A 142,295-nucleotide genomic window follows, 5' to 3' on the forward strand; every position below is an offset into this window, starting at 1 on the left:
TGATCTACATTTAAAAGTTTATTTTACAAGCTACCTTATTACTGTGCCGTTCAAAACTGTCTCTATTTACTTTCTAATGACCTACTTTCGTAATATATTAAATGCATCCGGCCCATACGCCACAAGGACGGTGAAGTCCCTTGGGGTAAGGGGCAGATGCATTATGCATATATCTGTTTCACTGATCGATTTTTCTTTAAGGACAAATAGTTGATCAGCCTTCTGTGTCTGCCAGACCGAGACATTTTTTTTCTTCGTCTCCACCGGGAGTCGAACCCAGGACACCTCGGTTCTACGCTCACGCGTCAAACACTGTACCAAGGAGGCGGCCACAAGGATAGGGGACATTTTAATTTCGACAATATTCCATCCTTTCTGTGTTAGTATTCCCTGGGGACGCTTTACGTCATCCAAAGTTTGTAGACACCAACAAATTAGATTACTATGAACTAGTGATGTGACGTGGCTTCGTACGCCAATTAGCCGAGACAGTTTTAGTTTTGGTTCTAAAATAATAGCATTTTTACAGGTCTACGATTTAATAAGTGTATATGAGTTGTTTTGTATGGCAGAGGTCGAATCCGGACGTTTCGATCACTTTTCAGGGAGCCGTGGGGATAATAGTATAATGAATAACGTTTAAAATCCGTTAAAATCTTTAATTTCTTAATCTAATACTCGCGTAAAATCAAACACAAGAAAATACTATTCATTAATTTATTCATTCACATGTAATTTTTTCCACAGTTATCAGTATTATAGAGAAAACAACGTTCTGAGGTACGTTACAATTTAAAACAATTCAGTGAATTGCCCCATTACTGAGAAATCCTGTATACTGGGTGTCCCACTATTGGATACTAAGCGCGAAGGGACTTGTAGTTTTGTAAACGCTGATCACGTAAAAAATACTTAAACAACAAAATTACGTCAAAAATTTTTTGCTTTTTTCCTGAAAATCCATGTTTTCTTCTCTAGCTTCGCGCAGCCGGCATAAACCGCTTATCTAATGTGATTTTGTCTATGAAAACATAATCATGTGCTGGTGGCAAAGTTGGGCGGGTTTCTTGTTATGGGTGTACACATAGGGTTTTAAGAATTCATCTATTTGAAAAAAAAAGCGGTTGGAATTTTATAAGTATTTTTTACGTACTCAGCGTATGCATAACTATAACCTCTGAGCTTAGTATACCAACAGTGGGACATCCTGTATATTACTAGCTGTTCCTCGCGATTTCACCCGTATTGCTCCGCTCCTGTTAGTCTTTACGTTATGATATATAGCACATAGCCTTCCTCGATAAATGGGCTATCTAACACCGAAATAATTTTTCAAATCGGACCCTTCTGGTCCGATTTGAAAATTAAAAAATATTGAAATTTAAAAATTATTTCCTGAGAATAGCGCGTTCAAACAAACAAACAAACTCTTCAGCTTTTATAATATTAGTATAGATGTATCTAGAGGAGTACGCAATAATAGTTTCAGTACTTGTTATTAACTAATAAGTATGAGATATTTGTAATGATGGAAATAATAATTATGGTAATAATCTATCTGTTGCAATATGACATAATGCGGTGTAAAATTATTGATTGTTTTCTAGTAAAAGATAAGCGACTGCAGCGTGAACAATACGACTGCACAATCTGTTTCTATAACTTCCTTACCGTGGCTTTGCCTGTGTAAATCTAGCTCTTGTATCAATAATTAATCAACGTTAATCTGCAATGTAAATGTTGTTCCTATTAGATATATCTAAAAAGTTCTTCTGATTTTGGTCTTTAACACAAATAGGAATATTTTTTACTATGATTTTACGTATAACAAAATTATCTATAGGTAATTCATTTATAATATAATTAAAACATTGCTTGTAAGGAAATTTTAACGTTTTTCCTGTTTGCTATACCCGAGAAGGCTTTTTTGTGACAATTGATACACACTTATCTCATTACCTTTCGACCTTTTATATGTATAGCAGTTTTAAAAATACCTGAATACCCTTACCTTTCTTCATCCTTACAACCTATTCTGTAAAGTAAATTTAAAAATACCTGAATCCTCTTCAAATTTCATATATCTCCACAAACATTAATATCAATGAATACATTCATAAAATGCAGCCCACATATTCGTGGACATGAATAAGCAAGCCCATACAATAAAATGCAATTTCCCTAGAGGTTATCAGTATGTGAATAGATACATTATTGAGTAATATTACTCATATCTCGGAATATTATAATAAGAAACGTGCACAATGTTATGCCCTAGTTATAATTTTTATCAAATCGAATTTCCAGGAATTCTAATCATATTGCATTCATATGAAGTTTGATTAACTAATTCAAGAGAAGATATTATATTATTTATTTATTTATTTAAAAAAAGGCAACTAGATACATATTTTTTTGTTCAAACAATTCAAAATTAACTTAAAATAAACTTTAGTATTTACGTATCTAAATTACAGGTAGGCGCTTTAACAATTTTTCAAAAACATTAAATCATAAATTGAACCTAAAAATAAAAACTTAATTTTTATACAATTTCAAGTGTTAACAATATGCTTATATATTATAGTACTCATACATGTTTTTGTAAGTGCACTATCTAATCAATTATGTTTATATTCATTTTATGCTGGTATTATTAAAAAAAAAATTAAATTGAAACCAAAAAATAATTGATTAGAAGATTCTTGTAGAACCTAGATATGTACATCTTCTTTCTTTAGTGAAAATAGATTTGAAAATATCAAAATATGCATCAATAAGTATTATTAATAGGTAGCAAATAGTGAAAATCTTTGATACAAAAGAAAATGTAAGAAAGGACTAGCTTTTCGCCCGCAGCTTCACCCGCGTAGTCAAAGGAAAACCCGTATAGTTTCCATTGCTGTCCGATTTTCAGTATAAAAACTCTCCTATAGGCTATACATACAAACATACAAACTTTTGCATTTATAATATTAGTAGGATTATGAATGAATAATAGGGTAACAATTAAGCCAAATTTAACACAAATTCAAAAACTATCATATCAATTTTTAAGTACCTAATTTATTGTATACAAGTACTTAGGTTTAAAGACTTTACATTAACTTTTTTTCATTAACTTTATTAACTTTACATTAACTTTACATTAACAAACTGTTCTTATGAGTATAAGAACAGTTTGTTCACTTAAAATGAGTTACATGCTATCTTAAATTAAATTAACTTATTTCTCTAGTTTTAGTTAATATCATGTTATATTTATACAAAATAAGCATAAATTAAATACATTGAGACTTTCACAATTTTTTAACTTGTTTGGCAATTTATTAAACATTTGTGCTCCTTCAAAGAGTATGGTTTTTTTCCCGTAGTTAGTTCGAGTTGAGATAGGTTGTAAATTATTTTGGCTTCTCAGGTTATACTTTGTTGATTTTTTATGTAGCTGTAAGTTTGATTTTGTTGCGTTTGTTGTTATTTTTTTTATAAGGATGCATGTGGAATATGCGTAGATTTGTGAGAGTTTAAGTAATTTTGTTGATGAATACAGTGTTTTTGTGGGAGTTAAGTACGGATAATTAAAAAGCGTTTTTATAATTTTTACTTACCAATATGATCTATAATCTACAATCAAAATCCTACCAATTAACACGTTGCAAGCCGATCCTGTCAAATTGGTGCAGCTTAAAATAGCAACGAAACGGTCGGAAAATTAATAATGCATGGGCCATCGATCGTTAACACGTTGGCTATGGGATACTGAACAATATTGGTTTTAAAGGTATATTGCATACAGGTGACTTAATCTAAGTTTATTTTTTAAAGGTTTTACTAGCTGTGATGAACTTTGGTTGTGAATTGTGATGAAAATGAACTGTGATGAACTGGTTTTTTGGGGGGCGGAAAATTTTAGATTGTCGAATGTAAATCCATCTTATAGTGAGTGTATTGTTTCTGTTTTCTGTCCACTAGCTAAATATTTGACTACTTCATAATTAAAAAGTAGTGACGCTTATAATATCTATGAAGGATATATATGGGACATAGGTATCTATATCTCATTACCCGCTAATCATGTATACGAAAGATATAAACCCAATTAATATTGTAAATCATTTTGTATTTAGTACGCATAGTGTATAAGTACTTTTTAAATAATTTCTAATATGAATATGTGGAAAAATTAAGGGAACTGTATTCAATATAAGCTCATAAAACATAATCTCATGTATTTCGGTTCCATAGCAGAAATGAGAACTTGTCTACGTCGTAGCATATCGTAGCATTGTAGCAGTAAAAATCAGTAGACCAACGCTTTTGTAAAACAATAAATTAAAATAACAGAAAAGTTTTCATTCATGCTAACTGTTCCAAGAATTTATGAACGCTTATTTTTATCACCCGGATAAAAAGGTAGAGTCAATTTAACAGATACTAATTAGATTTTACTCTACGGCGTAAATATTCCAAATTGTTCTATTCTATGTACATTGTATAATCACATCTTTATAGCTGCAATTCGCATTGTAACTTAAAAATATTTTAACTCTTAAAATTCGACTACAGTGCAATTATTTAAAACCGGCAATCTAATATATAAAAATCAATGCCACTTTTCGTTGTAATTCCATAACTCGAGAACGGCTGAACCGATTTCGATAATTCTTTTTTTATTATATTCCTTGAAGTACGAGGATGGTTCTTATGTAGAGAAAACGTTAATATGTACCACGGGCGAAGCCGGGGCGGACCGCTAGTTGATTATAAATTTAATTCTAATACATTTACTTAATCGACCAAAGCTCTACCTTCCAGGCTAGAAAAAATTGAAATCTCAAAAATCAAACAAAAATTTGAAATAAATTCATCCAGTCAATTAAAGTTCGGCCTTTGGCACACCAATTAGCATGCCCTCTAACTAAAAAAGTACTTAAGCTCGCGAAAATTCAACTACATTGCAATCAATTCAATCCATCTTATAATAAATTTAAAATTCATAAATAAATAAAAAGCCATTAATTATACTCTATACATTACTAACTTACCACCCGCGGCTTCGCCCGCTTTCTCTAAAATGATTTGAGATTTAAACTATCCTATCTCTCAAGTTGGATCGAACTGCACATGGTGTGCGAATTTTATTATAATCGGTTAAGTGATTTAGGAGTCCATTGAGGACAAACATTGTGACACGAGATTTATATATATATATATATTATTATTATAAGACTAGAGCTATTTGCATGCCTTGTAACAAAAAAGCGTTTAGTAAATCGCAAAATTCAACTATAAAATAGGTATAGACCTATGTTATAGTTCAATTTTGAGTCAACAAGTCAATCTATCTACATTAAACTATCTACGTATTTCAAGTAGGTATATTTATTTGAAATTAATTTATAAAAAAAAACATATCTCTATAACATTACAACCAAGAGCAATTTACATGACTTGTATTCAAAAAGCATTTAGAACCTAAAATCTCTCTTTAACTCATCTCTAACTAGATAGATCGCAACTATTCAATTTAACAGATTATATTTTACAAAAAAAAAGACCTTCAACAGTCCGTATTGCATGTCCTATACCAAAATACAAACAAAAAGTACAGCTTTCAGCCGCCCATAAAATTAGCATGCTAACTAAAAAACATTATCAAAATCACTTGCACTATGGAAGCTCGCGAACCTGCGCTCAAGATGGCGCAGTCCCGCCGAGCGCTGATTGCCGCCGCACGTGTGTTGGCGCCAAAATACCTGTCAGTTACGAAAATAATCTGTGCTTTGACAGTGCGAAGTTTGAGTGCTTTATTTTTTTTTTGAGTGCGAACGCTTTGGATTTTTACGTACCTATTTTTTTTATTGCTAGTTTAAAAATGTGGTAAGTTGTATTTATTTTAATAATTATAAATTATATTTATTAAATAAAATTAAAATAGATTAATTCTAATGATTAGATAATGTAATATTATTATATACATTTAATTTTTAATGAATGAAACCTAATCCTATATTTATTATTTAAATAAGTCATGTGCGAAAATGCGTTACTTGTGCGTTACCATTCAACAGATAGGCAAAAAAAATTTCAAGATAAAAGAAGGCTCTTATCTTGTACGTAATTTATTATTATGAGTACATAAACCTTTGATTGAATATATAATTAATATAGAATAAATAATTGCAAAAAATCAAAAGTTTATACTTTATCGTGGTTAAAATTTATTTATAGCAGCATTGAAATAATCTCTCAAACTTAATAATAGATCGAGTATAAATAAGATCTCGTCTATTGTAATCGTATCCATTCAAGTTGGACAGACGGCAATAGATCAGGCTTTATATATCAAATGCTTGCTTGTTGCTTACTAGTGGGACTTTAACTGTAGCTAAATATAACAATTTTAAAACTGAATAGTTTTTTTTTTTATTAATACACTACAAGGAAATTTAATAGACCCATAATTTAAGGCGCTTATGGTGAAATTGAATCAAGAGCCTTTAATGAAACGACTGATTTCAACAGTTGGATGCGACATTTAATATGTGAACAATGTTTTGTCTTTATATTTGATAGGTTTCTAAGCTATTTGACGAAGAAAAAACTTCAAGAGGATATAGTATTTATTTGTATTCAGAAGTATATCGGGTATTACATTAAATTCTATTTTTATTCTATTTTTCCGCTTCTATACACACTATTAGGTACACAATATAACTATTACCTATATAACTGTTTGAACTACTATATAACTATAACAAAATTGTATTATTTATATAATATGTTAAGTGCTCTTTCGCATCGACTACTACAGTAGAAAAGCACTTTACATTCAATTGTACTTGAAACCTTATCTCATTAGTAATCCATTTATAAAAATCCGCATTTACGTCATGAGATACATACCACAATCAACTTTTGAAAATCATTGAGGTAACCAGTATACAACAGTAGTAAAAATATAGCGCGTATGCGCCTCTACATGGCTTTTGCTTTAATTATAAACTACTAGCTGTGCCCCGCGGTTTCACCCGCGTAGCTCCACTCCTGTTGGTCTTAGCGTGAAGATATAATATAGCCTATAGCCTTCCTCGATAAAAGGGGTATCTAACACCGAAAGAATTTTTCAAATCGGACCAGTAGTTCCTGAGATTAGCGCTTTCAAACAAACAAACTCTCCAGCTTTATAATATTAGTATAGATTATAGGTTACATTACCAACTATATGATATATTATGTAGTTAGATATAAGTTTCATATATTGTAATATTGACATGATGTTAAAAGAGCAACTATGGAGTTTCTTGCCGATTCTTCTCCATAGATACTGCTTTCCGAATCGGTGGTAAATATTAAAAATACTTACCTATGTAATGACGATTCGAAAGTGCTACTAAATAGTAGTCTAATTGAATAAATGAATGTTTGAGTTTGAGTTTGAGTTTGAGTTTGAAACTGTATAAGTGTATAGTAAGCCATTTCCTATGTATGTTGATACATTGTACGCTTAACACGCAACTTGTATCTATATACGGTGAAACCTTAGACAGAAGAGCTTCCAAGAATATATTTTATATCCTTTTAAGACCTTACGGTAGTTCTAAGATAATCCATACTAATATTATAAATGCGAAAGTAACTCTGTCTGTTACTCAATCACGCCTAAACTACTGAACCAATTTGCATGAAATTTGGTATGGAGATATTTTGATACCCGAGAAAGGACATAGGCTACCTTTTATTGCGAAATGTACCACGGGCAAAGCCGGGGCGGACTCTAGTTTACAATAAACAGTTGTCTGCTTGACTTTGAGTTATTAATACGTGCTCCCTGTACATCACACTTACAACCAGTGTTACTAGTGCTTATCCGAGATCTATTATCACTAAATATAAGGCTCACCTCCTTTGTTTGCTGTTCTATAAAAAGTTCTAGAAAATAATGTATAAAAATACCGTTCCACTAGTTAGAAAACTAATCAAGGCAGACGCATCACGCGTGGGTGTACAAACGAAGCTATTTTTTTATTTATTTATAAAAGTCTCTGGTAGAGCGGTAGGAATAAATAATTGATAGGTCCTGGGTTCGATCGTTGATAGAGTCAATAATAACTCTATCTGGTAGAGCATATAACGATCTCTTACTTGACTTTAAATAGCTAGGGCTGTGCCCCGTACTTTTATCCGCATTGCTCCGCCCCTTTTGGTCTAAGCGTGATTAAATATAGCCTATAGCCTTCCTTGATAAATGGTCTATTTAGCACCGAAATAATTTAGTATTTTCTAGGGTTTGATTTTACGCGAGTATTATACATTTAGTCTCTCCCCGTGACCACGCTCGCTGTAAAGTGTTCGAAACGTCGGGAAAATAATAAAATTAATAAATTGCGTTTAAAATCCGTTAAAATGTCTTTAATTTCTAACCGAAATAATTTTTCTAATCGGACAAGTAGTTCCTGAGATTAGCGCGTTCAAACAAACAAACTCTTCAGCTTTATAATATATACCTAGATACCTAGATAAATATAGATTCTAAAAGTGATAATTATTGTCTAACTTAATGTATGTGAATCATTTGAAACAATTACCATACTACGAGTCCTATCTGTACAATATGATATATAACGTTTTATTACAATGAAAATATGATTGCATATAATATCAATTTTCTAGTCACGTAAAAACCCGAGCCTTTGGAAATTGAAACCGAATGGTTTTGGAGTCAAACAAGAATGAATAAACTCAACTCAAATATTTGTAAACTCAACTAGATTTCTTTTCAAAGCGCTTTTGAATTGTCAATTCACTAATTAGGGGTTTTTAACGTTGACTATTTTTGTAGTAACGAAATAATAACGATTTTTAAGCTATTGCATAGCTTCTATCGCGGGCATTGAGCGCGGGGACCGAATCCAGAAATTGCGTAACGAAAAACCTCACGCTCCCCACTCCGACAGGCACGGAGGTGTGGCTTGAAGGCATGCTATGTAATAGCTTTACCGCGGCACGGCAGTCCCTGATTGCCACACGTATTTTTATAACTGTTATTACTTAGGTCTTTAGTTACATCGGTTTTTCTTCATATATTCACTAATATTAGAATTATCGAGTTAGAGGTAGAGTTGATATATTATTAAGTTATCTTTATAATAACCTAGTATTAACAGAAGTTATCTATATAGTATAATAAAAATGACTTGCTATATGTGTAGAGAGAAAAACTTGAGAACGGCTGAACCGATTTCGTTAATTCTTTTATTATAATATTTCTTGAAGTACGAGGATGGTTTTTATGAAGTGAAAACGTAAACATGTTCCACGGGCGTAGCCGCGAAAGATCGCTAGTTTGATAATAAAATAATGAGTTAGATATTTAATAAAATGTTAACGAGATATCACATACGGAACCATCACAATGTAAGCATGCTTAAATGGTTTCAAGATTTATAATAGCAGATAAAATAGTATAATTCCCGTAAATTGCTTGTTTATTCACAACACATAATATGTTAAAGTTATTTATTTCCCTGTACCTCACGATAAATTGCAACCCGGCTTAATTAAGAGGCCTTTTTATTAAGTTAACGGTCGGTTAATAATTAATTAAATTTATACATTTATTCAGGTTTTATTATATTTACTTGAGGGTTTAATGAATTGTTTTTAATAACTTCTAGTGAATTGTAACTTGTATTTTATAGGTATAAGGAATGTCTGTGTGGATAGGTTAGGGACTTAGGTCATAGTGTAGGTGTGTCAGTGTGAAAAATAAATGTGTGTCAGTGTGAATAATAATTGTATGTTTTAATCTATGATCTAAATTATCCACATTATAAACACGTCTATGAAATCTCATCTTAATCTGTTAAGTGGTTGTTATGTAACTAAAATCAAATAGGTACTTGTATGTTTTTTGTATTTTAATAGTTAAGAAATTGAAAATAATATAAGTAGGTAACTAATATTTATTAAACTTTCACAAAAGATTATTTTGATTTTAATTTCCTGTAGGTAGGATTTTAATATTAAATTTAAAGTTTTTTAGTACGTGCGTTCATGAAATATCTGCAGCATTGTAAATTGTTAAACCTGCATCTAAATTAAATTACCCTTGTAAATTTTCCGCTCGTAAAAATTATTTTTCCGAAAAGATTTGCTAATTACCTACACAAGATAATTTTTTAACCGAGATATTCGTCATATTTTTATCTGTAGGAAATATTATGTCACTTTTCGCCCGCGTTTTCAAAGAAAGACCCGCATAGTTCCCGTTTCCGGGATAAAACTTGGGTGTTAATACAATTTATACGTGTGCTAAATTTTATTGTAATCGGTTCCGTAGTATTTGCGTGAAAGAATAACAAACATACATACATCAATACTCACAAACTTTCGCATTTATAACATTAGTAGGAATCGGAATAGGATAGGGTTGTGTTATATAAAGACGAAGATATAGTTACTTGTAAGAAAAAGATTAAGATATATACCTTTTTGTTACAATACTCTTTATGTCTTGTTGAGATGTTAATCCGAGATCATGTGAGTCAAGTTTTTCTCGTCTGGTCTCTTTTGTATTTTATTTATAGACTATTTTTTGAGACAGGTAACATTTTTGGTATGTTAAATATCACTTAAATATTGATTTTAATCTTATACATATAGGGATGATGGCTATATCTGTACCTACTCTGTAGATCGTTATATATAATACTAGCTGTGCCCCGCGGAAAGCGATGTATATCTTTATATATCGATTTACATAAACTATTTTGTAATTTGGGTCAATACGAATAAAGCCGGCAATACATTATGATTATAATTTTTAATAATATAAATACGTTAGTAACTGTATCGGTCTATCCCTACTTCACGATCCAGCAACTAAACCGATTTGAATGAAACTTGGTACAACGATAGTTTGAGACCTGAGAAAGGACATAGGTTTTATCCCGCTTTTCCTTTAACCGCGAATTATATAATCATCTACGTAATACATCTAGAAGAGGGTTGTTAAAACAGCATCCATGTTTATCCCTCGATTTATAACCCTTACACCCACGTGACACATTAAAATTCTAGCAACGAACTTAAAACAAATCTAACTTCTAAGTAATAAAGTACTTTAAAATGTAGGCCTCATCAAAGCGATTTACTGGGTCTTACTCAAACTCAAATATTTATTTATTCTATTATAAGACTTCTTTTAGAAGCACTTTCGAATTGTCATTACATATTTTTAACATTTACCACCGATTCGGAAAGCAGTATCTATGGAGAAGAACCGGCAAGAAACTCCATAGTTGCTCTTTATACTAATACCTGCGCTAGTACTCTAAGATCTAAGTAATTTGAAATGGTTGATGTTTATATATTTGATAACTTGCCTAGGCAATTAGTTAAATGTTCTGTTCTAGTTCTAGAAATGATAAAAATCATATTTTGCTAAGCTGTTTCTTGGAATGTCTAATAATTTAGGATGTTTTAAGGCTTAGGCTTAGGCATTTAATGAAACGGCTACTTAAACTAGTTGGCTGCGACTTATGCGTATAAATACCGAATAAGCACTTCCTATTCTCAAATACAGTAAGTACCTTTTCAATCTTAAGTGAAAAATCTCTGCAATCGATTTCAAATGACTTTGGAAAGCACTCGAGTTTCCTTGCATAATCCGACTATTTCTCTCACTTACTGTATTCAACAAGGCTAGTGGATGGTCATCCATCATGGCGCTAGTGCACATATGTATGTCATTTATCATTGTAACCTAGAGTGTTCCTTATGACATGAATTTTTCCTGTCTAAAATATTCATTCGATTCTATTTCAACTCGCTAATTATATACTAGCTGTGTACAGCCGTTTCACATCTATATACTAATATTATAAAGCTGAAGAGTTTGTTTGTTTGTTTGAACGCGCCAATCTCAGAAAATACTGGTCCGATTTGTACAATTCTTACGTGTTGGATAGCCTATTTTTCGAGGAAGGCTATAGGCTATATTATATCATCACGCTAAGAGCAACAGAAGCTGAGCCACGCGGGTGAAACCGCAGAGCGCAGATAGTGTAGGATAAACTACGGGTAAAAACATTTTTATGATTAGGTACTATTTGAGAATTTAAACAATTCATGTAAAAAAAATATTTAAAAAAATATATAAATAAGAATTGTGGCATTTAGAGCATTTAAAAGATATAAAGAAACAAATTAAAATTGTTCTATTCGCACAGGTAAGAAAAATACACACAAATTATTTCGCATTTATAAGATAATTCGATATTTTAATGTAATTCTGTTAGGTCATTTTTTATCGGTTCTTTATTATGTATTCGCTGGGCTGGCAAATTTTGAAGCGCATCATGAATTTTCTTCATTATATTTAATGGGTTTTCTGAATTCTGATGTATTTTTATGCTTCTTTCATAAATATGTCCGTATTTTATTTAAATGAATAAATGGGCTTAATATAAATAACTTTTAAAGATCCAAAAACCTATTTAAAACTTTATATACCTGAATAAATATTTTCATTGTCTTCTAAACACTCATATACTGGATAACATAGCTCAATAGTTTTGTACTTTTCCAATTTTAATACAGAAACGCAGCCTTATTGCCAAAATAACGATCTCTTCCCGGCAACTGTCGAGATTTAATGTAAGAAGTCTTAGGGGTAAAAAAAATATTATATACCTATTTATAATATACCTATTTATACTAATATCAAACTCAAAACACATAATCTAGGTATTCTTGCAAGAAATTTATATTTCCATATTCAGAATTATAAATTGAATTCATTCCTTCAGTAATGGTTATTTGATGCAAAAACGCATGACGTTAATCATGTCTAAGGTTACACATAGTAGATAAGAGATAACAGAATATATTATAACAGTGTCGTAAGGGTGCTTTTTCACCAATAATGTGCGATGATGTGTAGCGAGAAATGTTTGTAAATATCCAATAGTATCGCTTCAAACGCTAAACGAACTTCAAAACTAAATGAAGCGATATGATTGGTTATTTACAAACACATTCCTGGCTACACCTCCTCGCACATTATTGGTGGAAAACCATCCTTACTCTTACATATTATTTTTCTTTACTATCACTACATAGTATAAAATAAAGTCGCTTTCTTTGTCCATATGTCCCTTTGTATGCTTAAATCTTTAAAACTACGGAACGGATTTTGATACTTTTCTTTTAATACATAGAGTGATTCAATAAGAAAGTTTTAGTGTATAATTAAATAAATAAATAAATAAATAAATATTATATGACATTATTACACAAATCGACCTAGTCCCACAGTAAGCTCAATTAAGGCTTGTGTTGTGGGTACTAGGCGATGATAAATATAATATTTAATAAATACATATATAGATAATAACACCCAGACCCAAGAACAAATAATTGAGTTCATCACACAAATATTTGCCCTGACCGGGGATCGAACCCGGGACCGTCGGCTCAGTAGGCAGTTACTTTACCACTGCGCCAACCGCGTCGCAATTTATTAGGTTTTAGACAAAGCGGGCGAAGCCGCGGGCGGTATGCTAGTATGAGAATATATTATTGTAATATTACACGCTCTGGCAAGTGGCACTATAGTTCTTAGTATAATCACGCGTCTTTTAAAAGGAATATAAATAGGATAGGGTTTTAGCTTTTAGTGAAATAAGAATAGATAATGCTTTTTCAATATTGTTTCAGTATAAATAAAAGTTTAAAAAATACAACGAAAAATTTATTTGTAGTCCCATAGTTTGATTAGACTACTTAAAAAATGATTACTAATTATTATTGTAACATAGATTCGTCTGCTCTCAAAAATATTTTTGACTCATTAAAAAAGAGCTTGAGTGCCGAGTACCCGTATCAGAAGTGAAACTTCTTTGGCAAGATAGAAAAAAACAAACGTCATGTCTTAAAATGAGGGCTATGTTCCGGTAAAAGCTTCTAAAAGCTTTCGTTTCAAATAAATAGAAAAGTACCGACATGTAAAGTTTTCCTTCATACAAACCTTTTTTTAAAACAAATACCTACCTAAAAGTTCTTTTAAACACTGATAAATATAAAATTTTTAAAATAATTGAATTACAAATAATAATGTGTGATAATTATTTTTGCGTTCATTGTGGTCACGGAGAGACAGTTTCCCCGACTCATGAATAAATCGAGATTAATATCCGTTAAAGACTTTAGTACATAAAGAAAATACTAGTTCAAAATTATTAACCTAGATCATTACCCTGCTTTGATAAATCAAACGTTCCTAATCTTATAATTGCAAGCTACATACAGAACGTATTCCTAAAAAGCTGTAATTTCCACGGCGGCTGTTCAGCTGATTGGATACACGGGAAACCCATTACCGTTTAACTGCTGTGCTGTTTAGGGTGAGTACACACGAAGTGATAGATGCATCAAAATAAAAAATGATGTAAACTTTTACAATTTTGTTATTAAACTTGGACCACGTAAAAAAAAACTTTGAAATTACAAATAAATATTATGTACACTTTTCGTCATAGTCCAAAAACTTAATTGCGCTCTCTATCACTAAAATTAACAATTTAAGTAAAATGAATCAATCTCTATATTAAAAACAACTGACTTACTTATTCTCTTTAATATAAACTGTTCATAAATTAATTTTATTTTTATGTTTATTTGTATTTTAATTAAAATAGTCCCTTATAAAAGTAACAACAACTTACAAATGAAGTCCATTAAACTGTACAATCCATACTTAAATATTATAAATGCGAAAGTAACTCCGTCTGTCTGTCTGTTACTCAATCGACAATCACGCTTTAACTACTGAAGCAATTTGCATGAAATTTGGTATTATTTTGATACCTAAGAAAGGACATAGGCTACTTTTTACCATGGGACATAGGATAGGTTTTATTCCGGAAATCCCACGGGAACGGGAACTATGCGGGTTTTTCTTTGACTGCACGGGCGATGCCGCGGGTGGAAAGCTAGTTTAAAATAAATGTTTTATCCATGTTACTGTGAAACATTTTAAATTGCTATAAAATAATGATTGATATATGAGTTTTATGTAACCACATTTAACGAACCGCAAGCTTCAAAGAGCGTATAGTATGTTATTTGAGAACTTTGATCTTTTGTTTTAATAATAACTCTGTTATATCTAAATTGGATACAAATCCATTGAAAACAATGAATGGATAATGTTTTTCATAGTTTTAATTCAACAATATACATTTTTCAGTACAATCCCTACTTCCCTACTTATATTATAAATGCGAAAGTAACTCTGTCTGTCTGTCTGTCTGTCTGCAACGCTTTCCCACTTAAACCTCTCAAACAATATTTGGCACAGACTATATTTAGACCCTGAGAAAGAACATAGGCTACCTTTTATTGCGAAATATGTACCACGGATGAAGCCGGGGCGGACCGCTAGTGATTATATAAATTAACTTGATTGTTTTGCGTTTGATTTTACGCACACACAATGGTAACAACAACAAAGTAACTAGCTTTAAAACTTGTTCTAAAATAGTTGTTCATTTTTTGTTAGAACCTTAAATTAGGTCAGAACAATTATCGAGACTGGCCTAGTTTATCAAATTGTTTTCCGATAAAGCGAAGTACAGTATAAGTAGTTAAAAGCTTTTTTGCGCTAATCTAAGGAATTACTTGACCAATTTCAAAAATTTCTTCACCATAGAATATATACGTTATTCCTGAGTGCTGTAGGTTTAAATGTATCACGGGTGAAGCCGGGTTGAAGAGTAAGTATTAAAGTAGAAGTAGCATTCACTCGCGTATAACCGGCCTTACACTAAACACATTTTCTTGGTCGGAGTCAACGCGTTCTGCTGTCAAAATGTTTACGACCATCGTACACTATAGTGTATATTACATACAGCTTTAGTTAACAAATTATTATATACTGGCGCTCCGCCTCGGCTTCGCCCGTGGTACATGTTTACGTTTTCTCTCCATAAGAACCATCCTCGTACTTCAAGGAATATGATTATAAAAGAATTATCGAAATCGGTCCGGCCGTGCACGCGTGATGCCGTGGCCAAGGAAAACGTGTTTCATTTTTATTAAATTGTATTAATGTTGTGTGTCCCCTTTGAGGCGGATGCATTCTGTTTACCTACTGATTAATTTAGGTACCTACTTCAAAGCTGTGTACTGCCCGACCTTCCTGGGATAAACTAGCTGTGAGCTCTACTCCTGTTGGTCTTAGCGTGACGATACACATATAGCCTATAGCCTTACTCGATAAATGGGCTATCTAACAACGAAAGAATTTTTCAAATCGGAACAGTAGTTCCTGAAATTGACGCGTTCAAACAAACAAACTTCAGCTTTATAACAATAAGTATAGATTAGAAATTAAATAATAATTATGTACTTACTTTAAACGCGCTGAATCTATTTTAATTTTTTATACTCACCAAGATATGAAAAATTACCAAACATAAAAAATCGAGGTTAATTCATAACTGTAAATGCACAAAAACACATTCTATTTGTTCACATCTTTTTGAAGTCAGATATTTTATATCCTTTCCTAATATAAGAAGTACCTATTTTCTTTACTTACCGACGCAGAAAATCTTCCAACAATTATAAATCATGATTTAGTTTTACATTACACATTTACAGTTTAATTTTCCGGGTTTCCTGCTAGCAAAGATAAATATGAATTACAATAGTGATAACAGAGATATGGAATAACCTTTATTTACTTTTATAATACTTTAATTACATATACAGAACGTGTGTTAGATACTTACATTTCACGTTGTTTTTATTAAGAAAGAGATTAGTTTTAACACTTACATACATTTTATCTGTGAGATTATGTTTTTAATATTTGAAGATAATATTAAAAACATAATCTTATTAAGGGCATTCTGAAGTGTTTAAATAACATTTTCTGGGTAAATAAAATAATTAGTACGGGAGCTAGCAACGTTTAAAAAAAAGTCATTTTAGTATAGTTGGGTTTTTGATATACTGTTTCTCTTGCTATTTCGGTTAGAGTCCGGGCTGTCTGGCTGGCCGCAGTGGTTGCGTTTATTAGTGCGCATCTTATCTGCACAGGAAAATATCCTTAATTTAAAGTCATTTTTTAACGCGTAATTTTTAATCTTTTGCCTTTAGATAGATCCATCAGACATAATATTTTTATTGCAAGACGTTTTTTTCGTTGTAAAATAGGTGCCATACGCAATTTTTATTTCAAAATAACTAAAATGTCATCGAAATAAGTGAAATTACATCAACATGAGTCCGCTTAAAAGGTAAGTAATAACTTTATTATTTATATTATATTATCCTTTTGTAATACTTATATTGAATAATTAGTAAACTAATATTTTTAATAGATGGTTTCATATTTATTACACTTTTGGGTATAAATATGAATTTGATGATATTTGTATTTTCTAGTGTTTGATTTTACGCGAGTATTATACATTTTGAAATTAAAGACTTGTGAAAATAATACAATGAATAAATCGTGTTTAAAATCCGTTAAAAAGTCTTTAATTTCTTGATGATATTTGGTTTTTATCAAGTTTACATTAACGTCCTATTTGAGGTTCGTTGGGAAAAAGGAGGCGATATGGTAGATTGTTGCAAAAAAACTGTAAATAGTAAAATGAATATTATATATAGTATAAGTAACACAGTGATTACTTATCCTTCACTGGGACTCATGTTGATGGAATTTCACGTATTTCGATGATATTTTAATTATTTTGAAATAAAAATTGCGTCTGGCACCTATTTAACAACGAAAAAAACGTCTTGCAATAAAAAATGTATGTCTAATGGATCTATCTAAAGGCAAACGATTAAAAATTACGCGTTAAAAAATGACTTTAAATTAAGGATATTTTCCTGTGCAGATAAGATGCGCACTAATAAACGCAACCACTGCGGCCAGCCAGACAGCCCGGACTGTAACCGAAATAGCAAGAGGAACAGCATATCAAAGAACCAACTATACTAAAATGCTCACTTGTCAACGTTGCTACCTCCTAGAATAAATATTGTTTTTAAGTTTTTAATTAAACATTATAAATATTATTCCTTCTCCCGCGCAATTTCAAAATTAGAACGTTTTATTTTTTTGGCGCACTCATTTGTGAAACCAATTTACCTGTTACTTTTCAAAATTTTTATTTTTCGTTTTTAATTTTTAATTGTGTCATTAATTTACGTGTGTATGTGTACATACCTACACACGCACACACACATGTGTTAGTTTTTTTAGTAAAAAATATAGACTAGATTTTGGTTATTGTTATTCCCGTGAATATTTTATAAATTCAATTCTAAAACTATTTTTGTAAAGGTAAACTTTTGTTTCCCAACGTTTCGAGCACACTGCAGTTAAAATAATTCCTTTTAGATACGTGAAACCAATTTAAACAAATCTAAACTATGTTATATGAAAACTTCTTTTTCCCTATAACTCAGCCCCCGGAATCACAGACACAATAGAAAATCTATTGTGTCGTGGACCTATCGGGCCGCTCGGGATTCAATGGGTTAAATTAAATCAATACATAAAATATTATACAGTGGCTGATTGTAAAGGATTAATTAATTCATTGGGTATAAAGCAAATTTTGTAAAGTGATATGATTTCAAGAGCATAATTATTATCGAGTTTCTAGCCGGCTGCTCTCTGTAAGAAGTCCTTACCAAATGGGTGGTACATTTTTTAAGGCTAAAAAGCTTCTAAATGAAATTCAAACAGTATCATAGACTAGATAGAGAGAGTATCATAGACTAGTGAGATTATTAGATATGTTTCAAAAATATTTTATTTCGACTATATAAAAGGTATTTTAAAGATATTGACAAACAAAAAAAAAACTACATAGCTTACACTCAAGATACAAATATTAAGTTTAGATACGATTGTGTATTAAAGTTTTTTCTAACAAAATAGCATACGAAACATCATAAAGAATACTTTTAATACAATATAACCGCTAATTAAACAACCAATACCGTTTGCGGTCAAAATGAGACTAATTAAATGAAATGAAAATTGAATTCAACCGTGGTCCGAAAAGTTACGGTCATCAGTTTTATATGCGATAATTTGACTGGTTAAATTGTTTTATATTTGTTAATTGATATTTATTATCTGTGATATTGTAGATTGAAAAGGAATGAAATTATTTGATTGATATTTTACTAATTGTTTTTGGGTTTGGTGGAAATAAGAGCAATCCAAAAGATGTTCTCTATATTACAAACTATTTACTACTATTTCTACTATGTTTAACTATTTAGTAAAGTGTATTTAATAACCTATAAACGAAGAGAACTTTTAGTATCTATTTATTTTTCATGCGAAATTTATTGGACTTCTTCAATTTAATTCAGCACTATACCGAACTTTACACTGTGTTTATTTATAGAAAATACATATACAAAACAAATACAAGAATAGCCGCATCGTATAACTTATTATTTATATGTAATTCAAAGGCATCCCACGTTCGGATTAAATTGCAACAAAAATAAACATTTTAGAGTAAGAGCCTGTGACAGCTATGGTTAGCCATGGCCGACGGCGTTGAAACCAGCCAGTCTGTTCACAGAGTGGTTCCTAACATAGGGACTACTTATAAATAGGTAATCAATAAATCAGTTAAAAATAACGAATGACAAGTGATATTAACTGCGTTAAAAACAACCGACTTCAAACTTGCACTTGTAATTCGACACCATCCCGCATCGAACAAAAGAAGAATCACGTAAATCGGTTCAGAAACCTCGGAGTAATCGGTGTACATACATAAAAAAAAACATACCGGCCGAATTGATAACCTCCTCCTTTTTTTGAAGTCGGTTAAAAAATAAACTACCTAATAAAGGATTTTTTTGTTGATCAGGTATAGTACGACAAACTCATGAAATTATTGTTTTGTCACCTTATCCTTGATAAGTGCAAGTACAATAATTAAATTGAATCTACCTATTCAAGTCGGTTAAAATCGAGTCTAAAGAATCGGTTATATTAATTCAAACACACAAATCAAACTAATATATAAACGTACCTAGATTTCATATATTTAAGTATATAAAAACTACGCTTTATACCATAGCTAGTTTGAACTTTGAGGCATAATTTTACCTACATAATATTACCATCACCTGATATCTTCCAAAGCCTCCACGAGTTTTATTCTTTCCATTTCATTTCATGGAATCGTTCTTACCTGTTTAGTGGACAGATAAAAAAACTTTCATTTTTTTATTATTTGACATTCCCTTACCGTAGACTCTTAGACTATTTATCAATCACCATGACACCTGCCCGGGGTCAACCCTTCGTCCAACGCCCCGGGTCAAGCTGGGTCCTTATTTATCGACTCCTTTTGACTTGTTGGACCTGTAATTGGACTTTAATAGTTAATTACTTTCTTATTCACATTACACCCATTTACGTTAATAGATAAAAAATAATTTAGTTAATTTAGGGTCGATTTTTCTGTGTATTAGATTACATTTTTGAAACTGTAGTTTAATAGGTACGTTATTCGACGAATACGTTTTACTATGTTTTAACCAAGTAATCCATACTAATATTATAAATGCGAAAGTAACTCTGTCTGTCTGTCTGTCTGTTACTCAATCACGCCTAAACTACTGAACCAATTTACATGAAATTTGGTATGGAGATATTTTGATACCCGAGAAAGGACATAGGCTACTTTTTATCCCGGGAAAATGACGCAATCCCGGAAATCCCACGGGAACGGGAACTATGCGGGTTTTTCTCTGACAACGCGGGCGAAGTCGCGGGCGGAAAGCTAGTATAAAATAAGCCCTTAAAGAACTACATAATATACTTATACTATAATACTCAGATCAACCATTGAATATGATTTAAACTTAATTTGGAATACAAAAACCTCCGTCTACCCCTCCAAACAATACCAAAGTTAAACAAAAAAACAATATGAAATTATTAAAATACCTACCAATAACCTCCCTTTTCATAAGTGTACGAAACAATTATCTTCCAATATCAATATTAAAAGTTTAATTTCAAATACCAAAGCTCTCTCTAAAAAACGAAATTTTATCACAGAACAATTTTATCAATATGATATACCGTACTAGCTTTCCGTCCGCAGTTCGCCCGCGTTTTCAAAGAAAAACCCGCATAGTTCCCGTTCCCGTGGGATTTTCGGGATAAAACCTATCCTATTTGTTAATCCATGTTCCCCTTTATATGTGTGCTAAATTTCATTGTAATCGGTTCAATAGTATTTGCGTGAAAGAGTAACAAACACACACACATCCTCACAAACTTTCGCATTTATAATATTAGTAGGATAGGATTGATACAGGCTCCATTTCACATAGAAAAGATTATTTGTAACAAGGATTATATTCTAATAAACTTTATTACAATCTTCTTGTATGAGTGTGTGCTAAAAGTATTAGATCGGATTTTGAACCGTTTTTATCGATATTGGACTGAGAATTAATATTACATACGCTTTTGATTGATTCTTTAATTTAATATTTTTAAAGTTCAAAGGGTCTCTCGATGTATCGGTATATAAATGATTAGATATTCTATCTAAAATAGGTATATGATCGTGATATTATGTGGAGGGCACACTAAAATACGTAAGAGAAAACAACCCACTGCAAGACAACAACACACCTTCATAAGAAGATATTACCACAGTTTTATAATATATTGTAATACTGTGATATTACTGCAATGGTAGGTAAATCACTCGCATTTTTTGTTTAGGTGTATAAAATTACATTATTTTAAAATTCTAGTATAAATTGAACAATTCTTTAAAATAAATACTCTCTAAACCTATTTAGAAATCTCCTTCACACTTCACAGTATTCTTGATAATTTAATCAACACGTATACGTACAACGGTACAAACCAGCTGCTTTGGACATGGTTTGATTGGTATTTATTTATCCCGTGATCCCACGGTATTTTATCATCTGTGGTATCTACCACTATACCCTCTACAATCTACAAAAAAAATTATTTCCACACAAAACTTTCTAATAAACGAACCCCATCAAGTTATAGTTCTGTTTCTAACAAACTACACTAAATCCACTAGCAATTCTTCTGTACAATTTAAAGCCTGTCTAACACTTAGTGTTAACATTAAATGGAAGTCTGGAGTCTAGACCAGCTTGCACTAATGTAATTATGTTTGTGAGCAGTGCGGTTCAAATTGTGCTATTTATTACAAAGTGAGGAACATTTATTATGTTAACAAGGAATTAACTTTACTTAAAAATAATTTTAGTAACTGGAACAAGTGGAATATTATTTTATAAGTAGGTATTCAATACTAATATCATTAATGCGAAAGTAACTCTGTCTGTCTTTTACTCCATCACGCCCTAACTACTGAACCAATTTGCATGAAATTCGGTATAGAGATATTTTGATACACGAGAAAGGACATAGGCTACTTTTTACCCGGGAATTAAGATACGTTTTATCCCGGAAATCCCCCGGGAACGGGAACTATGCGGGTTTTTCTTTGACTGCGCGGGCGAAGCTGCGGGTGGAAAGCTAGTAAATTATAATTATGAGCAACTCATTCTATCGTTGTTTATTCATTAAATTGTAATGAGGTATAATTTGTATTTTTTAATTTTGGAAACGAAAAACCTCTATTTGATTTCAAAAGTGCTTTCAGCAGCATTAGTCAGCGTATTCCTAATTAAAAATATAATTTCATTTATGCTTATGCTATTTATATCAAACTGATTTATCTCTTTGTTTTTACACAAATATCATGACTTATTGAAAATGTCGTCTTTACGATTCTATAAAACTAAATCCCGTTGAACAAGGACACAAAATATTCCATTCAAATCCGCCACATGAATATTTCTTCTCTACCATTACAAAAATGTTACCACATAACTCCACAAAAACAGCGCTATCTTACCCAATTTTTTACTCTAATCATCAATTTCAGACCCTTTTGTGTACGCGCAGGGTTTATTTCAATTTCCCTGCAAATCCTTAATAAAACGGGACCCGGGAGCTGGGCGACCGCTGATTAAAATAATAATGAGTTTCACAACACGTACATACCGGCAAAACGTTGTTTAAGATGTTCAGGAAAACGGTTTTGAGTACGCATAGCGTAGTATTACATATTCTGTTCCATAGCTTGTAGCGACAGCAAAAAAAGTGAAATATTTAAGGAAAAATAGTTGTCTTGGATGGCAAAACTATTTAAATTTTTAGCTTGTTACATTATTTTACATTTAACAAATAGAGGTTAACAAAAGAGCATACAGACAGATATAGCGAAGCTTTAAGTCTTAAATTAAGACGTAAAAAACATTCGGGTTAATTACACTCATGCGCGTAGCCAGGAGCCAGGGTGGGGCGCTTACCCTGGCTCTGACTTGGAAGGTACCTTACCAAATCTAAAAAACTGAACTATCTACGTACTAAGCATTAAATTTAATATCCGTAAGAAAATTCACACTCGAAAATGAAAATGAAAATGAAAATGGAAATGGAAATGAAAATTTGCGAATGTCGCAAAACTCAAAAGCGACTGTATCTTTTGATTGTGTTGGTTTATAAGTTTGATTTTTTCACATCTTCAAGAGACGGTAGACTTTAGTACTCAGTACTAATTTCAGCTTAGAACCCTCATGCGCTTCTAAGAAAAAGGTCTTTTTAAACAGACAGACAGCAAAGTGATCCTATAAGGGCTTCCTTTTTTCTTTTTGAGGTTCGAAGACCGGGGTGAGACTTCGGGTATAGTTGCAAGTTACATACCTAATATTATTTTTTATTGTTGCCCCACCCTGAGCCCATGGCTAGTTACGCCCATGATTACACTGATTGCTCTAGAACGGCTGAACCGACTTTTATGATCTTTGATTTAGCAGGTATATCGAAAACTCAAAAACTAAAATATTATGTTTACACTGACGTAAGTATGTCGTTTTATGAATTAATTTTTATGCTAATAGCCTTAAATATTTACCTACCTGAAACTTGTAATACGCATCACATGATATCTACAATCATTTTGCTAACCAATGAAATGAACATATTAAATTACCTGAAACTTGTAATACGCATCACAGGATATCTAGGCAACATGCACACTTAATATAATATACTATGGAGCTATGTATTTTATATGACACAGGAGTTTACCATGATAGCAAAATTATTTCCAGTATGGGAAAGAGATGGCGATAGATGAGGAATATAATAGCGCTGTCGCTTTTCCACTCTGCAGGAAATAATACTGCTATAAGATATATACGGGGGCTGGCCACGTGTTTATTATTTTACGAGCTAGCTTGCAGTTTATTACTAAACTTGGTTTATTGTAAATGAAGCTTTGAGGATAGCTAGTTATTTATATATGTATAGTGAAGTACCGTCAGCAACGAAAGCTGAATTAAAGAAAAAAAATCAATTTTGTTAAATTTTGGTGTGAAACTCCGTCAATTTTGATTTTATTACGTTAAGATTAAAGTTAAGATTAAAGTAGTGTTTTATGAAAATGAAAAAAATGGTTATGATATCAAACAAAAAGTGTATGAACTATAATGTATTGAAACAACATTCTTTTTCGACCAACCGTTTTGTGTACGGAACAAACATACAGGAACATTTATGATATTAGTAGATTGATTTATTAATAAAAGCCAATAAATTATTAAACGAGTGCAATTGCATCAAACTGGGCTGAGGTTTGTTAATCAAACTAATGCTTCGCTTCCGCATTTATAGTCAAATCACTGGTAGGAATCTACACTAATATTATAAAGAGGAAAACTTTGCATGTTTGATTTTAATGAATAGTCTTTTATAATACTGGACCGATTTTAAAAATTCTTTCACCATTCGAAAGCTACATTATCCACGAGTAATATAGGCTATATATTATCACGCTAAGACCAACAGGAGCGTAGCCACGTGGGGGAAACCGCGCGGCACAGCTAGTATTATATAAACTACTAGCGGTCCGCCCCGACTTCGCTTGTGGTACATATTTTACGTTTTTACTCCATAAAAACCATCCTCGTACTTCAAGGTATATTATAAAAAAAGAACCAACGAAATTGGTTCAGCTATTCTCGAAATTTGTGCTTAGTAACCACATTTGGCAATTCATTTTTATGATACAAGCTTGATTTATGTACATTGTTAATATTTTTGTTGTTTAACAAGTCTATGTTAATATAATAAAGGTAAAGAGTTTATTTGCTTGAATGAGCAAATATCAGAAACTACTGGTCCGATTTGAATTTTTTCAGTGTTAGATAGCCCATTTATTGAGGAATGCTATTTAAGCTATATTAATTATATCATCACGTTTAGACAAATAGGAACGGAGCAATGCGGCTAAAACCACGAGGCATAGCTAGAATAATATTATATGTGTCGTGGTCATATCGTAGATTTGATCATTTCATGATATGAGTGGCCATTTCACGAAATGGTCGCATATCGTGAAATGGCCAACATTAGTTTGATCAGATCGTTAAATCGTCAACGTTTCACGATTTGGTCATCCACATTTGGCCAGATCGTATAAAATATAAAGAGTCCATAAAATATTAAAAAATTTCAGAATAACTATATTCTAAAAACTTGTTTAATGTCATTTAAGTTAGTGCTGCGGCAGCGGCCGGCGAATGCCAGAAGCGAATCGTTTTTGCAATAGAAAACAGTTAGGTTAGGTTAGGTTAGACTTTGATAAACAACGCACGATCCGAGCGAGCAAAGCGAGCGTGCCGCGGCAGCGGCCGGCGAGTGCCAGAAGCGGATCGCTTTTTAAAAAACAAACAATTATAATAATATAGTAGTAGTTTCTTAAATTATTTTATTTAAGTCGCATTTTTTCTTAAATACATATAAGATATCCACATTTTCCATAGTACTCGTACCTCTTCGTCGTAAATTCTTTGCTATGACTTTCTTCATAATATTGTTATTAAACGAATTATGAAGTTTTTAACTGCGAATAATTTAATTTTCGCCAGCGGCCGCCATCTTATCACATAAACACAGAGCTTGCAGCGCCTCTACCAACGATTAATGTAACTATTTTACGATATGATCAAATAATTTTGATCATTTCATGAAAAAATCGTGCGTTAATTGGCCATATCGTGAAACGATTTCTTATCATTGATCTGCCCAAACCACATCATGATGTGGCCAAACTAAATTGGCCATTTCACGATATGCGACTATTTCGTGAAATGGCCACTCATATCATGAAATGATCAAATCTACGATATGACCACGACATATGCATGAAAATAGACTTAATATTAAACAACTTTCTTAAATAAAAATGCAAATAATTATTTGCATTGAATATAAGTATCAAATTTTGTTGCCACTGCAAAAACAGGAATCCTTTGAAGGCTTCCGTCTACTGTAGTGACCAAGATGTTACAATAATGACTTTTTTTGTATGGTTGTTGGTTATTTAGGTTTCTGTATGATATTAACCTATTAAGAAGTGATAATTATAAATACTAATGTATAATTAATTTGGATAGAATAGACACAGATAATAATATAATACTGTTATAATATGTACTTTTTCTAGAAGATAAGAATTTATTTACGAAGTTTTCCACAGTAAAATACGGTATAATGTAGAGTCTAGTTGTATTTTATTTTATTTTGCATATTAAATAGTAATTAATAATTATAATATTAATGTACTAATTGAATATACTCGAATATGGGTTAATTTAAATAACTCGGATAAACTAATAGTCGATGAAGATAATCCAATCAAATGGAGTCGAGTGGATTTTAATGAATTATCGAATGAAATATCGTATTTCAATCGCTACTAATATTTTACATACGTAGGACTGTTTGTAGAACTTTATCTATAAACTGTTGGACTAATTTTGATCAAATTTAGAATATAGATCTTGTGAATTTCAGGAAAAATAAAATAAATAAATATCTCAGGACAATTTTCGCCTTTCGGATCCCATATTAAGCTTTTGATTGTGTTATGAAAACCAAATGGCTGAAAAACATACATATATAATTTTAAAGAAATACTTATATAGATAATTAACACCCAGATACAGAGCAAACATCTATGTTCATCACACAATTTTGAGTCTGTGGTTGTTCATGGGCGGCGCCAATCATTGCTTTCTGTACGGTGACGCGCAAGCTCGTTTGCCAGCTTTTACATAAAAAAAAACAAATGTGAGCACTGGGTGGGAATCGAACCCACGACCTCTGGAATAATGATTGAGATTTTAGAATAGGTAGATCTTTGAAGTTTTTTTATTAAATGTTTTCTTTCTTTCTTCTTTCTTTCTTTCTTTCAAATTTCAGATTAAAATAGATTGTGTAACCTTATAGGTAGGTAGTAGGTACACTTCGCGAATTAAATGTTAAATCTATATTTTATTTCGTTTTCTCATTAGAATAAAACATTATAATTAATAGAATAAACAACTTAGTACAGAATGCGTCACCCGTCTACAAATACTAATTTAGGCGCAGATGTTACAATTTGCAGAGAGGATTACACGCCTCTGTCTATACGTTTTATACTCTGTATAAATATTTGGCATGAAAATGTATAATTTCTGTCCTTTTTAAGAATATTGTCTAATTTATATCTAACTAGCTTTCCGCCTACGGCTTCGCCCGCTTTGTCTATAATCTAATAATTTATATACTAAAACCTTCCTCTTTAATCACTCTACTATTTAAAAAACCGCATCAAAATCCGTTGCGTAGTTTTAATGATTTTAACATACACAGGGAATATAGGTATGTACGGAAAAAGAAAGTGACTTTGTTTCATACTAGGTATGTAATGACTGAATTTCTAGCCCAGCAAGATGGACAATATTAGATACTAAGTAAAAGTTTGAGGCGTTTGATTTGTTGGAAAAATTGTATGTATGTATTTTCAACATTAAAAACTATATTAATCTCGATTGAAAGACTAGTCTTTTTAAGCGTTGAGAACGAGTAAATTCATAGACAAAATAGCATAAACATTTTTTTATTTATTAAATAAACTAAATAAGTTTTCGTTCGGAAATAATCAATAAACCATGTGACAAAAGAAATTCAACAATCAAAATAAGGAAGCGAGTCACGTGCAAATGTGATTAATAAAAACTTTTGACAGCAGGTAACTCTCCTGACGCGTTTCTTTAGAAAATTACCTGTGAAAATTACGATTTGGACGTGTTTAAAACAAAACACAATATTTTATCTGTAAATGTAAATTGTTTATTTATTATCTTTTAATTTTATTATGAGAAGAATAAAAAAAATTTGAGAAAAACTATGGTTTTAAAACAATGGTTTAATTATATTAGCTTCACCTGTATGCTTGTATGTAAACAACTCTCACACTCGTATTTGACCCACTTCAAACGAATAGATTTAATTCAAAATTTGTACACTTATTAAGGATCGGTGACAATACAATAATTTGATGAGATAAAGCATGTTTTTAAATTTTTTAAACTATTAACTACCTATTTATAGTGTTCCCTGCAAGTACTGCGATATAACATTGTTTCCGATATTACAAAATATATAATATGTATGTTGTATGTATGTTTCATCGTGATAAGTGCTTTAGAACGCACGTAAGCTACGAAAATGTAGAATCAAGACCTTCTGCATAAGGCAATAAGAGCTATAATCTAATAACATTTGTCCTTTGAACCCTTAAAACAGTCTCCTCCGAAATGGTCAAGAAATTTTATCATAATGAAGTCACAAAAACCCAATGGAGAAACAAAAAACAATCCCCTTGGAAATGCTCAAATAGATTGAGTTATAAACTTCGAGACAAAAATTACTAACGTCAGAAATAAGTCAGCTGATTAATGTCCGCCATTTTGAAATTAAGGGCTGCTAAAGATGGGCAATCATAGAAGTCGTTTATTGTTTTAATTTGCGAGCAATTTATCAACGTTATATTGATTTTTAAACGAAATTAAGTGGATTTTAATTGTGTTGTTAATTTTGTATCTGTTGTTATTCAAATTTCTTAATACCTGTGTACTTTTGTGTAGATCTGTGGCGTCTTATTTCTTTCATAATTAAAATTATTTATGTTTTATTTTTATTGTACTTTTTGTGGACTGACGAGATAATTCTTATCAGTGTTTGGTGGAAATACGTCGCCTCTGAAATATTAATTCATTACAATATACAGCTAGAATCAAGATCAGAATAAGAATAAAGAATAACATGCTACAGAATTGACATAGTATTAGAACATTATTAAAACACTAAATTAAAAGTTATCCTTTTTACAAACAATTTATTATCTAATAGTACCTAAATATTACCAGATAATTTTCAGGAATAAAAATTCTTGGAATTTCGTCAAAATAAAGTAGTTTTTAACTAAACTATAAACACCGGAAGGAAGTTAGCGCGGAAAGTTTTTTTTTTTAATTATTAATATCTCAAAAAATTGCTCCTTAAATGCTCCATCAGAATCAGTAATTGCTCCACAGTCCACTTCTATAATTATTAGTTTATTTATAATTAATTTTTTAAAAAATCCAAATACTGAAAACTTGATTTCCCTATAGAATGAAAAATATTCACTTTTCATAAAATTTTTTTTTGCAAAAAAATTGCTCCTTAAATGCTCCATCAGAATCAGTAATTGCTCCACTTCTATAATTATTAGTTTATTTATAATTAATTTTTTAAAAAATCCAAATACTGAAAACTTGATTTCCCTATAGAATGAAAAATATTCACTCTTCATAAAAAATTTTTTTGCAAAAAAATTGCTCCTTAAATGCTCCATCAGAATCAGTAATTGCTCCACTTCTATAATTATTAGTTTATTTATAATTAATTAAAAAAAAATCCAAATACTGAAAACTTGATTTCCCTATAGAATGAAAAATATTCACTTTTCATAAAAAATTTTTTTGCAAAAAAATTGCTCCTTAAATGCTCCATCAGAATCAGTAATTGCTCCACTTCTATAATTATTAGTTTATTTATAATTAATTTTAAAAAAAATCCAAATACTGAAAACTTGATTTCCCTATAGAATGAAAAATATTCACTTTTCATAAAAAAATTTTTTGCAAAAAAATTGCTCCTTAAATGCTCCATCAGAATCAGTAATTGCTCCACTTCTATAATTATTAGTTTATTTATAATTAATTAAAAAAAAATCCAAATACTGAAAACTTGATTTCCCTATAGAATGAAAAATATTCACTTACTCTTAAAGAGATCTCTTAGCGAGTCCCGAGCACGTAAATTATATATAGAGCGAATGGCTCTTTTCTGTAAGATAAATATAGGTAGTTTCTATATCTGCTGCCCTGCCCCATAGTAGAATTCCATAGGACATAATACTTTTTATATACACCATTACAATTAATCTAATATTGATTGTGTTCATTGGTTACATTTTTAAAATCTTCGTGTTTTATAAATTTATAAAGAATAGAAAAAATTCGATCACGAGGCGGGACTCGAACCCGCATAATTTCGTGATCGAATGTTTATATTCTTTATATTTATAAATTTATATTTATAAAGCATTTGAATGTCATAAAACCAAAAATATCAAATTCAATCTTCGTGTTTTGTGAATTATTTAATAAATCATTTACGTGATTCTTTTTTTGTTCGATGCGGGATGGTGTCGAATTGGTCCCATAAAAATTTTATTGGGATAGGCCCAGTATTTTATTTTATGAGCATTTTTGTCTGTATTTGTAAATGTTGCAAGTGCAAGTTTGAAGTCGATTGTTTTTATAGCGCAGTTATGTCTTGTATGTAAAACCTTTTGTCAAAAATAAAATTCTTTATAATTAGCACATATTTTATTATTGATACTCTAGTGAAAAATTTTCAGGTGATTATATAAAAGTACCACTCTTCAATAATTTAAAACTCCTTGACTGAATCCCTTCACACCCTAAAATAAAAAGTGCCTATTAATTTTTCTTGTAGTAAACAGAAATTCAAATTCAATTATAAAAATACTTATTACCGATTTAATACTTTGATGATAATTGATAGTAGAAATATTTATTACTAACCTTGATATTGTTGTGGACATGATGAAATGTCTCCATATCATGTTATATGTAATATATACGATGGTACACAAAAATTATTATCATTCGAACCTGCAATCCTAACTTGAAGACTCAATAAAACAAAAATTATAATTATTTCTTATTATTCTTATCATCAGAACCCTTTAGTTTCTGTGATCTGTGATCAAGACCAAATAATTACATGATAATAATTAATAACCTTTTAAGTAATACCATCCTACTAATCTATACTTCTATACTAATATTATAAAGAGGAAAGGTTTGTATGTATGTATGTATGGTTTTCACGCATAAACTACTATACCGATTTTGATGAAATTTGGCACAGACAATCTTTAGACCCTGAGAAAGAACATAGGCTACCTTTTATTGCGAAATATGTACCACGGGCGAAGCCGGGGCGGACCGCTAGTAATATAATAAATGCGAAAGTTTGTGAGGATGTGTGTGTGTTTGTTACTCATTCACGCAAATACTACTGAACCGATTACAATGAAATTTAGCACACATATAGACCGTAACTTGGATTAACACATAGGATAGGTTTTATCCCGGTAATCCCACGGGAACGGGAACTATGCGGGTTTTCCTATGAAAACGCGGGCGAAGCCGCGGGCGGAAATCTAGTGAATAATATAAATAAGAAAACATAAACATTAAGGTCTATACATATCGCTGCAGTGCTGATACATGTAAAAATGGCCCTTATGCGTCGCAACGACAATAATTGATGACGTCACAGCGCAGTAGTTTACTATGCAAACATAGTTTTTCAGTTAATTATTGTAAAAATTATCAAAATTAAATAATTTTTTTTTGTAATTGATAGAGCAAATCGGGAGCAATTTTTTTGGAAAAAATTTTTTTATGAAAAGTGAATATTTTTCATTCTATAGGGAAATCAAGTTTTCAGTATTTGGTTTTTTTTAAAAATTAATTATAAATAAACTAATAATTATAGAAGTGGAGCAATTACAGATTCTGATGGAGCATTTAAGGAGCAATTTTTTGAGATATTAATAATAATAAAAAAAAAACTTTCCGCGCTAACTTCCTTCCGGTACTATAAACATCCTCAAAAGTCAAAACTAAGCTAATAGCAGTGTATGCGTTTATACATACCTATAACAAAAAGTTTTAAACACGACACCTATAAGTTAGAACCTCGCAAATAATAGACTGTTGAGTTTAAACTTTATATGAGTTCGACATGCAAGTAAATTTAGGTTACAATGTTTTAGTTACTTGTTATGAAATATATTATTTTGTGTTAAAAGCGTTATGAAGCGGTAGTGTTCCATCCATTATCATAATTAATTTTGTTTGCTTTATGGGTAAATTTTATAATCTTCCACCCTTGACCAAGTACATAATATTATAGATGTCCCATTATGTCAAATATTTCCGATTTTCAATCATGCTTCCTCTTAATTTTGTATTGTAATAGTGTTGTGAACAAAAGAACAATGAGCTTGTTTGTTAAAAATGTTAAATCCCTGTTCTTCGTTCACCTTTTATGTAATCTTTTTGGCTGATGTAGGACGCATTAACATAAAACCTGGCTTAGAGTTTGATACCTCCAACTGTATCTATGTACGTACCTATATGTTATAATATCATCGTGGAGGGAACTCTCTAAAAACCTAACAATGTATAATAATTCATAGATATTTAAAACATGGCATTTATAAACAAAAGAACAATGTAAATTAACCATTTCTTTTGCAGATTATTCGAGAAAGTTTTCATGATGACCGAAGCGAATAAATTTTTGAAACGGTTCCATAATTGAGTTACGAAGATTCTTCTTGTTTTAATTAAAGCCAATTTATCAGTGTTTTGAAGTAAAATTTTAAAGAAATATCTTTAGATGATGCCTATTCATATTGGAATCACTTAAAAAGCAATTTAATCTAAATACTTATAATTATTAATAATTTTGTCAGTTAGTGAGACAGTCAATTTTTTTAACAAATACCACTAAAATCGCTTAACCGATTTTTATTAAATTTTTGTTCATGTATAAAGTAGGTAAATAAATATATTGATAAAATTGGCATGTGCATGACCAAAAATGCTCATTAGTTTGTAACACACACCTACGTCTACAATATAGACACACATAGACAATATAGAGCATTGGTCCTAAAATTAGTTCACAAGGCCTATTTTGATACACTCAAACAAAAATATAGTACTACAATAATGACGATCTGATATCGAAAAAATATATTTGATCTGATTCAAGAAGCATTTAATAAAAAATGCGTGCTAAAATCAATAGCATGAAAACTTTGAACCTAAACGATCAAAGCTTCGGAATTTCGAGTGAAAACGAGAATAATATATAAGATAATCTAAAACTCATTAAGATGGATTTCTATCCGATTGGAAATCTTATTCAATGAGCCGAATGAAGGAGGGTCGTTTTAAGTCGGGACAATCAAATTTCATGAGGTTTTACGTGGTTTATCTGATGGCTTGTTGATGTGTATAAATCTTGTTATTTATAACTAGCGGTCCTCCCCAGCTTCGCCCGTGGTACATATTTCGCAATAAAAGGTAGCCTATGTTCTTTCTCAGGGTCTAAAGATTGTCTGTGCCAAATTTCATCAAAATCGGTCCAGTAGTTTATGCGTGAAAACCATACATAATTACAAACCTTTCCTCTTTATAATAATATCTATACGATGTCAAGGGTCGATATTTGACCATGCAAAGAGCAGTGTGTGTGTGACAAATACTTGACAGTTCGTAATATTTTTTATGTATTATAAAAAAATGATCAATCTTCTCTGTATAATCTATAAGTATCCCAAAATGTTAACTTCTCTATTCACACAATTTTTGTTAAAAACGCATATAAAATTTTGTGCAAGAGTTAAAATAGTACCCAAGTAGTATTTTAACTATTCCAAAAATTTTATATAACTAAGATTTTATGAGAACAAACCGCATACTAAAATCTTTCTCAAGAACCACTCTATTACAGAAAAACCACATCAAAATCCGTTGCGTCGTTTTAAACATTTAAGCATACATAGGGACGAACAGACAGCTACAGTGACTTTGTTATAATATAGTACTTATGTAGTGATAAGTAGTAACATACAATACTCTTGAATCTATTTTCTCAGACATTATTATTAAATAATCTACTGTATAAAAATAAGTCAGGTTTTTCTTCCTGACGCTATAACACCAGAATGCACGAACCGATTTCCACGGTTTTGCATTCATTGGAAAGATCTCGGGCTTCGTGAGGTTTACAGCAAAGAAAAGGTGTCTCTGGTGACGAAGCGGAGTTCGCCCGATTTGCAAGTCTCTTCTAAAATAAAGATGTCTGATATTTTCAGCAATCTATATAAGGATAGATATTTATAATCGACCTATTTAACCCTTGAAGTGGCGGGCAAATGCAGTCAGGTGCGATGTTTGTGAAGGCTTTATTTTCGGCAGTATTAAAAACTTATATTAAAAGTTACAATAAATATTGCAAATTGAATAGAGTGTGGGTTTATTGTTGTTGTTTGGATTTGCGTAATTACAGCACCTATTTAGAACTGCTTTAATAGTTGAAAAAAATATTATCAATTGAGTAGGTATTTTGAATAAAATAAATATAAGCTCTTTACACAACAGATTTTGTTTCAACTCGCTATGAAGGGTAATACATTCAAAGGTGACTCTATAACATTACAATCATTTATATGTGTCAACTTATGTGGGTGTCCAAATACAGCTTTGTACATAGAAGAGAATTATACAAAAGAGCTACTTCTATATTAAAAGGATACTATTGTTTGTGGGAGAAACTCAAATATACAACTAGATTTATTTTAGAGTTGTTTTTGAATTGTAACAATGCAAAGAAATTATAAATAGGTATCAAATTTTTTGAAGGCAGATATTACAGAGAAGAGGCCACAAGAAAATATATACCAAAATGTATTAATTCTTTTAAACGAATTATTTACTGATGTGTTTGTATATAAACGATTATTTTTTATTGAACTTTGAAGAAGGACATGAATATCGCTCTGCAATTCTAGGAATTGAAAATAACCTACCTAACTATAATATGTTATTTTACACTCCTATAATGCGGACTCTCTCAATGAATGGGTACTGATATGTTATTGCAGTCATTTGATTTGATTAATTGCAACGAATGTACTCTTTCTTAAGATACAATAACAAATAAGATTACTCATAAAATAAACATTATTCAAACTCTAACTCAAAAATTGATTTATTCAATTAGACTTCTTCAAGAAGCACTTTTGAAACGTCATATTTTCACATATTTTTAACATTTACCACCGATTCGGAAAGCAGTATCTATGGAGAAGAACCGACAAGAAACTCCATATTCCATACTCCATTCAAGCATTTGTATACCTCCAATCAATATTATTTAGGTACTATTATACCGCGAAATAGAAACACAAATCTTCACACTTCAAATCCATTTACCATCTATACATTAGTATTTAGTTGGTTTACCTATTACCATATAATATTTAATGTTAATTCCAATTGAAATGTGTCAAGCACTTAATTATACATTCATAAACTATCAAATAACGTATTTCTGTTGCTTTTGATTATATGTGGGATGTACATATTTGATGTTCAATTAGTAATAAATACGCAAAAGCTTTCATTAAAATTGTATTATTTTTGATGAATGCCTTTGACGATTTTTAAATTTGTTTATACATAAATCTGCGCGATAATATAACATTTAGATATTCAGTTTGAATTAATATTGAAAAGAAGTTCTTATTAATAAATTCGTACAGTTAAGTGGAACGTTTGTGCAGTTTAATTAAAAAATAAAATTGTATGTCATATGTACTAGTAAGTACTAAATATTCATCAAATTTTCATTGAAAACAGCGACATCCATACTAATATTATAAATGCGAAAGTAACTCTGTCTGTCTGTCTGTTACTCAATCACGCCTAAACTACTGAACCAATTTTCATGAAATTTGGTATGGAGATATTTTGATACCCGAGAAAGGACATAGGCTACTTTTTATCCCGGGAAAATGACGCAATCCCGGAAATCCCACGGGAACGGCATTCTTTGGCATATTATGATATATTATGTAGTTAGATATAAGTTACATATTATGTAATATTAACATGATTTTAAAAGAGCAACTATGGAGTTTCTTGCCGATTCTTCTCCATAGATATACTGCTTTCCGAATCGGTGGTAAATGTTAAAAATACCTACTTATGTAATGACGATTCGAAAGTGCTACTAAATAGTAGTCTAATTGAATAAATGAATGTTTGAGTTTGTGTTTGAGTTTGAAACGAGAACTATGCGGGTTTTTTTTATGACTGCGCGGGCGAAGCCGCGGGCGGAAAGCTAGTATTTTTATATTTGTCTTATTCAAAGTATATGTTTAAATGTAGGTATATTCTAGAAGGGTATACCTAACTACTGATGAAGAGATGGAGTATGTACTTATTGCCTTTTTTAATTATTAAGCTACGACACATAAATAGGTAACTAAAGTTTACAACGTAATATTATAATGACAATTAACTTATTTTTATTGGAACCAGTATTGCCGTCATTGCACAAAATATAAATAATTAGCAATTAACGACTTTTAAATGTAAAACATGATTTATCATCAACTACAACCGGAATACTTTAAAACGTCTGTTTTCCGACATTTTCCGTAACATTTATTGTTATAAATCGCGTTTAAAACTTGAAAAATCTGTCTCCAACAATAATTGTCACAGCTCACTGTAACTTTAAAGTACTAACCATTAGTCTTCATATAATGGACTGTTAACTGCCCGTATTTATTCTAAGAAAAATGATGTCAGCTTTAAGATGTCTCCTAGTGGATAAGACTCTTCCCGTTTTAAAGACAATTCAATTTAGTCAGTTTATAGTGCTTCTGTTGTTTATGCATTTGGTTGAATGTTTTCTGGGTTTATTTGTGTTGTTTCCATTTGAAGGTATGTCTTCAATGTGTTTTTAATATCTGCTTTTGCTTATGACTACGTTATTTCTTTCGGATTATAATAGACTAGCTGTATCCCGCAGCTTGACTTGCGTGTTAAAAATAAATTTTCATGGTACAAACTTTCACCCCCTATTTTGTCCCCGTGGGGGTATAATTGATCAAAATTTATTAGCAGATGCCTACGTCTACCATCTACCTACATGGCCAGCCCGATCAGTGGTTTGGGCTGTGATCGATCGATCACTATGTCAGTCAGTCAGTCAATCAGCTTTTGAGTTTAGATTGATTTAATATCAACTAGCGAACCCGGCGAACTCCGTTTCGACTTTCGCCACCTTATGTTTAAATACCTACCACCTTCATAGTTTAAACACCAAACGAAATGTTACATAAGGCGCTGTATGTTAAAAATGATTTTCTTTTGAAATATTTCCTGAATTTTCTTTGCTACAAACCTCACGGAGCCAGAGACCTTTCCAACGAATGCAAAACCGTGAAAATAGGTTCGTGCGTTCTGGAGCTATAGCGTCAGGAAAGAAAACTCGACTTATTTTTATATAGTAGATTATCAGCACATGTATCGTATCTTCATAAAAAAAATAAATATAATGTCTAAAATGACTCAAAAGAAGAAAGAAAACAAGGAATACTGAAATTGTACATCTCTAAAGAAACACATTATGTAAATGTACAAACAAGTCATTATTTCGTGTTCAAGTCTAATTTATCTATAGAATAAAGAATAAAATTTCACAGTTTTTACAAACTGCATCTTTTATAGCTCAGTGGCAAGGATACTTTTTATACCAAGATGGTTCTGAAATGCATTTTTAAACGATTTTCTACTTTGAGACGAGCGATTATGGTTCTTTTTTTATAATACGCTTTCTATGAACCTTCTTGTTGACTGAGAAAATAATTTTGCTTGAAGATAATTAAAGTTGTAGTTAAGAGAATTTTTAATAGCGGCGATTTGCTATAGTTGTTCAAAGGAATAACTTTTATTAAAATACAGAAGAGTAGAAACGGAGGAAATATTATTAATTTATTGATGATAAAATTAAAACTATTAAAAAAACACGTTTACAATTATGCATGAGCACACATTATTAAAGAAACTCCCGAAAATATAGAAATAATCTTATAAAATATAAAAATTATACCTATATTAACAATTATAAATATTGAATACCTTTTTTTTATAGTGGGGAAATCTTCCAAAGATACCCACGGCTCCTTCCCCTTATGTCGGATTCTTACCGACTAAAACCCCACTGTGTTCCGTCGAGCCGCTTTGATGATGGGGCTGCGGGTATTTGTTAGAATTCTTCCGCGACAAAATATTAAATACCTAATCATATGAGATCTTATGGGTTTAAGTTCGACATATTATACAATCGATCGAGTTTCACTATACGCATAGCATTGTTGTATTCGACAAATCTACAATTTGATACGATAAGAATGACCTATCCTAATAATGGAAAGCCGGAAAGGTCGAAAATATGTACCTACCAGAAACTACCTGACTTTTACTCACCAAGTAATCATACTTTAACATGAAAAAAGATCATAAATATTCGTTAATGATTTACCTCTATGGACAAAGGCACGAAAGTTATAGCAACAAATAAATGGTACGCAATAATTCAGGCCTTTGTCGTATTCTGGGAGTAAATAATTCCCGTCCCAAAGTTATTTTCTTAAACGTAAACAGCCTTATCTGCTTCGTTATAACTTCGGAACTCGTTTTTATCTCATTGGTGTGACATTTTGTGTTGTTCGAGACAAAATGTCCTTGTGGAAGTTGGAAATCATTATCTAGTTTTGATCCTCATTAATTTGTTTAATACAGAAGATTGTTTTTTTTCAAATTGTTTTGAAAGGTTTTTTTCCCTTTTGTTTTTATCCCAGGTCAACCCGGAAGGAGGTCGGGCTAGTAATCGATAAAGCAATAACGTATCAAAAGCATCTAAAATTCTACTAATTATAATATTATATATGCGAAATTTTGTAAATTGTTTTTAAAAATTTAACGCAAAAACTGTCTAATCGATTTTCATGAAATTTAGCAACATATAGAGGGTTGGTGATGAACACATATGATAATTATTCCGAAAATCCCACAGGAACGGGAACTATGCGGGTTTTCTTTTGACTACGCGGGCGAAGCTGTTGACGAAAAACTAGTAAATTATAAAAGTTCAATATCGTTTGGAATATAAAATTGCCAAACAAGTTCAATAATCAATATATTGCTCTATTTATTTCACAAAATTGTACGCACTATGTACGTCGTACACATCTCATATTATGTAAGCCGCAACACAATATGTGAAACCAATTAAACAAGGCCACGTACATGTTATTCTCCATGTCGCCTACCGAAATTTCAGGGAAATCAATATATTACTTTAGAGTGAACGAGCAACAAGTATTTATGCTTTGAGTATGTTTACTGTACTGTTTTAATGAATGTCTAATTTCTTATCTAAGAGCCAATTTTTCAATCCTTGGTTAAAATTTATCCGTCCAATAAAGTATTACACGAACAATTTAAAATGTCACCTGTAAACTGTCCAATACGGACAATTACAATATATTTTTGAAATGGTAGTTTAATACGTTATTCGATGAATAATGTTTTAACCAAGGATTGAAAAATCAGCCCTAATTCGATCTAGATAATTAAAATTGTAGAAAGCTCAAATTAAAAAGGTTTACAGAGTGCTCTATAGTTACATTATGTGTTTTAAATTATCCTATATGGTGTACAATAAAGAATTTTTCATTAATTCATTCATTCAAAGCACCGCTATTATTAACAACATCTCTGAAACTCCATTGTAAGAGTATGTTTATCTTGTATTTGATCACTACATAGTATAAAACAAAGTCACTTTCTCTGTCCCTATGTCCCGTTGTATGCTTAAATCTTTAAAACTATACGCAATGGATTTTGATGCGGTTTTTTATTAGATAGAGTGATTCAAGAGGAAGGTTTTAGTATATAATTTATTAGGTTTTAGACAAAGCGGGCGAAGCCGCGGTCGGTAAGCTAGTTATAATTAAACAAGAAGATACAATGTTGAGCATTATTATGTTCTGTAATACACACCATAAATTACCTACGATCTCACCGTAAAGCCTCAAATATAAATATCGCCTGACCTTTCACTTTAACAAATCAAATAATCTCACAAGTTGTGATGTGCCGTGATGGAAAACCCATTTACTTTCGGAGAAGTATTTCTTCAGGTAATATTATTTCGCTCCACAATGATTTATACTCGAAAGAACTTTCAAAATGTATTCCTGACTTTGTTTTGATTACCGTAATGTGGTGTCTGATATGCTTCCATTAGAAGATGATATGAGGAAAAGTTTTTAATATTTCGCATTTGTAATATTCGGATATTCCATTCGTGAATACGCAGAAACAGACCACGATTGATATTCAAACTTAGTCAACTTTTTTCGTGTAACCTTTTACAAGTATAAAAGAGCGTGTATGCCGAGCACACATATCAGAAGTAAAACTTAGATACCAAAATCGTCGCCTTACTCCATGACGTGACGGTATTGGCATGACGCTGCCTTGAAATTTTATTCTCAACGGGCGTAAATAGTCTTTGAGTAAGCAGTATTTAGTCTACAGATAGGTTATCAAAATTACAATTTTATTGCATTTTAGAACCTTAATCCAATCTCGAATCTTGGCGTTTATATTTGTAAGAATTAACCATTGCACTATGGATGTTCTATTTCAGAAATAACCTTTGAAAATAACGCGTAGGTACATTAAGTCAAGTGACATTGATAAATACGAGTATTTCTTATTAATTGAAGTGGTACTTGGAGATCTCGCGAAAAGCTTTTTAATGTCGTAATTTGTTACTTTTTCTGGTTTATTATAGACTATAAAGAAACTTTTTTTATCTTTAATAGGATACATAATTAAATTGAAGTATTTGATATTCGCCATGCTATACCTAGATAAAACAAAAATTAGGTAATAAAATATCACACGCTCTTTACTTCACTACGCGACCTTTTAACAGTGAATTAATGTTCCAAATCGGACCCGTGGTTCTTGAGATTAGCGTGTTCAAACAAATAAACAAACTCAGCTTAAATATAATCCATATCTAAAGAAACAGATAATATAATACTATACGGTATTTTTCATAGATGTTTAGGTACGCAATGTTGAAGGCAACTCATCAACAGGTTGATTCAAAAACATGAGGGAGCTTTACATATACATAAATATATTTACTGTGCTTAAAATACGTATATCTTTATGAGGAGAAGGAAATCTATAAATCGCTCTTCTTATATTAGACTAGCCACTGGTAATTAAAGATTATAAATAATAAAAACAGACTATAATACTCTAAAAAGTTTAGCTGTAACATAATTTTTCAATTGAAGAATAGAAAAAATTCGATCACGAGGCGGGATTCGAACTTACGTCTTGCCTTGCCGAGTCGACGCAATACCTTCTAGGTATTCTTTAAAATTTTCATTTGAATGCTATAAAACTAAATATCAAATGACTCGAGTAATTTTTGATTAAAACTCAAAATCATCTTACATTTACCATTAACTTACAAACGATTCCGCGGGCAGCTAGTTGTTTAACCCATCTGGTTTATACACAAATATACGCTTAACCGTCAGCCGAAGTTTGGGAGTAATCCGTACCACAGATGTTCAAATTGGAACGAGGGTGCTACAGTGACTGTGATTTCTTATTTTTAAGGAAATGTAATAAAATTGTACATAATAAGCGGCTCGATTTTATTGATTTGTATTTTTAAAGAAGGTATTGTAAGTCGGTATGTAATATAAAAAAAAGATGTTTTTGCAATCTAAAAAGCCACATTTCGTTATGTTGTTACCTTTGTAGCGTTTTTATCTTCTAATTGTTTTTTTTTTCTTTTAGTTTAAATGACCAGTAGCATAAATAATATGTCAACGATTTTATGGTAACTGCCATACGATTAACCTTATAGAACTAGTACTTTGATTAATAAAACTGCTAGTTTCCTCTAGGGGACTATAAACTGTCTAGGTCTAGCTTGTTGGCCTTCTTGTCCGTTGATTGATTGATTTCATTTTATACACAGACCTAAACAAATCTAAACTAAAATACAATTAATGAACTAAAACTAAAATACTGTGTGAACTTACTCTTTATTTTATTCCCAATAAAACCATCACTAAAATCTGGTGCTAGTGCAAGAGTTTATCCCTCAATCAAGCAAAAACCTCGATCCTATGTAATATCGATACACACCCAGTTTATGCATATTATTTAATACTAGCGGTCCGCCCCGGCTTCGCCCGTGGTACATATTTCGCAATAAAAGGTAGGTTTCTCAGGGTCTAAAGATTATCTGTGCCAAATTTCATCAAAATCGGTCCCGTAGTTTATGAGCCTATTCATTACAATCAATCAAACAAAGTTTTCCTCTTTATAATATTAGTGTAGACTAATCATTTAGGAATCTGTGCTTAAATTAAAAGAAATGGTACTTTTGAGCGTATATTTCATTCGTTTATCCCAATTTCTTCAAACGTGTGGCATCCCAGTTCACCTGAAGTTATATTGATCGAGTAATTACTTACATTTGACTGCGACCTCTTCATTGTTTGAGATCCATATTAACCGTGATAGATATATAATATTCTCATTATGTACATAGCCACGGAGTTTGGTTCGTTAATTTTATGTCAATCAAATAACTTTATATTAAATTGTGTACTAGATTTTAGACTGACTTTGTCGGCGCGTAACTTATTTAACTAATACGTATTCAATTAAATATTAAAGTATAAGTGAAAAATTAAGTAAATCTAACATCAAAGAAAAATACACTAACTTGGCGTCCTTTTTCACTTTCAGATATTGAATTTTCCAAAATGGTAAATGTGAATCATGCATTACTATTTTTAACACGCTTATATTAATTTCATCTGCATGTTTGTATGCTATCTTCTCGTACTCGACGCAAACTTTTATACTTATCAAAGGATCGGTGACAATACATATAATTTCACGAGTTAGAGCGGCCGTACACGGACAGCTCGAGCAGTTAACGGCTGATCAACGTACACGGACTGCTGGAGCGGTCGGTCGTTGACTGCTCTGCAGCAGTCCGTGCACGGCCGCTCTACAGCGTGTTTATAAGCGACATAATATATTATCTAATATGTACCTAGTCATCCTTTGAGTCAGTTTTCCTTATATTTTAATAATATATTCAACATACAACATACATGAATTATAATATAATATAAACCGTGCTTAAAACCTCGTCATCCCGTAAACTTGGAAAACACTAAAATTAACATAATATTATCGTGTACTTCGATAGGTTCGATGAAATCAAAACATTGTGCAAATTTGCTTCCCCTCAAACATTTTGTGAAACCGCCATTGAAAAGTTATTTTTGGGGTGCTTTGTGTAGGTATTTTCCTAATTAATTGATATTAAAATAGATGAAGCGGATAAATGTATTTACGTAGTATAGTATCAACATTTAATATTAATTCTATACGTTTATTAAAATATTAAGGTAGCTTTAAAGTTTATTTTCAAGTATTTGTCGATCGAAACGTTTGAAGGTTTTTGGATTATAGTTAAAAAAAAAAAATTACAGAAATACTAATAGTACCCTATTTGGTTTTACTAAAACTAGTACCTACTTGTCAGTTTTAAAATATTCTAACAAGCCGTTATTAAAGAAAAGATGGAATATTAAAAAATGCATTCTGCCGTATAAAATGCAAATTTACGAAATTTACATATTATTAAAACCCGAAAAATACGGCGTAGTCGAAATATCTTGAGAATGATGTTAAACGATTTTTATTATAATGTTTTTCGCTGAAAATGTAAAATATTGTACTTGACCAAGCTCTGGATATTGAAAAATACATTAACAAATAAAAGAAAGACTAGTGTAAATTATATTATATTTAAAAAAACATTGTGAAGTGAATTCTGTGCCATTTTTTTTTTGTAACTTGCAGTGAAATTAAGTTGACATAAATGTTGGATAGAATAATAAAGATAAATAATAGAGTATTTTAAAAAATATTCTAGTTTTAAATAAAAAATTAAGTGTTTCTGCGTTTTATTCTATAAACTATATTCCTGTAAAGTTTCATTAAAATCCGTCCAGTTGTTTTTTTTTTGTAATCTTACTTTATACAAACCAGTTGTTTTTGCGTGAAATAGTCTTAACAAATATATTCATACAATAAGACATCCATTTATCGACCCTCCTTTTTTAATGTCGGTTAAGACGTACCTCAGGGCAATAGCCTGATATAACCTATACGATGTTAGCTCTCTAGAGACTCACTTCCAATTTAATTCTGACAGAGATGGGTCGCACATGATTAGCCGCTAATTAAATTATTTATTATCACTAAACGGATCGTTTGATACATTAGTATTTTTCTTGGTTTTACTCATATTCCAGATTATATTGTTAAAGGTTTTCTTCTTATTTTTCTTCATATATTTTATGACCTATTTAAGCTCTGGCGAATCTCTATCGAAGCTTTTGAAAAAAATATCAAGCTTAATCTTGCAAATTTCCACTACTTTTAAATAAAATTATACCAAAATAACGAAAATTATAATATCACTTAAAAAGTTTCAGAATTATGTATCTACATATTTATATGACGAGACGAAACAAATATAGAGTTAAAATGTGCCTATAAGATAAAATATGCTAACTTCCGTCCTTTTATGTTTGGAATTTTGATGAAATTTACTATGTACTACTATATATATATAGGTTCGAAACTAACATTCATATAAGTATTCTTAAACAAAAGTTATTCACTAACATCATATTATAACACGCAAGTAAAACTGCGGGCGGAAAGCTAGCATTCAAGAAATACTAATCCAACTAGTGATAGAAATAATTTCAAAATTGGTTTAGAAATACGTAAAAAATGCTTTTGTATCATTATAAAACTTAGGGCTGATTTTTCAATCCTTGGTTAAAACTTATTCATCGAATAACGTATTAAACTACCATTTCAAAAATGTATTATAATTATCGGTATTTGACAGTTTACAGGTGACATTTTAATATGTTCGTGTAATACTTTATAGTAGATAATAATTATAGGTAATAGAGTGGGCTCTTATTTTTGTACTTAATTTATAACTATGTATTTTGTGTGGGTTGAATTAATGTCAAATTGATACAATGTTGTTTCGCCCTTGCTTCATTAAAATCTATTTATAGATTAATTAAAACATTCATTAAACCTATAAATATAAAATCTTGATTAATCAGTGTTCTGTTTTATTTTCAAGTTATTTGATTAAAGGTACAATACAAAAGTAAGGGTAAATAATATCTCCCCACGTGTACAGTTGACATTCATAATTGTAAAGAGAAAAGATTATTTGTATGTTTGTTTGTTTGTAGGGGATTCAAAAGACTAGGTAAACAACTGGCTTTGAACAGTATGCATTTATATTATTTCATAGTAGATAGGTATAGAGTAATGCACATACAATATAATATTAATTATTACGTGTTGATTATGTTGTGTAGTCGTATTACAATACCTAAGTCAATATACTTTTACGTTTGAATCTTATGCATGTTGAAGAGTAATAAAAACAAATAACTTAAGAGCGTGTGTGTCGAGCACACGTGCCAGAAGTGAAACTTCTTTGACAATATTCAAAGATACTAAAATCATCACCCTACTCCATGACGTGACGGTATTGCCATGACGCGACGTTGAAATTTTACTCTCAACGCGCTTAAAGTTTCACATCAAAAAAAAATCAAATCTTGAAAAGAAACTCGTTTCACGTAGAAATCGAACCCTAGACTTTATATCAACAATTTTATTAGAAATATAATTGAAATATCTTCGTCTTTTTTATTCCACATCGTTATGAAGTTTCTCAACAAAACTTTCAAGTGTTTTGAATATCTTGTCAGTGAGTGGTTTTACGAATGAATGAATAATTTTAATCATATATTTTTGTTCAGTTTTGTATATTTTTTGAATTGTAATGTGTTTAAAAAAAAATCATAGATATGGGTATTTTAATTCTGATTATGTAATGTTTAAGAATATTGATATTGATGGGCAAATCGTTTTTGTAAATTTTTGAAAAATATTTTGTTGCTAAGTATCCTACTAATATTAATGCGAAAGTTTGTGAGGATGTGTGTGTGTTTGTTACTCTTTCACGCAAATACTACTGAACCGATTAGAACGGAATTATAGCACATATATAGAGGGTAACTTGGATTAACACATAGTATAGGTTTTATCTCGGAAATCCCACGGGAACGGGAACTATGCGGGTTTTTCTTTAAAAACGCGGGCAAAGCCGCGGGCGGAAAGCTAGTGTATTTCTAAATTCTAATACACGCGTATAACCTACCTATTATAACCTACTATACCCTTGAAAATGCAAAATATATTGTCATTTGTACCTATCTATGGTACCTATACTCAATATTCGAGAAGGCACAGATAAATATTAAAGTAAAATGCTTAAATTGTATTCTGTATTTTATATGGAGTTTCTTGCCGGTTCTTCTCCAAGATACTGCTTTCCAAATCGGTGGTAAATGTTAAAAATATGTTATGACGATTCAAAAGTGCTTCTAGAAGAAGTCTAATTGAATAAATAAATGTTTGAGTTTAATCCGTTGAATTTATTATATCTAGAGATATTTCTACATAATTTATATGAACTATAACTTATAATGTAAGAAACTATAAGGGCAGGGGTAGATAACATGCTATTATAATGGGCCGTAATAAATAATTATGATTAATAAAACTCAGACACAGATGTTAGCACTTAAGGATCCGAGGTTTTTAAACTTTTTACGATCCAAACTTTCCATTTACTTGGCGTTTCTTTTTCAACGAATATTTGGAGTTTTAAAACAAACAAGTACATTCTTTAAGTATTAGGTATGCGTATTATTTGAAGAACCTTGAAAATAATTTAATCCTGCTTAAATAATAATCATCTAGCCATACGCATCTAATTCTAAATAAAACGTAGATATTCTCAAACTATCTTATTTATAGTGTCAAGATTACTTCCCTTACAATTTCAGTTAAATCATTGTTATTGAAAGAAAACACCTCACTAAATGCCGGTAAATAAGATCTTATAACTCGCCAATTGAGCTTGAAAAAACATTCGCTAAACGGCGAACACTTCGTGCGTAAAAAACACGAGTCCCGTGTAAGTAAGCACGTACAAAAGAAATCTCTAAATAAAGTTTTCTTTCGCAGGTAACAAGAGGGTTACAATGGGCCGTCGTTTGGAGCAAAATCAATGTTCGACCGAACCCTTCTCGCGAACAATGGAGCTCAATATAACTTAAACCCGTGACAAAATGTGAAACCATGAGATTGGACGTCGACATCGTGCTGAACAACCAGAATTTCACGTTGGACTTCAGAGAGCTATCCACTTCGATGTATCTCACGGACAGCTACGTCAACCACTCCCTGGAGATAAACGAGACAACCAACGATATTATATACAGCAACCAGTTTGAAGACGAGGCGTTCTTCGTCTTCCTCGCCGTCTTAAAATGTATCATCATGCTCTTTATCATAACAGCTGCGATATTCGGCAACTTACTGGTCATAGTGTCCGTCATGCGGCACAGGAAGTTACGGGTGATCACAAATTACTTCGTCGTTTCCCTGGCTTTGGCTGATATGCTCGTCGCGATCTGGGCCATGTGCTTCAACTTTAGCGTCGAAATTACAAACGGGGAATGGCTCTTTGGGTACTTCATGTGCGATGTCTGGAACTCGTTAGACGTGTATTTTTCTTCAGCGTCCATCCTACACTTGTGCTGTATAAGCGTGGATAGATATTATGCAATTGTTCAGCCACTGGATTATCCGTTGATTATGACGACAGGCCGATTAGGAGTGATGTTAGCGGTGGTCTGGTGTAGTCCAGCTTTAGTTTCATTTCTGCCAATATTCATGGGCTGGTACACAACAGTGGAGCACTTGGACTTTAGGAAAAAACACCCGAAGGTGTGCAGCTTTACCGTGAACAGGATATACGCTGTGATATCGAGCAGTGTCAGCTTCTGGATCCCGGGAGTGATCATGCTGTTCATGTACTATAGGATATATGTGGAGGCGGATAGACAGGAGAGGATGTTGTACAGGTTAGTAATATGTTTTAATACGATATTATACTATAAATATAATTCATAGTAATTTAATTAGATAACTACCACAAATAGGTAAATCGTTCCTTACTTGTTTTTAATTTAACAGTATTTAATAATTCCAACAATTTAACATTTCCTAAAGTTCCAAATAAATGTATCATTATATTCGATCCTTCTAGACTTAAAGGTCCTAAACCTGACCTTTGGAGACTAATAAAAAACCGTCGGTCAATTACAGGGATGAAAGTTGATACCCTACATGACTATAAGATCAAATTAAATAAAAAAGGCGACGAATATTACCAGAGAAGACATTTTCGAAGTTTAATCTATCAATCCCGTTACACATTTATCTTATTGAAAAATTAAATTCGATTCAATCTTAGATTCTAGTAGGATAGAATACAAATGAATTTTTTTAGGATTTCAAATCTTATCTCGTAATTAATTTCGTTAAATTTTTCATGATACATAGCCTTCTTCGATAAATGGAATATCTAACACCTTAACTTAACTTCTTCGATAAATGGAATATCTAACACCGAAATAATTTTTCAAATCGGACCAGTAGTTCTCGAGATTAGCGCGTTCAAACAAACAAACAAACTCTTCAGCTTTATAATATTGGGATAGATATAGTTGAATTTAAATGCCAATTTAAATAAAAGTAAGGCTTTATATTTTTCGTCGATTTTTCAAAAAAGATATTTAATAATGATTTATTTTTGGACTTATTAGAGCTTACTGTCATACATAATATAACAAATTACATCGTGTCCAAACTTTATTCATATTTCATTTTGCTGTAAGTACAATGGTTTATTAGTTTAAATATTCATAAAAGTTAGACGTATAACTTAAAATTGATATTTCAATATAATATTCGCGGTATTACCTACGTACCTAAACTTTTTCTTGTATTTTGATAAAATATGAAGAATAACTTATTATGTTGCTTGGAAATAGCATTTGGAGGCCGCATTACAACTTTATTAGTGTGAACTCAAATATAAAACCCAAAAGCATTTATTTATTCGACAAAAATTAATTTAGAATTGCTTTTAATTTTCAAATATGAAATAACAACATAATTCAGAGTTCCCAAAGAAGAGTCTAGAAAAATTGTCCGCTTCCTTCTTTAAATCACTTGTTTTATATACTTTATTTGTAACTAGCTTTCCACCCGCAGCTTCGCCCGTGCAGTCAAAGAAAAACCCGCATAATTCCCGTTCCCGTGGGATTTCCGGGATAAAACCTATCCTATTTCCCGTGGTAAAAGTACTCGGTAAGAAAATATCTCTATACCAAATTTCATGCAAATTGGTTCAGTAGTTAAGGCGTGATTGAGTAACAGACAGACAGACAGAGTTACTTTCGCATTTATAATATTAATAATATAAGTATGGATTAAACCACGAATAAAATGACCTCAATACATAGTTACATTCAATTATAACATTAAACAGGACGTTAACAAGTACCAGCGAATCTTGGATCAAAGTGAAACATGCATTTAAGAGAATTACCGCTTTCAGCTTTACCGGGAAAGTGTCGCTTCTGTTTCGTGGAAATAGTTCTCGTGACTTCTAGCAGTTTCGCTTTAAATGCTCGATTCGAGTTTATAACAAGGCTTGAAAGCTGATATTGTAAAATATGGATGAATTAATGTAAGTTAGTTTTTAGCATAGCTGTTGAACTGTAAATTGATGTATACTGACAAATATAAAAAGAGAAATTCCACGTCCCCCTAGAGGGGTAAGGGGCAGATGCATAATACATCTGTTTCACTGATCGATTTTATTTCGACAAGTAGATGATCAGCCTTCTGTGTCCTGCCAGACCGAGATATTTTTTTTCTTCGTCTCCAACCAAGAGACGAACCCACAAGAGGCGGTAAACCGACAAATATAGTTTTACTTAATTCCTGTTAAACTTTATATTGATGTATACTTATAAATATAGAGTTATTAAATTGCACTTAGCTTTAATATTAATCTGAATACATAGCAAATAAATAAAAGTCGTAGCGTAAATTAATATAGCCTAGCTTTCATCTGTGGAATATATTTTACTTTACCAGGCCTCACTCTGTGTGGAATTTTCTTTTATGTTTTTGTTAAATTTCATCCAAATCGGTTTAGTGCTTTAGGCGGGAATAGAATAGATCGACAAACTAACAAGCAGAGATACATTCGCATTCATAATATTCGTATAAATAGTAGGTACCTATTTTTTTAACATACTATATCTAATATTCACGTCGGAGACAAACATACTGACATGCAGAGTTACATTCGCATTTATAATATTCGTATGGATATCCTTGATAAATATACTATCTGATACATAAATAAATTTTCGATTCCCGTTTCCTACCTGCGACTATCTCGTTCGAACAAAGTATACACACACACACATACACACTACTTCATCAAAGACACTAATTACTACGGTTTACTTCGGAAGCAGAAGCTTTTACTATTAAGAAACCATTGAAAACATTTGTAAAGCTTAATTAGTATGTCTGCAGAAAATATATTACAACGTATAAAACATTTTTACCAATTTCCAACAACCCAAATTAACTACCGTCACTATAAGAGTACTAAAGATTAATTATGAACTAGCCTTTATTAAGAAACGCTCTCAAATCGAAAAAAATTGTGGATCAAGTATTTTATTAATCGTACATAAATTCTACTCATATTATAAATGCGAAATTTTTTATGTTTGTTTGTTACTTCTTTACGCGAAAACTAGGTACTTATCTACTGAGACCTACTTATATAGAGGGTAACTTAGATTAACACAAAGGAACGGGAACTGTTCGCGTTTTATTTTGAATACGAGGGTAAAGCTGCGGGCGAAAAGCTACTATAAAATTCCCGTTTTATATCGAACAGTACAATTTACAACTAAATCGATGAGATGCATGCATTTCCAAGAAAGCATGCTCAATTACGAACAAATAAAAGGCATCCATTCTGGAACAAGGTATCTACAGGGTGTCCCACTATCGGTATACTAAGCGCGAAGGGACTTCGAGACTTACATACACTGATCACGTAAAAAATACTTAAACAGCAAAATTACGCCAAATTTTTTTAAGCTATTGCATAGCTTCTATCGTGGGCCTTGAGCGCGGGGACCGAATCGAGAAATTCCGTAACGAAAAAACCTCACGCTCCCCACTCCGACGGGCGGAGGTGAAGGCATAGCATGCAATAGCTTTACTTCGGCAGTCCCCGAGTGCCACACGTCGACTTTTTTTTTTTTTATTTTTTCCATAAAATTCATGTTTTCTTCTCTAGCTTTGCTTGTTAGAGGAGTACATAAATAGTTTTAAGAATTCATATATTTGAAAAAAAAACATGCATCTGGAATTTTAATGTATTTTTTACATACTCAGCGTATGCAAAGCTATATCGTCCGTTGAGCTTAGAATACCAACAGTGGGACACCCTGTATATTGGAACAAGGTTGTCGCATCAATTTAACTCAATACGACCCGATTGACTATTCATTCACATATAGATTTTCCTCCCAATTTCCATGTTTTGAGTCACGTTACTAGTGGATTCGAACTTTTGAGTTTACGTATTAATGGTCTTTTGGGAGTCTTGTATTACTGTTGAAGCAGTTGTTTGGAATGTTTATGTGAGGTAAATTGATGATTTAGTTTACACGTGTGTTAGGTTAATCGTATAGATGTTAAACTCAAACTCAAACATGTATTTATTCAATTAGACCTTTATAAAAGCACTTTTGAATCGTCATATTTTTAACATTTATGACTGACTAGCTTCCGCCCGCGACTCCGTCCGCGCGGATGTCGGTCTTCGCGTGGATGGTTTATTTCTCCATTTTGAGTAACTCTGACAATTATATCTTATAAATATCTATTGGACCCAAATACGGCTAGGCCTATAATAATACGAAACGTGTGTTCGCGGTTCTACAGAACGTCTATGGACGTCTATGGATAAAACTGAAAAATTAAGATTAATTTTTTTCTACGTATTTTTTCAGGATAAAAAGTATCCTATTTTACGCCCAGGATAATAAGGTATAATTATGCCAAGTTTCATCGAAATCGAACCGTTAGTTTTCACGTGATGCCTGAACATACAGACAGACTGACAGACAGACAGACAGACAGACAAAAATTTTTTTAAACACATATTTGGGTTTGGTATCGATCCAGTAACACCCCCTGGTATTTATTTTTTCAATATTTTCAATGTACAGAATTGACCCTTCTACAGATTTATTATATGTATAGATTCGGAAAGCAGTATGTATGTAAAAGTTTAATTTCACATATTATGTAACTACACAGTATATCATAATATATTAAAGAAATGTCCTTTGGTTCTTACGCGACAACCTTCCATGGATTTTCATCTTCCATCTAACATTTCGTGTTACGGCATTTCTATATGAACTTTAATCAAATACCTATAACACTTTTATAGAATAGAAATAAATCTGTTTAAAAAATATAACTATAAATACAAAAGAAAAAGACATAAAATCACACGTGTGAATGTGGAGTGCATTGAATACTGAAAAGATTTCAAGCACAGAATTAAAGTCACAAACCTTTCCTCTTTATAATATTAGTATAGATAATAACTGTAAAAAAACTCAATCGTTAGTGTTTCGTTCATCGGTGTGAATTAGATTTTGTTTTATGATATGCAATGTTTTAAAGAGACATTAGACTTTATTTAAATCTATAAATATAAAGTGTACACATAATATCATATTTCTGCTATTATAATTATTATCTGTGGTGATGGTTGTTTAAATTGCGTAGTTAGATATCAAGTAGGTAGTAGGTATATTAAAACTTAATGTTATGTTAAACATTTTTCATTTTTGTTAAACATCATGCACGACGGTATTTTTAAACATCATTCAATATACTCACACTACTAATGTCTAGACTCTTTACAAGGGTTCTTATTGGCAAAATAAACATAACCATGCGTAAATAATTCGCACTTAATTGGATATTTACGGTCATTTTGTTGTTAAAGGATTTACTTAAAAATCTATCAAATTTTTATATCACGCGACTGATTCGTTTATACCAAGGTTCTTTAAAGTAACTGGGTATAATGTGTAATTTCAAATGAATAGGTAAAAATAATATTCTCACTTGTTAAACACGACGATTAAATTTATTATTAGAACTAGCTTTCCGCGCGTGGCTTCGCCCGCGTTCATAGAAAAACCGCATAATTCCATCCCGTGGGATTTCTGGGATAAAACCTATCCTATGTGTTAATCCAATTTACCCTCTATATGTGTGATAAATATCATTGTAATCGGTTCAGTAGTATTTGCGTGAAAGAGTAACAAACATACATACACATACATCATCCATTCTTTTACCGTGGTTGCCTGGAAGAGATCACTATTAAGTGATAAGGTCGCCAAAATAGTTGTACGATTTCCTATTTGTACAACTATTAAAGAGTTAAATAAATAAATAAATACATTCATCCTCACATACTTTCGCATTTATAATATTATTATTAGTAGGAATAGGATAGAATAGATTAGTTTTATTTATGAACAATAGATCTCTTCTATCGGAACTCATAAAAGTTTTTAACTTATTTTTTCTCTACGTTTTTCCAAACAAATCTGAATCATTTCTAAGTACATACAAAATAAAGCGATATAAAATCAATATAAATACGTCATAACCTTTGTAAGAACGAGGAAAAAGGAAAAGGAACTTCCTTATACATATTTCTTATGAAACGATTTACGCGTATATACTCGTAGTAGGTATATTGAAATTTCAATATCTCATCATTAGATATATTTTCTATGCTTAGTTTACGTTTTTATGTTAGTTTATCAAGCCACGATTAGTTTAATGAATATTTGTATTATTAGATACTAACTGACTTAGCAAACGTTCTGTAAAAACATCCTTATAACTTAGGCACAGTATTACAATATATTTCCTTGTAATACTGTGACTTAGGTATATAGAAAATAACGTAAGTACAAATTTTCCACACCAACCAGACGTATATTTTTTTAATAAAAATCGGTCAAATCATTTCGGAATAATTTGCAGCTATGTAGTTATTTAAAATGTATCTTTCATTTAGGCGATGATACTTTAATATGTCAAGGTTGAATTAAAATTTTGAATCGAATGAATATGAAATTAAAAGGTAGACTCTAAACTACAAATGTTCATACCTCACAAAAAAGTCTCTCACACTTATCGAATCAGCATAATCAAACACTATTTCCGATGTAGCTAAAAAAAACACTTCTCATAAAGTAAAATAAAAGAATCAGTTTTAACATCTAAACCTTTTCCAGGAGTAAAGTAGCAGCTCTGCTCCTGGACAAGCACCTGCAGATCAACGGGATATCCGTGGGGGAGGTGATGAGGGAACGCCAGAGCATCCAGATGCAGCCGATGGCCAACAAGATGAAGCGAGAGAGGAAGGCGGCCAGGACCCTGGGCATCATCATGTCGGCGTTTCTGGCGTGTTGGTTGCCGTTTTTCTTGTGGTAAGTTACTAAATTAAGATAATTAACCACGGCTTTTTTCTTGTGGTTAGATAGATTACTAGTTTTAGCCTGCTATGCGAACAGACAGATGCGGCTTTGTTTTATAATATGTAGCGAAAATTAATGAATTTAAATAAGGTTGACAAAAATTACAAATATTCATATCTTACAAAAAATTGACTCTACCTTACTTATTTAAATGGCATAATGAGAAAAATGAATCCTTATCAAAATTAAGACGCACATATTATTAAAATCGGTTCAGTTTCGAAGGATATTGATACGAAACACCGTCATACAACAATTTTATAAAAAAATCTGCACAAATGTCTACATCAGTAACGCTTTTATCGGCGAAGAAAAATATCTTAAGGAAATTACCATATTATCTAAACTTAAAAAGTTTGACATGTGACATCTGCTAACCCGCACTTTGCCAGTCTTTCTTTTTTAATATGGATTAGGGATTTAAGGGATTAGGTTAGACGCTCTGCAGTGCGAACAATAACTATGTTGAAATGATTTTGAAGTAAAATCGCCATCTTGTTTATGGTTTAATTTTTAACGAGCCAAAGACCGGGCTCAGTGGCATGCCATGACTGAGGCATATATCCAGCAGTGGACAAATGTAGGCTGATAATGATGATAATGATGAAATGGCAGGAACTAAGAATCTAGAGATTCTGCATTTTATTTATACTTATATAATAAAGCTGAAGAGTTTGTTTGTTTGAACGCGCTAATCTCGGAAACTACTGGTCCAATTTGAAAAATTCTTTCAGTATTAGATAGCCCATTTATCGAGAAAGGCTATAGGCTATATCATCACCCTAAGACCAACAGGAGCGGAGCCACGCGAGTGAAACCGCGCTGCATAGCTAGTGATGGATACAAAAGAATATTTGTCTCTAGAATAAATCGATAAAACTATACGAACGAACGAGTGAAATGCATCCATACTCCATTAGAAAACATTTTCAAAAGCAAACAATTTTATGTTCTTTCCTTTTAGAAATATAGACATGTGATATCAGAAACCTTTCAATAGAGTTAATACATCAAATTTAATCACAATGGATGTTTGGGCCGTCACTGTTAAAATTTTAAATATTATAATATGTCGGTATTCTTCCTATAATTCTTCTGTGTTATTTATGATTAGTTTTGTTTTAAATCTATCTATACTAATATTATAAAGCTGAAGAGTTTGTTTGTTTGTTTGAACGCGCTATTCTCAAGAACTACTGGCCCGATTTGAAAAATTCACTTCGGTGTTAGGTAAATAGCCCATTTATAGAGAAATTTATAGACTATATCATCACGCTAACACCAACAGGAGCGGAGCAATGCGCGTAAAACCGCGGGGCACAGCTAGTATTTAATAATTGTGTGTACAAACATAATTTATTAATTCAACACCTTTCAATACGTATTTTTTTAAACATCGCAATATGATGAAAACTTCGTTCAGAAATTAGTTTTTTACAGTGAAGTATATTAAAACTAGATTAATCTATGTAAATCTATGTCGAGATATTTCGTGACGATCATCTATCGAGTGCTATAAGGTCAAGCATGAAGGTCATCGCTTGACACATTTGCAGTATCTTTAAATCTAGGTTCTATAAAGTCTAGCTCTTGAATATCTCTTGTTAGTCTGTCTAGTCATCGTCTGATCGTGATAAATGTCATTTTAAGGGTATTTAGATCACATTAATATGAATAACTAGCCGCCTGCTCTGGGTTTCGAGGGGTAATTAAACTTTCAGGTCGACAAAAATTAATAATATAGTAAGTACAATATACAGTTTGAAATCGTAAAAATATAATTTTTAAAACCGATCTAGTAATTGAATCAGTAATTCAAGAAAATTTTGAAATAAACTTTAAAATTGCGCATTTCATGTAGTGTTGCCCAAATTTAGTCTTGGTCTTGCAGTCTTGGTCTTGCGTCTTGCGTTTTTGCAAGACCAAGACCAAGAACAAGACCGCGTATTTTTAGCAAGACCAAGACTGACCGTGCAAGACTCGAGCAAGAACAAGACTTAGCCTGCAAGACTCTTGCGTCTTGCAGCTAGGACTTAGCGCTATTTCACTGAGTAGTTAGGTGTAACAGTTTGGTGTATAACTAGGTAGGTACGCTTAGGAATTCTATGAGACGCAAAAAACTGTATCAAAGAATATGAAAAACTGGAACTATGCGCATTACTACCATAAACATAGCGAATAAAAAAAAATCTTTTAAAATCAAACTGAGTGCATGCTGATGCATAGTTATGTTTTAACCATCGCATCGGCACTTTGATAATGCGACATCAAAGGTTTTGTACTTACTTCTCAAAGAAATTTGCCGCTTCCGAAAAACTTGGCGGCTTCTTTTGAAATCTAAAACAATCGTGGCCGCCACGCCGAAATCATAACATTTGACACTATTTGATTGCCGCCATAGGGCGTAGGTATACTCATGCAAAATAATTTCGAATTTTTTTAAGAGTACCTACAGGTGTTCCAAAGAATAAATAAGTTTCAGAGTGCTTAGAATGAAAATGAATACATTATACTGATCACGCAAGTAGTATTATGATTAGGATAAAATGGTAAGGATAGGTAGTAGATGTCATATTAATTAACAGATAAGTATTGTTCTTTAAAATACAGTCAAGTTATTGTAATTAATTTGTTTTTTACATGTTTTAGCAAATGTAAGCTTAAATGAAAAAAAATCAAATGTTTAAATCATAAATGTTTATTAAGAAACAGTTACTTCCATGGAAAACGACATATAGGTCAGTTGATTTTTCGAATTTCTTATCAAATCTTCAGTTATTTATTAATCTGCTTGATCTTTACTATGGCTATGTTAATTCAAGCTCACAATGTTCCAATTCTAATACGTTTTTCTAAGATTTAAAGTAAACTTTAATAAATAGTAATAACTAATAGATTAATAGGTAATTGCAAGACTTGCAAGACTCTTGCTGCAAGACCAAGACCAAGACCAAGACTGGGAGCGCAAGACCAAGACCAAGACCAAGACCAGATGTATTAGCGCAAGACCAAGACCAAGACTGGCTAAGTCTCGTCTTGTTCTTGCATTTGGGCAACACTAATTTCATGCAAGCTTTATTGACGAGACGTTGAGGTTAAAAAATTATAATAATTTAACGTCATTTCTATGGTCATGTACAACTTTTTTTGAAAGAAAAATTCAACAAAATGTTAACGTTGTTACCTATATCTAAAACATTACTTTCAACTTATTTTTTCTTGCACAGGTACATAATAACAGCTCTCTGCGGGGAAGCGTGCCCCTCCCCCCCTCCAGTGGTCGCGGCCGTGTTCTGGGTGGGATACTTCAACTCAGCCTTGAATCCCCTCATCTATGCGTACTTTAACAGGGACTTCAGAGCTGCCTTTCGGAAGACTTTGGACTCATGCTGCAGGTGGGATTGAGTTAATAGTTTTAAGATAGTATAATGGTTGGAATTTAAAATAATAATGTGCGTGCGTATGGAATGGAATGAATAAAAAACTATATAACATTTATAATTTTATTATTTCATCTTACGAGATTATGCTAGTTATTGTTTCATAACATTTTTTATGATTAAATATCGTAGCTTTCATTACTTGATGATGATGATGATTTTGTTGGCTATGATTTTGATAATATTGATGATAATGATGCTGTCGCTTTTGATGTTATTGGTGATGACGTTAATGACGCTGTTGTTCTTATTAATGATGATTTTTTTGTTGTAAATGACGAAACTGATCCTGATGCTATTGTTGGTGTTAATAATGACGATAATGATGGTGTAACAACAGTTAAAGATATAGGAATAAATAAATGAATGAAAACTTAATTGCACACATCAAATGAAATAAATAACAAAAAAAATACAAACCATCTCTTCCAGGTAACCCAATAATAAAATTCCAGGTAAAGTTAATGTCCTTTTTAATAATTAAGGTGCTAATAATGTTTCTTTCACAGATCAATGTGCGGCAACATAGGCCGGCGGTACTGCGCGCACATGCAGCGCCGGGAACAGCACCACTCCAACACATCTGACCTGCACAACCACTGCATCAAGTCGACATCTGCTGACGTGCTGCGGCAGGCGACCTTCTCCAGACCTGAGGATATCGTGTTCGATACTTAGTGAGTGTTTTGTAGTTGAGTGAATGTTTGTTGTAGTGTATGTATGTTTTTGTTCTTGGTGATATTTTTTTATACATATTTGTAAAATTTTACGAGACTCTTAGAGAATTACAGAAACCGATAAAATAAAAATTACGACTGAAATTCAAATCAATCAAACACGTCATATAGTTTCAAAAGCATCCAAATCAAGTGCGTTATAAAGTTTTTAAAATAAAAAATGAAACCGAGCTTTTTCAATCATTCCAACTACGAAAATTAGATTTAATTATTCAAGATTCTATGAAAATTAAGCCATATAAATTAGTTGAATAAATCGTTTAGCCCATGTGTGCTTCGCGACTGGATTAATAATTCTAATTCATTACATCAGCCTATAAAATCAATTTTATTCATTAGTTTATACTATGGACATGGGTTAATTCCATGTTAATTCTTAACCAATATTTTTATAACTACTTGTAGTTAGGCAATATTATTACATATTTTTAATATTCTTTCAACAACAAGATGTTTACTTTAATATAATTAAAAGTCAGACTTCTTTACAACTTTATTCAAATAGGTCCCATAAATCAATCAAAAATAAAACAAAACAATTTAAAACTTCGATCATGTACTTTTATTTTATTTCTGTTCAGACATTGTTTAATTAACTCCACATATTTTTATTCGTGTTAAAAATTCATAAACAATGGATGAGCTGTCCCATCGGACAGGAGAACCTATTTTCAACGCGACCTTTTTTCATGATTTCACTGGTATTTTTTCGTGAAAACCTTACTGTTGAAATTGTAAATTATAAATTTGATCGGATGGAACCTAGAATGAAAACAAAAAATATAGCCTATGTCACTCTGGAAGCTTTGAAGCGTGAAAGATTTTGTTTAATTCGTAGCAGTAGTTTTTTTAGCGCCTTTTTTATCGATATTAAATATTACCACAGTCAAGTACGCTCGAAATGTTTTTTAGAATTCATATTTAAAGCCGCAAGCGACAATTATTTTTATTAACGATGTCTCTTGAGCCATTTCATTGTAAAACTTCAACATTATTTCTTAAAAAAACTTTATTTATAATTTTTTCATTTAAATAACTAAGTAAGTATTACACGGCAAATGTTGCTTTATGTTACTAAATAATTTGAGTAATTTTTTGAGTGAACTACCCTCATCAATAATCGCATCATAGCAATACCGTCACGTCATGTAGTAAGGTGACAATTTTGGTATCGTTGAATCTTGCCAAAAAAAGTTTCACTTCTGACACGTGTGCTCGGCACACTCGCTCTTTTTTAAGTAATCTTTTGTATAAAATATGTACTTCACCTGAAAATCTCTTTCATTGTTGGGACTTGGATATCACGTAACTCGATTCGCATCTAATAAAATGTTATACCGACCCCTCTCGGTAATGGAATTCAAATTGTTTCGCGATGTCAAGATAAATGAATAATAATTAATTGATATTTTCCAAGCTATTAATATTGAGATTAGTTGCCAATTTATTTGCTTTGGTAAACCCGTGTTTGTGGACGAAATTGTCTTTGAAAGTTCAGCTATTTAAAGTAAAATTCGATAGGGATTTAACACGGATTTTTGATCAATATTTATCGCTTCCATGAATCTTTATGTTTTTAAATATATAAGAATACAGATTTAATACGGATTTTTGTACTATATTCATTGCTAACATGAATCTTTAAGTTTTTTAGCATAATAATATCTATGCATAGTGTGAATAAGCTAAATGAATAAAAATCTAAATCTTTCACACACCTACTTATTTCAGTCTAACTTTTTTTACTCTTGATGATTTCTAGATTTGGTCTTGAATATTACACATATCATCTAATAGTAGATTGGTAATTTTGCTTTATACCCTCTCTTAATTGACTTTCAAAATTCAAATTCATTTATTGTCAGAAAATCATAGGTCCACTTGTTAGTTATTTCTTAATAACTATGTTAGTACATTAATTATCTATGTATACTTATATTATAAAGAGGAAAGGTTTGTAATTATGTATGTATATATGGTTTTCACGCATAAACTACTGGACCGATTTTGATGAAATTTGGCACAGATAATCTTTAGACCCTGAAAAAACATAGGCTACCTTTTATTGCAAAATATGTACTACGAGCGAAGCCGGGACGGACCGCTAGTTATCAATATAATTTAACAAGACGTTAAACGCCATCTTGTAATAAAATACGAAACAAAACGATCGATCATTGTATCCAGTCTCGAATACTTCACAAAGAATGTATTATTCAGTGAAGGGAAATGGAAAAACTCAATAAACAAAAGCTTTATATAGCTGAGTCGGTAAATATTCACGATTTTAGGGAAGGGACGAATATATGAAGGGAAGAAACCAAGTTGTTTCTTTTGGGATTAACTTACTGTGTTTGACACTGTTTTGTGCTAGAGAAAATAAATTGTAAATGCAAGTTTATTAAATTTTCATATATCTACCTAAATATGAAAAAATAGCGTATGTGCCGAGCACACGTGACAGAAGTGCAGTTATTTAGCAAAACAAAGATATCATAGCCATGACGCAACCTTTAAATTTTACTCACAACGTTAAAAAGAAGTTTTACTAAAAAAAATGTATTCTTGTAAGACAGGATGAAATGTAAATACCTAATAAAAAAAAACTATGAAAGTAATTTCTTTTCATTTACAGGTTTTGTTGCAGAAATTTCTTAGTCTCGACAGTGTATGAGTATAAAAACATACTGAGGAAGAATATATTACATTTGTATAATGTATAATGGTATATTCATTAGTAAATTGTATCCCTCATAATCGTAGTCATTATAAATTACTACTATAAAAGAGTACCTTCGTAATTAATTAACATTTCTCTATAAAGGTTTTACATTTAAATTTCAACTCACTCATTATTTAAATTAATTTAAAATTAATAAAACATAGCCCTTTATGCAAATAAAACATGGCTTGTTATATTATTTGCATTTCTTTTTATAAGCGTAAAAAGGTTGAAAAATGTCCGCCAACCTCTCCCTTTATACCAAATTTACATTAATGTACTATAAAAAAGTTTCATCTTATTTTAGCAATATATTTTTACTAGATATAAATTATTCACAACTTCGGTTGTGAAATTGTTTTACTTTTACTGTACTGTATGTAATTACACTAGCTGTGTCACGCAGTTATACCTGCAGAGGAACAATAACATTGACAGTTCAGTAGTTTTCGTGTGAATGAGTACCTAACAAACATACATTCATACAACTATCGCGTTTATATTATTGATATTGCATAGTTTAATTTTGATAAGCACAGATTGTAACTGTGTGGTATTGATATTTTTGCACTCAATAAGGTTCCATACAACGTATATGGCACCACGTCTCTCTAATATTACCAATCAAATGAATAAAAATGAATCATGAATTTTTTTTAATTCAATCTTCATGAAATACGCTAAAAGTAATACCATAAACATATGTACATTTATTATTAATACATGTATTAATAAATATCAATCATAAAAAAACTACTATATTTTGTCCACAATCTTCTTTGTCACAAAAGAATACCACAAATACCATGTTACAATAAAAGTATTCATCTCAGACGTTTGTATCAACTTCTCGACTCAGTAACAATTATAATAGTATTCCCAATATCTGAATAAATCGAATTCCCATTATACGTATAGCTGACAAAAAGACTCTGAGACCGGTCTCTAAGCTCCCCCGATTTTATCCACTAATTCTATACAATATTCAACGTTATCACAATGCATTAAGAAACCATTTCGTGTGACAGATAATTTTTTAATGATGATAATGTCTCGGGTAATTGTTTTTTTTATTAAAGTAACTTTGGTGTGCTTGGTGTGACGTGAAATATGACTATTGTCTGGTAAATTAAAATGTGATTAGTTTTTGGATAATGACGTATTGCTTACTGACCCTGTCTATTACTTGGGTTTGATATATTGTATTTATTTAAAGAATATTCAAAATTAAATGACTACTATAACTTCGTTCGTTAGAAACGCCCATGAGAACGAGTTAAAAACAATGCTCTATTGTTGAAAAACAACTATTAAGTCTTTCTTTACAGTTTATACAATTATTGTAATGACAAAAACAATGCAACGTCGCTTTCAAAGTTCAAAAGTTCATAATAATACATAAGTGAAGAAGACCAAAACTTTATATTTTTGTAGTATTAGATAGGATAGAGTAAAATGGAGGCTCTTATTGTCGGAGGCCAAGACTCACTTTGGGTCCCTGCGCCCACTCCAACACACACAGTATTAATCATATTTATTACAAAACTACGAAAGATTTTATTTTTAACAATGTGTTTGATTTTATATGTCGACAAATTTTTCAACTTTAGGAAAAAAATACTTTCTAAAAGTGATTTTTCATCATAAAAACTACTCATTTTTTCAAGCATAGAAATTCACAATCTTACGTGTTTAAATTCAGTTAGCAATTATAATTATAATTTGAAGCCATTCTATACATGTAATAAAATAAATAAAAACGTTGTTTGCTGTAAATATGATTGTAATCATATATTTTATTGTTCAAATTAAACTAAGTCAACTTCACCCGATACTAGAAACTGCTATTGAGACGATAATAATATATTTCTTCATTAAAAACATATTTATTTGGAATATTCTTCAACTTTCATAAACTGAAATATTACGAAAAAAAATCTTTGAACATTTCAATACGTACATAACACAAAAGTAATAATACTCCTTTTAATACATAGTATTCAAAACATATATTTCTCTCAGTGAAAGCTATTTTTGTAGTATTCACGCTACGAGATTGCTACGCGCCTACGTTTGACATTTTCGTAGAGTGCTACGGTGCTACAGTGCCTACGTCTCGCGTAGACTGTATTCATGGTTTTTGTGGTGTATTAATTATTATGGTTTTTATTTCTAAGAACGCTTTACCCCGAGGAGGCCTATGCTTTCTTAAATGTCACATTCACTATGTTTTTATGTATGTCTCAATCAATGTATGTTTATTTCTTCTACATAAAGCTTACATAAGGTTAAAGGTCTTGATGCAATTTGTAGTGAGATATGACGTCATATTTTTCTTAGTTACACGAATAAAAAATAAATTTTACTTTTTATTAATTATAACAGTAATTTTAAGTGGACTTTCGGTTCAATTACTTGTCTTCTAATACAATTATAATAAAAAAACATTATCGGGTTTTAGCATTATCAGCTTTTTGTTGTTATAATTTAATCAATATTAAAAGCTTTTACAAGTTGAATTAAGAGAATTTATGAAGCACTTATCTATAATGAATAATGACGAGTATTATATTTATATTATACTAGCTGTTGCCCGCAGCTTCGCTTGCGTGGAAATGATAAATTTTCATCCCCTATTTTACCCCTCCAGGGGATGAATATTCTAAAATCCTTTCTTAGGGGACGCCTACGTTGTGACATCTACCTGCATGCCAAATTTCAGCCCGATACGTCCAGTGGTTTGGGCTGTGCGTTGATAGATCACTATATCAGTCACCTTTGAGTTTTATATATATATAGATTCTTTACCTATTATGATTACCTTCACTTTTAAGAAATTTTGTTAAAATATAAAAATATTTCAAGTGTCTGTAAAACAAATACTTTTCCAAAAGTACAGTTAACCTTATTATATCTGAACTTATCTATAAAGATCAATATACAGCCTAATTAATTCAACAAAATACATAAAACTAAAATAGTACATCGGAAAAGACAAGCACGACGTCACAATCGTAAAAAAAATAAATATTTTACTCAATCTTTGCATGAAATATCAAAAGCATCTTTAACTTGAAAGCAAACATAACTTCATATAAAACAACTTAATTAAAGGCAAGACAACTATAAAATCTGAACAACGTCGATCCCATTCACGCCAAGGCAGTCGTTAAATGGAGGCACATTTGACAGCCACGGAGGCTTTATGAGGGATTCCATACGAGCCTTCGCGCCGCTATGAAATGTGACTTGCCGTAATTATCTTTCATATAATAAAGGGATTTTGATGAATTGGTAGTTTGGTATGATGAAATGATGTTTTATATTAATGATATTATTCTATAAATTTTCTGATTTATGAGATTGTATGATTGTTGCCGGTTCTTCTCCATAGATACTGCTTTCTGAATCGGTGGTAAATGTTGAAAATATCGCGGGTCTCAAACCATAGGGGCGTATCCACAAAACCCCTACTTTTCAGGAGAGACAAAAAACTTAATAACTTTTTTTGTGATTGAGCCACCTTGTTGTGTTTTTGCATGTAGCTATATATTAACACTGCAGTTAATATGGAATGCTTGGTTTTAGGATATTCCCTCTGTAACACTAGTTTTTAGCTGATACGTCTATTTGCCATGACGAATAGACGGCAAAACTCCGTCAAATTTCCCCCATAAATGTATGGAATTTATGGACGTAAAACCCTTCTCCTTAAATTATTAATATTTATACTTATATTTATTTTTACCTAGTCGGTAACTCAAAATATTGTAATTTAGGAATGAGAACCCATCGAAATTAACGTTATTTACGCGGTTTTTAAAATTCTTACGCCTGTTTGGCTTGGCATTTATATTGAGAGGCGTTTGAATTCAAAGTAGAGGTATAAACCAGTTTTATTCTACAATGTAGACAAAAAAAAACAAATGGGAGTACCGGAGTAATTACACAATATTTTCTGTGTGAAAATAAAAATAAGCATATAAAAAAATTAAATTTATTTATAAATCTGAACATAGTTACTTAGGTACCTACTTTAAATGACTAAAGTCACAAACATTTTTAACTACGTTAAAAACAACCAACTTCAATATGTAACGGAAAAGTAAAAAATAAAAAAAAAGATTTGATGTTATTAATTTTAACATATTATTTAGATGTGCTATTAACTAAATAGGTCTGATACTAAGTGCTTAGTGCTTGGCACCGACTTCAAAGCTATTTAATAAATTACTAGCACATCTAAATAATATGTAAGTAGTAATTAATAATATCAGATCTTTTTTTTATTTTTTACTTTTCCATTATTTTAGTCGGTTGTTTTTAACGTAGTTATTTTTATTAAATACTTTATAGTGTATTTTTCAACACGAATCAAACGAGCCCAAACTCGATAAAGTTGAGTCAATATATTACTGAGTTCCTATGGCCACCTTCCGATTCCATCATCAAATCAGCTTTATGTCATGATAATGTTTCATCGTTATCCAATTTACATAAGTATACAAAATTTCAGCTTAATCGGTTACCGGGAAGTGTATCAAAGTTACTTGCTAGATTTCAATTAAGTCATCGAGATAAGACAAAAATGCTCATAAAATAAAAACTGCTAGGCCTATCCGAATAAATTTTTTATGAGACCAATTCGACACCATTACGCATCAAACAAAAAAATAATCACATAGATAGGTCCAGAAACCTCGGAGTAATCGGTGTACATACATAAAAAAATATACCGGCCAAATTGATAACATAATTTTTACATGATTTGCTGGAGACATCATTACATAATTATCTTAGCATTGAAGCTAGCACTCAATTTCGATTTGGTCCTGGGCAGCAATCAGAATAAAGAATCAGGTGTTCCACATTGGTAAGCTTGGTGATATAAGTATACAAACATGTTGAGACTTCATTTAACCCTCTGTTTCTCTCGTACTCTGGCCAAAAGTAACAGTAGCCCTGTTTGCTCACTGCATTATGTATTGTGAAATTCATAAAGCCCAATTTCCTTTTATAAAAGATAGGTTTACCCAAAAATAATGGACAGTATAATACTGCTTCGAAATCAAATACAGGTACAGAAAAGAAGAGTAGAGTCAACCATTGCCTTTAATTTGTCTTCTTCTTTTCTTCTTTGGCATATTCTTTCCTATTAACATGTTCTTCATTATACTCCTCCTGTTTTTCTTTCTGTCCTTCTTCGGGTAACTTCTCAAACTTATGACACCAACATTGGTCTATCCTGGGCTTGTGAAAATCTTAACCTTACTATTCTCCATGCAATGTTCTTTATAAAATAACTAGCTTACCACCCGCAGCTTCGCCTGCTTTCTCTAAAACGATTTGAAATTTAAACTATCCTGTCTCTCAAGTTGGATCGAACTGCACATGGTGTGCGAATTTTATTATAATCGGTTAAGTGGTTTAGGAGTCCATTGAAGACAAACATTGTGACACGAGATTTATATATATTATTAAGATAAGATATATATTATATAGTAAATTCACTAAAGTTATTCCACGCATTAGAATTACATCTACTCGCTTTGGCATCTCACTGCAGAATGATCGTGTTTCCATGTTGTTGACATGACGATACGTCCACCAACTTGCTCTGTGACGTCCTCCTAGTGACGAAATCTGGAGACAGCAATACTAAAATATGTAGACGTATGTGCATACGTCCGCAGTGATGACTAAATATCCCCAGGATCATGTTGACATTGATGGTCGTATGTGCATACGTCTATATAGCTCGACACAATGATTTCAGGTTAAAATAAAACAAACAGTCGTATGTGCATACGTCTATAAGGCACGTCAAAACTGCCTCAATAAGCAATAATATTGCTCTTACGTCTATTATACGGCTATATGGCCTAACAATAATTGTAGACTGTCTAGCTTACGGCAAATAATATTTTGCATTTTATACAAAAAGTAATCGGTATTAAATTATAAGAAAAATTGAGGATATGTATTGCTTAAAGTAGAATCCAATGGCATTAAAAACGAAAAATCGCATTTTTGCATATACGCCCCTATGGTTTGAGACCCGCGATATGTAATGACGATTCAAAAGTGCTTCTAGTATAAGTCTAATTGAATAAATAAATGTTTGAGTTTGAGTTTGTAATTTAAGTAGATAAGATTAGATTTTAAACAGTACTTTATATTAATTATCTGAATTTGCAAGGCTAGATAAAAATGTATAAAGATTAGATTTATTTGTTAAACAAAAGAGAGCTTAAATATATAATTTTACTTTGGATTCATCATAAATGAAGATTTTAATTTAAACTTAATTTCAATATATATTTTACTCATTTATATTTTTGTTGCAGGTAAATTGAGAAGACAGAACAACCAAGATTTAAAAGCAAATTTATTATAATATTACACTCATATTATAAGTATATATTTATCTATAGAACTGCTAATTATAAGAAATTTTCGTTCATAGTTTTTTTGATGAAACCAAAATAAGGGAAAATAAGGGTTTCATCAAAGAAACTATGAACGCAATGATTCTGCGGTGGGATCTTAGACTATAATATCATTCCTGCTTCATTCCAATTACTTAAGACTTGGCTGCAGCGCACAGAAAGTATTTATTTAATTATATATTGCTTATAAATTTAGACCAAAGATTACAGACCAAACTGAAACAAAAGATTTTCGTAAAAAGCTGTGGTAAAAAGCTATATGAATCAAGTATGTATATGTATAATGTATATAGTTCTATTACAAAGGGTAACTATGGCCTGATATTTAAATGATAATAAGTTAATGTTCTACATAATAATATTTCTTTTAAATTGACTCGGATTATACAATGCTAGAGGTTAAAAATACTGCAATTGTGAAATTTTTTATCTATTAGTATGTTAATGAGTTACTAGCTGCACTCCGCGGTTTCACCCGCATGGCTCCGCTTCTGTTGATCTGGGCGTGATGATATATAGCCTATAAATGTGTTAGATACACAGAAATAATTTTTCAAATCAAACCAGTAGTTCCTGAGATTAGCGCGTTCAAACAAACAAACTCTTCAGCTTTATAATATTATAGTATAGATATTTCTTCTATAGTACAAGCTTAGCTTACCTAGTCGTTTGAAATATCGATATAATTATCCAGGGCTTTATACTTATTAGTTTTAACTATTATAAAGACTTCCGCATATTCTACTCATGCGTGGAGAATATTTTTTAATTTATTTTATTAAGGCTTTCAAGTATTATGAATCAAGCCTTTATAGGCTTATACTTCGCTATTTGTTATGTTGAAGTTTACGGTATACGTTTAAAGCTTATCTGTCCAATAGTTTTTTGCATCAATATTCTGATTTTTAAATGAAAAAACATATATTTAACAAATATTATTAGTGGAGCGAGTTTCTAAGAAGTTTGTATATTTTTCTGCAATAATTGTAAAATTATTTTGTCGATGTATTTATCAGAATATAGATATCGCTTACAAAATACATAGTAAGTATATTTTTATTGATATTAGTAACTTTAAACTAAAGTTACTAATAAAAAGGGAACGAAGTCAAGTGCAGCGGCTAGTTAAAATACATTTGCTCCATATTAATATTCCATTTGAAAAACCATTGTCTATTTGCGTTGCATGCATATGAAAGGTTTTTAACGGACAAACAATGCGATTTCTGTTTTATATGTATAGTTCTATTCACTTGAAGTACTGGTTGGAGCATGTATGAGTATATTAATTTGTCAAGTATAAACTATTGTGAATTGTTTGAAAAATACCTTCAACTGAATAGATTTTGTGGAAAAATACATTGTGTGTATGACATTTTACCTTGAATAGACGTTTTCAAATGAATTTTAAGGTATAATTAAAAATGTGAGAGATCGAGGAAAGTAAGTTTTTTTTTAAGAAAACAAAGCATATATTATATCTTCTGATCTTTCGTATTTTTTAATCATTAATTTTCGTCTCAAAATTTACTAAAGTATTAGTTACATGCGTTGATTATATTGCTTCATTCCAAATCGTATATTATGCAAATAAGTGTTAGTCAATTGAAAGATTTATTAACTAATATATTATGGAAATATATTTATAAAAATTAATATATTATTCCGAGTATATAATATATAATTATTACAACTGTATTTGTGTGTATTTTGTAGATATTTGATATTTTTCGACCTTTCATCTAGTGTTAATCAATTATAATGAATCAAAACCTATCATCTAGAAAGGTAATATCAAAATCAATTCATCACAATGTCAATATAATGGACAAACAAAACATTATGTATATTTAAGTATATATGGGTTAAGTATCATAAAATATTATATCGATTTTAGTGTGTATTATAATAAAATTGTGTAAAAGAATATAATTAAGTAAAATAAATGTTATAGTTTTAAGATAAGTATCAGTATTAAATTATATATTTTAATGTTACTTTTGGCACAGAATAATAACTAAGTATTGTGGGGAAGCATTTAAAAGCTTAAGCCGCTTAATAAAGTGGTTATTAGCCCGATAATTAAAAGAAACATAGCGATGTAAGTATATAATATACTTATTTACATCATATAAGTATTATGAAGTATAGTTTTATAGGAATTAAAAACTCTCACTCATGATGTTGATAATTTTCTTTCTAAAAGATATCGGAGGACATGAGTTTTAAGATTGTATGATTTTTACATTTTGTTACATTTTAATAATTGTTTTAATTATGAAAACGGAATTATAATGTCAAAACACAAATTAATGTGATTTTTTTCATTATATACGTCTGTAGAATTAAAATACGGTCCTGATTGTTCTTATTATTTGTTATTAAAAGTATTGCAAAAGAATTTGATTTATTATCTTATTTGTGTAATATTTGTATTATTATATATTATATAATACAAATATATATATTATCTTTTATATTTTATGTATATATTTTATGTATATATTATCTTTTATATTTTACTTTGAATGATATAATGTGAAAAGTTTTACAATATCTTTACATTTTATGTATAGTATATGAATCACACAATATTTTTATGTTTTCCTACCAATAAGAAACTTAATATTTAGCTCTAGGATACTAGTCTTAGAAGAAAATCATATCTTTCATTCTATTAATAAAAATGTGTATAAATGTTTTTCGTGAATCCGAACAAACTTAACTGTAAGATTAGATTGCCTTGTGTGTAATAGTTATCAAGATTAATATAGAAAATATAATATATTATGTAATTACAGATAATATTTCTAACAACTATGTACATACGGATGTGTATACGCTACTTCTTATGAAACGAGTAGTTTAGTAAATAGATTTTAATTTGTATTTTACAGTTTTTTTCGTTCAGTAGAAAACGTTGTATGTATAAGGCTGGTTGCAGAGCTTGACCGACCGTCAGTGCGTACCGTCGGTCCCCTGACGATACGCATCAACAATTGTATGACTATGTTGACTATGACACTAATACGCATGACAATACGCGTGCGTATGGTCGGTCTAGCTATGAACGGTTTTATGAATTTCCATACATATGACAAGCGCGACTGACGTACGCACTGATGGTCGGTCAAGCTCTGCAACCAGCCTTAGTATATCATTACATAAAAAACTTCCTATGTTCTCTTGAATTCAGAGGTGCCTGTTAAAATAATTATAAATAAATTATAAAATTGGCAAAATTGGTGAACATAAAATAGGTCATATATTTTGGTTGAATAAAAAGCTTGTGATTAATTTCATGCATTTCTTAAAAAAAAAATTTCTGTCTACAAATTTGGGAATTTCTAAAGAAGGCTACCTCCATATTTCATCACACACAAACTATATATTGATATAAAACGCACACGCAGACACATACACACACACACACACACACACACACACACACACACACACACACACACACACACGCAAATATACTCATGCACACGTACAGACAAAATAAAAACCATTAACCAAGCTGTCATACGTACAAGTCTATTATAACATTTTGAAAAGATAGGTACATTATTGGTATAGGAATTATATCAGATTTTATGTTAATTAGTACAAGTTGAGTTAATTACATAGAGAAGTCTAGAAATTTTGTATAAACTATGTAGTAATTAAGATTTTTATGAATGTATTCGCTAATTAAATGTTAAATTTAATTACTCATTTTATAATTAAAGAAATTATAATCCCATATTACTTTGTATTGTATATAAATAAATATGTGTGGAAATGTAAATAGCGCAGGAAAAATATATAAACTATGTACTCAAAATAAAATACCTCAGAATTATTAGCCAGGGATAGTTTAGCAGAAGAATGTAATATAGGGACATGTAAATATTTTCTTAATTAGATTAGAACGTGTTTCAATTTATTTTGTAAACAGATGTGAAATAAATGAGATATTAATAAATTCTTGGTTGTTTTATTGTTTCCTATAGTAATAATTTTATTTTCTATAGAAGTGTATCTTTTAGAAATACAATAATAAACCCCAAAGTTTGTAAGTATGTACAGATGTTTGTTACTCTTGCAGGCAAATATTACTGAACCGATTATAATGAAATTTGGTATGTAAGTAGCTGAAAACCCAGAATAACGCCCACAGGTTTTTTAAAAAACGCGAGCGAAGCCGCGGGTGGAACGCTAGTTTAGAATAATTGTATATAAAGAATATTGAGAACTCAAAAATTCCTAATCCCTGAAACCATTACACTCCTATTTCGGCTTTTATATAAAAAATTGATAGCTTTGAATCCTGAAAGAGAATTTATGAATAATAAATAAATAATGGCGGAACAATGAATATTAAGGATAACAGATTTAATGGGGTTTCAGTCCTTGATTCACGGATTTTTTTATCCGATTGAATCATAAAATGTTTTTTTTGAGAGTATATAATATGTACATATGCATCATCACTAGATAGTATAAAACAAAGTCGCTTTCTCTGTTTGTATGATTAAATCTTTAAAACTACGCAACGGATTTTGATGCGTTTTTTTTAATAGATAGAGTGATTCAAGAGGAAGGTGTATAATTTATTAGGTTTTTAGACAAAGCGGGCGAAGCCGCGGGTGGTAAGCTAGTATTATGTATAATTTTTGACAACATCAAACCCACTATAAGGGTGCTTTTCTACCAATAATGTCCGAGGATGTGTAGCGAGGAATGTGTTTGTAAATAACCAATACTTACTGCTCTGCGTAGCACCTGAAACACACGGATTTATGCCGAATCTTGTTATAAGCATTTCTTTTATTGTATTTTTTTATTTTTTTATTGTTATGGTAACAGTATTTTGAAGTGACATCTTTCACACTAAACATATTTTGTGTATCCATTTAATAGGTTTATACATAGAACTTTTTTAATTGTACTTTTATAATTTGTATGTCATATTGTTGTATAAGCTGTTTGGAAACTAATAAAATAAAATAAAAATAAAATAAAAATAGTATCGCTTCAAACCCTAACTGCTTCAAACTAAATGAAGCGATATGATTGGTTATTTACACATTCCTCGCTACACATTATTAGTGAAAAAGCACCTTAAAGCCACTACAAGGTATCCGTATGTTTAAATGATAATTTAAATTTATACATCTTTACACAATATTATTAACAACTGGCGGTCCGCCCCGGCTTCGCCCGTGGTACATGTTTACGTTTTCTCTACATAAGATCTTTCTCTACATCCTCGTACTTCAAGGAATATAATAAAAAAAGAATTATCGAAATCGGTTCAGCCGTTCTCGAGTTATGCGCTTACCAACACATTTTGCGATTCATTTTTATATATAAGATAAATTAATTTATAATCTAACAACATCTATATCAATTAATTTAATTAATTAAACATAGTTTTAGTGCTAACATCGACAACCATCTTTAATCCTTTTACTGTGAAAGTACATTGCAAAAGATAATATATTCGTTTATTTAAAAACACCTTTCATACGGGATATCACAATAAATAGAAATAAAAAAGTAGTTTTGATTAAATCCTTTAGAATGCCAGTTAAAATGAAACAACGCAAAGTCAAAAGAAAACTACGTGCTGAATTTCGTAATAGAAATATTCTAACATGTGTAGCAGCTAGTGAGGGGAGTAACGCTGTGAAATATCACTGTTACTTTTAGGGCCGATTTTTCATTCCTTGGTTAAAATTTATCCGTCCAATAAAGTAGGTATTACACGAACGTTTTAAAATGTCACCTGTAAACTGTCAAATGCGGACAATTAGAATTCATTTTTGAAATGGGAGCGTAATACGTCATTCGATGAATAAGTTTTTACCAACGATTGAAAAATCAGCACTAAATTTGCAAATACACAATTAATGTGAGAAAGTGAACGAAATTTTTCAAAGGCTTGATAACATTTGTATGCGTCTCAATTAGTTTGTGTGTTTGTTAATGACAACGTACATAAAGTGAATTTAATGTTAAAGAATAAATGTTTCTCTTTTGACGCTGAACTATATTATATACTTTTATTATAAAGTAAAGACTTTACAATACTTACTGGAATGAGAATAAGAGAAAGAGACATGTCTTTAATTCATAGTCTTTCTTCTTTCAAACAGCTTGTATGTAACAATTCTATCACATTTAAATACCTAGTGAAATCACAGTTATTTCACAGTGATTTTCGATAACGTAGCAGCTCTAATACACATGGAATGACCCAGTTTCCAACGAGTCTCGGCTCGGAAGTCGCAAGATTTTAATCATCTGAATTAACTTAATGCGCGGAACATTTTTTTACATAAAAACCTTTTTATTTTTGATAACTGAAGTACCTGTAGTGTTTCATATTAGCGTATATTATGTAAAGCTCTATTTTTAGAATATTTTCCTTTTAATAAGAAAATGTGTTTAGAAAACAGATGAAATGATTTCGATAAAATCTCGGAATTATAGTGATGATGATGGTGACGATGATGCAGATAATGAGAGAACTGTTGTGGAAGCTGGTAATATTGCAGAGCCTACCTTTCTCCTACCTTTCCTTCTACACGTAGGTTCAAAGATGTCGAGGGAAATCTTTTTTCACGTAGATCGTGAAAATATAAATTATGATTAATAATTTTTTTTATAAACTTAATCACAATTAACTTACTTTTAGAAAAAATGAAATGGCAAATGTTCAAGTAATTGTAAAAATACAAAATTAAGGTTTTACTAACTGAACCGCGCGGTAAAACCCGCGGAAAAGCTTGCGAAAATTTCTCTAGGGCCTATGTGTTATATACATAAGCTGCAGTGCTACCAAGAATCATCAAAATCCGTTCAGTGGTCTTTGTAAGCAGCACCGCTAGTATATTGTACTAGCTTTTCGCCCGCGTCTTCGCCCGCGTTTTCAAAGGAAAACCCGCATAGTTCCCGTTCCCGTGGGATTTTCGGGATAAAACCTATCCTATGTGTTAATTCAAGTTGCCCTCTATATGTGTGTTAAATTTCATTATAATCGGTTCAGTTGTTTATGCGTGAAAACCACACATACATACATACATACATACAAACCTTCCCTCTTTATAATATTAGTATAGATAACTCTAGAGTTTTTAACTGACGGGTTAATTCATACATTTAAGCAAACTTTCGCATTAATAATATAAGTAAGGTGTGTAATGTAGGACAGTCCTATAGGAGTCGAGTTTCAAAGTCACGGAGTCAGCATCACGTGCCTCGTGTTATCATTTAGGGAGGCTCTAAGCTAGAATTATGGAAATGTTGTTCGGACATGTAATCAGGCAGCCAGTCACACCGTAACTACAGGTATTCATTATCTCTGTAGCAACTGATTTTCAAGTCATTGTCTATCGTCTTATTACACAGCACAACGCTATGTCAAATGTATTTGAGTAGTAGTAATGTTGCGATCAATTAGTAATGGCAATTATTAGTAAAATATAATCAATTATCATCTGGAAGATGGGAAATTATTTTTATGTAAAATAGAATTTAGTTGTATTGCGCTATGTTCCAATACTGTCGTAACATTATTTTTAACTCTTATGTAAAAATCAGATGACTAAAACAATATAATATAAAAGCTGTAGAGTTGCAGTTCAATGGATGTAAATATGTATTATATTATGTATCAACTATCTTATTAATTGTAATCCTACACATGTCCTACACTATCGACTTTTAAAATGTTCGATAGAAATATCTTCATAAATTCTTTAACGTTACAAAATGGTGTAACAGTCGGCCGGAGTCCGGACCCTCGTTAGACCGGTCGGTAATGTAATATCGCGAACTAATGTGCACTGAGGTTTAAATGCTTACGACGCGGGTAGATAACAACCTACATCATAATTGATGGCTGACTGACACACCGAATTTATTTTTATACACATTGAAAGTGAAGTCACGTTTGTTTATTTGTGGTTGGTAGGTAGAGTTTTTGTTTTCATATTACTCTGTACTTGTAGCATCTTAGTCTTCCTGTGATCACGTTGCAGTTGTAAAGTGTTTGAAACGTCGTAAATAATATAATAAATAAATCACGTTTAAAATCTAATAAAAATTTCTTAAATTTTTTTTGTACACCACCTAAGTACTCTGTACCTTTGCAGCTTTCCTTTGGTTTGTGGTTGTCTGGAAGAAATCGATTACAAACGATAAGACTTCTGTACTTGCTATTTTGTGCCTTATCATTATTCGTTATATTTTTTAATGTCTATTATAATAGTAATAAACGGTACATAATAAACTATTATAATAATGTAATGTATTATTTGTGTACAGTAAAATAAAGGATTGTATTATGATTATTTCTCTAATATCAAGAGGACCAGTAAAGGCTGTTCTGCCAAATGGAGGCTTCTATAATAACTGTCCACTGACGATTTAACTAAGGACCTCGTGGTTAACCGCTAACTAACAAGGCTGTGAGCCAAATTACTGAAGTAGCTGTAAGATTTTCTGATAGTTGTGTTTTGTGTTTAAGTGGTGGATCTAAATGAAAACTAATAAATGAATACAACTATGTACGTTTGTTGTATTGTAACTGTTAAATAGATCAAATTGTAATGTAAATTTAATTGTTTTGTGGTTATATTTAAATTAACGTTGGTTTTATATGAACATAACTCTACCCTAAGATATTAATTATGGAAAAGTTAAGAAATATTTATTTCGGAACAATCATATTAGTAGCGATATTTCTCCATACATTGCTAATGGCGGTACCAATAGTTTTTTTTTTACTCCCAACCACGTTCCATACGCGTGTGAAACTCTCTTGTCAGAAATAATGAAAATTCATAATAGATTTATTTATTTCCAAACCAAGCTACTATTCAGTGTAGTGTGTAAGCACCCTTATACAAAATCAATAATAATTACATTAAGCGAATATCTCAACTCAGTATGATTATTGGTCCAAGAGCCATTCATTTAATTTACGACGACATTTGTTATTTTACATACGAATCATGAATCATTGAAATAAATTATAATTTCGTAGATGCTTACCAATTATGAGGGCTTTTCTTTAATGTATATTAGGGTATTTTTTATCTAATGATAGTTATTTATTTTGTCAAAAACTTTCCTGTCTTAAGGAAAGATGTAATACGGGTGTGGTGGTTTATTAATTCAACCATGTGAAATTTCCGGTTTCTTACAGAAAAGGGACTGTTATTTAAAAGCTATGATATGTTTGCAGTATCAGTAAGATATTGTTTAAATGTAGTGGTAGTTAGGTATATACTTACTTGATAAATTCGAATTTGTAACAATAGTGCATGTCAGATGTTTTTATTTCACGATATGTGATAAGAATACAGCATCAAAGTCTTTTCCCAATCTATTCCTTTGTCAAAAAATATACTTATATAAATATACTATTTTAATGCGTATTTGAGTATACAACTATACAGCTTGTATTTATTTAAAATTAATTGTTTAACAAAATATTGTTTAATTAATCTATATTATTATACAATTATACATATAATAAATCTGTAGAAGGGTCAATTCTGTACATTGAAATTATTGAAAAAATAAATAGCAGGGGGTGTTACTGGATCGATACCAAGCCAAATATGTGATTAAAAAAATTTTTGTCTGTCTGTCTGTCTGTCTGTCTGTCTGTCTGTCTGTATGTTCAGGCATCACGTGAAAACTAACGGTTCGATTTCGATGAAACTTGGTATAATTATACCTTATTATCCTGGGCATAAAATAGGATACTTTTTATCCCGGAAAAATACGTATAAAAAAATAAATCTTAATTTTTCTTAATTTTTCCGCGCGGACGGAGTCGCGGGCGGAAGCTAGTGTATGAATAAAATAATAAAGACTGGCGTCCAGCCATCTACAAGTTTAGGTAAATAACCTTACAGGAGAATACTCTAGGTATAATAACATTAAGTTGATCATTGTAAATATATATCAGATCCTACACTATACGGAAGTGTGGAATTATATGAAAAAGGGAACTAAGCTATTAATAATAATGGAAACAAGGAAATTACGATATTATATCGACCTTTCTGCTAGTGACCTCGTTTATAATGCTAGGAAAATAGGTGATGGACCCTTTTTGATATGTTTGTATAATAATAAAACTGTGTCAGCAACTAAGTAGGCAGTTTTATAAATTAACAATTTATGTACTAACAATCTACTTAACAACCTACATGCTAAAAGATTGCCGCTCAGTATTTTACACTAAAAGCATAGGCATAAACGCTTGCGAACAACTGGAGAGCTGATTTTCAGCGACACCATATTATAATAGTACATGAATATATAAGAAAAATAGTTTATATTTATTCATTCATTCATAAATATATTCATTGCTTCAACACATCATTAAGACGTTGCTTCATACATATTAAGTAACAGTTATTTTTATTCGTTTTACCCTTGTTTTACCTGTACACGTGTGTTACCTGTGTACGTACATGACTCCCTTAGACTTGATTTTGACCCTCTTTGAAGACAGATTAAATTTAAAAATTGTAAACTTTTCAAGGATCGGTAACATTACAATAATTTCAAAAGTTTGAGCGTGTTTTAAAATTTTTTTACTTTTCATTTACATGACGTTATATTCATCATAAAAGATATAGCAAATGTACTATGTTTCTACACAATAGCTTTACAAGGTAGTTGATAACAAATCACAGGTAGACATTATAACACTAAAACTATATTAGGGTCGACGTTAGATAATTTATAAGACCTTAAGTTTCTCGCATCTGTAGCCCACCTGAACTAGATATGTCATGTTAGTTACAATGAATTACTGTTAGATTAACTAATATTACATCACGTCTGTTTGTCTGTTTATAATAATCTGTACAATATCTGACTGACTGGTTGGCTTAGTTGGTAGTGGTCCTGCCTTCCAAGCCAGAGGTCGTGGGTTTGATTCCCACCCTGGGCAAATATTTATGTGATGAACATAGATGTTTGCTCTGTGTCTGGGCGTTAATTATCTATATAAGTATTTATTTAAAAATTATATATGTGTGTTTATCAGCCATCTGGTTTCCATAACACAAGCGAAAGCTTAGTATGGGATCAGATCGTGCCGTGTGTGAAAATTGTCCTGAATATTTATTTATTTTATTGAATTAATATCTTTGCTAATTATTATAATGCCATAGGTATAAGAGCGTAATAGAGGTATATGTTACAGTTTTATAAAAACGGCTATATGTGTTCATTTTAAAGTATTTTATTAGTGTTGCCCAAATGCAAGAACAAGACGAGACTTAGCCAGTCTTGGTCTTGGTCTTGCGCCAATACACCTGGTCTTGGTCTTGGTCTTGGTCTTGCGCCAATACACCTGGTCTTGGTCTTGGTCTTGGTCTTGCGCTCCCAGTCTTGGTCTTGGTCTTGGTCTTGCAGCAAGAGTCTTGCAAGTCTTGCAAAAAGTTTACTTTAAATCTTAGAAAAACGTATTTCAATTGGAACATTGTGAGCTTGAATTAACATAGCCATGGTAAAGATCAAGCAGATAAATAAATAACTGAAGATTTGATAAGAAATTCGAAAATCAAAGTCCTAGCTGCAAGACGCAAGAGTCTTGCAGGCTAAGTCTTGTTCTTGCTCAAGTCTTGCACGGTCAGTCTTGGTCTTGGTCTTGCTAAAAATACGCGGTCTTGTTCTTGGTCTTGGTCTTGCAAAAACGCAAGACCAAGACCAAGACTGCAAGACCAAGACTGAATTTGGGCAACACTATATTTTATCGAAGATTGAAGATGGTCATAGTATTTGTAAATATATTATACTATGTTAGGGAACGAAATAGGTAAGATAAATTCGTATGAGTATGTTAGGCCTACGCTTTCGAACAATAGGGCTATAAAAAATTATTTCTATTATTTTTTGGCACCTCAGTATTATATTTGGTCGCGCCAATATAAAAAATATACGCAAATATATTCTCGATATAAAGTGGACTGTATTTAGATCAACGTGGTGTTAGCAAAGAGGGGAAAGACGGGAACACACGGCACATACCTCGTCGGAGGGAGTAGCGTCCAGAACACACGCCGCGCCACGCGGTCAGGGTCCTCCAGCTCGCGGCGGGGAAGAACGGGTCCAGTCCAACACTCCACACAAACACACACGCGGCGGTGAGCGCGACCAAGGGCCGGGGCACGGAATACCCCGGTGATGTTACAAAAGCACAATGCCTGATGATCTAGAGAGCCTCGTGGAAGCTCTCCGGCGGTGAGTCCCGATCCTCGCTAAAGATCGGAGAGAACTATTGGCTGTCGTTCGTGACATAGGTAGGTCACGTGACGAGCGCTAAATAGCGCGCGATGATTGGTTGTGCTCGTATGTAGGGAAGGATGAAGGAATACACCACAAATAATAAACATTTAATTTCTACATTTACTATTTTAATTATATTGGCGTTACCATATCCACCCGCCCTAAATGGGTCACCATTTAAAACCAATCATAAGATACAGCGAAAAACTATGACTCTAGGATCGCATAATGCGCGCGGGTTAATAAAGTCCTAAGAGCCACGGCGGTAATATAAATAGCAAATTCTATGGCTCCAGGAGCGCATAATGCGAGCGGGATAATAAAAAATCCTAAAAGTCACGGCGGAAAATATAACTAACAAATTCTATGACTCTAGGATCGCGTAATGCGAGCGGAGTATAAAAAATTCCTAAAGTCACGGCGGTATTATAAGTTATAACTAAGAAATTATAACGAAAGCGGTGCAAAAACTTAAAATTAAACTTAACTAACTGCGGTAATACATTAATGCGATATAACTATTGTCTTGGAAGCGGACATAAACGAACGACCGGGCGAAGGTAAGTTCCCTTGGCGGTTCTAACTGTACAAACGCGCGCGACCTCGTCCTTTGAAGGATGTACTTTCTCTACGACGGCTAAAGGCCAGGTTAGGGGCGGTGCATTATCATTTATCACAACCACGACCGTTCCAGGAGTAATAGGTGTGGAAGGCGTATTCCATTTCTGCCTAACCTGCAGACCGTGTAAGTATTCCATTCTCCAACGTTTCCAAAACGACTGGACTAACTTGTCCAGTAGCGAATGCCTATCAAGCAAACTGACGTGATCAGATTTGACTTGCGGCGCGGGTAATGCTAATAAAAGCGCGGTAATCAAAATAACAAGAAACAAATGTGTTATAATATTCATATATTTAATATGATAATAATCAATGATCATGATGATTAGGTGATCATTGTGCGGTAATATCACTGGATGCTTATGTGCATATTCCAGGGCGGTATCGCTTAGACGTCCGATGAGGATTAGTCTGTTGCGAATAAAAGGCTTCAAGCGGTTGAAGGCCTGCGAATAAAATTTATAATAGAGTATATTAGAATACTCCTCTGCAAAATATTTATTTTGCAGGGCGGGAATAATTTTATTCTCAGCGAAATTAAGGTCCTCTGCGGTCATCATAACACCGCGGCGGGATAATAATATAAGGAACCTAAAAATATAAAATACACGACGCGACGAGACGCGAAGGGCGGTATCGTATAAAGCGCAATGCTTTATAGGCGAGCACACAGTGTGCGCTAATAATTTTCGTTCGGGAATGTCTGCAATAGACTCACCATCGAGACTCCTAAGAGGCCAATCAGATGGGTCCGAACGAGCCCACTGGGGTCCTTGGAACCACAGAGGGTGCGAGACGAGATTTAGTGGCGTAATGCCACGCGAAAGAACGTCAGCGGTATTTTCAATACCAGAAACATGGTAGAAATTATCTGATGGGATGTTATCTGTGATCTTCACAACGCGGTTTGCGACAAACGTCTGCCACTGGTGCGGCGAACCTTTAATCCAATAGAGCGCGACTTTAGAGTCGGTAAATGCGTATGCATTAATTTTGTAGTGTTGTGAATAACTGTCAAGGACAGTGCGAAGCAGCTTTGACATTAGGAGTGCACCACAAAGTTCTAAGCGAGCGATTGTTAGCGGTTTAGATGGAGCGACTTTAGATTTAGAACAAATAAGACGAATGACGTTACCAGAGACAGTGCTGACATGAGCGTACACGACTGCTCCGTAGGCAAGTTCACTAGCGTCAGAGAAAGCCATAAGAGTGAGAATACAATCACAAGTAAAACCTATATGACGTGGTATGCGAATATCATTAAGAGCTGGTAATTCATCACAGAACTGTTTCCACATTTTAATAACGTGTGGAGGCGGAGAATCATCCCAATCAAGATTAAGTTGCCAAAGTTGTTTTATTAACAGTTTGGCATACACGACTGTGGGAGCAACGAAGCCCATTATGTCCCACAGACGGGCGATAGTTGACAAGATGGAGCGCTTAGTGCACATCACATCGGCGGGTGCGGTAATTTTAAAATAAAAACAATCATCAACAGTAGACCAATGCAGACCAAGTAATTTATGTTGCACGGTCTTATCAAACTCTACCGCGGAGGGTAAAAGTTTGTGCGAAGCGGGAAGATTATCTAACACATTTTTACTATTACTATTCCATTTAACTAGATCCCACTGAGCTCCCTTAAACAAATCGATGAGCTGCTGCGACGCGGAAACTGCTTCACATTCCGTGGGAATAGAGAAGGCGATATCATCCATATACAACGAGGAAGACGCAATGCTACTCGCGAGCGGATATTTCGCGCCGTCATCTTCTACGAGCTGTCTTACCGTGCGCAGTGCATGATAAGGACTAGACTTGATGCCGAAGCAAACTCGATTAAATTGATAAAGAAGTAGCGGATCCTGCGGGCTGAAACGATATAAAAAACATTGAAAACGACGATCAAACTCACGCACGAATATCTGCAGAAATTGTTGGCGGCAATCGGCGGTCATGGCAATCGCGTGGAGACGAAAACCTAAAATTATTGTAAACAAATTGCCTTGTAAATTCGGCCCAACATGCAGAAGGTCATTCAATGAACGCTGGCTTCCAGAAGTTGGCATGCTAGCATCTAAAACCATGCGCAGCTTAGTCGACGATTTATCCTCGCGCAGAACAGCGTGATGCGGTATAATATAAATAGGTGTAGGGTCACGCGGATCATACGGAGGCGCGGGTGAAATATAATTTTTCGTTAGATAATCTTTTATGACGTCATCATATGCCAACCTTAATTTAGGTGAAGCCTGTAGCTTTCTTTCAAGGCACATGAAACGCTTGCGGGCAATATTAACACGTTCATCGCCGACTATTATTTTACAAAATCATAAAAAAATGTCATTGGTTTTTATGATTATTTATAGGTTTATTTGTTCATATATAAAAGTTTTACAGTGATATTTGTTTATTTTGGCTTTATTTTAGGGTTTTTTTAAGTGCCGGTCATTACGACCCAGCGCGGCCTAAACGGAATAATTATTACATTCAGGCCTTGCCGGTCACAATGCCGGTCAGCGTACTTACAAACGTTATAGACACGTCTACTACGCACGGGTACCGCGCGCCTAATGGATGCTAGCGCGGGAGTACACCGTGCGTGCGGTTGTTGTTCCCGCCTCCCTTCACCCCTTTCACCTCTCCCTATGACTCAAGCCAATCACGGATTGTTTTCGTTAGTTCGCATTTGTTTTGGTCATGAAATGCACGCTAAGATTTTGTTTAGCAGAAAAAATAGTTTTATTGTTAAAATGGACACTTTTTTTGACTTTGAGTTTACACAAGAACAATTACATGTAATTGACAGTTTAGAGAGGTCACATTGCAGTACTGACCATGTCATAAGTGAGGGTGATGAAGTGATAAATATTCCACGTACCAGAAAACGTCGAGTTATTTTGTCGGACAGTGAAGAAGATGACCGTGACTTATCTCCAGCTTTATCCGGCCATACACCTGAATGTGAGTGGTACCAGCCACGTGGTAAGCAGCCTCGTTTAATTCCTTTTACCGAAATACCGGGACTGAAACCTTACTCACTTCGAAATCAACTAGCCAATGCTACACCTGTTGATTTCTATTCCCTCTTAGTCACTGACCAGTTATTTGAAAATATAGCACATCAGACGAATATATTTGCCCAACAAAGTATCGATAAAGGTGGCATTAAAGATAAGTCGAGACTACGGCTCTGGACGCCAACCGACAAAGAAGAAATAAAACGATTTTTAGGCGTGATTATTTGGATGGGTATAGTGAAGTTACCAAAAATCGTAGACTATTGGTCTAATGATGAAATGTTGGGTCAATCTTTTGCAAAAAAGACTATGAGTCGCAACCGCTTCGAAGTTTTGCTTAGAATGCTCCACTTTTCCAACAACGAAGAAGTTCCAAAAAATGACCGGCTGGGTAAAATACGAAGATTGGTTGAAATATTGAACCAAACATTTTCAATTCATTATACTCCCGATGAATGTTTATGCGTCGATGAAAGTATGATACCATTTCGTGGGCGTATCATTTTCCGTCAATATAATAAGTCGAAAAGACATAAATATGGCATCAAGCTATTTAAATTGTGTACTACTCCTGGCTATACGACAAAGGTGGAGGTATATGGAGGAAAGACATTAGATTCACAGGATAATACTCCAACCAACGTTGTCTTGAATTTAGCACGTAACTACTTTGGAAAAGGTCATACCATGTTCGTAGATAATTGGTATACAAGCTTAGATCTAGCTGAGAAGTTAGTTCAACACGATACTCATTTAGTAGGGACCCTACGAAAAAACAGGAAGAACTTACCAAAGGACGTCATGACTGGAAATCTGAAACCGGGTGAGTTTATGGCAAAAGAAAACAAAAACGGAGTCACGGTTATGAAGTGGAAGGATAAGAGGGACGTGTGTTTGTTGTCAACCAAACATTCAATTGGTTTTACAAAAAAAAAGAACAAAAGAGGGGTTGAAACAATTAAACCGAAAATTGTGATTGATTATAATAAAGCCAAAGCAGCCGTTGACTTGTCTGACCAAATGAGTGCTTATTCGAGTCCATTGCGAAAGACGTTAAAGTGGTATAAGAAGCTCGGTATCGAATTATTACTCAATACTGCTGTAGTAAATGCAAGAGTACTATATGAAAGTACAACGAAGAAGAAGATATCTGTCGTCGATTTTAGGCGACTGTTGGCAAAGCAGTTGATTGAGGGTAGTCAAGAAAATACGGGATTGACCACACCACGACCCAGAAGACAAAAACACGAGCTTAAGAAAAAAGAAGGTGCAGCAGTATCAACAAGAAAATTTTGTCGTGATTGTTACAAATCAAATGTTGAGTTGCATGGAAGAAATGTGGCCAAGAACAAAACAAAGAAGGTTTCTTGGTTTTGCACTATTTGTCCCGGCAATCCCCATTTATGTCGTCAATGTTTTGACAAATGCCACTAAAATGTTTGAATATCCATTTAGAGTTGAATTAATCTTTAGTTTGATTGTTGTTCGTATGACGATTTGTAATTGTGGTTTGATAAAAAACGTTCCTAATATTTTTTGTTCTATTGTCTTTCTTTTTTTCTTAAATTTTGATAAAAACATGCCTAAAATTAATAATATTCTGTTGTCTTTTCATTTTTATGCATAAATGCAACTTATAACAGAAATAAAAATATATGATTCGAAATCCTATGTTTTTTCATTAACTTTTTTCTCTAAGTCCTAAAAACAGGTATGCCATCAAAAAATCAAAAAACCAAGTAGTTACAGGTGTTCATTGGGGCCGCGCCGGTCACATTGTATGGTTGAATACACAGCTTTTGCATTCTGCGGCGCGAACGGGCTTCGCAAAGGTAGGTCTGGCGTGCCGGTCATTTTGACCCCCCATGGCCCAAATGGCTAGATCAAGTGCCGGTCATTTTGACCCACCATGGCGATGAACGTGTTAAATGAGTCACCGAGAGTGTAGAAATCATCCTTAAATGGAAGCGAAACAATATATCTGCCACTCACGGGGTCGCGGGTTGTAGTTGATTTATAATATTCTTCACATTCAACATCATCGGGATGTTGAACGGGCGGTGCGGTAGGAAGCTCCTCGAGCTCCCAGAAACGCCTGACTAATGAGTCCATAGCGGCGGTCTCTTGAACGTGACAACACGTCAAGGGCGGTTTATGTATGTTAGGTATGGTGGGTACTGAACCCATTATTACATAGCCTAACACCGTGCGCAATGCAGCGGGCGCCGACGAGTCACGAGATGCATGAACTACGTCGGGGAGAAGCAGATGAGGGAACAGAGAAGCACCGATTAATAAATCGATTTTATTTGGCGTACCAAAACTCTCATCTGCGAGCGGTAAATGCGAAATATGCGATAAGACAGAAGTGTCTATAACAGCGGTAGGTAATAAATCCGTAACATGATCAACAACTAGCGGTGAAATATTAAAAGATATGTTGTTGTCAAGGCGCGAATAAAATTTTATATTTACGGAATTACTATTTATAATTTTTTCTGAACCACCGAACCCCTTTATAATAGTACGTTCGGTTTTCTGCGGTTTAATACCTAAACGTTCACAACATTCATTCGTAATGAAGTGACTTTGCGAAGCGGAATCTAAAAGCGCGCGAATAATAAGCCGTTCACCTTTACAATTATAAGCTACGACTTCAGCGGTTGATAATAAAATAGTACATTGTTTATTCGCGGGCGCGTTGCATTGAAATGCGTTATCAGTATCAGCTGTATAGCTAGCGGTACATAGCGCAATATCAGAGCGGACGCACTCGCCCGACGGCGGCGACGACGGCGCAGGCAACGGCGGTGTGCTGCGCGGCGGGGGGCGAGACGCAGGCGCGGGTATGGAAGATTCGCGTTTCAAATGTAACATTGTATGATGTTTTAATTTACAAACGCGACAATTAGAATAAGATGAGCAACTAGAAACTCGATGTTTTATACTGAGACAATTTATACACGCGTTTCTATCCTTTACGTATTTCAAACGTTCCTGCGGACTCATTTTATGAAAACTCGAACATTTATATAAATGTTGATGCGTAATATTTTTACAAAGACAATTACTATAATCGGAATCAGCGGTTGTTACGTAAGACTGATACGTCTTAGGCGGTGCGGAAGAAGTATTATTTGAACTGCGGTTATAATTATTCTTTCGAGGCGGTTTATTTATTCCCGAATTTGTGGAAGGATGAATGCGTTCTAATACCTTCGCACGAGTTTGAATAAATTGAACTAAGTTATCAAAAGTAGGCATTTCACTACCAAACTCAGTCTCGAAAGCGCGAACAGTATCTGAGTCTAACTTCTTCAACGCGATATGAACAATCATTAAATCTGTAATATTATCTAACTTTATATTTTGTAAGGCGCGCACTGCGCTAATAAAGTTATCTGTAAATAAATCAAAGTTTGTTGCGGACGCACAATGCAATGGTTTAAAATCAAACATTTGATTTAAATACGCGGAAACTAACATACGTTTATCATCATATTTATCTTTTAAAGTTTGTAAAATTAAATTATAATTTTCAGCGGAGGGGGTTATACCAGCTATAACAGTTGTGGCCTTCCCCGTTAATTTACCTAGTAAATAATATAAACGCTCGGCATCTGTAAGGCCGGGATTGTTATGAACAATTGATTCAAAATTCGAAAGAAACAGCGGAAATGAGCGAATATCACCCGAAAATGGTACTAATTCGATAGGCGGTAATTTAGGCCTATTTTTATGCAAATTATTAATATCTCCGTGTGACGGACATGGTTGCGAATATTGCGATTTAATTCTTTTAATCCTGCTAGGTATACAAAGACTCGAATGCAACGAGGCTTTTATAATCAGGTTTCGCGGCGGGAATTAATGATAACAAACGAATATTATATTCATCTAAACATTTCTTATAATCATCGCGTAATGATTCTATCTGCGCGGACTCGTCAAGGAAACTTTCCATGAGCGCAGCGTTGTTATGAACGTTCAAAGACAAATCATAAATTCTTTGCACCATTTCGAATATAACTTCGCGTTTAGCTAACAACATGGATAACTGCGAATCATTTATATCTTCCGAATCATTAACATCCGAAGCGTCACTATCAGCTAACTTAGTCATTTTCTTAGGCGGCATTTTTAATAACAAAAGTAAATATTCAAACAGAGAATGTTACAATAAAAGTTACAATAACAAGTAATACGACCAAATAAAGTAGGTCAGTGACGCAAGCGTAATAAGAACCGAGTATGCACTATGCAATTACAATATGGTCGGATTATAACAGCGGATCGCGGAATGTAGGTACTCGATAAATTTCGAGTGCGGGTAGACCGTAGATAAATATGATGTAATATGTTCGATTTATAATGATTTTAGCGTTATAACTGCGGATAAACGATATGAATATAGTTTTAATAAACTATTTTAATAATAATATACGCGTAACTTATTGTCACGGGCGGAATAAAATATATTTTAAGCGGAAAATAATAGATGACGCAATGTCGATCTATGCGGTTATAGTTATTTCACAATGAATGTACTATTAAATCACTTATTAGGGCCTACAATGAGTATCCTAATAAGGGCGGGTTTAAAATATATTTTATATGAATAGTAGAAGACGCATTGTCGTTCTACGCGGTAAATTAAATAGTATTTCGCATTGAAGATACTACTAATACGCTTATTAGGGCCTACACAATGAGTATCCTAACAAGGGCGGTGGAATCATTAGGTAATGTACGATTCGTAAGGACTAACAATGGTTACTATCCGGCTCGAAGGACCAATCAATGGTCGCGCCAATATAAAAAATATACGCAAATATATTCTCGATATAAAGTGGACTGTATTTAGATCAACGTGGTGTTAGCAAAGAGGGGAAAGACGGGAACACACGGCACATACCTCGTCGGAGGGAGTAGCGTCCAGAACACACGCCGCGCCACGCGGTCAGGGTCCTCCAGCTCGCGGCGGGGAAGAACGGGTCCAGTCCAACACTCCACACAAACACACACGCGGCGGTGAGCGCGACCAAGGGCCGGGGCACGGAATACCCCGGTGATGTTACAAAAGCACAATGCCTGATGATCTAGAGAGCCTCGTGGAAGCTCTCCGGCGGTGAGTCCCGATCCTCGCTAAAGATCGGAGAGAACTATTGGCTGTCGTTCGTGACATAGGTAGGTCACGTGACGAGCGCTAAATAGCGCGCGATGATTGGTTGTGCTCGTATGTAGGGAAGGATGAAGGAATACACCACAAATAATAAACATTTAATTTCTACATTTACTATTTTAATTATATTGGCGTTACCAATATTATTTGCTTATATGTAGTTATTACATATACAAATACTACCGGTTCGCCCCGGCTTCGCCCGTGGTACCTACATGTTTACGTTTTTGTTCATAAAAACTATCCTATCTCTCAAGTTGAATCGAACTGCTCATGGTGTGCGAATTTTATTATAATCGGTTAAGTGGTTTAGGAGTCCATTGAGGACAAACATTGTGACACGAGATTTTTATATATTAAGATATACAAAAAATGACCTTTTACAGTCATAACAAGACGTTTCAAACACACGTCGTCGGGTCTAAATGAAATACCATGTGATTTTGAACGAAATGTATTTTTATTCCCGTCGTTTCCCTAACCGGTCGTTTTGAAGTTATGAGTCCTTTTATAGCGAGTAATAGCGCGTTTTCGTGACATTAATTGAGACATATTTTGTTGGCTACAAAGGTTTTACAGTTGTACAAGGAAATCATATAAAAAGTTAGTACGGTACGTCTCTTCGTTTAGCTTAAGCTAGGCTAGAATATGAATAGCTATCTATAGCTGTAGAAACGCTATGTGGAATAGGTAAATGAATCAGAAAAAACAAGGCAATATAACTTTTATACATTACTAGCTTTCCGCCCGCGGCTTTGCCCGCGTTTTCAAAGAAAAACCCGTTCCCGTAGGATTTCCGGGATAAAACCTATGTCCTTTCTCGGGTATCAAAATATCTCGATACCAAATTTCATGCAAATTGGTTCAGTAGTTTAGGCGTGATTGAGTAACAGACAGACAGACAGACAGAGTTACTTTCGCATTTATAATATTAGTATGGATGTACAGACTTTGCACATATTATAGAAAGTTATAATGAATTACCTAAATACCTAATCAACATTTTATAGCAATTTTTTATGTATTCATAATAAAAAATAGCCTTTTTAGTATTGCAAATTTCTATCGAATTGCATTGCCAAATTCATCCAAAGTTCTGAACGCTTAAAACAAAAAATAATTTTCGACTTTATTACATCAGTATTCAGTACTATCAATTTAATACACATAACAAATAGCCAATGCTATAAAAACAATAATAAAATAATAAAAATCAATGAACAAATTGTAACAGCCCTCGAACTGCTGAACAATAAGCGAGACAATGCAGCGAGTTGATAGTTAATCAGTCGTCAAGCTTCCGGCAGACAATGGGAAACAATGCATATTGCGCAGTTCGGATTATTGCTTTAGAGTTCCGTAGGTATTATTAATAGACCATAAGAAGAAAGTACTGTTTTTGGTAAATTATTTTTGTAGGTTCATTACATTTTTATGAAATTTTACCCATACGTAGGTAGGTAGGTAGTTTATTTGTTTCTATAATAATTTGTTTGTTTCTTTGAACATGCTAATCTTAGAATGTACTGGATCAATTTCGAAAATTGTTCACCTTTTGATAAGTACATGATCCCTGAGTGCTATAAGCCTATATATACCACGGACGAAGTCGGGGCGGACTCTAGCCTCTAGTTATTAATAAAAATGTTATCACCTACACAAATTGTTTCATTTATTTACCTTTAAAACATTCAATCAAAGAAAAATGGCTGACATTTCATAACCATTCGACGTAATAAATAAACACATGTTTATTTCACATAAAAGCAAAATAGAACCGTTAAAATTTCCGTCTGTTTGTCCCGTAATTTCCTTTGACGTTGGGAACGGTTTAACGACGTATATAGGTACTCTCTGCAAGTTTACAGCAGGATTAAAATAACAAGCGTGAAAATGAATATTATTTTATAAAATAGTATGTTCTTAGTACTATAATTAATGGTATAACCCATATTTTAGATTAACTGTTACTCTGGAGTGGTTGCATACATGTTTAGAAAGGGGTTGGAGTTTTGGGGCAAAAATGTTAATGCTAATTGTGATGAAAACACGTATTGCTTCTGAAAATCAAGTAGATATATTTAAAAAAATTTTCATCTACAAGTTATACATACAAATAAAACCAGATGGAATAACTCTTGAATTTTGAACTGAAAACCAAAAGTATATTACACTAGCTGTGCCCTGCGGTGTTACTCGCATTGCTCCGCTTCTGTTGGTCTTAGAATGATGATATATATTGCTCCTCGATAAATGGGCTATTTTTAAATGAAAGAATTTTTCACATCGGACCAGTAGTTCTTGAGATTAGCGCGGTCAAACACACAAACAAACTCTTCAGCTTTATAATATTAAGTATGGATTTTCCATGTTTTTTCATTTCTAATTCTTTATACAAGAAGGTACAAATAAGTATTTCTCACAGTAATATACTAAACAGAGCGCTCAAAAGAAATATACTTTAAAACAAATTCACACTTGACCTTTTTATTCAAGTGCGGTTCTGAATGATCCCCGCGGCTATACTTCACAAAAATATGAAGATTATAAATAAGTAATAATTTATTTGTATATAAATAGATGTCTTCAGATCAATGGTGCAATAGTGCAATGGTGAATGCAAAATTTGGTAAAAGGTTCGAGTATTTAATTGATTTTGTTAAGCCTGAAAAACAAATTCAATTCATTTCGTGTCTCGTGAATTTCATGTTATCGCGCGACAGCCGTTTCCTACATATTTCAATCCCCTATGGCCTTTTCATTTTGTTCTAGTGCAATTTTTGTAAACCAAATGTAGCTTACTGCATATTATAGATTTGTGAAGTTTTGTACAAAGGGGGCAAAGCCGCGCGTGGTAAGCTAGTCTATACATATAATAAATCTGTAGAAGGGTCAATTCTGTACATTGAAAATATTGAAAAAATAAATAGCAGGGGGTGTTACTGGATCGATACCAAACCCAAATATGTGATTAAAAAAATTTTTGTCTGTCTGTCTGTCTGTCTGTCTGTCTGTATGTGAAGACATCACGTGAAAACTACCGGTTCGATTTCGATGAAACTTGGTATAATTATACCTTATTATACTGGGCGTAAAATAGGATACTTTTTATCCTGGAAAAATACGTAGAAAAAAATTAATCTTAATTTTTCAGTTTTATCCATAGACGTTGCTCTGTAGAACCGCGAACACCTGTTGCGTATTATTATATGCCTAGCCGTATTTGGATCCAATAGATATTTATAAGATGTCATTGTCAGAGTTACTCAAAATGGAGAAATAAACCATTCACCGTTTCACGCGAAGACCGACATCCGCGCGGACGGAGTCGCGGGCGGAAGCTAGTTTTAAATAAATTCGTTGACATTTTCTCAAAAACGGATTATAATCTAACTGGAATTACTTAAGGCATCTTTTATAGACAATTTTCACGCTAAAACAAATAATTTATGCAACACAAAAGAAACATTCTTTGATTCACAAGAACATTCCTTAGTCGATCGTGTTTCGTATGTTTTGCGTATTTAGTTCATTGGTACTGGTTTCGACATTACAATTTTGAATGAAACATTGGCATTAATCTTCAAACACGCTGGATTAAAGGAAATTGTATCTGGCCTTCGTTTATTTAGGGACTTTCAACTTGTAAATTGGAAAAAGCAAATAAAAGGGTTTTGATATTTGTTGATGTGTTGTAGAATGATTAAACATTTGGGAATATATCGCAGTATTGTCTTCTTAACCTATATTTAGGTATTACTAGTTTAATTGCAAATACATTATTAATTAGTAAATTGAAAAGGTCTTTACATAGAGGTATTATGACTCGAAATAAATATTTGTTACATTTCAAACTTTTTATTTCTTGGACGATAATTTCCTAACGATTTTAGCTTTCACTGATTGTAACAGTAATGTTCAATAGTAGCAATTTAAGCTCCTTCTAGAACCTTCGACCTTTAACAAACTAAACTTTAATCATTACTCATACCCATAAATACTTCGAAATGATAACTGATAAATGAAAATCTGAATTGCATCGTCACTTAGTTTGTAGGCGGGTAACTTTATATTGCACTTTATTCTTTTAAGTTCACGCGTAGGAGCTTCAAGTGAAGTAACTATAAATATTTATTTATTCAGAACCTTGGTTTTAAGTAACTGGAAGAGATTTTTCAAGAAATAACCGTCAATCTCGTTCTTTTCTCTGAAGTTTTTAGTTTTATGTCAAAGCGCAAACAATTTTAGGAGAAATAGGACATGTTGTTTAGCATATTTTCTTGAAAGTGAAGGGAGAAAATAGGGACGTAATTGTGAAGTTTGTATTGTGAAATGTGAACAATTAACCTTCACATATTTAAATGTTAGTAATTTTTTTAATCTTATTTTTTTATATGAATTATAAAACTTATATACTTAGTAAGTACCATTACAGTTACGTAATGGCAAAGCGACATAGATAAGATAAATAAATCACACTATTTTCTTGACTCATCTAGTTTCTCTACTTTCATGTGAAAATAATACCTTTCCAAGGATCTTAGAAAAACAATAGACTGAAGCGTGGCCTCCGGGTGTTTATATTTCTTTGAAAAATATAAAAAGGGCAACAAAAAGAAAAATTTTAAGTCTATTTTTAATAACGGTAAATACTCTGGAAAACGTTTTTAATTTCTATCACTCTTTCTGGGAATTCTGATATTGATATATTTTATATTTTCAGAATCTTTGAGTTATTGGTTGAATCAACAGTTATTGTAAGTACTAGTCGCCACATGCTATTTTATTTTAATTATATTTCATAACTAGCTACGCTCCGTGGTTTCACCCGCGTGGCTCCGTTCCTGTTGGTCTTAGCGAGATGATAATATATCATAAAGGCTATATGCTATATATATTATATAGCCTATAGCCTTCCTCGATAAATGGGCTATTAAACACCGAAAGAATTTTTCAAATCGGACCAGTAGTTCCCTAGATTAGCACGTTCACACAAACAAACAAACTCTTCAGCTTAATAATAGTATAGATATATAAATCCCACTTATATTTAAAATGATTTTACCTATAAAAAATCGATCAGTGATATTAATCTGAAATGCTTTTGCTCCATACCGCACAAGGGGACACCGAGACAGATTATATTATTTAAAAATTAAAACTAGCAAGCACTGAATGTTAATAATCACATCGTTGTGTTAAATTAAATTTTAAAAACGATTTATAAATTGCTTTATTTAATCGTTCCTTTGATAAACTAATAGCGGGTTTAGCTTTTTGATTCCAGTAAAATCCTCGCTATTTTAAATACGAAATACAGAGTATAAAGACCATAGATTAATTTAAACACAATATAATGTAATGATAACATGATTTAATTGTGTAGGTAATTATACAGGGTGTCCCAGCAACGGTATACTAAGCCCCAAGGAGGTCTGAGTACGTAAAAAATACTTATAAAATTCCAGAATTCTTAAAACTCTATGTGTACACCCTAACAAGCAACCCGCTCAAATTTGCCACCAGCACGTGAGCTGTCGTTTAAGATTATATTTTCATAGACAAAATGCTCACATTAGCGAAGCGATAAATGGCTGCGCGAAGCTAGACACGAAAACATGGATTTTTGGTAATTTTGTTGTTTGAGTATTTTTTACGTGATCAGTGTATGCAAAACTACAACCCCCTTCGCGCTTAGTTAAGGTACCAATAGTGGGACACCCTGCATATATTTTTTTAAATATATTGTGTTCATAAGAACCTAAAGTATGTTTGTTTTCATAAATAAGGATAGAAAAAAAAATAATCTTGATGCAGAATAAATTTATTTAATTTCATATTCCGTAGTTTCATTTTCATATAAACAAAACCTAATTATAAATCTTAGACACATTACATAGTTACCTGTGATAGTTACAATTAAGAACTAATACGTAGAAAAGTTAATTGGAGGTTTTATTAATTGGAAAAAAATAGCACAGATACTAATTTCCACTACTTATAGTAATAAAAGTTAGTTTACACAAAAACGGCTGGACCAAAGAAAGTTGATACTCTAAAATGGTTTTGAAATATTCTTCTCGATTCCGGGAAATTGCTCTATTTTACAAATTGGAAAGTTTGTTCAAATGAAAGTTGAGATATATTTTTCTGTTGAAAAAACCGGATTCAGTTGAAATATGAAATGCTACGTACCGTTTAGATACCTAGAATCGTAATATTATCCATACTATAATATTATAAATGCGAAAGTAACTCTATCTGTCTGTCTATTACTCAATCACGTCTTAACTACTGAACCAATTTGCATGAAATTTGGTATAGAAATATTTTGATACCCGAGAAAGGACATAGTCTACTTTTTACTCTGGGAAATAGGATAGTTTTTAACCCGGAAATCCCACGGGAACGGGAACTATGCGGGTTTTTCTTTGACTGCGCGGGCGAAGCTGCTAAACTATATATTATGTATTGTATATTATATTATAGTGCATTGGGGAGTTTCGGATGTGGGGTAACTTCGGAAAATTATTGTGGATACTACCATACTACTACCATAAAAGTGAAGTCCCATGTCCCTTAGTGGGGTAAGGGGCAGATGCATTATACATCTGTTCCACTGATAGATTTTCTTTAGGGACAAGTAGGTGATCATGATCGTGTGTCCTGCCACACCGAGACATTTTTTTTCTTCGTCTCCTCCGGGAATCGAACCCAGGACCCCTCGGTTCTACGCTCACGCGTCAACCACTGCACCAAGGGGGCGGAACTACCATACTATACTGTAAGTATCGTGAAGGAATGACATGAAGATATTACGGTTTGATAATATAAGTATACGTATTTGCTTATTCAATCACTAGTTACATATATTAATTTAACATTGTATTTACCTCGTTGCGGGAATTACCCCAATGCACATTGCACCTTAATAAAGAATAATATAATTAGCAAGCTTTAAGAAGCTAGGCGGTTCTAATACGTAGGAACATGTATTAAAAGTTTTTTTTCAAGTGAATATATCTACTGTAAATAATGCGTAGAATACACTAAGTAGAACGTAAATAAATCTTAGAGAAAAAACTTCTTCTAAGGGACGATTTTTCAATCCTTGGTTAAAATTTATCCGTCCAATAAAGTTACACGAACATTTTAAAATGTCACCTGTAAACTGTCATATACGGACAATAATTAAAATACATTTTTGAAATGGTAGTTTAATACGTTATTCGATGAATAAGTTTTAACCAAGGATTGAAAAATCAGCCCTTAAACGATTAATTGTTGCCTATCATATCTAGTATGAAATAAATAATGTTTGAAATATGTAAATAGACACAAACTACACACAACAAGAACCGCAAACCAGTAGAATACTTGACACGTTTCTTGGATAATATTTCTTAGACTCAGGAACAATGTCGTGTGCTTAATAGTTGAGACTTGGCAGACGCCCAATCGATCTTACTTGCATGTATTTCAAGAAATTTACTATCTACAGATGTTAAGACCTAAGTTGTAATCTAAATAAGGATAGATGAATAAACTCTCATTTATGATTGTGTTAAAAAGCTCGTTATTTATATTTTAAACAATATTCTACTTCTAAGCAAAACAATTAAGTACCTAATAAATATTATTAGTACCTATTTATTACCTTTCTGTGAGACAGATAAGAGATAAAAGTGTGAAGTTATTTATTTCTGTTTTGATAGAAGATTTGAAGTTAAGAATCGATAAATGAAATAACATGATAATATAATTTTTGACTGTTTGATAAAACTATACATAAAATACTTAAGAAACGTTTCTGCATTATGAACATACAATAAAATCCTTCCCTTAAAACTTATGTAATATTAAAATATATGTATTAATCTGTAATAATGATGTAAATAAATATAACATTTAAAAGAAATCATGTTTGTCGTCTATTCATATCCATTTCGAGCATTGCTCCGAGCGTAACAAATTCGGAGAACTATCATAAAAATATAACAGTTTAATACATATAAATTTATCAAGTTATTTCATACGTAAAATAAACCTCGTTTATTCGAAACATCCCGGGAGCATTGTCAAGTATTACAAGATGTTTTGTTGAGGCCTTCAGAGCTATTGTGTATCGAGGGCTGAATGGGGCCGGATTGTAAGCATTGGTTTTTGGGGCCTCAAACACTCTAAATTATTTTTTTAATAATTATAATATAAGTTGTACTGTATTGAACTATAAATAAATTATAGTAGTTATGTTCATTATAATTAGAATAGTAAATCAAACTGCACTGATTTTACAAATTATAGATCAATTTATTTTTTGATAAAAAAAGTGCAATGTTCCGATTGTTTTCTATATTTATTCAGCAGGCGAATAGAAAGGATTAATGATGATTCATTAATTAACTTAAGTTGTATAAATCTGCTTGAAATAAAGTGTCCTTCTAATGTCTTAATGTGTTTGTCACTCTATACTTATCTACTTATCACTTAACTGAGATATACGTCTGAATTAAGTTTTAGTTTAACTAATACAAGATAAACGTATAGCTAGAACAGTTGTTTGTCTGATTTTCTGTCTTTCACCTGTGTAATACCGAATCTTGACAGCCACATTTCCTTCTTACTTAAGGTTAGTCTCCTAAATTAAATTAAAACTGGAGTATGTGTACAAGAAAAGCGATGAATGACTGAGAATTGTAATTTTAATTTCTACTACAAATAGTTTTACTATCTGTGCTAAATGTGTTTTATATTATTACTGTTTATTTAATTTTCATATGGTAGTTTTTTTTGGATAATAATTTCATTGATTCCGACTCAATAATCCTTTGCAACCTTCACATGCATTAAAACCTCTTTTACATAGACATACAAGTTTTATATTAATAACAAAAATACTTTCAGAGTAAGGGTAAATTTAATCTGAATTCACATCGTTATATATTGATCACTCAAAAATAATTCCAAATGCTTTATAATTTCCGCCAATCGCTCCGCTAAGTACCATGACCGGACCGTAACAGTTAAGATGTGTAGAACAAAGTGTAGGTATTTATCCCTGAAGCGGAGAAAAACCACTAAATAACGGTAAAAGCCGGAACGCCTTATAAGTGCTTCACTTTGATGTTCTGGCAGGAATTTTGGAGTTATTTTTTACGTATCGATACGATACAAGGTAATATAATGATTGACCCTTTTGGGATGGTCGTTTCAATGATTGCGTTTTATTTTACAAGAGTATTATGTAATGAAAGAAGATACTAAGGACGTTATAGCAAATTTAAAATGTTTTCTTCAACTGATAGTAAATTACACAAAACCCATTTTAGTTATTCAATTTTATTAGATTAAGGTGGAACTTTCTGCACACTTGGAAATAAGACTAAATAGTTATTTCGTTTTTTCTTATTATCTACATAATCGAAACGTTCTATGACATTATATAGTAATCATATATTAAGTTGTACGCTCATTAGAATTAAATATAAAATATCTTGTATAAGGGCCTCTAATCTGGGGCCCCAAACATTTAATAGCAAGACAGATCCCATCTTCACTGAATCTAGATTCTAGGCTTTGATATAACCTGCAAGGAATCTATTTCTGTCGTATTGAAACTTGGAAAATATAAAATGCAACAATGTTCGCAATGACACAAAATAAGAAGATTATGTGGAAATATCTCTACATTGAAAGAGATATTTATAGGCTGTGAATAAGTATTTTATTTCTGAATGAAAATTTTCTTTTAAGAGGTATTTTATAGTAGAATAGCTATTAGCAGATACTAATAACGAAGACGTTTCTTGTTGTTTTGTTTTAAAATGTGTATTTGGCTGTTTTTGTGTTCTTGGTAAAAAAATATACCTATTGCAGACTTTGCAGATGATAAAAATTTTACACAACCTTCAATTTAAATTAAAATAAGGAGGACGACTGTATAACAAAACTGTACTGTACAACTAAATATAGAGAACTATACAATTCATTTTTATATTATAGGTATATTTTCTCAGTTGCATTGTTTTATTAATTAATAATTTAATTATCTTTGTTATTGCTATAAAATACTCTTAAAATATTAATTTAAACATCATTCCAATTTTATCTAACAAAACAAAAGTGTATTGAAATAAAACACGGTTCCGATTGAAACATTGGTAATATTATGTAATCCTTTGAAAATCAAATATGAGAGACAGCTTTATGTTCATTCGAGCAAAAACATGAATGAAATGAAAATGTTTTTATTCGTTTCTATTAGATATGGAAATAAAATCGTGTATGAATAAAATATAACGTTTACATACAAATTCAGTTTAATATAGTTTAAATTAAATGTATAAATAAATGTAAATACGCATTAAATAGCATAACAAGTAGATATATTACTCCGATTATGAGAAAATAGTAGTATCTATTCATTTATTATATTATAATTATTGTAGTGTGGATTAATACATAGTAGACTACTTTTTGTGTAGAAACGCGAATGAAGCCGCGGGTTCCAACTAATAAACTTTATAGTTCACTATGTACTTGTATCTGCTATAGTTTAAACTATATCGTGTTATTACATTATGGAAGCAAATATGACATCTATATGTTACAGTCCAAGTAATAAATGGGGACATTTTTCATAAATCCCGGAAATAGAGCACAACTCAACAGCGCGACCGTGGCTTGACTATGACGTATCAAATGTCAAACCTAACCATATTCATTACGCCGCTAATATTTATGTTCTAAATATGTTACCATTTTTCAGCATACCCGGCCATTATGTAAACTTACCTATTTATTGCTCTATCTCTACCATACAGTTGAATTACTGCAGTAAATATCGTAAATTTCCATTGGATTTATTTTACCTACACTAATAATATAAAGCTGAAGAGTTTGTTCGTTTGAACGCGGTAATCTCTGTAATATTGGATAAGTACTTGATTCCTGCTTTTGGCTATTAATGAATGAATTCTATAGTGTACACATCAAAATTAAAATATGCAAATCCAGAATTTGGCAAATAGCCCATATAATATATTATGTATCACTTCATTAAATTATCAACATGTAAATAAAATAATAAATAAATAAAATCTTTAATGAACATGTGATGTTTATATTCAGCTAGAATCAATTTTATAAGGAATCTTAATTTAAATACACAAAGAAACATCACGCTTACGTCAGTTTGTATCGATAGCAGATTCTATTCCTTTGCGTTTTGACGTTCGTCTCGGCTCTCTGTTACTGAAACGACTAACACAGTTTTTATTATGTAATAGTATTATTAAAATATTTACATATGTTTTGCAAGTGCCCTTTGTAATAAGACGTATGTTTGTCTCTCTTTACCATAACAATGTTTTGTTTTAATTAAATTGTGCTTTCTAAACTATGTAAATTACAAACTTGGAATTGAAGATGTAATTGTAATCTATAACTGAGTTCCATAAAGAGAAATTACCAATTTTGCTCACACATACAAGTTACTTTATTAAATAACTAGCTTACCGCCCGCGGCTTCGCCCGCTTTGTCTAAAACCTAATAAATTATATACTAAAACCTTCCTCTTGAATCTATCTATTAAAAAAACCGCATCAAAATCGGTTGCGTAGTTTTAAAGATTTAAGCATACAAAGGGACATGGACTGATGGACATAGGGACAGAGAAAGCGACTTTGTTTTATACTATGTAGTGATTACGCTTATGAAATAATTGTACGAAAATTAGTTTAGTAGCCAAAAAGTTTATATTCGATTTCAAGTTTATACCTACCTTCTATGTTATACAGACAGAGATACAGATATAAGTTTTATACTTCCAGAAGCATGTTTTTATAAAAGGCATTTTATGTAACACAAACCTCAGGTCCCTCTCAAATAACTTTTAATTATTTATACAAATTTTGTTTATAAACAAGCATTTTCAATATAAACATTCATTACATCGATTGTATTGAAAGCTGTTATTACACAAACATATCAATTTTAATTATTTTTAAAGTACCTTTGATGTATATTAAAATCGGAACTGCACATAAATTACAACCCAGTTCATTTTCAAACGTAATGAGAAGTACGGTTAGCAAATAAACACAACATTCATTTATAATTAATTTGAATAAATTACTCGACTCCTATCCTATTTGACGTTTCCAGTATCGTTTCAAATGCATAAGTGTTAAGCTATTACTGCTAAGTACCACGAATCGTGTATCAAATGAAAACATTGAAATGTCACACGAGTATACAAACTCACACACACACACACACATATAAGACACAGTAATTCGATTCGATTCGGGTGTAAACTACATCAAAAGATCCTCCTTACACCACCTTACACACGTAAAATCTGACTCTAAAAAAACTGCACGCAGATAACCTCCCTTGACCTCCACGTACTAAATTAAAAACAAATCCGTCAATCATATCTGTCACAACATCTACCATGTGTTGGAAATTAATAAATTAATAGTGAGTATAAAATCGTAAAAATGAAGTTCATGGACAGATTACCAACGGTAATCAGCTGTTGTTTCTGCTGTTTCTTGAGAGCTGGCACTGTTATGATTGCCTTGTTCTGTTTTGTAAGTTAATTTCGATTTATATAATACTAGCGGTCCACCCCGGCTTCACCCGTGGTACATATTTCGCAATAAAAGGTAGCCTATGTTCTTTCTCAGGGTCTAAAGATTGTCTGTGCCAAATTTCATCAAAATCGGTCCAGTAGTTTATGCGTGAAAACCATACATACATACATAATTACAAACCTTTCCTCTTTATAATATTATGTTTTACGTTACTTTTTTATGTTACTTTATATATGTTTCATGATATATCTTGCAAAAATAATAAGTCTACTATCTATTCGCGCTTTGTAAGAAACTTTACAAATAATATATTAAAACCTTACTCAAGAACCACTCTGTATATTAAAAAAAAGCCTCATGAAAATCTGTTGCGTAGTTTTAAATATTTAAGCGTACAGCGACTTTGTTTATACTATGCACTATGTAATGAAGTGATTAAATATGCTCTATAACAACTAGACCAATTTTGATGAAATTTCAAGTGTTGTACTTGCAGAACAACTTTTGCCGGGTCAGCTTGTAAATTGTAAAACTATTTTAAATACTCATATAGTCTATTTTGCTTTCACAATTACACAGTTAAATTCATTCTGTTGAATTTGGCTTTAATTAAAGATCAAAGGTCAAACGTGCGGCAGTTTTAAATCCCCAAGGAGTCGAAATGGGGGATGGAAATTTGTGTGGAAATTTTATTTTGTTTTTTCTTGTACTGTGCTATAAATAAAAATGTTATTTTTGTTTCGTAAACACAATAATTGGAACTGGAAAAATCCAGTTGATTGCTTTGAACAGTATCAGTGGTATTGTTTTTCAATTTTATACAAATCGTTTAGGTACGTAGTTTTTAATAATAATATAATAATATAAGCCTTTATTCAGACACAAAATATGATACATAATATAATTAAACACTTATTTTGACGACTCTGATGAGTCAATGACACCAACAACACGGTCTGTTTGCCCAATCCTGGCAAAGGCCTCCTCCATCTTCCTCCACTCTATTCTGTCAAGTGCTTTCCTTGACCATGTTTTTCCAGCTATAGCCTTAATTTCATCCTCCCATCTTCGAAACTGCTTACCTCGTTTCCTTTTCCTATTCCTTGGGTACCAATAGATGATATCTTTGCTCCACTTATTAATACCTCTTATTGTATGATCAGTCCATCTGCATTTTAGCCTTCTGATTTTAGTTGTTACATCTTCAATTTTAGTGCGTTTTCTGATAGTTCTGTTACTTATTCTTCATCCAGTTTTTAATAGGGTATAACTATTTCAGTTTTTAACGCCAGTTCGTAACTTCCTGATTGATGAATTCAGATTCAGCAATGCCTCATTCAATAAACCAACTTAAAACCCATAAAGTCTACCTACCTATCTTTGTGTAAAGATGCATATAGATCAAGCGAGCGAATGCTCATTCTAACCCCACTATGTCAAATTATTTTAGTGTAAAATGGCAGCATTCTTTCGTTGTTCTGTGCGTTCGAAAATATTCTATGCAATGTTTTAATACAGAACAACACTGAATACGAGTTTTCGTTTACTCTACAAGATCACGAAAGAATAATCTTGCTCTAGCTCTAAGTTCGTTTGCTCTACATGCAAAGTTTCAATTATTTTCAAGTCAATGTTAATAATACTCCACATTGATACAAGCTCGTCTTTACGTAGTATCTGTTCTAATACAATGTTAAATTTATGTTTTACGATAGGGTCTTCTACCAAATACTCTATTTATAGAAAAGATAGAAGTTGATACATTCAATAAATATTATTTGTGTTGATATATTTAACAATTATTATGATTGTATTTTATTTACGTCTTAAACTAACTTATCCTACGAATCTAAAAACCCACTTTATTACATGTATAATTCCGGGCAGATCTAAATTATACATATAATATTATCACTAGCGGTCCGCCCCGGCTTCGCCCGTGGTACATATTTACATTTTCTCTACATAAGAACCATCCTCGTACTTCAAGGAATATTATAAAAAAAAAATTAACAAAATTGGTTCAGCCGTTCTCGAGTTATGCGCTTACCAACACATTTTGCGATTCATTTTTATATGTATTATAGATTATTATTTTTTGTAAATCTGATTGTTATTGTAAAATTTAAATGTATGTGATATGATGTGATTTAAATATAATTTGACCTATTGTATTGCAAATATATATGAAAAAATGTATTGGTATAAATGATTCGAATTTGAAATTTGTGCTGCAGTTTGCGGGGCTGCTCTTTGCGCCCAACGTGAACCACACGCGCGGCTTCTGGGACATGAACTCCGTGCTGTCGTACTACAGCACCGCGACGGAGAGCGCAGTGCAGGTGCTGCTCGGCGCCGTCTCCGTGCTGCTCTGCTTCGTCAGCGTGCTGCTGGCGATCGGCGCTCTGTGTGTACGTGAACAATCCAACAACGACCTGATGTTGGTGTCGCTGTTGATGTTGCTTTTGACGACTTTCACTTATAGATAGCTGACGTTATAAGGAAAATCTACTTTTTATAATGACACTAGCTGCGCTCTGCGGTTTCACCCGCGTGGCTCAGCTCCTGTTAGTCTTAGCGTGATGATATATAGCCTATAGCATTCCTCGATAAATGGGCTATCTAACACTGAAAGAATTTGTCAAATCGAACCAGTAGTTCTTGAGATTAGCGCGTTCAAACAAACAAACAAACTCTTCAGCTTTATAATATTAGTATAGATTTGTATAGAATACTAGCGGTCCGCCCCGGCTTCGCCCGTGGTACATGTTTACATTTTCTCTACATAAGATCCATCCTCGTACTTCAAGAAATATAATAAAAAAATAATTATCGAAATCGGTTCAGCCATTCTCGAGTTATGCGCTTACCAACACATTTTGCGATTCATTTTTATATATAAGACTAGCGGTCCGCCCCGGCTTCGCCCGTGGTACATATTCACGTTTTCTTTACATAAGAACCATCCTCGTACTTCAAGGAATATAATAAAAAAAGAATTATCGAAATCGGTTCAGCCGTTCTCGAGTTATGGAATTACAACGAAAAGTGGCATTGATTTTTATATATTAGATTAGATTATATTATAAAAAAACATAAAGCTTTATATTATTAGTATAGATTTGTATAGATTAACATTATAAAAAAAACATTATGATTAAAAGGAAAAAAAGCCCAAAATTCCTTCTAGAACCTTCCAGCGCTCATCGAGATCTACCAGTGGGGTGTTCTCTTCTACGGCTGCACGGTATTCTTGCTGTTCGCCATCTTGGATGTCTTCTGTTTCTTCGTGCATAGCAACTGCGTGGTGGCGGGAGCCGTTCTGCTCGGCCTCATGGTTGTTATTGTTCTTTGTAAGTACACCTGGCGTTTTAAACTATATTAAAGGATATAAATTGATATTTGTATTCAAGTAGACTTTTTTTGCATTTGATTTTTGAATCGTCAAAGTGCAGACATGAATACATACATTGTTATGATTTTTAAAGAGCTATTCTCGGTTCTTCTATGTAGAAACTGCTGTCCGGTGGTGTATTATTATTTTTCTGTATTTAAAGATTCTAAACGAAGTCTAGTTGAATAAATACATGTTTGAGTTTGGAATGATTTAACACTCGTTCGGAAAGCAGTCTCTACAGAGAGCAAGAAACTCAGTAGTTGCTCTTTTCAAATTTAATTAATTTCACAAAATTTATCATTTGAAATGATGCCAGAAAACTGTCCAGTCCATTGTTGGACAGAATGCTATAACTTGGCTGGTTTGAAGAATGCTTTTCCGCTGATGGGACAAATTGCATTACAAACCTTTCCTTATTGATGAAAAATATTTGGCAAACGCAAGTCTTTATTTATTTATTTATTTATTTATTTATTTATTTATTCAGGGCCACTTACAAAACATACACCAATAAAATAACAGATATACAAGTTACAAATATATATAGCTAAGTGTTGTTTTACTTAAAAGTTGCCACGGCTTGTTAACGGACAAAAATAAAAGAAAAATATACAATTTATTCAAATGACTAAATGACTATTTTGATAATTAACAAAATAAATCTTAGTTAAAAAAAAATACATATTTAATTTTAATACAACTGCAGACTACATTAAAAATAAAATTCATTAAAATATAAACATTTAAATTCATAAAAATCAGTAGGGAATATAAAATATAACTTAATCCACATTTAAAAAATTAATATCACAGCAAAATAAATAGGCACATTTAATACAATAAGCAGGTAGGTAATTAATTATAATCTGACTAATATGTACATTAATCCATTAGTCTAAACAATAAAACGTAAATTTCAACTACAATTAAAACCAATTATTAACAGTTATTAACAGTGTAAATAATGTATAATATGAGAATGTAAATAGAGTAAACCAATAAAAATAAAATCAATAGTAAACACAAGGCAAACACACAAAACTTAACCGAGACCAATGATGTTAATCATGAAACAAATGAAGCAACAACATTATTTTTGAATTTTGGAAGACTGTCTGAGAATATGTCTATGTCTATTGCACGATCTTTTGACAACTTGTTATATTGTTTTAAGAGCCTATTCATTGTGGCATTCTGACCCAGGTTGGTTTTAGATATTTTGGTCGAAAAAGGGGCGTATTTATCTACACGGGGCATCCTCGAAGGTGCGTTAATATTTATTCTCTCAATAAGAAACGGGCAGTCCAACAAACCATTAACTAATTTGTACAAAAAGCTCATGTCCAATAACTGTCTCCTGTCCGATAAACGATGGAGATTAAAGTGTTTTAATTGATTTTCATACGTCGTTAACAATTTTACTTTATTGCATTGATACGTTAGGTGCCACAGGAAACGTTTTTGGATTTTCTCTAGACGCTTAATATGTACCTCATAATGCGGTGACCAGACTTGAGAGCAATATTCAAGACCGGGTCGAACTAGAGCCGAAAAAAGTTTGATCTTAGTTTGTGGTTTCCTGAATTCTTTTGTGTTTCTGATTACAAAGCCTAGCATTTGAAAGGCTTTATTTGCAACAGTGTCGATATGGGTGTTAAATTTAATTTTATTATCAAAAACAACTCCGAGATCTTTAATAGTGGTTACCTCTTCCAATATCTTATTATTTATAGTGTATGTCTGTGTGTTACTGAGTGTACTTCGCGAAAAACGTATATACTTGCACTTATCTATGTTCAGAGCTAAACCGTTTGTCAAACACCAGTCCACCAAGCGATTTAAGTCAGCTTGTAAATAAAGAGCATCGTCTTTATTATTTATTTGTTTTGCGAGTTTGAGGTCATCAGCGTATAGAAAACATTTACTGTATTTAAAAAGTGGTACGACATCGTTTATAAAAATATTAAACAGGATTGGTCCCAAAACCGATCCCTGGGGAACGCCTGATAGGTTTGGAAAAGGTTGAGACGAATATCCGGCAACAACCACCCTCGAAATCCGACCGTTTAAGTATGAGGAAAACCAATTCAGCAAGTTTCCTGTGATACCAAAAGAAGAAAGTTTGTGAATTAGAGCCTTGTGGTCCACGGTATCAAAAGCTTTGCTTATATCAGTATATATGGTGTCAACAGGGATATTAGCGTCTACTGAATCCGTCAAAAAAGTCGCAAACGAGGTGAGGTTCGTTGTCGTGGATCGAGCTTTGTGGAAACCAAACTGTTGGTGTGAAATCAATTGTTTTATGTGCCACGTTATTTTTGGTCTTATCAAAATCTCGAACAATTTGCCAAAGACAGGTAGTATAGAAACTGGCCTATAGTCCGTCACAGATGTTGAGTTACCACATTTGGGAATGGGAACAACCCTAGACTCTTTCCATGCACTAGGAAAGATACCAGAAGCTATTGACTTATTGAATATCATTGAGAGGGGTAAGGAAAGGGCGACATGACATTCAACCGCAAATAAAGAAGGTAAACCATCGGACCCGGCTCCTTTATTACGGTCTAACTTTTTTAGGCCAATACGTACGTCACTTTCCGAAAAAGACAATTCAGCTAGAATATTGACTAATGAAGAACATTGTAAATTGGAATCATGATAGTGTAATGAAGTGGTAGAAGGCGATTTATAGACAGATGCGAAAAAGGATGCAAAGAGATTGGAGATGTCAGAACCATTAGAGGCCTGCCTGTCACCTAGATACATTGAAGAAGGATAGGTACTTTTATTTTGGCGCTTGTTTTTCATATGTGTCCAAAATAATTTTGGATTTTTTGATAAGGAATCCTCAATGTGCTTTATATAGTTCTTATAACAAGATTCGATTAATGATGCACAACGCTTTTTCAGTAGCAAAAAAGAAAGCTCATCCAAAGGGTTTCTGTACTTAATAAATCTTTTTCGTATTTTATATTTTTCATTAAGCAATTTTATAAGTTCTCTGCTGTACCAACAGGGATATTTTTTATGTTTGGTCTTACTTAAAGGTACATGTTTCACGATGACACTTCTTATTATTTTATAAAAAATATTTACCATATCGTTTACGTTCGTTAGATTTGCAAATTCATTAATCCAAGATATAGAGTTGAGTTCGCACATAATTTTATCAAAATCTGCTTTGTGGAAGTTATATTTATCACCAGGAGTTTGGGATGGAAGACTTGGACTACTGTAACAAGACAAAACAAACTCCAGGGGCGGATGGTATTGGTCAATATTGCTGCTAAGCACATACTTGCTTTCCTGCATATACTCAACGGTCTCTGTCGATAGAATTAAGTCCAGAATTTTACCTTGGTGATTCAATACTGTATTATATTGTTTTAAATTATTTAAAGCTGCAAAATCGATTAATGTCTGCCCGAGTGGACCAGGTAGAGAACAATGATGAGATGTGATATTTTTATCATTAGGCCATAGTACCGAACTTAGATTAAAATCACCAATTATTAAAATACTGTCGCGAGATTCTAAAATACGATTAGTGTTGTCAATAAAATGCTCAAGGATATGTTTTTGAACGGGGGGAGGTATATACACAGCACATATGCATAACTTATTTAAACAGTCTCGATTTCTATACAAATCAAGTTCAACCCATAGATCTTCGCAACCGCTCTCAAGCTGAGTTAATCTACGAGACTGGAAGCGCTTAGATATGGCAATCAGAACGCCACCACCTGATTTATTTTTGTGATATAAACTAGTTTCTCGGTCACGTCTATATGCCACATAGCGATCGTCAAATAATTCCGAGTCAAGTATTGTGTGGTTTAGCCAAGTTTCACATAGTACAATAACATCATAATCACAGCATAAAACGTTTCTATACAAATCTAATGTTTTAGTGCGCAAGCCTCTAACGTTTTGAAAGTATACATTTAGGGACGAGAATTTAAACAGAATAAACAGTCATAAACAAATGATTAATTTAAAAAAGAATAAATAACCAGTTACAATACATACAATTACTGATTACACAGACTATCTAGAGTTCCTGCGCTACGAACATGGATATATTCTGACGTATCGGTTTTACGCATATATATGCGGCCGCTGCGCACCCATACGTGTTTATAATTCAATTCCCTGGCTTTGAGGCGAGCTGCAGCATGAAGAGCCTTGTTCTCGGGGGATAAATTTTCGGTGACGTATATAGCCGACTTTTTATTTTCACCAAGACCCAAAAGACTGGAGTTCAATTTATTGTCAGGGTTTTGCTTGTTGTATTTTACGGTGGCTGCTAGAAATGTATCACGAAGACGGGGACTGCTCAGCCGAACCAGAATAGCACGGGGCCTCAAGCTTTTAGGGTCTTTCTTAGCGATTCTACTACAGTAAGATATGTCTGTATCGTTTATGGGGCATGCCACTACTTTGCTTAGTTGTTTTACTACTGTAACCAGGTTTTCGGACTTATGCTCGGGTACACATTGAACTTCTAAATTTGACGATCGCATGAGTTGGTCCAGCTGGATGCATCGCGCGGAGATGGTTGAGAGCTCGCTTTTTAATGATTCATTTTCTTTCTTTATACGTTCGATATCAATTTTGTATGACTTTATTTCGGCATTTAAATTTTCGAAGTGACTATTCATAAAAGAAATCGATTCGTGAAAATTTCGAATATCATCTTTCATTTCGCATAACTGGTTATTTATATCACTCTTAAAGTCCGCAATGCAATTAGTGACAGACATACGTAGCTCTTCTTTTATAATACTACGCAAGTCCGAGCGCGATATACAAGACGATCCGCAAGTATTCGCATCCTTATTCGCGCGTTGCTCAGCAGTACCACGCTTAGCAACGTTGATGTTAGAACGCGAGCCGACGGCCGGATTTGGCTGTCCGAACATTGCATTATTAAAAAAATGTAGTAGGTAGTGTAGAATTATTGATAAGTGATTTTATAAAAATCACTTATAATTTGTTTTGCACGTACAGTACAGTCAGTATGCCGCAAAGTGTGTAAGCACAGTCACGCGGTGAGGTCATGCGCACAAGCGGAGCGGTGAGTCATAAGCGGAGCGACTCAGCGAGTGATCGGCTTAGCAACGCGTTTAAATTATAACTTTTAACTGCACTTAGCTGATATTACTTTATTTATACTGCACTGATTTTAAGAATTGTTGTAGCACTTTAACGATTGTGATAAGTGATAACTGAGACTATGTGGGATAATTATAAACTTGCGAGTAAAAAGTAAGTTACATGAAAAAAGACTACGCGACGTGTGGACCGTAAGGCGCGACGGCGTTAACGGTTATGTCTTACATATAATACTTAGGTTGTCTTAATTAATTTTATCTAAAAACTAGCTGTGCCTCGCGGTTTTACCCGCAGTGCTCTGCTCCTGTTGGTCTTAGTGTGAATATATATAGTCTATATACTTCCTCGATTGTTGGGTTATCTAACACCGAAAGAAATTAAATTGGACAAGTAGTTCCTGCGATTAGCGCGTTAAAACAAACAAACTCTTCAGCTTTATAATATTAGTATAGATATGCATATATTACACAACCAGATCAACTCAATAATATAAGTAAATAATGTTTCAGTGACAATGTACTTCATGATCGTGGTGAACAGCCTCCGGATGTCGATGAAGTATCTCAATACTGAGGAATTTGTCTTGTGATTGTGTGCTGTAAATATTTTAGTAAATTTATTTTGAATTTTAATGCTTTTATTGTAGAGTTGTTATTCCCAATTTAACATAGTATGATGTTTGATAAAAAGTAGTGTAATTTTTTGGAATAAAAAAATTATCATTATAGGTTAATCACTATATTGTAGTATATAAAACAAAGTCGCATCTGTGTCCCTATGTCCCTTTGTAAGCTTGAATCTTCAAAATTACGAAACGGATTTTGATGCGGTTTTTTTACATAAATAGATATATTCAAAAGGAAGGTTTTGGTATATAATTTATTAGGTTTTAGACAAAGCAGGCGAAGCCGCGGGCGGTAAGCTAGTAAGATAATATAAGGAAAATAAAAATACAAACTTACTTTGAAAATTTAATTGGAGCTTCAATATTGCTAGTACTTAATAGTAAATAAAAACAGGAAAAATATCTTAAAAGTTTTGCGTTCCCATAAGAATATTTACTTATATTTTCCCTTTAAAGTCTATCGAAACGGAACAAAAGATGCTTGTTGTGTGAATGTTATGCTAAGCTCACCGAAGTCGGTAATTATGTTACTGTGTTTAACAAACTTGAATGTTTATTTTGTATTCCATAATAAATATTTTAAATGCGAAACTATCTGTCTGTCTGTCTATACTTCACGCCTCGACGCCTTCACGCCTTCAGTGAACCGATTTGAATGAAATTTTGTACAAAGATAGTTTGAGACCTGAGAAAGTGTATATTGCGTAAAATTTAATTTTTGACTCTTCACTGGTCATTATAATGATACTTGGTATACCAAAACTGAATTAATAGTTCATCTAGTTTCAACTAAGTTAATTAAAAATTCGTTATTGTCTCAAACAAAGTCTACTTTACTATCTCGTGTAATCTAATGCCTATTCAGATTTCAAAGGAGAGGAAGTTGACGTTATCATTGTCACAGAACTTTTCCATTTATTATCTGTGACCTCAAGACGTCAAAGTGACAAGGGCACTGCCAACTGCCAAGTTCCAAAATGTAGCCGTTTTATTATTTTGGATTATTTAAGTGAAACAGAAATCGTGATCATGTGTGAGATATTTCCCGAGGTGGATAGTTGTTGCATGGTGGTCTCGTTGCGAGTTGGGATGCTGTTCATATCTGTACTGTGTATTGTATGTCTCCAATGATTGTTTACCTGTACTTATATAAGAGTTTGTTTGTACGCGCAAATCTCAGGAACTACTTGACCGATTTCAAAAATGTTTTCCCCGTTGCATATGTTCGTGATCGTTAACACGTATAAATCGCTATCTCTACACCACATAGTAGGTATAAAACAAGTTTCGTTGTCTGTTTGTTCCTATGTATGCTTAAAACTACGCAAAAGATTTTGATGCGGTTTTTAAAAGATAGAGTTCCTTAGGAAGGTTTTAGTATATTATTTATTAAATTGTTAAGTATATTATATATACGTGTTATGTGTATATGTAAATGTAGATAATAAAATGCCTAAATTATTGGAATCAAATCCTATAATAACCATCATATTTAACGATAAATGTACCAAATTACCCTCAGAACAGCCACACAAAGTTTCACACGTATAATAATAGAGATGATTATTGTCCCGTCTAGTTATTTTATGATTACTGAGTCTTCGAAACTTTATGAATTCCTAACGTAGAGTCTGTGGGTAATTAAGAGTCATTATGTGTTTTTATATGAAAGTTCATCAAATTAGACATATTTAGCGTGATTAAGTTATAACATGAAAAAGCAGCAAGAAAAATTTCGTTAAATATTGTCTTATTCAGTTTGTCCAATAAAAATAATTTTAAATCGATGTAATTATTAAGGCCGTGTACGCGGTCCGTGCGCTGTTTGGCTCAAATATGTGATTTTTCAAACCAGATTGTCCATCAACCACTTATCTTACAAACATATGAATTACTAATAATTTTAGGAAATTTTATTGTCTATATAGTTAGTTAAGAGTTTTTTTCAATTAATACAGTATTTGTGAATACCATCAAGATAACTGAGCCGATGATTACTTGATTTCGCTTTTAGTGTCAATTTCGAAGCTAAAAATATCTGAAATCGCTGACAGATCTAACACACAATTTTTTTTAACTAACTGCAAAAATCCTTATTAAAATAGTTAGTTAAAAGATTTTTTTATTTTGGACTCCTAACTTACGAAATTAAAATCCGAACAATGTGAATTTTTTTAGAAATTATAGTCGACAAAATGATTATTTTCACCAAGATATTTGACTTAGTTTAATATAATTTTTACATATTGCAATAAAAGAACGTCTTACTTATAAGATAAAATTTAAAAAATCAACTAAGGTACCTCTATTATTTTTCTACAATTTTTTTTAAAGTACTATAAAACACTGCGCGCGACCCGATTAAAATCAGTCGGCAGCGAGCCTTTCCAGAGAGAGGACATGTTGCTCGGCGCTCTCCTGTGGACTTATGCTGTTCATAGTAAAAGGATAGCGCAAGCCGCGATCTATCGTAATAGATCGCGGAGATTTTGACTTGCGTTAAATTGAATAAGCCCTCTTAATGTACGTATAATAACATATTAAAAGACATTCCTAAAAAAAAATCACATATATTTTAGTCTTATAAAACATTGATGGATTCGAACCCGCTATATTCAAGTAATTTTACAGATGACAGGCGTGATAACGCTCACTGTGATGGAGCAGTCTTCAAACATTAATGCTAATAAAGTACAAAACGTCTCACATATTCAGAGTAAGTAATATCCGCTTAATAATATTATTTAATAATAATAATTTAATTAGCTTCTTTTAGAGGCCATCAAAACGTTTGTAAAAAAGACCTTTATCGATTCTTCAAACATAAAATATGTCGTGATTAAAAAAAACTATTTTTAGAATTTCATTTATTTAATAAAATGGATCGTTTGAACGCTATTAGTAAATAATTGTTGTAGTTGTAATAATTCTCTATCTTTCATATTATCTTTACTGGTTTCGAAGCTGATAGATTTTTTTGTTTGAACGCGCTAAACTTTCAAAGGAGGGAATAAAAATTACCTTATTGCATAACCATAATATTATGTACTGTATACCTACTAAGAGCTATTTTTCTCGAAGTAATGAGGGTGAAACTGTGGGGCAAGGCTAGTAACTAAAAAAAAAGACGTGTGGCACTCGGGGACTGCCGCGGTAAAGCTATTGCATAGCATGCCTTCAAGCCACACCTCCGGGCCCGTCGGAGTGGGGAGCGTGAGGTTTTTTCGTTACGGAATTTCTCAATTCGGTCCCCGCACTCAAGGCCCGCGATAGAAGCTATGCAATAGCTTAATAAAATAAAAAAACTGATCCCTATTTCCTGATATGTACTATGAAATAACCAAAAAGACGTATTCTGTGTCTCACAATAAAGACACAGTTATAAAAAACAGAGAACTAATATTCATTACAGAACCAGAACAGGCGGTATCACAAATCGGGCTGGTCATTCCGAGCGGCATTTCCACGATGGCCACTGTCTTCATTATAACCGGGCTCATATTGTTGTTCGCTACGTTAATAGTAAGATAAATTGTTTTCATTTGTAGCTAAATAAAGAAAATAAAGCTTTCCGCTCGTGCAGGTATTGTTTAGTGCTCGTTTGTATGAAATTTATTGGAGCAGATATGTATGTCTAACTAAGAAAAATCAGGTGAGTTAAATTTTAAATAATCTGTGTCGCTAGCGCTAAATAATATGAACTTTAACTTAAATATTAATCTTCTACGGAATTTAAAACTTTTGAACGTAAATATGTATCTAAGTGTATGATTTTTTTCAATAGCGGTTTCAGTCTTTTTTATGTTTATCTAGAACAATATAAAAAATCAAATCTACATAGAGTCGATAAACTTGAACAAATTTTGATTCGATTTCGAGGTGTTTTGTTTCACTATAAGAATCAAAAATAAAGCTTCACTTTTTATTGTGTACGAGTCATATAAAAAACAAAAAAAGTGTGTTACTATTCTAAATAGTGTCCAGAACTGTGCCAAATTTCAACCTAATCAAATTTCCATCGTTGAAAATTGACTCATGAATGTTTAATTAAACATTCGAAACTAACTGCACTGCGATTTTTCATCACAATAAAGTGTGTTTTAGCCATTTTAAAGCTTTATCAACGTAGAACCGCTTGAAATTATTGGAGTCACGTATTTATCGGCTGGAGATCACTGGCAGAATTCAGACTGCTTTTACTTTGCTATTAATGATTTTCCTGAACTATTTTCTCTAAATACTTTAGATTGTTCTATTTATCGCAATATAGACTAGCTTACCTATAAAAAGTAAATGAGTAGGAGAAAATTTAGAATTTAAAAGCTTCGAAGCCGTTTCTAATCAAGTCACTTTATGCACCGATCCTCGTTATGGACATGTTTTTCACGTTTATTCGACTACCTCACAGAAGAATGTACTACTTATCAATGTTTAGATTATTCACCATAATTGAGTCTAAATCTTCCACTTCCTTCTAACATTCGTTCGTGCAATTTAATAGCTTGAGAATCTTTATGAACCTAAAGGTGTTGAACCACGTTTAAAGGAACTATTTTATGAGACCTATCAATATATATAACTACATATCTAATATAGCATCATATTAAGTACCTATTTTATAAGACCTACAATTAATTATACTTTAATTGATTTCCCATACAGTAGGTATTACTAAAATTACTAAAATGTAACTAAATTATTAATTACTAAAATGACATAAAACACAGGACGACGAAGGTCTAGTGCAAGTGTTCGTCTGGTTGACCTTCCTCGCCATAGTGTTGGGTTTCGTCATGGTGTTCCTGATCGCCTGTGAGTGTCTGCTCAAGCCCGTCTGCTTCCTTGCTGGGATGGACTGGCTCTCTGGGTCTATACTGCTCGTTCTGATTGTGGCTTATTTGTTCTGTAAGTTGATTATTGTCGTAGTAAAAAATTGTAGTAGAAAACGGTTGTGTCTGTGTGTTTCTAAATGAGTGACCATAGAGAGTGACGGTTTTAAAACTTTTAACGAATTCTGTGTTATAAAATATATAGTACGATATGTAAGTAGGTATATCATGTAAATGTCTTAGCTGTACTGACGCAGTAAGATAAAAGGAAAATAAAGTGGCTATATATTGTCGTAACAAGTTATGTATATTTTGTCATGTAGAATTTTATGGTTGACCAAGTATGGCGTATCTATTAACCCTAGAAAGATAGTCTGCGTCAAAATGACTCCTACGTTTTCGAAATATAGCTTTATCTTTTTAAATGTCGCGAATCCATAACTGTGCTTATAGGACATTTCATAAGTCACTAAGAGCTACCCTATGGTATACGTCTCAATAAAGTTAGAGTAACCAATTTTGAAATATAACGACTACGTGAGTCAAAATTACGCATGATTATCTTTACCGTGACTTTTAAGATTTTGACTTCTATGGTAGTTTGAATATTTTTTAGCTTATTTTTACTGTATATTGTGACTTATGTTAAAAATTTATTTTTATACATATTGAAGCAAATATAGAAAACAATTGGGGATAGAAAATTGGAAGAATATTGTATACTAGCCGCTCTTATGCAAAGCGATGAGGGTCCCTGTGAAGAAACCGATAGGGAAGTAGGAGGACCACGAAATTGAAAATGACGAGCAAAGTGACACAGAAGAAGCTTTTCCCGATGAGGTACAAAGCAAATATGATATATTACATTCAAGCAAAAGGCGAAGTAGATGCATTAGACCGAATGTGTTCCCTGATGTTCAATAGTAGTAAGACAATGAGATGGCCAATGGCTTTATTTTATGGAATCAATCAAATTGCTTGGATATTGCATATTAAATTTATAGCCACAATGTTAACATCAAAGCACAAAAACATCCGAGTCAAAAAAACATGAAATATAGAAGCATGGAACCGTCTTCTTTGTTTATGCGTGGGTGTTTAGAATCACCAGCTTTGATAAGATATTTGCGTGATAATATCTCCAAGTTGTTGCCAAATGAAGTATCTGGTACATCGTAAGAAAGTACTGAGGAGGCCTTCCGTAAAAAAAACGTATTTACTATACGATTTGTCCTTCTGAAATATGACGAAAGGCAAATTCCTCCTGCAAAAAATGTAACATTGTTATATTATGTCGTGAGCATACGTTGATATGTGCTAAACTTGTTTCTCACTATTTTTTATATAAGTATATGTACAACATATATATAAGATATAAAAAAGTCTGATAATTGTAGCCAAAAATAAGTTTTTATTAGAAATAATACGTGTTACAAGAATTGTAGATTTAAAGCAGACGTTTAATGTTTTCGTTTTTTTATATGTATAAAAATAATTAAAAATAAATTATTTGTAATATTAATTATTCTAACATAACTGTAAATATATAATAACTTACAATTTATAGAAAAAAAACAATATACCGCGACTTAGAGCTAACTAAAAAACATGCGTAAATTTGACGCATGACTATCTTTCCCGTATTACTCAATATGATTATCTTTCTAGGGTTAACGAGATACGGCTAAAAAATATTTTGAAGTCCTAATCTATTATGGTTACAGATAATCTAGCAAAATATGTAGCGATTATTTTTGTTCCACCACTTTTATTTTAGAAGTTTATAATATATTAGAAGCTTGTATAATCCATAGGTTGGTCACTCAGTCGCCCGAGGCGTTAGGCTCCAACCGTTTAGCCTCTTACACGGAATTATTTATACACCACCGCTACGCGTCTGAGCAATATAATAAAAAACATATCTTATTACAATCCTTACAACTTACTGTCTAAATTATAAATGTTATGAGACTTGGAAAAAATAGGCGTAAGAAAAACAGCTCACAAATAATGACATCATTTTTTTGCCTTATTCCGGAATATGATGAAAAGTTCAAATGTAGTCAAATATAAGTAAAGGTAATACTTAATAATATAAACCTGAAGAGTTCGTTTGAACGCGCTTATCTCAGGAACTAACGTATCTATTACTCTTTCATCGTTGTATGTTTACGAGATTCCTAAAAGTGCTACGGTCTACTCTTTTTTATAACATTATAAATGTGAAAGTTTGTGAGGATAGGTACATACGTACGTTTGTTACTTTTTCCTGAAAAATCTACTGGACGGATTTGGGTGTAACTTTACAGTAAAGTAGGTTTTATATTAAAATATTGATTATATGATATCTCATGTTAGTGTTTCTATAGCTAGAAATAATTGGGTTCGTTCTCGGGTACAGGTAGTATTCACTATATTGAAGTATTTCCTACTATTTATACACTCAGACCGAAAGCCATTACTCACAACTTGTCAATACTCCACAATAACTGACGTGATGTTATTTACACTGTGTTAGTTGATGAAACAACTGCGACGGGAAATCGAATTAAACTTTCCTTTTAAAGTAATTAGTGTTGAATTAAGTTCTTTAAAATACATGGAATGTATATTATAGTCTGTGCTAGCTCTATATCTCAATTATGAAATAGTAAAAACCGATTTTAAACTATCGTATTTTAATAGATTATAATTTATAACCAAGAATATATTTTGTACAAATAATATCTTTAATTTCCAAATAATATCATTAGATGTATAATGTAGGTATTAGTATCTAATGTAAAGTCTATTTCAAATATTAAGTAGAGTTAATTAATATTTTGAATTATATTTTTTAAAGTGAAACTTTTATTTCTGCAGTAGGTACACATACAAATTACCTCCAAAAAGCATTTAATAAATTACACAACTTTACAAAATAAACATTAAAAAGCTATCAAATGCAGATAGAACTGAACGAAACATACACACAACTTATCCTGATGTATATTTGCACTTATCCCAAAATTAAAGCCCAGTAAATCAACCTCTCAAATCAACTTTTGTACGTGCTATGAATTTTAGTTTGGAACTAGAGCCGTAGGATAAATAAAAGTACTATCTAGCGGTTTAATATCTCATTTATAAATGCCGAATTTACATATTACGGAATGTTCAGTAATCTACAACTTTTACGTTGATTTAAACTTATGGATATGTTCTGTTTAGCTTATCTGTCAGTTAAGATGATATTGTATGAATAGATTTAATATAATCTAACCGTAAAACCTGTCCTTTTTATAGTAAATTGTATTATCAGCAAAACACAAGGAATTTGGAAGTAAATCTTAAACTTAGGCGGAAGAGTATAGCCGAACTATTTTATGATATTTTTTTTGTTTTTCTCGTTACACTGAGCAGCTAAATATTCAAAGATATACAATATTAGAAAAGTTAAAAATAAGAAATAAAGAACATTGTTAAACAATTACAAGTACAACTAATGCTTTATAAATTATAAAACAAAAATACTGAAATATTCTAGAACAAAAACCTATTTCAGTCCCTAAATAATCCGGGTAACCCACCAACACTTGATGTTTTAATCATTCAGAAGCGGGAATGTTCCCTTAAAATGCTCGCTTTAAAGAATAAAGAAGCATATTGCGTCACTCACAAATGTATTGTAGATTTGCTTTTACCAGGATGCCTGGCAGAGATTGCCGTTAGGCAGATAAGGCCGCCGTTTGTGCAAAATTTCATAATTTTAAATTACTTTGTATAAATTTACTTCGTCGTTTTTTGTACAAGTATCCCACTAATATTATAACAAATGCGAAAGTTTGTGTGGATGCATTAATGTAGTACTCTTTCACAAAAAAAACAACTGCACAGATTTGGATAAAACTTTACAGTCATATAGTTTCTACATAGTATAAATGAAACCGCACAGACGAACCCGCAGTATAAAGTATAATAAATGAATATTTTAACACAGCTTAATATAAATAAATATATATTATTTCAGTATGGGTGTACTTCATCAGCGTCGCAAACAGCTACGTTATCAGTACGTCGGGTTGATTCAATATTCGGGCTCGCTCGACCGAAAGTGATTGGATTATCGCGGACCTAATTGTGTAAACATTGTGCCATATGCTGATGGAGGACGAATTTTATTGTATTAAAGTTTACCTTGAATTTGGCTTTTTGTTTCATCTGTTTTGTATGTAATTTTACGATTGATGAGTTTTGGCTTCTGCTTTTTATCTGTTCATTGGGTTGAACTGTTCGCAAGTTAATTCATATTTATTTCAAACTTAAACATTTATTTATCGATAGGATATAAGATTTATTTATGAAAATACATATAATATGTTAGCAGATTTATCATACATTTAATATGTGTATTTGAATTGTAAATAAGTAACTGACTTTATGAAGGAGTACATGTACTCCTTACACTGTTTTCATGAAAACAGTGTAAGGAAAAGAAAGAGTGATCAACTCTTCCAGTTTCATAAATATTTATTAGTTTGTCACTTCATTTTATTTTATGAACTCTGTAATAGCAGGATTTAGATAAAATTTTATGGTAATGGCAGTTTGTATGGGAAACGACTATAGCGTGATAACTTGAGGTGCGTAGAAGAAAAATACTTATAGGTAGGTGAATCTTATCATATTTACACTAATATTATAAAGTTGAAGAGTTTGTTTGTTCGTTTGAACGCGCTAATCTCAATAACTATGGGTCCGATTTGAAAAATTATTTCAGTGTTAGAAAGCCCATTTATTAGGTAGGCTACCGTCACGCTTAGACGCGGGACGCGGAGGAACGCGGGTATCCCCGCGGGACACAGCTAGTGATTTGAATCGAAATAATATTTCTCTCGGAATATTATTTCGATCTCTCTAGACGGAACCACATAATACTTAATAGTAGCTTACGGAACCCTGAAGAAGGTCGTCGACTCCTTTTGAAACCTAACATGAAATAAATAGCCACGATACAATACATTCGCAATGTAACTGATAAACAATGGTGATAAATATTCAAACCGTTAAGCTGATCCAATGGCTGTTCTGAACATTACAATACGCCATTTAACATATTATAAGAATATACAGATATGATGTAGGTACATAGCTTCATGATCCTTTTAATGGTTCTCGTATTTCAGTCGTATAATAGGGATTACATCTGGGATTGTATTAAGCTTACAGCAATAAAAAATATGCACATTTTGAAAGTGTGGATAAAAAATTATTACTAGCTCTACTATTTATCCTAATATGTAGAGTGTTAGTTAATTTATTAGAAAGAGGAAAGAAAGAAACAGTATTTATTCCCGCAATCATATAATTGAATACAATCATAACTAAAATTATTTATATGTACAAAAATGTAATTTATAAATGAAATGTAGTGTGTACGCTATTAGATACGTAAAATTGATTTTGAAGTGAAACTTCTAGGCGCGTTGAGAGTAATATTTCAAAGTCGTCAAGGAGTAAAGCGACGATGTTGGTATCATTGAATATTGCCAAAAAAGTTTCGCTTCTAACACGTGAACACACAAGCTCTTTTTTATTATATGCGGTGTTGTATCGTGTTGAATATCTTTAGTGCCTTGTTGCGTATAGCGCCTGGAATGGTTGATTGCTTATATTTGATAGCTCCTCCCTAATAAATATAAAAGAAGACGTGTGGCACTCGGGGACTGCCGCGGTAAAGCTATTGCATAGCATGCCTTCAAGCCACACCTCCGAGCCCGTCGGAGTGGGGAGCGTGAGGTTTTTTCGTTACGGAATTTCTCGATTCGGTCCCCGCGCTCAAGGCCCGCGATAGAAGCTTTGCAATAGCTTAATAGGTGTAGATAGGTTATTAAAGATAGATTTAAATGTTTATTTATTATAATATTTGTAGGTTTATTTCCTACTCAAAGCACAGTGAACTGCAGCAGAGCCACAAGCAGGGTGGTGATGAGCGGCAGCAGACCGAGGATCGTGTGCGCGTTGAGGTACCACATTCCGTACACGGTGAACGTCGGGGGGCGGTGTTGTATCGTGTTCAATATCTTTAGTGCCTTGTTGCGTATGGCACCTGGAATAGATTGCTATTATTAATTGATGACTTCATTATAATGCAACTAGAAAAACCTGCATAGTTCCCGATGCCGTGGGATTTCTGGGATAAATGTTAATCCAAATTACCCTGTATATGTGTTCAGTAGTATTTGCGTGAAAGAGTAACAAACACGCACATACCTACACATCCTCACAAACTTTAGCATTTATAATATTAGTGGGATAGGATAGGATGATATTATAGTGAAAATGTATTATTAAATTAGTATGTAATCCATAAATAATCAGATCACTGATAATATTATACTATACTAGTAATCAGATTTAAAAAAATGAATAAAAAACAATACTAAACACACTTTACATTTATAACCTGTTCTAAATAAGCTTGAGATTTAATAAATTTATATTATCGTAACAGGCTAGATTATTAGATATCATGCGAAGAAATCTTAATCGAAAAACGCTTCCTGAAACTGAAAAGTAAATCTTGACAATTGGCAGGAAACTTGAGATAAAAAGGGTTCGAACGTATCTTTTAGCGAAGCTATGTGTTAGAAAGGATAATATACTCCCACTAGATTTCCGCCCGCGGCTTCGCCCGCGTTTGCAAAGGAAAACCCGCATAGTTCCCGTTCCCGTGGGATTTCCGGGATAAAAACTATCCTATGTGTTAATCCAAGTTACCCTCTATATGTGTGCTAAATTTCATTGTAATCGGTTTAGTAGTTTTTACGTGAAAGAGTAACAAACATCCATACATCCATACAAACTTTCGCCTTTATAATATAAATATTAGATTAGATTAAATATTAGATTAGATTAGATTAAGCTACCATTGCTATTATATCTTACTATAATTATAAATGCTAAAGTTTGTAAAGATGGATGTATGTATGTTTGTTATACCTTCACGGGAAAACTACTGAACGGATTTTGACCAGAATGACAGATAAGCTATAAAACTGTTCTTGCCCGCGGGTTCGTTCGCGTGTGATTACGCGTGGCATAACTAGTGTATTTATATAAATAAAGTAACATGTACTATGGTTTTAAAATAACAACTTATTAAATGTTTTTGAAACAATAATTGGCTACTATTGAAATGAAATGAAAATGAAAAATAGATATTGTTACTTAATTATTTGTTTATATAAACAAACAAATGAGGTGTTTGTTTATTATGTTACAATAACAACTTTATGAGTGTGTGTGTGTGTGTGTGTGAAATTATAATTAGATTCTTTTGTTGCGTTACTTTGTTTAAATAAACAATTTTAATTTAAGTGTCTGTTTATAATGTTAAAATCAAAACATCTGAATATTTTTTTTTATGAATGAATACACGTATACTGCGCGTAATACAATTCTTAAATTAATTTTTCATTCATTTTCTATTCAGCTTCATGTTTATTTATTTATTTATTTCATTTATTTCAGATTAATTTAATATCCATATATTTGTTAGTAAAATTGCCTTAAAAACTATGTTAGTATTATAATTCTATTTAATATTAAAAACAATCTTATTTCCTTTTACAACCTGCTTGAGACATGGATTTTGACCCAATGTCTCAAGACATTGCTGTCCCATCTGTCCACGAAGACAGTTTATGTACTTTCCCTGACCTTTAGTGGTCTGTATAGAAATCAACGTCAAACTTAGTTAATAAGCCCGTGTGTTGAACGCCCGCGCACGCAGAGCCGTATTGCTATTAGACCACCATCAGCAGGAGATCATCAGTATACCTTCATCGTACCGCGCCAGAACTGTGAGGCACAAGTGCCTGGTCTTCTTCACTTCCCTCTGCAGCAGCTCGCAGCGCACGCACAGCCGTATCGCTATCAGCACGTTGAGGACCAGAATCAGCAGGAGATCTGTGAAGTCGAATATGGAGTACGTCTGAAAAAAAAAACGTCATTAATTAATTTATGGTTTCTTTTTAATCGTGGTTTCACGCGCGGGCAAATCTTTTCTATAGCTTAGGTATTAGCTGATACATAAGCTACATCATTGCCAAGTAGGTACCTATTATTAAAATTAGTTCAACTGTTTTCCCGTGAAAGAGTTTGTTACTAACATGCTTACAATAAATATACAAACATCCATCCTCACAAACATTCCAATTTATAATAGTAGTAGGATTTTATTCAGGTAAGTACCTACTACTGATGAACATATAAATAATATTAGATCCCTAAACTAAATATGAACGAGCCGGAAAAAAAACTTAGGCATAAAATAATTACTTGGTAGTTGGTACAAAATGTAGATTTCTTATGTTAAAAGAAAGCTTAAAACTGAGTGGTTTTTAAGTTTATTGTTTAGGTACATCGAAAACAACCTACAATAATTTATTGTTTCCTTCCTTAATATTAGTGTAAATAGGTAGATTTTTATCAAAATATAACCAGTAAGAAGCTGGCAGAAGGGAAGTAATAAAACTTTAAATAAGAGCTAGAATATAATGTATGGAAATAGCTGACTCGACAGACTTGTTCCTGTCTTCGTGGAAACTTAAATTTCCTGATTTTCAGCGCATCTATCTTCATAATTTATTTTTCCGACTATATAAACTGTATTACAGATTTAGCTCATGCTTAAAAACTCACCCCTTTTTGTGCAGCCAAGATGTTGATCTCGAAAGTCAACAGCGTGTGAAGAAAGCAGTTGCAGAAAAATAGAAAAATCTGAAATATGAAGCAGCTTAATTGATATCTCTCGCATCAAGTACAAAATAATAATAAATAATAAAGATACATTTAATAAAATGCTCTCTTTTCATTAATTTATAAATTACAGAAATATGGAGTCGTAATTCATTATTATTATTACAATTGTAACTTAAATATAAGACTTAAATAACTATTACACAATACTCACTTGAAATCTATAATGATTTTGGAACGCTTCATAAGCATCGAAAAGTGCAGTCACAAACGCATCAACGCAGCTCGTTTCAAACCTATGCGATTCCCGGGCCATCTGACACATGTCCTTCTTCGATACATCAAATATAATCAATTTCCGCCCCTTCTCAACCAGAGGACCGTTCAAAAAATTCATCAACACAGCATTTATAAAACGCAGTCGAAGAGAAAAGTGTTTAATTAGATTAGCACAGTGTAACCACGCTATGGTACAACTAGCTATCATGTAGAATATAACGAATAACCCGGACACCATAAAAACATCCCAAAAATTGACATAGAAACATACCAGTGAAAGAATACCAAAGCCAAAACACACTGATACTATATTATGCACGTACATTAAACTGTACATCAAATTATGCCGATCTATTTTCATCAAACGATCGATTTCTTGAAGTTGCACATAAAATTTTGTGTTCGAATCATTGTTGATGAATCTCAAATGAATCGAGTTTAAAGAAAATACGATATAGTATATAAACGTGGTGGCTACCGTGAGATAGTATATGTCTTTGTGGAAATAAAACTTTCCGTAGAATGTGATAACTACGTATATAGTTATGGGTAATGCTGAAATTACTGTTATTAGAGTGTACATTTTTTGTGCAGTAGTAGGGGGCGTGACGAACTTATCCCTGATGTTAATGCGGCATATTCCAAGAAACATTTCCACCTGGTGGAAGGGAGAAAAAGATCGCACATAGTTCTTTTCTAAAATGTCCTTTGATAGATATTCCGGAGTGACCATTTTGCTGAAAAACGTGCAGGTTCATTGAACGATATTTTTTTGTTTCGTAAATCGAATATCACAAATTATTATCACATTATTTGGCCAAAATAACATGCTCCAATAATTTTTATAGGATCACAATCGTAAGACAGTTTTTGTGGCAATTTTTCGATAGCCTCCAACGATTATTTTTAATAATATTACACATACATAAATTAAATACACAATAGATAATATTATGTTCTATTCGAAAATTACGTGTTGTCATATTGTGACCACCATTTTTCTACTAAAATAGTAAGTGAAAAAACTGAATGCCAATAATACTTATTGAAGGTCAAATTTAATTATTTTAATAAAGTAATGGCGAAACGACCATTGGTTATTACTAAAATTATTCCTGTTATTTTGATATAATATATTACCTGGAATAAGGCATACCTACTACAGCAACGATGGTCCTAAACCTATAGTGGTAAGTTTTAAGAATAGCGCTAGCGTATACTTTTTATCCCAACAAAAACATTAATGTAAAAATGGGAGCCATGTTCAATCGTCGACTTATTTGCTGAAAAAAGAATTGAGATCTAAATATGTGCCAAGTTCTGTAGACAGTCCAGAAATGTATTCAATTCTTAGGTGAACTGAAAACTCAATTGTTTTGTCGGCAATTAAGTCGACGATTGAACTTGGCTCCCATTTTTTAAATTTATGTTTTTGTTGGGATTAGGGTTACATGTAATGATCTTAGCGGACGTCAAATAACTAAATACAATTAATTCTGCATTATTCAATATCATTCAATTTGTATACTAAATTCCTAAAAAATGTACATCGTATTGTAAATTAATATGTTTAAATAAATAAATTAAACAAATAAAATTAATACCCAGTTAAACGACCACGCTAAGCTCCAGAATCCTTAATTAGTTTTTTATCGTAATATATGATCTGACACATTTTGATATTTATTGAAGATAAATTAAATTGTATATAAAAACACATTTGCAACATAAATATACATAATTGCATATCTATAGTAATTATAATAACAATAATGGACGCCGTATGTATATGTATGTATTTTTTATCAATACATAATGAATATTGCTTTTAGGGGCTCAAATAAAGAAATGAACTGCAGTCATCCATTGTTTCATTTAGTTTTTAGGTTAGTCCATTACCCTATAATAACTCGTACCTTTTTCTATACTAAAGTTATAAATGGAAAATTGTTTTTGACGTTACAACGTCTTAAATTAGGTTGCGGCTGGGAGTCACTTATGAAAAAGTGTAACGCTCGGTAACGTTACGATGAGTCACCGAAAGAGGCACGCGGGCATTGTTAGCCCGCCTAAGAGCGAGAGAGACAGACATAAAAAGTCGTTGTCACGTAAAACTTTCGCCCGTATACTGACTTTACAGGCAACCAATTTTTTTTTTGTTTGTAATAAATACGCTCCAAACTTCTAGACCGATTTTTATAATTCTTTCATCATAATGAAGCTACATTGGAAGCAAGTGACCCACGCCATTTTTTATTCATAGATTACATTCCACAATCTGACTGACTTCTACTTATTGGCGTAGAAAAGTAATATTGTAAAAAAATGAAATGAACAAAAATTATCATGTACTAGCTGCGCCCCGCGGTTTCACCCGCGTGGTTCCGCTCCTGTTGGTCTTAGCGTGATGATATATTATAGCCTATAGCCTTCCTCGATAAATGGGCTATCTAACACTGAAAGTATTCATATTTTTTGGTTTTTATGGCATTCAAATGCTTTATAAATATACATTTATAAAGAATAGAAAAAATTCGATCACGAGGTGGGACTCGAACCCGCATCCTTCGCGCCATTCCGGGGCGGATGCCTAACCAACTCAGCCACTCGTGACCCGCCTGAGCAATCGAATTTATTCTATTCTTTATAAATTTATACTGAAAGTATTTTTAAATCGACCTAAGATCAAACAAACAAAGAAAAAAACTTCAGCTTTATAATATTAGTGTAGATTACACTACAATAATAATGTAAGTTTATTCTATCCTGTCGCAATTTTTAATTATAAAAGTGTAAAGCCGAACTAAACTGCAACTCATATTTTAAACTCATAATGTGAAAACTTCCTATATTCCCAAGTCACTTAATATTTAAGTATTTCTTAAGTAGGCTGTCGCATGGTACAAGTTACGGAAAGTTACACTTGAGTTAAAAGAGGAAAGAATGCAGCTCATAAAAAGCTAAGAGTTACATTTTAAAGGCATGCTTTAAAGTAAGAAAGATGATATTTTGCAAAGCTTTTAAAAATAATATACCTACTCTTAATAAAAAAAACATGTAAAAGTAATAATCAGAGTCATCGAAAACATCAAACACAAAAACAAAAATTATTAAAATCTGCCGTTCTTGAGCTATAAGTGATGTACTGGTTTTACAGCGGTAAAAAGTAACCTATAGGTATCACAAAAAAAAATTTTAACAAAAAAACTAGGTATACTAGGTAAACTAGGTACTACAGAAAAAATATTTTTTAACAAAAAAACTATACCGCCTTCAAATGGTCAGAAATTGAATATTATATAACTACCGTACCGGAACTAGCATTCAAACAAAAAATAAATCATCAATATCGGTTCAGCCAGTCGAATCTCTGAGGTAACAAACAAAAAATAAAATATAGTCGCATTGACTACTCTACTCTCATAGAGAGTACTCTACTCCTCCTTTTAAAGTCGATAAACAAACAAACACATATCGCATATTTTATAATATTAATAAGGGTTTATTTTTAACTCGCCTACACTTTTCTTTTAAGCCTCCTGCTGTTGATAGCTAAAAGCATTGGCCCATTAAAGCCATCTATTATTCGGCCTACGGGGCATACCTCGTGGTGACGCTAGCTACGTTATTTAGACGACATTGCAAAGTGCTTAGTGCTCATAAAATTGGCATAAAACATATTTCAATATCATTTGATACGATGACACGGGTGTTACAGGTTGTTTCATTTTACGACCTGATTTATACCTACGTAAAAATAAAAGGTTATGGGTTTGATTATCTAAGAACACAAACGAAAGAAAAAAAAACCGGCCAAGTGCGAGTCGGACTCGCGCATCGAGGGTTCCGTAAAATTTAAGGTTTTCGGAATTTTTCCTTTATGTGTGCTATAAAACGTTGCTTCATGCCAAATTTCAAGATTCTAGGTCGACTGGAAGTACCCTTTAGGTTTTGATTCCCTTGCGAGTACTTGCGAGTTTCAAAATATGCAGCTTAAATTGCTGTTTCTTTTGATTGCGTTGACATAGAAGTTTGATTTTATTACAGCTTAAAGGTATTATAGACTTTAGTATTTGGTATGAATTTCAATTTAATACCTCTACCCGTTTATGAGGAAATGGGTAGTAAGTTTAAAATTATTCAAAAAAAATATATTATGTGATGTAACTAAAAATTTATGGTTTTGGTAATTTTTCCTTTATCTATGCTATGAGACGTTGCTTCGTACCAAATTTCAAGATTCTGAGTTCACGGGAAGCACCCTGTAGGTTTTGATTCCCTTGCAAGTGTCAAAAATTTGCGGCATAAACGGCTGTATCTTTTGATGATTGCGTTGGCTTAGAAGTTTGATTTTTTCACAGCTTCAAGGGACAGTAGACCTGAGTAATTGATATAAATTTCATACCTCCACGCGTTCCTGAGAAAAAGGGTCTTGACAGACGGACGGACGGACAGACGGACAACAAAGTGATCCTATAAGGGTTCCGTTTTTTCCTTTTGAGTTACGGAACCCTAAAAAGAACCACCTTAGTGTATCCAATGCTTTAAGATTTTTTTCAATACGAATTCATAATATTTATGAGACAAAACTTATTATTTAAAATTATATTGATCTGCTCTATACTTGTATAGCTTGTTAATGCATACTCTAAGGGCGGCCGTACACGGACCGCTTCAAGCAGTTGAGACCGACCGCTTGAAGCCGCGACCGCGCGGTGAACTATAGGCATTCATTCACCGCCGTACACGTGACGGCTCGAGCCGTCGCGACCGCTTCAAGCCGTCAACTGCATGACGAAATTCCATCGTGCCGTTGACGGCTCGCGAGCGGTCGTGAGGCATACACTGACTGCTCGAGCCGTTGACTGCGCTAGAGCCGTCGACGGCTCCCTATACCCCTGAAAATCAATGACTTGACTAGTCAAAAAAATCAACGGCTCGAGCGGTTGGTAGCGACGGCTCGAGCGGTCAACAACCGACGGCTCGAGCAGTTGACGCCGACCGCTCGAGCCGTCCGTGTACGGCGCTCAGCCGTTAACTGCTCGAGCGGTCCGTGTACGGCCGCCCTAAGGTATTACCAAATATCTTCACTAGGAGCAAAATAAACACTTAGGGCGGCCGTACACGGACCGCTCGAGCAGTTAACGGCTGAGCGACGTACACGGACGGCTCGAGCGGTCGGCGTCAACTGCTCGAGCCGTCGGTTGTTGACCGCTCGAGCCGTCGCTACCAACCGCTCGAGCGGTTGATTTTTTTGACTAGTCAAGTCATTGATTTTCAGGGGGGAAGGGAGCCGTCATCGGCTCTAGCGCAGTCAACGGCTCGAGCAGTCAGTGTATGCCTCACGACCGCTCGCGAGCCGTCAACGGCACGGTGGAATTTCGTCATGCAGTTGACGGCTTGAATCGGTCGCGACGGCTCGAGCCGTCACGTGTACGGCGGTGAATGAATGCCTATAGTTCACCGCGCGGTCGCGGCTTCAAGCGGTCGGTCTCAACTGCTTGAAGCGGTCCGTGTACGGCCGCCCTAAATAACTGTTTATATTTCACAATAACAATCAAAAGCCTACTCCAAACCAATAACTAAATTACCTCAAATATTAAATCCAAAGAAGTAATAAAATTCAACTGCATTTAGTTTTATTGATTCCCTTTCAACAGAGGTCACTTGGCCCACTTCCAACAGATCAAAATATTGCGATACCTGCTGCTGGGGATTGGGCCAATAAATATTATGTTATATTAAAGGAAAGCAAGGCTGGATACACACGAACGTGTAGAACGTAGCTATGTATAATATATGTGAATCGTTCTGTTATTTCATTTATACGTAAGTTTATTTAATAAATAGTTAATCTTATTTACGTACGCATTAATGTAGATACATACTACATAATATGGTGGGTAATGAAAGTAACATGGGGAGTCACTATTTATTACAAACGATAGACCATATTAGAACGCAGATTTTCTATAGAAATTGCTACCACTTTTAAATTGCTTATATTTATTAGATAAAGAAGCTTAAAGATGTGTGTATTAGATTATCGATCGATCCATATTTTTCTCTATTTTTTCGTTAAACTTTCTACCATGACAAATTTTCCCTGAAAACGCTCATGTAAATTTCACCTAATTTTCCGGTTTGTTAGAAGCTCCAGTGAGCGGAAATGAAGGCGCCTTAACATCAAGTTATGTTTATACTGTGATTGCACTTGCTGTGTCAATACAACAGGCGGTCATATCCTCGCAAATAATTGCGAATATAGTTTGTATGATCACTGATTGATTTAGACATAAATCGATACAATTGATAGAACTAGATCTGATTTACTAAAAAAGATATAACACAATAAGTCCTTGTTTTGCTTGGTACGTCATTTTATGTTTGACTTAATCTAATGTTAATTCTCAAGCTATAGTGATAATTTAATTACAATAAGATCGCTAATTAGAGTGCGTAAACAACGTCAATGCCACCTGCTACAAACGTACAAACTACTGACCATAGTAGGCACATATTCATTGAGAGTATGCTAAAAGTCTTTGATTTAGAATTGCCATTTTGATATTAGAAATTTTTTTAACAAAATCATCTATACTAATATTATAAAGCTGAAGAGTTTGTTTGTTTGAACGCGCTAATCTCAAGAACTACTGGTCCGATTTGAAAAATTATTTCGGTGTTGGAGAGTCCATTTATCCAGTTTGCTATCATCATGCTAAGACCAACAGAAGTATGGAGCCACGCGGGTGAAACCGCGGAGCGCAGCTAGTAACATATTATAATATTCACAGCTCTATCGGTAGAGCTTTAGTATCGAACGATATCCCATTTATATCACACTGTCTTCGATCAGTGATTAACGTGGTTGTAAAATCTCTTCTAAACCAATAGGTTGACTTTAAATTATTTCTAATAATATTATGCTTACCTGATTTAATTATCATACTTATTTCTTCGATTATTATATTGGTACTCCACTTAGCATCTGCATCTTATTTTGCTACTAAAAGCATTTCTATCTAATGAATAAACAAAATAATATCACAATTTATCGCAAAATATATTTCAAATAAACTCACTCGAAAGACCAGTAATAGACACAAACCACAGAAACATCAAAACTTATATATTTCTTATTATTTCGAAACTCTTCCCATAAACTAGAAAAACTTACAGCGAGTGCCGCATTATTTTCAAACATTCATTAAACTTTAACTGCTGTCAATTTCTTAGCTCAGAACGTACTTAGAGCTTAAAGTACTCAACCAGTGCAAAGCTATAGATATGATTATTTTTTGCTCTTGGGTTCGTTACTGCTGAACTATTATGATGATGAAAATGAAATGTAAATCTTTTTTACAACAAAAATAACACAGAATTTACGAATACACGGTGAATTACTCATAATGTATCTACCATCAACAATAAAATATATTTTATCATGAACATTGTGTTTTCCTAACCTAACGAAGCTAATGGAGGTTTAAATAAACATATAACTTCCAAAATATTAGATTTTCTGTGATACTTTAAATAAAAAAAAAACTCAATGACTGATAATGTAAACATAATATAGGTTATAGTTTTATTATTTGAAATGAAAATTTTGTAAAAAATTTTCACACAACGACTGATTCGATTCGTTTTCGACATAATAATTGATATAAGATGATCCTCGTGCATTACGCACCAAATACTCCTGCTCTTTTTCCTTAAATAAAATATGTTTTTAATTATATTATATCGCCTCTCTTTCAGTGGATAACATAAAGCCCAGTTCCACAGAGCGTGTTTCTTATTTCAGTCCTTTACCGCAGAATGCACGAGCAAAGTCGAGTTTATTCCCATACTTCGTTTAGTGCTATCTCGCAGGAAAGGAATCATAATTATAAGTTACGGTCAATACTAAAAGTTTCTACGTGGTTACGAAATAAGACCGTCTTGTTGAAAATAAATTTAAGCTCTTGTTGATTTCTAATAATTTTATAATTTGTTGTTACATTTAGTTCAACATTGATACAATAATTATTATTTTTTTAACAAAAACCTAAACCATCTTCAAATGGCCAGAACTGTAGGTATCTACATATTAAATGAAAGTTACTGGAGGAGTTGCTTTTAAATAAGACAAGAATCATCAAAATCGGTTCACCCAGTTGAAACATATAAAAATACAGTGAAATCGTTCACAGTTTTTGATGTCGGTTGAAAAATGATTAAAATCAGGATAAAGGTAGACATATTAATATTTACAAAAAATAAGTCACAAATACATTCCTGCCAGTTGCTACAAATCTCTCTTTTCTACTCTTTCACGTAAATTTTTGCAGGAAATTTTGTAAATTAACGTTTTAATATTTCACGAGGCACGCAAATTAAATCAAGGCATCATTAATCTCATAATAAAGCGATTTTCCGGGTTAATTCACTTTTGTTTATGAAACCGGATCTTTCTACAAAATATTGGCATTTTTTACAAATCTAAAGTGAATTCTCTGAAAGCTTAGATGATTTTAAACTTGATCCGTATCAGTTTCTTATCGAAGTTTTTATAAATATTTGCTCTACTTACAATAAAGGGTTTCAGGAAAAAAATGTCTTGATAATGCAAAAGCCATAATAATTATCACTACATAGTATAAACAAAGTCGCTTTCTCTGTCCCTATGTCCCTTTGTATGCTTAAATCTTAAAAAGTACGCAACGGATTTTGATGCAGTTTTTTAATAGATAGATAGATTTTCGATGAAGGTATGTATGTAATTTATTAGATTTTAGACTGCGGGCGAAGCCGCGGGCGGAAAGCTAGTATCAATATAAACATAAAAAAGTACTTAATCGACGACGACGATTACCTAGGTTGAATCCATACTAATATTATAAATGCGAAAGTAACTCTGTCTGTCTGTCTGTTACTCAATCACGCCTTAACTACTGAACCAATTTGCATGAAATTCGGTATGGAGATATTTTGATACCCGAGAAAGGACATAGGCTACCTTTTATTGCAAAATATGTACCACAGGCGAAGCCGGGGCGGACCACTAGTATAACATAATTTTGTTCGCACTGTCTTAACTTTATACATCAAACATAAAAAATGTGTGCGTATACTAGTGTACACACGTAAGAAGTGAAACTTCTTTATGACCTTATTTTTCAAAAAAATATTTACTATATGCAACTTTACAGAAATACGAATCACGCGTGGTAGTGATAAGAAAAAGATGGCGCGTAACGGAAAAATGTCACGCGTAACGAAAAAATGTTACACTAAATTTTTTCCAACCCCGATAAAGAAGTTTCACTTCAAAAAATAATTATAATACAAACAAAATTTTAATGAAGTATTTTTTTAAACTAAGTAAGTAAATAACCTTAAATTGGCGATAGCAAGGTACGAGTAGTTGACTCTACTCTCCTACATAAACCATTAGGTCAATACCCACGGTAAATATTGGTTACTAGTTAATCATATCACCAGACCCTAAACATGAATTCATGGTCACTTAGTTGACATAGTAAGTCACCCGACGTCGCTCGAAGGGACAATTTTCCGAACGACTGCGCTACGCCCCGTTCCGCTCAAATGAGCATTTTTCAGCAGCATTGGTTTAGCGTGTAGCTATTTATAATGTATCTATGTATTTATAAGTGTGGTAGTAGTTATTAATTATGTTGTAGTTTTGGGGTCTTTAGTTAGTACCTAATTATATGTGGCATTAAATATTAAAGCATGTTTAATCGTGTATTTTTTTTTTTTATTTAATTATGCTTTTTTTCTTACTTGATTCTATTCTATAATCGATAAATATAAGTGTAGGTACAGAATCAGCTTCTGATATTTTCATGAAATAGACTGTAGAATAGAACAGCTATTATAGCTAAAGGTTACAATTTTGTTCACAAATCCCCTAGAAATATACTAGTAAATTAGTAATTCAAATAATCTTAGAATATTTTTTTAACTAAGGTATTATGCCAAAGCAAGTTTATTTAAAAACTTCCATGGAGTAGTAATTTCCGAGATTTCTAATAAATATACGCATGAAAAATTGTTATGAATAATTTCAAAGAAAAGAGCAATAAAAGCTCAAGCTCTGAAAGTCATAAAGCCGATATAAGATGCTCATAAGCTGAAGTATCCAGTCGGTATTACTACTTGAGTATACGTACAAGTTAGTCTTTGGTTATGTGAATTTATTTATTATTACCTACTTAAAGCTAACTTATGAAATGAAATGTCCGAATAAATGGTTATCGCAGATATGTATTTTAGATAATTATAACAATCAACAACATCGAATTATAGGAAGAAAGAAATAAAACATCATATAATTAATATGGTATAATTTATTCGTGTTAAGATGGATGCTGGAAGCGTCCATGTGTTGTGGACCTCGAAGTTGATATTCTTCATTTAATCGCTTTTAATCGTCAATTTCGTTGTATTATCCCACTAATAATATAAATTCAAACACATCTATAATAATAAATAAAAATGAATCCCAAAATGTGTTGGTAAGCGCGTAACTTGAGAACGGCTTAACCGATTTCGTTAATTCTTTTTTTTATAATATTCCTTGAAGTTCGAGGATGGTTCTTATATAGAGAAAACGTGAATATGTACCACGGGCGAAGCCGGGGCAGACCGCTAGTTAATTATAATAATAATTAAATTAATTAAATATATCATTTCATTTTCTGTCGCTCATTGACTGAATTTCAAACCATATTCATTCAATATCTATTGTTACAGATATAAATGTTTGAGCGAACACCTAACTTTTATACAAAATTGTATTTCGTACGACAAGCGCGCGAGGAAATAAATAAAGACAATACATTCAACAACAACACTCAAATACAATTATTTCACTTGTTATGAGATATTTTGTTCAGTATATTCCTAAAATAAACAACCTCTTTCGAACAATAGTAAACAAACAATGCGAGTATTGCTTGAGCTGTGTTCATAATGATGCTGTTTAGCGTTAGTGATAACTATTGATTATAAAATACTGTTTCCGTCAGTAGTTGTGTAAAATTGTACTAAAATCTTCCTCGAGATACACAATTTATTGTAGATTGAAAATCCTTGCAGTATTTGAGATTATCGCGAACAAACACACAAAACAGCCGCGGCGGATGTTTATAAGATGAATTAAATGTAACAATCCACTCTCCCTAATTCTGTTGAACTGTATAAAAACTGAAGAAAATGTAGGCACGTAGAATTTTCAGATATTAATATATTATGTAAGTAAATTTCTCTCGGATTTTTAACATCGAGTTGTTAAGAAGTTTCATTAGAAATATATTACGTACACAAACCTTCTTTATATATGTATTTTTATGTATCTAACTAGCCTATTCTGCCCTGTATACAACCTTTCGAGGGAAAAGGTTTCCGAACAAATTTTGACAACATGCGATGGATTTAAATATTTAATGTTTGAGATTTTAAGTTCTATATCCAATTGAAATGTTTACGAATACAGAATTGGAATTAAATTCTTTATACATGCTCGTTAGTATATTTTACGAGATTTTATTAAACTAAAGTTAATGCACTGAAAACGAACGTAAAAGTCTTAGTATGATTGTCAATGATATATTATGTATACAACCTTCTATGATGGCATTAATAAATTAGAACGAACTGAAAAAATATATAAGAAAAACTGATCAAATGACGCTAAATACACCACTTCGGGATTTGTTTCGCTTTATTATCTGTCAAGTAAAATAACAGATAAAATATAAAAGGTGTTGAATAAATTATCAGGCACATTGTGCCTATAAAATGTTCAATTGTGTACCTATAAAATTTTTAATCCGCGTATCGCGTATCCGCGTGAACGCTCCCTTACAGCTACTGTCTCGGGAGTGAACTTATTATTTACCTACAAACAAATTAATAGGATTAATATAACTTATTATTTGTCTGAAATCTTACGAAAGCTTCTTCATTATTTGCTGGGTCAGTTTGGTTTCAACTTTGAAAAAGCTAAATAAAATAAAACATTTCACTGTAGCAACAATAACTAATATTTAATATTTATTATACGACCTGATTTCGGTATAATAGTTCTTTAAACTGATGCCTGCTTATCATTGTTACGGTATATTGCAAACCCTTAAAGTTAGTATATTTTTGTCTTTTTGTGAATTCCATCATATTATTATAAAATAATACCAGATACGCTGTCCAAACAACACTGTGCAGTTCTCAAATTATATGTTCGTCCGTTTGTTCTGTAGCCTCAAGCCTGTATTTATTTAAAAGCAAACCTGTCATTTCTAAATTAGCTTACGTTATCGGAAGTAATTTCAGCTACTTTTATACTATAATAGCATTACCCAAAGCATTCACGTAACCAAAAGGAAGTCGCGTCCGCTAGTTCACTACATAAACCGTTCAAAGGCTTTATAGCAAATTCTATTACGTCATCGTTCAAAGGAATTTGCTAAAATACTCTCAATTCAACCTCAATATGCCCCAATATGTCTTCCCATGTCAAGGACTGTTATCCTTGATTTGATTATTTCTATTTATTTTTAGATTATCAAAAGAAACCTCAAAAGAAAGCGGCCGCTACCGAGAGCCTTTGATCCGTAAGGATCGCACGTTTCAGTTTTCATGTCTGCAATTTGTGAATTTACATATTGTATGATATACCTACATTATGGAGGAAAGAGGCAGATCAATGCCTTCAAATGTAAACATTTGTAGTAGGTTTGTAATAGATACTGTACTCGTACGATTCACAAAAGAAATCCATACTAATACCTATTATAAATGCGAAAGTAACTCTGTCTGTCTGTCTGTCTGTCTGTTACTCAATCACGCCTAAACTACTGAACCAATTTGCATGAAATTGGGTATAGAGATATTTTGATACCCGAGAAAGGACATAGGCTACTTTTTATTGCGAAATATGTACCACGGGCGAAGCCGGGGCGGACCGCTAGTAAGTAATAAATCATTAACTACTAACGCCTATATTAAAAATTACTTATTTATTTTTTAATTTTTGTAAAATTTTCTAAAATAAGTAATACATAATATTAGGTATGTTTAAGAAAATATAAACGAGTTATCTATATTATAGGATATTTCAATAGATGTAACAAATCAACTAAAACACTATTGAAATTACGTCTCTACTAAAAAGCTTCGTATTCATTCCTATTCAATCATTTACATTCAAAACGAGCTTGGCTTTACCCAATAAAAACACAGATTATACAAGCTACCTTTTCTTTTATACCTTACGCAAACTGTTTCGATTTCCCAAAGTAATATATCTTAATCTTTGTCAGCATGAATGGAAATTTATTGAGCTAAACGAGTTATAACAGTGGTCACGTATAATGTACCGTAAATGGAGTCTTCAGAACCGTAACATAGGGAAAGGGTTTTAGCAGCAACGCGGTTATTAAGACCAATAGACTACCCTGGTCTTAAATTGTATGTGAGGTGACAGGTAAATGGTTGATATAATTACTCCTTGTTCCGTCCTTAGAAAGGTATATGGGTATTTCAGGAAAACATAACACATTCATTGATCAATATCTTAATCTAATATATATAAATCTCGTGTCACAATGTTTGTCCTCAATGGACTCCTAAACCACTTAACCGATTATAATAAAATTCACACACCATGTGCAGTTTGATCCAACTTGAGAGATAGGATAGGTTTTATCCCGGAAATCCCACGGGAAAGGGAACTATGCGGGGTTTTCTATGAAAACGCGGGCGAAGCCGCGGGCGGAAAGCTAGTTGTACCTATAAATAGGATGATGTTGTCAGTATTTTCCGTCCAATTTTTTAAAGCAACAGTGTAATAAAGTCACGTTTACCTTTTCTCCTACACTAAACTGGCGCATTCTAAAATTAACCGCGCTAATAAAACTAGGATCAAAGTAAAGCGGATCACAGGATTCGTTCTAAAGCAGAGCGTTAATATTGCAGCCATTTCGAAGTTTGTCGCAAGTTTTCAGCAAGTGACTACTGCAATCTCAACTTCGTTAGGACGCCCAGTGCCAGACCTATTTCTGTTCAACTTTTTGTTTTACAAACTAGTTGTTCTGGCTTTTCCTGAACATTTTTAACGTGTTGGTTTGTATTATTTTTTAAACCCGATTAAACTTCTATCGTTTGCGTAGTCTACGGGTTGTGGCATTCTCTTGTTTTGTTTTCACTGCAGTATGTAATAGTATCTAGCCTATGTAATTCTCGAAAATCTAAGCTATCTCTGCATAGAGATTCATCGAAATTGATCGCTGCTTTGCGTAAAAATAGAACTTTTAATTAATATACGTAGCACATAATATTTATAATTAAATAAATGTTAATTAAAATCACTAGATACTTAGGTATATTCGTAACAAATGTCTGTTTGTCCGTCTAGGATTTTGAATATATATTTTTTTACAAAGAAGTAATACCTTATAAAAGGACTTGAGCTACTTGAAGGAAGCGAAATAAGGTATGTAAGGAGCTATTAGCCTAAATTAAATGTAATGAAATTTAGATACGCAAAAATAGCTGAAGGCGTAGGTATAGTAATGAATAATTTATAAAAAGGTCTCCAAAGCACACAAAACAAAACAATACATAGTGTGATTACAAGGGATAATTGTACAAGCAAACGTAACAGAATCTACCATAATTGGTATTACGTCACGGCAAATGAAGGACCCTCTTGCGAACCTGCTAATACATTCTGATCCCTAATCCTATGAAATTATAATGTTACTAGCTTTCCGCCCGTGACTTCGCTCGCGTCATGTGTCCTTTCCTCCTGTGTCCGTCCTCAATACAAAATTCCATCCAAATCGGTTCAGTGGTTGAGGCTTGAAGTAGAGACAGACAGAGAAAAGATAGAAGAGAGATAATATTTTATTATTATTGTTGAAATAATTGTATATTACCTAAAACACAACTTGTGGATGCTGATAAATTAACTTTATTTTTATAATACTTTATTACAAGCTACATTGTGCGCACACGACATTACACCACGAACCCAAGAGCCAGGAGGAGGGAAAACTATGTATAGTTTTCCCTCTTGCCCTGATAGATAATAATATTTGTCTATTACAGCAATTATAGTATTCCTCATTGCAGTCGCGATAAGCCATATCCTTATTCCTTGTATATTATCATAATAATGAGCCGTTACCATAATTCTGTTCTTTCTGTTTTAAATTGTATATTTTCCTGAATATTGTTTCGTTATTATATTGAAAACCTTTTATAATTGTTTCAATTGAGCATCTTTTGCACTATTATTATTCCAAGTGAGAAAATAAGTAACAAACAATATTGATACAGAGAATAGAATTGAATTTATTGTCCGTAAATACTCTGCAAGTGAGACGGAAAGCTCTTGAGAAATAACTTGCTCGTAATATATAATTCAGTCATTCGATTCTCTGTTTTGTTTTTGTTCCTATGTAGGAATGTTTTATGTAGGTAAGTGACCTATAGGTACCTATTAGCAGCAATACTACAGATTATATTATAAGTAAATGTAGGTAATAGAACACGTTTGTGAATTGTTTAGTTATATTATGTGGTATTATTACTATTATACCCATACTTCTTTATAATATTATTTATATTCTGATCCCATTGTGAAGTGAAAATTATGTGAACTTTTATAAAGGTCCTATTTATTATCTTATTCTTATATAGGAAATATATTGTAAAAATAATAATATGTACTTAGGTACTTAGGTATATCAAATATTCACAAAGCAATTTTATTTTACAATATTGTCTTACAAATATCTCACTAGGGAATATAATATCTTCAGTTACTCCTACTTGAATTTTAAAATACCTGTTCTTTCAAATAATAAGCAAAATAAAACGTGAAAAGAAATTGCTGAGGAAGTTTTACAAATTGCCAAGTTCCTGCATAATGTAACACGGCGCTAACTGCAGTGGAAAGCTTTACCGAAAGCCTTATGTCTAGAGTGTAGAGTGAAGAAAATTCTATTTCGATGTGCATTATAGATACTACTAGCTTACCGCCCGCGGCTTCGCCCGCTTTGTCTAAAACCTAATAAATTATTAGGTAGGTATTGTACTGAAAGAAACATATTAATTTAAATAACAACACAATAATATTATGATTGCTTCGTAAAATACAGTTTTCAACAAAGAATTAGAATATGAAGAATTCGTCAAAAACTGAAAAACACTTTGTATATAAGTACGAGAAAAGCCGCGGGCTAGCAGCAGTAAAACGGAAGCCAACAATCACAAACAACCAGAAGAGCGCTTACAGAAGCCTAGTTCAGTTTCATTTTTTACAAAAGGCTTATAATTATGCGAAATTTAGCTCAAGGTTCCGAATGAACTCGCTTTATTTGTGGCGAATACTTTGCAATTATTGTACAAGTTGAACAATTTCATATTTCGTACCCACAAAAATGTATAAAATGCTGTCGGTTTCACAGAATAAATAAAATACCTATTATTTCTATAATGCTTTTATAATGTTGGTTTTAGAGTTTAGATATTGACGGGGAATTAATAGAAGTAGTTAAGTTACAGCATTAAGGAATATATGGAAGATAAAAACCCATGGAGGGTTGTCGCGTGAGAACCGCAGGACAGTTCTTTGGCATATTATGATGTACGGTTACTTACATATTTTGTAAAATTAAATTGTAATAATGAAATGATTTAAAAGAGCAACTATGGAATTTCTTGCCGATTCTTCTCCATAGATACTGCTTTCCGAATCGGTGGTAAATGATAAAAATATGTATTGACGTTTCAAAAGTGCTTCTCGAAGAAGTCTAATTGAATAAATAAATGTTTGAGTTTGAGTTTGTAGGTAGATAGTAGGTTTTTAGATACCTTATATTAGTATAGGCCTAACTTGAGACGATTGCGACTTATCATCAAAAAATTGTCTGTATCTTTGTAAACAATGAGAAAAAACAACTTGTTCCATGGAATTGAATGCAGTTTACACCGAAGCGATGTATTGAGCTAAACAATAGATAGAACCTTCTTAGGCATCAGTTTGTTTGTTACACGCGTTTATATTCATTATTTTCGTATAGAATTATTTTGATCTGAAGCAACCTCCAAGTCCTAGACTAAGTTACATCCGGACCATTTTACATAATACCTACATTTATTAATTTACCACTAGATTTAAGTAATTTTGTATGCGGAATGGTTGTCATACAATTTTCATGTACAATAAAGA

The 142,295-nt window shown here is 32.5% G+C and overlaps 6 protein-coding genes and 1 long non-coding RNA gene across 7 annotated transcripts; 4 read left to right on the plus strand and 3 right to left on the minus strand.

Annotated features, from left to right (window-relative positions):
* Positions 1 to 5,783: 5,783 nt before the first annotated feature.
* On the plus strand, positions 5,784 to 68,820 carry LOC123702957 (octopamine receptor beta-1R-like). Its single transcript, XM_045650820.1, has 6 exons — positions 5,784 to 5,880; positions 47,470 to 48,371; positions 54,732 to 54,926; positions 58,202 to 58,369; positions 58,924 to 59,091; positions 68,221 to 68,820. Coding segments are annotated over exons 2-6 (1,320 nt in total). The 5' UTR covers positions 5,784 to 5,880; positions 47,470 to 47,583; the 3' UTR covers positions 68,222 to 68,820.
* Positions 68,821 to 81,612: 12,792 nt separating this feature from the next.
* On the minus strand, positions 81,613 to 83,548 carry LOC123702664. The gene is made up of 2 exons (XM_045650427.1): positions 81,971 to 83,548; positions 81,613 to 81,698 (listed from the first exon to the last, which is right to left on the minus strand). Exons 1-2 carry the CDS (start codon positions 83,529 to 83,531, stop codon positions 81,613 to 81,615), a joined length of 1,647 nt encoding a protein of 548 aa, XP_045506383.1. The 5' UTR covers positions 83,532 to 83,548.
* A 460-nt stretch (positions 83,549 to 84,008) lies between these two features.
* LOC123702665 (piggyBac transposable element-derived protein 4-like) lies at positions 84,009 to 85,869 on the plus strand. The gene has a single exon (XM_045650428.1). The coding sequence runs from the start codon at positions 84,009 to 84,011 to the stop codon at positions 85,707 to 85,709; it is 1,701 nt and encodes a 566-aa protein (XP_045506384.1). The 3' UTR covers positions 85,710 to 85,869.
* Positions 85,870 to 101,961: 16,092 nt separating this feature from the next.
* Positions 101,962 to 111,212, plus strand: LOC123702966 (inositol phosphorylceramide glucuronosyltransferase 1-like). Its single transcript, XM_045650833.1, has 4 exons — positions 101,962 to 102,054; positions 104,295 to 104,468; positions 105,248 to 105,410; positions 111,082 to 111,212. Exons 1-4 carry the CDS (start codon positions 101,962 to 101,964, stop codon positions 111,159 to 111,161), a joined length of 510 nt encoding a protein of 169 aa, XP_045506789.1. The 3' UTR covers positions 111,162 to 111,212.
* A 979-nt stretch (positions 111,213 to 112,191) lies between these two features.
* Positions 112,192 to 120,213, plus strand: LOC123702965. The gene is made up of 5 exons (XM_045650832.1): positions 112,192 to 112,313; positions 113,829 to 113,913; positions 114,610 to 114,719; positions 115,925 to 116,102; positions 120,036 to 120,213. The coding sequence occupies exons 1-5, from the start codon at positions 112,227 to 112,229 to the stop codon at positions 120,089 to 120,091; spliced, it is 516 nt and encodes a 171-aa protein (XP_045506788.1). The 5' UTR covers positions 112,192 to 112,226; the 3' UTR covers positions 120,092 to 120,213.
* On the minus strand, positions 117,010 to 117,690 carry LOC123702971. The gene is made up of 2 exons (XR_006752943.1): positions 117,454 to 117,690; positions 117,010 to 117,290 (listed from the first exon to the last, which is right to left on the minus strand). It is a non-coding gene; the product is annotated as an uncharacterized LOC123702971 (long non-coding RNA).
* Positions 120,214 to 123,824: 3,611 nt separating the features above from the next.
* LOC123702666 lies at positions 123,825 to 125,831 on the minus strand. The gene is made up of 3 exons (XM_045650429.1): positions 124,983 to 125,831; positions 124,712 to 124,789; positions 123,825 to 124,001 (listed from the first exon to the last, which is right to left on the minus strand). Exons 1-3 carry the CDS (start codon positions 125,778 to 125,780, stop codon positions 123,825 to 123,827), a joined length of 1,053 nt encoding a protein of 350 aa, XP_045506385.1. The 5' UTR covers positions 125,781 to 125,831.
* Positions 125,832 to 142,295: the final 16,464 nt, after the last annotated feature.

Source organism: Colias croceus, chromosome 24, assembly GCF_905220415.1.
Source record: "Colias croceus chromosome 24, ilColCroc2.1".
NCBI lineage: Eukaryota > Metazoa > Arthropoda > Insecta > Lepidoptera > Pieridae > Colias > Colias croceus.

Bases quoted from the DNA above. Each gene is read 5' to 3' on its own strand.
- LOC123702957 (XM_045650820.1), top strand. From the start codon at position 47,584: ATGAGATTGGACGTCGACATCGTGCTGAACAACCAGAATTTCACGTTG. The intron at 54,927-58,201 runs GTAAGTTACTAA...TTTCTTGCACAG, and splicing joins TGGTTGCCGTTTTTCTTGTG to GTACATAATAACAGCTCTCT. The intron at 58,370-58,923 runs GTGGGATTGAGT...TTTCTTTCACAG, and splicing joins ACTTTGGACTCATGCTGCAG to ATCAATGTGCGGCAACATAG.
- LOC123702664 (XM_045650427.1), bottom strand. From the start codon at position 83,531: ATGTGCCTTGAAAGAAAGCTACAGGCTTCACCTAAATTAAGGTTGGCA. The intron at 81,699-81,970 runs GTGAGTCTATTG...TTTTATTCGCAG, and splicing joins GCCTCTTAGGAGTCTCGATG to GCCTTCAACCGCTTGAAGCC.
- LOC123702665 (XM_045650428.1), top strand. From the start codon at position 84,009: ATGGACACTTTTTTTGACTTTGAGTTTACACAAGAACAATTACATGTA.
- LOC123702966 (XM_045650833.1), top strand. From the start codon at position 101,962: ATGAAGTTCATGGACAGATTACCAACGGTAATCAGCTGTTGTTTCTGC. The intron at 104,469-105,247 runs GTACGTGAACAA...AATTCCTTCTAG, and splicing joins TGGCGATCGGCGCTCTGTGT to AACCTTCCAGCGCTCATCGA. The intron at 105,411-111,081 runs GTAAGTACACCT...ATAATGTTTCAG, and splicing joins CATGGTTGTTATTGTTCTTT to TGACAATGTACTTCATGATC.
- LOC123702965 (XM_045650832.1), top strand. From the start codon at position 112,227: ATGTGTGAGATATTTCCCGAGGTGGATAGTTGTTGCATGGTGGTCTCG. The intron at 112,314-113,828 runs GTATGTCTCCAA...GTAATTTTACAG, and splicing joins TCATATCTGTACTGTGTATT to ATGACAGGCGTGATAACGCT. The intron at 114,720-115,924 runs GTAAGATAAATT...CATAAAACACAG, and splicing joins TGTTGTTCGCTACGTTAATA to GACGACGAAGGTCTAGTGCA.
- LOC123702666 (XM_045650429.1), bottom strand. From the start codon at position 125,780: ATGGTCACTCCGGAATATCTATCAAAGGACATTTTAGAAAAGAACTAT. The intron at 124,790-124,982 runs GTGAGTATTGTG...TTCATATTTCAG, and splicing joins AAAATCATTATAGATTTCAA to ATTTTTCTATTTTTCTGCAA. The intron at 124,002-124,711 runs GTGAGTTTTTAA...TTTTTTTTTCAG, and splicing joins TCTTGGCTGCACAAAAAGGG to ACGTACTCCATATTCGACTT.